Below are 117,175 nucleotides of genomic sequence, written 5' to 3' on the forward strand. Positions count from 1 at the left end.
AGGATGGAGGAAAGGAGGCGTCTGAGCAAGACGTTGGCCAAACGTGTGGAAGGCTGTTGATTATTTGAGAAGGAATTGTGCCCCACAGCCACGCCGGGTGTCGCTTGTGATTTTGACAGTGGATTCAGCGTGGTTGCAGAGCCAAAAACCTAACTGGAGAAGTGCAAGCCTGGATTTGGGAGGCAAATACACGTTCATAGACTTTGGGCAGGAGAGTTCAAGATATGTCAGTGTTTTTTGTTGTTTCGAGGAGATTTTTTTTAACGCAGAGAAGGTTTACTGTGCAACTATTGTTTGTACTCACTTGACAAAGGTGAAAGAAAATAACATATAAAGGAACCTATCAAAATGTATTTAACTGTTTGAAAAGTATGTATTTATGTCAGCAATTAATATCGTTCTGCGTGATTTAAAAATAAATCTGATCCACACAAATACGTACTTCGAAGTCTGTCTCTGGAGAAGCTGAGGAAAACTTAGCAGCAACTCGCCTGTTTACTGACTGCTCCGAGAGTTCCCTTCCGGGTAACCGCTGACATTTAGTTCCGGGTCTCTAGCAATATGGCGGGTTCTGTTCAATAGTCGCGGCGTTTGTCCAACGAGTGGGAAACAGCAATATCGAAGTGAAGCCGCTGGGGGAAAAAAAATCGCGGTCCTTGGCTATGGAGCGAGAACAACCTTTTCGCTGACGGCCGGAGAACGGGGGAGGTTTCAGCGCTCAGTCGGGGCCGGTGGGATTTGGGCTGTGAGCTGAAAATGGCCCCGGTTCAGGTAGAGAGTTCGCAGCTGGTGTCTGCGGGCGGCCCGACCTCTGCCCCGGCCGCTGCAGTCACGGCAGCCGTGGCCGCCAGCCCCGGCGTCCGTCTCAGCATGTTGATCGACTTCCTATTACAGAGGACCTACCATGAGATTACGGTGCTGGCTGACCTGTAAGTAGGAATCGTAACCCGGGGAAATCCAGGATGAGTTGACTCCCTCCATCTACTTTGCACTCACTTTCCCAGTCCACTTGTTAAACCTCGGTTCAATCATTATAATTTAGAAATCAACTTTATAATTTGAATGTAACTATCCCTTTTATATTCGCCTATTGATACTGTGCACTTTTTAATGTCTAATACCCGAAAGCACTGTTCACCATCTCTTGTAGCCTTAGTTTGCTAGTTAGGTACTCTGTAATATTTCTAAGCTGTACATTTATGAAAATTAGCAGAATATTTGCACTAAATAATATTTGCTACAATTGATTTTCCTTAAGCAGATGGGAAATGGAGGGTGAAATACTACATTTCAAATTTATCTTCAGATTTCCAAAAGTAGTATGTTTTCTCTTCTCTTTGCTCAGTTATGTTTCTGCATGGGCTAGTTGTCTATAAGTAACTTTCCGAAATGGATATCCAGCAGGGAGTCTTAACGTTTGCGTTTCAACATGCTCATTGCGAGCAGGGGATTATGGCTAACTTTATCGCACTCTTGTTTGGCAGGTCTACATACCAGAAATTCAGCAGGAATTTTCTACTCATTATCCAATGTAATTTACTTGCCTGAGATTGGCACATTCAATAGCGACTGCGATTGAATCTGAGATCTTTCCTCTCCATTAATGGCTGAGCAAATTGGGGGATTCCTTGAGCTATTTGTTATATGCAAGGAAGTTATGGTGAACCTTTTATAAAACCCTGGTTTTGCCTCAGCTGGAGTATTGTGTCTAAATCTGGTACCACACTCTTTAGGATGGATGTGAAGGGCCTTCAGTTTTATGGGTGGATTTGAGAAGCTGGTATCATTCTCCTTATTGAAGAGTAGTTTGAAAGACTTGATACAGGTGTTCAAAATCATGAGTCTGGGCAAAAGTTGTTAGGGAGAAACTGTTGCTAATTTAGCAGTGCTACTTTATGGATGTAGTTCTGATGTATTGTAATTGTATTTACAACAGATTTCATAGACCATGTTTTGTAGATCGCCCACTGCTTGTTTAAATTCAATTTTTTTTAATGTAGTTTTTTACAAATCTGTATCAAAACAGGTTACAGCAAATAAACACCCCGGGAAATGTACTTCGCAACAATCAACAATACAGTTTGTACAACTTTTCCCCCTTTTTCACCCCCTGCCCGGGTGACAAACAGCTCCTCAAATTTCAGCTCCTCAAACACAGTCACAAACATACCCCACTTTTTCTCAAACCCCTCTGCAGAGCCCCTTAACTCATACTTTATCTTCTCCAACCGCAGGACCGAACAGGTCACCCAACCAAGCTGCTACCCATGGTGCTGATGCCAATGCCATTCCAGTAAAATTCGCTGCTGGGCAATCAGAGAGGCGAAGGGCACAACATCGGCCTTCTTCCTCTCCATGAGCTGTGGCTTCTCTGAAACCCCAAATATCGCCACAAAGGGTCCACCTCCTCCCCCACTATCCTGGCTAGGACCGCGAACACTCCCGCTCAGAATCTCTCCAATTCTTCACACCCCCAGACCATGTGCATGTGATTCGCTGGACCCTGCCCGCACCTCTCACTGTCACCCCCCTGGAAGAACCCACTCATTCTTGCCCGAATCACATGTACACTGTGTACTAACTTAAACTGTATCAAGCTCATCCTTGTGCACGAGGAGGTCCCGTTTACCCTATGCAGTGCCTCACTCCATACTCCCCAATTGATCTTCCCTTCCCATTTCTCCTTGATCTTCACCACCTGTTCACCATTTACATTCAATTTGGATAACTTTTTACATTGCAAACCTGAAAGTTTGTCTCAAAGTAAAATGTGTCATCTGACTTGACTTGGAGCTTATGTACTGGTCGTACTGTATTGTCATGTTTATGTCTGTGTTGATGCTATTTTCGCAAGGCCCTAACTGAAATTGCTCACTGTTAGAATGCATCTTCAATGTACTCTCCAATTCTATTTACAAGTTGTCCGTAAAGCTACCCTGAGCCAATTGTTTTCCTATTGTAATTTGTATTTAGTGATTTTCACTTATGCAGCATCAACTATTTAGATAGCAACCTAATTTTTAAAAAAACTATATCAGATAGGTGACAATAAATCATTCAGTTGAAAAATTGAAGTCACACTGCTCATTAATAAAATCGCTTTCCTGAGTTAACAACATCCTTGAGAGAGACCGTATTGCGATGATTGGTCATGACTTGAACTTGTTTAATTTATTCTGGTAGCATTGCCAAAAGCCTTGTGTAAGATTATATTTAAAAACAAATTAAGCTTGTACTGATGAGCTGCTGGTGGCATAAATATATTGATACATCATGGTTTCTTTGAATTTCATTCATGACCAGTTTAAAACATCACTGTCTACAATTTTGTGTTTATGATGAACAGATCTTTGATACAAGATGCAATTTGTGATTATTTATCACTCATTTCAGAGTTTTGTAATAGCAGACAATAAAAATTATTGTTGTTTTAGGGAAACATTTCTATGAGAGGTCCAAACGTGCTTTGGCTATTATGCTGGTGTTCTTCGGGAAAGCTCCCAAAAATCTGTCTTCAATTTTGTCTTTGGGTACCCCCTAAATTGTCTTTTGTTAATGGGGAATTTTGCCCCCGTGATAAAATTCTCCACAATGTTCTTTTGCACAAAGAGTAATAACTGTAGTTTGGCACTGTTATGAATAAACTGTGTAGCTGAAATATACAGTTTTCATCGACAAAATGAAAACATTTGCAGAGCTTTCACTTTCATTAGTAAGTAACTGCTCTTTTTTTTCAGGTTACCTCGAAAAACTGATATGGAACGGTAAGTGACTTTTCAGGTTGATTTTTTTCACGCATTTAGTGTCATTTTAAAACAAATGCTGCTTTTGTATTTAAAAAGAAATAGGGACACTAGACAATGATTAAAAAGTTGTGAAAATGTGCCTCCAGATTCTACATTAGTTTAAAATGGTTGACTCTTAATGCCATCTAAAATGGCCCAGCAAGTCACTCAATTCAGGGGCAATTAGGGATGGGCAACAAATGCTGGCCTACCAGTGACTTCCACATCCCCAAAAAAATACAAGAAAGTGATCTTGTTGTCAGTTTAAATAAAATCCAATTTTTTTTTTTCCAATTAAGGGGAAATTTAGCATGGCCAATCCACCTAGCCTGCACATCTTTGGGTTGTGGGGTGAAACCCACGCAAACACAGGGAGAATGGTGACCCAGGGCCGGGATCGAATCTGGGACCACAGCAGCATGAGGCCGCAGTGTTAACCACTGCGCCACCGTGCTGCCTGACCAGTTGTATTTTATAACTGAACTCAGAATTTACTTGCAAGCAACAAAGTACTGTCCCAATGTGGGATTATCACTGCAGGGCGTAAGATACTGGATAGGAGGAAGATGGAATTTAATTGTTTGTGATCCGAGGTGACATCCTACTGTGCCAAGAATAAAACACAAGGATTTCCCCAGTGACCCAGTCAATTAGTTGTTAAGCCCAGGTTAATTGGTGATGTTGTTCAGTTATCTAATCTCAGCAGGGTTGGCAAGTAGGAGCTCTTCAATTGACTTCACAATTCTTGGGTTAGAGAGGGGAAAATCAGCGTTTCTACTCCTCTCCTCACCTTTGTCGCACTGGCAGGTAAAAGAACATAAGAACTAGGAGCAGGAGTAGGCCAACTGGCCCTTCGAGTCTGCTCTGCCATTCAATGAGATCATGGCTGATCTTTTGTGGACTCTGCTCCACTTTCCTGCCTGAACACCATTACCCTTTATTCCTTTATTCTTCAAAAAACTATCGACCTTCACCTGAAAACATTTAATGAAGGAGCCTCAATTGCTTCACTGGGCAGGGAATTCCATCGATGAATGGTGGTAAGGAAGGACAGAAACAAGGGTGTGATTTTTCTCCCTGCTCTCCCAAGCATCTTGCCTTTGCTCAAAATACTTGGCAATATTCATTGCTGAAACAATAAACAATGATATGAGTGCTTGGGCAAAGTATTGGAGTGTACTGGCATCCATAGACCTGCATGCCTTCAGGAGTGATTGAAAAATAATTGGCATATAACATGAAACATCCGCAGGCCCATAGAGTAAATTTAAATTACATATCTGCTTTCAATCAATGCTGCTTTTGAGACTGTGCAGCTTACTGCAAGTCTCCAATAACAGAGACATTGTCCTGTAACATTATAACATGAGCTGAATTATGAATACTAACAAAAATCTGTTTAGCACACTGGACTAAATCGCTGGCTTTGAAAGCTGACCAAGGCAGGCCAGCAGCACGGTTCGATTCCCGTAACAGCCTAAATTCCCGTAACAGGCGCCGGAATGTGGCGACTAGCGGCTTTTCACAGTAACTTCATTGAAGTCTACTCGTGACAATAAGCGATGTTCATTTCATTTCATTTTCAAATCACAGTGTCGCAGCTCTTTTGATCTCATTATCAAATAATTAATTTGAACCTCAAATGCAGCATGTTGTGAAAGCCTCTCTCTTGCTGGAATAATTCAGTAACTGTTCTCCTAGACATAGAATTTACAGTTCAGAAGGAGGCCATTCAGGCCATCGAATCTGCACAGGCCCTTGGAAAAGAGCACCCTACTTAAGCCCTGCGCCTCCACCCTATCCCCGTAACCCAGTAACACCACCGAACCTTTTTGGACACTTGAGGGCAATTTAGAATGGCCAATACACCTAACCTGCACAACATTGTACTGTGGGAGGAAACCGGAGCACCCAGATGAAACCTACGCACACACGGGGAAGAACGTGCAGACTCCATACAGACAGTCACCCAAGCAGGGAATTGAACCTGGGACCCTGGAGCTGTAAAGTACTGTGCTAACCACTATGCTACCGTGCTGCCGTTCACATGGCAATCTGCTGTCTATTTGGATTCTGACCTTGACCATGCATATTTAAGGAAACCCATATGGATTGATGTAATTGCTGAAATGACCGAGAACAACTGCTGGAAATAACATGCAATTTTCTTTGTCATCCTCCTATATGCACTCACTGATTATCTCTTTGCCAATTGGTTACCTCTGGTCAATATATCTATTCGTCCTTTCTGCAAAATACACCTTCTTAGTGATCTTTCTCTGAATAAGATGCTCTATATAGGACGTGTGAATTGGAGACTTATGACAAGCCAGTTTTGTTGCTCTTGAGGTTATTGAATCACCCATGTGGACTGGAATCCAGTGCAAAACATAAGTCTGAAACATTTGCTACAATCATCAACATGAAGCGGACGATTCATCTCTACCTCCGGAGACCCCCAGTATCACAGATCCCAATCTTCAACCAATTCAATTCACTCCACATATCAAGAAATGGCTGAAGGCACTGGATACTGCTATGGGCCCTGACGATATTCCAGCAATCGTACTAAAAACCTGTGCTCCAGAACTTGCCACACCCCTAGCCAAGCTGTTCCAGTACAGTTATAAAATTGGCATCTACCCAGTAATGTGAAAAATTGCCAAGGTATGTCCTGTGAATTAAAAAGTAGGACAAATACAACCTGCCCAATGACTCCACATCAGTGTGCTCTTAATCATCAATAAAGTGATGGATATGGTCATTAACGGTGCTATTAAGCGGCACTTGGCAATAACCTGCTCACTGATGTTCAGTTTGGGTTCCACCAGGGCCACTCAACTCGTGAACTCAGTGAAAAGCCCCGAAAGATTATAGAAATAGCTGAAGTCTGTTGCAGTATTCAAATGCTTTAAATCAATGTGTGGTGTTACAGAATGATGAGATGCTTATCTTGTAACTTTATATGGAGAGGCATGGAGTGGTGGCCATCCAATGCTCCACAAAGAGTAACTACCAGGATTACTTTTCATTTGCCGTTTGAGAGTATTTGATGTATAGTAGCAAGTTGTTTAACTGTTGGAACTGAATGTACTTAGAAATAAACAGTTGTTTGAAAATCCAGAAAGGGATATGGCAAATTATTTTTATACTTGTCTTAATGCTCATTTTTGAAAGTGTTGAAATTTGAAAAAAACATACAAACATATTTTCTTTTCACAGGAAAATTGAAATTGTTCAGTTTGCCAGTCGAACACGTCAACTCTTTGTTCGTCTGCTAGCATTGGTAAAATGGGCAAGTAATGCTGGAAAGGTGGAAAAATGTGCGGTAAGAGTGCTGAGATACAATGATTTATGACTAAATGGATGTTTACCCAAAAGAAGGGAGTATCAGATATGGCACTTTTTAAAAAAAAAAAATTAGTTTCTTGTGCCTGGAATTGCGCAGTGTGTTTTTGTTCAATGAGTACCACATGTAGAAGTTTACCATCTCTGAATATAGAAACTGAGTTTTTGTTAGGCAATATACTGTCTCTTAAAACAGAAATTTAAAGACCCAGACTTGAGCACCCCAAAGTTTGCATATAGGTCATGTTAAACGTAACCAACGTTGCTTACCAGTACAGAACTTTGCTAAGCTACCTACTGAAAGACCACCTTAACCACTAATTCATTGGCTTACAGGATTCGTGCGCTGAGTGGAAAGAATTCTAGCTGCCAACAAAACTACTGATTACTGAGGCGGATTGCTTGATCAATGGTCTAAATTGCTTTGGAGTAACATGGAATTGCTTGGCTCAGATATTGGTAAACAGTTTCTGATCTCCAGGATGACAGACCTGAACTCATTCCCCAACCCACCGACCGACCTCACATAAGGATTCCATTGTAATTGCCCAGGAAGTTCAAACTTCCATTGGGCAATTACCCTGCATGGGGAACCATGCAATTCTCCGATTTAAATGTCAGTCTTTGGATGGTTCTGACAGTGTTGCAGACACAATTAACCAGGAAAAATTAGAACAATTAAAACCACTTTGATTCTCTGTGTAACTATAATACTGACCACACACACACACACACTAAATTACCACCCTCCCCCCTTGTGCACTTGTTTTCTCCCCAGCTTCTCAGTGGCTGGATGTTTAAACCTACCTATCTGTTTTGCCACGGCTAGTGCCATAAAAATGGGGGCATGTCTTCCTTTGTCCCAACACTTGGCTGTGGCACTTGACTGAGACCTCAGGACCTTGCTGCATTGCACTTTTCTCAGTGGTCTCGAGTCCGTGTTGGGTGAGAATGATGCTGCTGCATTTTAGTGTAAGTAGAAAGGAGCAGAGTGGCAATCTGACTATGATTATTACTCTATGATGACCCATTGAACCTGATATAATGGGTTGATTTGACGTCAAACTTTACCCGTTCTGCCAACTTTGAGATTGCTCACATTCTGAGAAGCCAAATTCCTTTTCTCACTTGCCCTCCAGAAGGTTTGTCTTTGGTTTGTTTCAAATTGGGTGATTTAAAAAAAAAAAAAATTTAGAGTACCCAATTCAATTTTTCCAATTAAGGGGCAATTTAGCGTGGCCAATCCAAACCTGCACATTTTCTGAACATAATGCAACACAAATCAGTGACATTGCAAAACTGGCCAACTACTCAAAGACATGGTGCCTTTAGCCCAGCAGCTAAACCATCTTGGGTGTATTCCACCTCCACATTGAAGACAACCTCTAACAAAACTCAGCGGACGACCCTGAGAGCTCATTTGGTCACCGCAGAGTTATTGCCTGGCTTGGTGACTATTGCACATGCTAAAAAAAAAGTTGGTTTGCCACACTTGCTGATATTCTCATGCCGATAAACTTCTCAAGTGTGACGATGAACAACAGAGCTCATGTTTGATTTGAGACTACAACATTTCAGAAGAAGCCATGTGGAGCAGCTTGCCATATATCACCAACCGGAATATTGCGTTTTTGCAATCTGGGGATGTCCCAAAGTCAATTTAGTACTTTTGAAGTGTAGTCAGTGTTGTAATGTATGCCTGTGGCAGCTGTGAGCTCCCACAAACAGCAATGTGATAATGACCAGATAATCTGTTTTAGTAATATTGATGAAGGGAAAATATTGGCCAAGACCCGAGAGATAACTCCCTTCTAACAAGAGTTCAGGGTAGTATAGTAACAGGTTAATTTAGGATAGAAACATTCCTTGCAGTAATTTATTATTTGTGTATTCAGCTCCCCTAATAACTTGATCCTGGGTGTAACAGCAAATAGATGAATGGAGATTTCTGTTGTATGCTAGAGTTGAAAACTCAATGTTTGGATGTAAATTCTGTATGTCACAAGTTAATGTCCATTGAAACTTACATTGTCCTTTAATAACAGCCAAGAGACCATTGCTAACCTTGGAGTGATCCCCCCCAAAATTGTCTCAATCTTTGCATCGGGATCCGGTTTCTCAGCTGGTAACGGCTCATTTGAGTCATGTTACAGCTTCAAACTCCAGGAATTGAATGCAGAATTTTGGCTGCATTGTTGTCCAAGCGATGCGTTGTCCACGGTGCCATCTTTCAACTGAGATATTAAACTGATACTTAAGATCACATTGCACTTTGGGGGGAAAAAAAGGGAGATCATCCTGTTTCAGTGAAAATTTATCCTTCAAATGGTGGTAGAAATAACCAGCTCAGTGATCATTTAATTAGACATAGATATAGAACATACAGTGCAGAAGGAGGCCATTAGGCCCATAATGTCTACACCGACCCACTTAAGCCCTCATTTCCACCGTATCCCCCTAACTCAATAACTCCTCCTAAGCTTTTTGGACACTAAGGGCAATTCAGCATGGCCAATCCACCTAACCTGCACATCTTTGGACTGTGGGAGGAAACTGGAGTACCGGGGGAACTTGCAGACTCCGCACAGACAGTGACCCAGCAGGGAATCGAACCTGGGACCCTGGTGCTATGAAGCCACAGTGCTAACCGCTATGCTACCATGCTGCTCTCAATTGATTGCTGTTGTGGAACCTTGCTGTTTAAGAATTAGTTGTGACATTTACTTGCATAACAATGACAGGCAAATCAAAAGTCATTAATCCATGTAAATTAACAATTCTAAATGTAGTACAGTGGTTAGCACTGTTGCTTCACAATGCCAGGGTCCCATGTTCGATTTGGGCTAGGGTCACTGTGCAGTCTCCACGTTCTCCCTGTGTCTGCTTGGGTTTCCTCCGGGTGCTCCAGTTTCCTCCCACAAGTCCCGAAAGACGTGCTGTTAGGTAATTTGTACATTCTGAATTCTCTCGCTATGTACCCGAAGAGGCGCCGGAATGTGGCAACTAGGGGCTTTTCACAATAATTTCATTGCAGTGTTAATGTAAGTCTACTTGTGACATAAAAGATTATTATTATTGCTATATAAATATGAGCCTGGGTTTTCACTCCTTGATTTTTGAGAATGCACGTGGGGCCCTTGGTGTTGTCCTCTTCCAGTACTCGCAACCAGTCAGAAAGAAATTGAAAGAGATTTTTGAGCCTCCAATTAAATTTGCTGCTATGGGAAATGATTAATTATTAGAACCATAGAATCCCCACAGTCCAGAATGAGGCAACACAGCCTATGAGTCTGCACAGGCCTTCCGAAAGAGCACCCCGCCCAGGCCCAATCCCCTACGCTACCCCCGCAGCTCCACCTACGGTTTGGACACTAAGGGGTAATTTAGCATGGCCAATCTATCTTACATCTTTGGACTGTGGGAGGAAACCGGAGCATCCGGAGGAACCCCACACAGATACGGGGAGAAAGTGCAGACTCCACACAGACAGTCACTCAAAGTCGGAATCGAACCAGGGTCCCTGGCACTGTGTGGCAGCAGCGCTAACCACTGTGCCACCTTGAATGAAGTTTGTGTATATGAAGTTTTAAATGCCAGAGTCTGACAAATTTCAATTAATATCTTTGTACCATGTTATAGTCTGCTCTGAAAATACTTCTGGTAAAGTGAACACACATTCCATAAACTACTGTCAATTGGGTTTACATGTTTAATCTATTGCAAAAAGTTTAAACATTGAGAGATTTAGAAGCTGTCAAAATTTAAGTCAGTTGTTACCTAAGTTTGGGTGTGGGGATAACAAGTGGAAAAAGTTACTAGGGCACTCTTATTCAAGAGTTTCTGTGTCCGCCAATATTCCTGAAGTTAGCAATTACAGGTCCTAATCACAATGTGACCTGAGATGGCGCAACATTTCTTTCATCCCTGTCTTGAAAATGAAATGAAATGAAAATCGCTTATTGTCACGAGTAGGCTTGAATGAAGTTACTGTGAAAAGCCCCTAGCCACTACATTCCGGCGCCTGTCTGGGGAGGCTGGTAGGGGAATCGAACCGTGCTGCTGGCCTACTTGGTCTGCTTTAAAAGCCAGCGATTTAGCCGAGTGAGCTAAACCAGCCCCTCTTCTGAGAGCCTATATTTCACTTGTTTCGTGCAAGGATATTAGCCAATACATACACTTTGATGTGGACGGTATCTAGTGAATCTTTTCACTCCTCTTCTCTCAAGTTTAAAAGAATTAAGAGATTCAATTTGTTTGGATATCAAAAGATTTTTCAAGTTCCATTCTTACTAAATTCCTTACTGTAGACTACTTTGGCAAACTCAATTAATTATGCTTCCAAGTGACTTCAGACATCATTGGGTTCAATGAGAGCAGCTCCTTATTTCAGATTCTGTGATGCAAATTCATTGCACTGTGCACATTGTCATTAATTCTTGTTCTTTTTTTTTGCATGTAGATGATATCAAATTTCTTGGATCAGCAGGCATTCATCTTTGTGGAAGCTGCTGATCGAATGGCGTCGTTAGCAAGAGATGCTTTGGTTCATGCACGTCTACCAAGCTTTGCAATTCCATTTGCAATTGATGTTCTAACTACAGGGTCGTACCCTCGCCTGCCCACTTGTATTCGGGTGAGCCACTGGCCTACGATCATAAAAAACGGATTGTGACTTATTTATGATAGTAAAGTTCAGGGCAGCATGGTGGCACCATGGGTAGCACTGCTGCCTCACAGCACCGAGGACCTGGATTCGATCCTGGCCTCGGGTCACTGTCCATGTGGAGTTTGCATATTCTCCCCGTGTCTGCATGGGTCTCACCCCCACAACACAAAAGATGTGCTGGGATGTGGATTGGCACGCTAAATTGCCCCTTAATTGGAAAAAAAGAATTGGGTGCCATGAGGCAGCAGTGCTCACTACTGTGCCACCATGCTGCCCCAGCATACTGATTTTTTAAACGTTTATATCGAAGCTTAAATTGTAAATGCTGGAATGTGACTTCTAATTAAATTTTGATCACTTCTGAATTTTGTATTGCTCATATTGCCAATAGGATAAAATCATTCCTCCAAATCCAATAACAAAAAGTGAGAAACAATCCACACTTCATCAGCTTAATCAGATTCTAAGACACAGGCTAGTGACAACAGACCTGCCTCCACAACTGGCAAACCTTACTGTTGGTAAGCATTTTGTACAGATCAATATTAATTATATGGTACATCACCTAAAGCTGCAAGACTCTAAATCCTTCAATGTTTACAAAGTTTTATCTTGTGTTGATGAAATTGCCATTGAAAAATGCAATGTGACCGTCGACATCTCCATGTTGCCATTGGGACTGAATTGCATGCAATTCGCGCTTCCGTTGAGGGCGCTGTTCGGTCAGCGAGTTGGAACATGCAAATGGGCCAGCACCCTGCCAGCTCAAAGTGAAAGCAGTTCCCGGCCCAGCGTTTATTGCAACTGCTGGGGCTGGATTTAGCGCCGAAGAGCATGACAGCTGGAGCTGTGATTAAGCGCTCCATTTAGCATACACTGCAGCTGCGAAGATGGCTCACAGTAGACCTGCCACTCCCGTTCAGGAGTCTGAAGTGGACCTGACGTGCCAATGAGGAGAGGAGGGGCACCCTCTTCTCCAGGGTGGGTCGTAGACTCAAGCCTCCCTCCTGTGCAGTGCCTTGAGGTGGTGGCAGAGTAGCCATCACTGTGAACTACTGGAAAGGGATCCACAAATGGAACCTCACCAGCCTGACGGAGGAAGTTAAAAAGGACCTGCAAAGATGGAACACACTCCCGCTCTCCCTCGCGGGGAGAGTTCAGACGATCAAAATGAACGTACTGCCCAGGTTCCTCTTCCTGTTTAGATCCATTCCGATCTACATCCCCAAGGCCTTTTTCAAAGCGCTGGACAAACTCATCATGGCGTTCGTATGGGGGGGTAAAAATGCTAGGATCCCAAAGAAGGTCTTACAAAAAACAAAAACCAGGGGAGGGCTAGCCCTCCCGAATCTACAATTCTACCACTGGGCAGCAACAGCCGAGCGAGTAAGGGGATGGATCCAGGAGCCAGAAGCTGAGTGGGTGCGTGCGGAGGAGGCCTCCTGCATGGGAACCTCCCTCCGGGCCCTCGCCACGGCAGCACTCCCATCCCCACCCAAAAAACACTCCAGCAGCCCAGTGGTGACAGCCACCCTCCAATCCTGGAACCAACTGCGGCAGCAACTTGGCCTGACCAAAATGTCGAACAGGGCTCCCATCTGCAACAACCATAGGTTCAAACCAGCACTGACCGACGCCACCTTCAAAAGGTGGAGGCAGGACGGGGGGACACTGACAGTCAGGGACCTATACACGGACGACAGGATCGCAACACTGGACGAACTGACAGAGAATTTCAGCTAGCTGGGGGGAACGAGCTACGGTACCTGCAGCTCAAAAACTTCCTACGAAAGGAGACAAGGACGTACCCACAACCGCCACGACAGACACTACTGGAAGACCTACTGGACGCAAGTATCCTAGAGAAAGGGAACTGTAGTGACATGTATGACCGACTGGTAGATAGGGACGACACCGTACTGGACGCAACAAGAAGGAAATGGGAGGACGACCTGGGGATGGAGATAGGGTGGGGACTCTGGAGCGAAGCACTGCATAGGGTCAACTCCACCTCCACGTGCGCAAGGCTCAGCCTGACGCAACTAAAAGTGGTACATAGAGCCCACTTAACAAGAACCCGTATGAGTAGGTTCTTCCCGGAGGTGGAAGACAGATGTGAACGGTGCCAAAGAGGCCCGGCCAACCACGCCCACATGTTCTGGTCTTGCCCCAGACTCGTGGAGTACTGGACAGCCTTCTTCGAGGTTATGTCCAAAGTGGTGGGAGTGAGGGTGGAGCCGTGCCCGATAGTGGCGGTCTTCGGGGTTTCAGAACAGCCAGATCTATTCCTGGGGAGGAGGGCGGACGCCCTTGCCTTTGCCTCCCTGATCGCCCGCCGTAGAATCCTGTTTGGCTGGCGGTCAGCAGCACCGCCCAGAGCTGCGGACTGGCTGTCCGACCTCTCGGAATCTCTCCAAATGGAGAAAATCAAATTTGCCATCCGAGGGTCGGACGACGGCTTCCACAGAACGTGGGAGCCATTCATGCAACTGTTCCGGGACCTATTTGTGGCCAATGTACAAGAGGAAGAATAGTCGGGGGAAGGTAGCGGGAGGGGGGGGGGGCTACAGGTTCGGTACGGGGGTTCGATGGCTAGCTAAGGCCCAAAACCAAACTAAATAAACATGTTGAGGGGGGGGGGGGGGGGGGGGGGGGGGGGGGGGGGGCGCAGTTACTACTACGAAGATGCTTACCTGTAAATATGTATGTTAATTTTTGCGTGTTTGTTTTTTTTTTCTCTCCTAACAATTTGTAATTTGTTCAATATAAAATATGAAAACTGAATAAAAACATTTATAAAAAAAAATCACTGTGAACTCACCAGGAGGAGACAGCTGATGATCCTGTAGGATGGGGGTCACAGTGAGGCTTCTGCCCCGAGAGGAACAGAGAACCAGGGAGGGTTCCAAAGGCCACGGTGCAGGTGTCCTCTGGTTGGAGTGAGCTCCGCTGATCCTCTGCTTCCTCTGCAGTGGGGCAGCGCTTCTAAGAAGACCCAAGACCTCGTGGGGCCCCCAATTAATAAAACAGCTGTAGGATGAGGATGTCCAGAGGGGCAGCCGAGATGGGCTCTCAGATGACCAAAGGCCCCCTGAGCATTCAAAAGACACAGGCAGTACTCAGCAGTGTGAGCAACCAGGAGCATGTAAGAAGCACCAAAGGGGTGCTTTGAAAACACATGCTGCAGCAACGGTGGTCTGAACCAGGCTACCCCGATCCTGAGGGAACACCCCGAGTTCCTCTCTCTCTCTCTCTCTCTCCACGTCTGAATTGGTGCGGGGAAGGGCAGCACGGTGGTTAGCACTGCTGCCTCAGGGCACCGAGGACCAGCGTTTGATCCCGGGCCACTGTCTGTGTGGAGTTTGCACATTCCCCCCATGTCTGCGTGGGCCTCACCGCCACAACCCAAAAAGATGTGCAGGATAGGTGGATTGGCCACGCTAAATTATCCCTTAATTGGGGAAGAAAAAGAATTGGGTACTCTAAATTTATATTTAAAAAAAGAAATTGGCGGGGAGCGCATACCTGATTTGATTCCCCCCAATTGTGCACAATTCTCGGCTCAATCGCGATTCCTGCTTCTGGAGTCACAAAGCAGAGAATCCAGCCCATTGTCTCATGTAAAGATTTTTGGTTGAAGAAAGATCCTATTTTTTTTTTTTTTTTTTAAATAATTTTTATTGAATTTTTCAAAATACAAACATTTTAACCCCCCCTACATTTACATTTAAATTATAACACAACAAAGTCAAACCCCCCTACTTAACAAGAAAAAGAAAAAGAATCCCCCCCCCCCCCCTACCCGCGCATCCCCCCCCCCCCCCCCCCGCCGGCGAACCGACAGTCAGACCAACTTATCATTTCTAGCAGCGTCCTCGGGCAGGCCTTGCCCGTGCCACCGCCGCTACCGTACTTCCTTCGTCGTTTTCCCCCCTCCCCCCCCCTCCCCCCCTCCCGCCCTCCCCTCCCGGGTTGCTGCTGTCATGGCCTCAGTTTCTATCTCTGATCCAAGAGGTCTAGGAAGGGTTGCCATCGCCTGGAAAACCCCTGCACCGACCCTCTCAGGGCGAATTTGATCCTTTCCAATTGGATGAAGTTTGCCATGTCGTTTAACCAGGTGTTAACACTCGGAGGCCTTTCGTCCCTCCACTGAATCAGGATCCTCCTCCGAGCCACCAAGGACGCAAAGGCTAATATTCCAGCCTCCCTCGCCTCCTGTACCCCCGGTTCCACCCCAACCCCGAAGATCGCAAGTCCCCATCCTGGCTTGACCCTGGACCCCACCACTCTCGACACCGTCCCTGCCACCCCCTTCCAGAACTCCTCCAGTGCCGGACATGCCCAAAACATATGTGCATGATTCGCAGGGCTTCCCGAACATCTAATACACCTGTCTTCACCCCCGAAAAACCGACTCATCCTTGTCCCCGTCATGTGGGCTCTATGCAGTACCTTAAATTGAATGAGACTTAGTCGCGCACATGACGACGACGAGTTAACCCTCTCCAGGGCGTCTGCCCATGTCCCGTCCTCTATCTGTTCCCCCAGCTCTAACTCCCACTTATCTTTCAGCTCCTCTACTGGTACCTCCTCCACCTCCTGCATAATCTTATAGATGTCCGAGATCTTCCCCTCCCCGACCCAGACCCCTGATAGCACCCTATCACTCACCCCCCTGTCGGGGAGCGCGGGGAACCCCGCTACCTGTCGTCTGGCAAATGCCTTCACTTGGAGGTACCTGAACGTGTTCCCCGGGGGGAGCCCAAATTTCTCCTCCAGCTCTCCCAGGCTCGCAAACCTCCCCTCTATAAACAAGTCCCTCAGTTGTCTAATACCCGCCCTCTGCCAGCTCTGGAATCCCCCTCCTGTGTTTCCCGGCGCAAATCTGTGGTTCCCTCTTAGTGGTGCCCCTATCAGACCTCCCACTTCCCCCCTGTGTCGCCTCCACTGCCCCCAGATCTTGAGGGTGGCCGCCACCACCGGGCTCGTGGTATACCTCGTGGGAGGGAGCGGCCATGGTGCCGTTACCAGTGCCCCTAAGCTTATGTTGCCGCAGGACGCCCTCTCCATGCGCTTCCAGGCTGCCCCCTCCCCTTCCATCATCCACTTTCGTACCATCGATGTATTTGCCGCCCAGTAATATCCTGAAAGGTTGGGTAACGCCAGCCCTCCACTATCCCTACTCCGCTCCAAAAAGACCCTTCTAACTCTCGGGGTGCCATGTGCCCACACGTACCCCATGATACTACTCGTTACCTTCTTGAAAAAGGCCCTGGGGAGGAAGATGGGCAGACACTGGAACAAAAACAAGAACCTCGGGAGGACCGTCATTTTAACTGACTGCACCCTCCCTGCCAGCGACAGCGGCACCATGTCCCACCTCTTAAACTCCTCCTCCATCTGCTCCACCAGTCTGGAAAAGTTCAACTTGTGTAGGGTCCCCCAGTTCTTTGCCACCTGCACCCCCAAATACCTAAAACTTTTAACTGCTCTTTTGAAGGGGAGCCTCCCAATTCCCTCCCCTTGGTCTCCCGGGTGTATTACCAAGACCTCACTTTTCCCCAGATTTAATTTATATCCCGAAAAGTCCCCGAACTCCGCTAGTATCCCCATTACCTCCGGCATTCCCCCCTCCGGGTCTGCCACATACAACAACAAATCATCCGCATAGAGCGAGACCCGATGTTCCTCCCCTCCCCTTGTCAGTCCTCTCCACCCCCCTGAACCCCTCAGTGCCATCGCCAACGGCTCAATCGCTAATGCAAAGAGTAAGGGAGATAGGGGACATCCCTGCCTAGTACCTCGATGGAGCCCAAAATATTCTGACCTCCTCCCGTTTGTTACCACACTTGCCATCGGAGCTGAATAGAGCAGTTTTACCCACTTGATAAATCCCTCCCCAAACCCAAACCTTTCCAACGTCTCCCACAAGTATTCCCACTCCACCCTGTCAAATGCCTTCTCCGCGTCCAGCGCTACCACTATCTCCGCCTCCCCTTCCACTGCTGGCATCATAATCACATTTAACAATCTCCGAACATTTGTGTTAAGTTGGCGTCCCTTCACGAACCCCGTCTGGTCTTCATGGACTACCCCTGGCACACAGTCCTCTATCCTGGTTGCCAGGACCTTTGCTAACAGCTTGGCATCTACATTTAAGAGGGAGATAGGCCTGTAGGACCCGCACTGGACCGGGTCCTTGTCCCGCTTCAAAATCAAGGAGATCAGGGCCTGCGACATTGTTGGAGGCAGAACCCCCCCCTCGCGCGCCTCATTGAAGGCTCGCACCAGCACTGGACCCACCAAGTCCACAAATTTCCTGTAAAACTCCACCGGGAACCCATCCGGCCCCGGCGCCTTCCCCGCCTGCATCTGGCCTATCCCTTTAATTAGCTCCTGCAGCTCTATCGGCGCCCCCAACCCTTCCACCAGCTCCTCCTGTACCTTTGGGAACCCCAATTTGTCGAGAAAGTTCTTCATTCCCCCTCTCCTCTTCGGCGGTTCAGACCTATACAATTCCCTATAGAAGTCCCTAAAGACCCTATTCACCTCTTGCCCCTTCTGCACTACATCCCCACCCCTCTCTCTCACTCCCCCAATCTCTCTGGCTGCATCTCGCTTACGAAGCTGGTGTGCCAGCATCCTGCTCGCCTTTTCCCCGTACTCATACGCCGCACCCTGCGCCCTTCTCCACTGCATTTCCGCCTTCCTAGTGGTCAGTAGGTCGAACCTGGCCTGCAAGCTACGCCGCTCCCTTAATAGCCCCTCCTCTGGCGCCGCCGCATATTTCCTATCTACTTCTAGGAGCTCCCCCACTAGCCTCTCCCTTTCCTGCCTCTCCTTCCTCTCTCTGTGTGCCCTTATGGAGATCAGCTCTCCTCTAATCACTGCTTTCAAGGCCTCCCAGACCGTCCCCACCTGCACCTCACCTGTGTCATTCGTACCCAGATAGTTCTCAATGCCCGTTCTCACCCTTCTGCACACCTCTTCGTCCGCCAACAGCCCTACATCCAGGCGCCACAACGGGCGTTGGTCCCGCGCCTCCCCCATGTCCACGTCCACCCAATGTGGTGCATGGTCCGATATCGCAATGGCCGAGTACTCCGTGTCCTGCACTCTCGGTATCGGCCCCCTGTTCAATACGAAAAAAATCGATCCTAGAGTACACTCTGTGGACGTGGGAGAAAAAAGAATACTCCCTCGCCCTAGGCCTACCAAATCTCCATGGGTCTACCCCTCCCATCTGCTCCATGAACCCCCTTAACACCTCTGCCGCTGCCGGCCTCCTATTCGTCCTGGAACTCGATCTATCCAGCCCAGGGTCTAACACCGTATTAAAGTCCCCTCCCATGATCAGGCCCCCTGCCTCCAGTCCCGGATGAGGCCCAGCAGGCGCCTCATAAAACCCGCGTCGTCCCAGTTCGGGGCATACACATTTACCAGTACCACACTCTCTCCCTGCAGCCTACCCCTCACCATCACGTACCTGCCCTCCTTGTCTGCCACCACCTCTGCCGCCACAAACGACACTCTCTTTCCCACCAAAATCGCCACCCCCCGGTTCTTGATATCCAAGCCTGAGTGGAACACCTGTCCCACCCACCCCCTTCTCAGGCGGACCTGATCTGCTACCCTCAAATGAGTCTCCTGCAGCATTGCTACATCAGCCTTCAGTCCCTTCAGGTGTGAGAAGACCCTTGATCTTTTGACCGGCCCATTCAGCCCCCTTACGTTCCACGTGATCAATCGGGTCGCAGAGCGACCCGTCCCTACTCCCGGTCGATTAGCCATGTCTTGTCCCTTGCTCGCCCCGGGTCATCCCTTCTTTTCTGACCCGCTTCCCATAGCGATGGCCCCCCCCCCCACCCCCCCCGGCTCTCCCCTTCTCGTCCCTGGTCTTTCTAGCAGCAACCCGGTGTCCCCCCCCAGTCCCCCCCCCTCCCCCCCCCCCCCCCCCCCCCCCCCCTGGCTAGGACCCCTCCTAGCCGCGATGTACCCCACATCGTACTCCCGAGAGTCAGCTGGTCTCCGCTGACCCGGCTGCTCCTGCCACATTCCGACTCCTCCCGGTTCACCCCATCTGCGCCCGTGAAAGATCCCCTTAAAACCCCCGAGAAAGACCCGCATAATCAACCCGCTCCCCCCCGTCCCGTCTCCCCAACTTAACGATATAAATACAAATACCCAATGGCAACTAAATACATAAATACTTAACTACATACTTAAATAACAAAATAATTAACTAACTATCAACTAACCGCGTGCCCAACCATCACCCTCCATCAAACAGTATAAATAACCGCAGATAACCATAACCCGAAAAGAAAAAAAAAGAACCAAAAAACCCCCCCAAGCACCCAAAGAAAAAGGGTAGGAGGGGTAAATAACTAAGGGAAATTGGAAACGGGAAAAAAACACCCCATAAGAAGCCAACGACCCACAATAGAGATTTCAACAGTACAAATATACAGAAACACCCAACAACTCGAAACCTTCAAAATATTCAGAAAAGTCAACCGTTCGAGAAAAAACACCCCAAACACTCCACGAAACTGTTACCCAGTTCCGACCTGGCCTGAAAAAGAAAAGGGCCACTTGCACAATCAAGAGTCCCCCGGCGGCTACGACCGCCGGTGCTCCCAGGTTTTAGTTCGTGTCCAACTTTTCCTCTTGTACAAAGGTCCAGGCCTCCTCTGGGGACTCGAAATAATGATGTTGGTCCTTGTAGGTGACCCACAAGCGCGCCGGTTGCAACATTCCAAATTTGATCTTTTTCGCGTGTAGCACCGCCTTTGTCCGGTTGTACCGGGCCCGCCGCTTTGCCACCTCCGCACTCCAGTCCTGGTACACCCTTACCGTCGAGTTCTGCCACTTGCTGCTTTTCTCCCTTTTAGCCCACCTCAGGACTTTCTCTCGATCACTTAGCCGCTGGAACCGCACCAGCACCGCCCTCGGGGGCTCGTTTGCCCTAGGCCTCCTGGCCATGACCCGGTATGCCTCTTCCAATTCCAGGGGCGCCGGACCGGCCCCTTCCCCCATCAGGGAGCTCAACATCTCCGCCACATATCCCGGGAGATCCGACCCCTCCAGGCCTTCTTCCAGGCCCAGGATCCTCAAATTTTTCCTCCTCATCCGAGTGTCCAGCTCCTCGAAGCGGCTCTGCCACTTCGTGTGGAGTGCCTCGTGCACCTCCACCTTTGCCCCGATGACTGTGGCCTCCTCCTCCCTCGCGGCCATCTCCTGCTGCAGATCTTTAATCGACGCCTCTTGGATCGCCTGGGCTCCCACCAACCTGGTGGCCGTCGCGTTCATGGACTCTAAGAGTTCCACTTTCATCTCCGTGAAAAAACGGAGGAGAGCGGCCTGCTGCTCCTCCGCCCATTTCTTCCACTCCTCCGGTGCACCGCCGGCCGCCATTTTGATTTTCTTCCCCCGCTTTTTTTGGGGAGCTGCTGCCGTTTTTCTTGCCGCTCCACTCCGGGTACCGACCATAAAATCGGTCTAGTTCTCCTCAGGGGACCTTCCCCCACCGGGATTCGTTTTTTCAGCGCCGTTGGGGCCCTCCAGTTGGCCCAAAAACACCTTTGTTGCAGGAGCTTCCAAATGTGCGGCTTAGCTAGTCATAGCCGCAACCGGAAGTCAAAGATCCTATTTTTAAGAGTTCAGTTCACATTGCTTAAGGTATGAAGTAGTAAGAATTCTCCAAAATGTTCTAATTCCTAACTTTTCAAATTCCTGTCCTTTCTGCAAAGCCAATGGACGTGTGAAATTCCGTGTTGAAGGTGAATTTGAAGCCACGCTTACGGTGATGGGCGATGATCCTGAAATTCCCTGGCGGCTACTCAAACTGGAAATACTAGTTGAAGATAAAGAAACGGGAGGTAATTTATGGTCCAGTATGAGTAAAAAAAAATGCACTAAAAGTAATATACGAAAGCACAGTCTGGGAAATCTCCATTACATGTTGATGATTTTCATGGTGTGGCCAAAAGATGACAGTTCTCCATTCCAATAGACAATTGAGACAACATATCCCTCCTCAGAAACAATGAATTTTGCAATTAAGCCAATATAATTTAGATGCAAAGCATTATAAATCAATTTTATTGGATGCATGTATCTGCCAGAAAGCCTCCTGGACTGCAGCCCACTGTCTGCGGTTTAGATTTTGTCAAACAAAAGTTAGTCCTCAATTTTTTTTTTCTGGCTTCATTAATAAAGCTAAAAGTTTCTGTGGTAAACTACCATTCGGCTTCTCTTCTAGTGCCAATATTTATTTTTCAAAATTTATGTTGTAATTATTTCCTTTACACAATTCTTTCATTATACTGGAGATCATCTACCAATTTTTAAATTGTGACTATTTTAGTTAAACGCTAAACTCGTGTTGATTGCATGCTTGTTGGTGACATTGTATTGATTGTCTGTAGGTGTACAGCAAAAAGTGAGGAGGCATTTGATTTCTATTAGGTGAAATGCTTTATTGCTACTGTTAGACATTGTATCTCTTTGTATCTTCATTGTATCTCAGAGATTAGCTGAAAACTGACTATATACTTTGTAGAATGTTATTGATTCCTAGCAGCATTCGGGCTTGAACCAATCCACAATGAGGCAAAGCATGCACCTGGAGTTCTTTTATGTTTCTGAGCTCAAATTGTTCAATAACTTTAGCTTCTTGTGTCATTTGAAAACTTCAGATAGCTTTACTGTTGATGCAATGTCTGCCCAGAAGTTTTTAATGTTTTAAAAACTATTTCAGATGGCCGTGCTCTGGTCCATAGCATGCAAATCAACTTCATCCACCGACTGGTACAGTCCAGACTGTTTGCTGATGAGAAACCTCTGCAAGATATGTACAACTGTTTACGTATCCAAATTCTTAAGGAATAGTTTATTAACAATTTATTTGAGGAAAAAAATAAGTGCTTGTCATTGAATATTATTATTGATGTAATATGGACTATCCAAAGTTGATGATGAAACCTTTTCAAACTTGTATTAAGTGACTACTACCACATGCAATAGTAAAATCTGTTGAAACAACTGTGATCAGAATTATTCACTAAAGGCTGCAATCTTGTGCAGCAGAAGTAAACACACAGGCAAATTTATACCAGTCCGTTTTTTAAAAAGAACACGTATATATTTGCATGACTGTGTCTTTTCCAAAAGTATTGACAACTGTCAGCACTTTTCAGGGGATTTGTATTTTGTTTTTATTTGTCTGCATTGAGTTTTTCCGCTTCAATGCAGTTGCTGAATCGGACACAGAAACAGATTAACTTCTGGCTTATCCTGCAGAGTCTTGCTAAGTGATTTTACAGGTACTGCAGAGTTAGTTGACTTGACAGGTGTATTCTCTTTAGCGTTTTTTTTTGGGTTCAAAGTTTGCACATTGTATAGTGTAAGCAGCATATCTTTGAAATCTGTAAAACTAACCATATTAATTTGACTTTCTAGGTGACAAATAGAAATGTTGGTCTTAATAAAACCAGCTTAGTTTGTGAGATGACTGGTTTGTGGTGCGGAGAAACACCAACAGCATGGGTTCAAATACCATACCGGCTGACGTTATTTATGAAGGCCCGCTTCTCAACCTTGCTCCTTGGCTGAGGTGGGGTGACCCTCTGGTTAAATCATCACCAGTCGAAATACCTCACAGGGGTACTGGAGCGGTTTGGGCTTGGAACATGGTTCACTTCCTGGGTAAAACACCTATACAACGCTCCCATGGCGAGCGTATGGACCAACAACACCAACTCCCGATACTTCCAGCTGCACAGGGGCACCAGACAAGGATGCCCACTGTCCCCGCTGCTGTTCGCCCTAGTGATTGAACCATTAGCAATTGCGCTCGGAGCAGCAAAAAGCTGAAGGGGGATCCAAAGGGACGGCAGAGAGCACAAAGTCTCACTCTGTGCAGATGACCTGCTCCTCTACATTGTGGACCCACAAAGCAGCATGGATGGAATCGTTGCGTTCCTGAAAGAGTTTGGCGCCTTCTCAGGCTACAAACTCAACATGAGCAAAAGCGAGATCTTCCCGGTACATCCACAAGGAGGGGGGGAGGCATTAACGGGACTGCCGTTTAAACAAGCCCAACACAAATTCCGCTACCTGGGGATCCAAATAGCCATGACTGGAAAGGGATCCACTAATGGAACCTCACCAGCCTGACAGAGGAAGTAAAAAAGGACCTGCAAAGATGGAACACACTCCCACTCTACTTCGCGGGGAGAGTCCAGACGATCAAAATGAACGTACTGCCCAGGTACCTCTTCCTACTTAGATTCATCCTGATCTACATCCCCAAGGCCTCTTTCCAAGCACTAGACAAACTAATTATGGTATTTGTATGGGGGGTTAAGAATGCTAGGATCCCAAAGAAGATCCTACATAAAACAAAATCCAGGGAGGGGCTAGCCCTCCCAAACCTAAAATTCTACCACTGGGTAGTGAGGGCCAAGCGAATAAGGGGATGGATCAAGGATCCAGAAGCTGAGTGGGTGCACGCGGAAGAGGCCTCCTGCATGGGGACCTCCCTCCGGGCCCTCGCCAAGGCGGCACTCCCATCCCCACCCAAAAAACGCTCCAGCAGCTCGGTGGTGATAGCCACCCTCTAGTCCTGGAACCAACTAGGGCAGCAATTTGGTCTGACCAAAATTTTGGACAAAGCTCCCATCTGCAACAACCATAGGTTTGCACCAGTGCTGACTGACGCCACCTTTAAAAAGTGGGGACAGGACGGAGGGACACTGACAGTCAAGAACCTATACACAGACGGCAGGGTCGCAAAATGGACGAACTGACAGAGAAATTCCAGCTCGCCAGGGGGAATGAGCTACGGTACCTGCAACTCAAAAACTCCCTACGAAAGGAGACAAGGACGTATCCACAACCGCCACGACAGACACTACTGGAAGAGTTACTGGACGCAAGTATCCTAGATAAAGGGGCAGCACGGTGGCGCAGTGGTTAGCATTGCCTCCAGCGCTGAGGACCTGGGTTTGAATCCTGGCTCTGGGTCACTGTCCGTGTGGAGTTTGCACATTCTCCCCGTGTCTGCGTGGGTTTCACCCCCACAACCCAAAGATGTGCTGGATAGGTGGATTGGCCACGCTAAATTGCCCCTTAATTGAAAAAAATAACTGGGTACTCTAAATTTATTTTTTAAAAAAGTATCCTAGATAAAGGGAACTGTAGTGACATGTATGACTGACTGGTAGAAAGGGCCGACACCGTACTGGACGCAACAAAAAAGAAATGGGAGGAGGACCTGGGGATTGAAATAGGGTGGGGAGTCTGGAGCGAAGCACTGCATAGGATCAACTCCACCTCCACGTGCGCAAGGCTCAGCCTGACGCAACTAAAAGTGGTACATACAGCCCACTTAACTAGAACTCGTATCAGTAGGTTCTGCCTGGAGGTGAAGGATAGATGTGAACGGTGCCAAGGAGGCCCGGCCAACCACGCCAACATGTTCTGGTCTTGCCCCAGACCTGTGGGGTAATGGACAGCCTTCTTCGATGCAATGTCCAAAGTGGTGGGGATGAGGGTGGAGCCATGCCCGAAAGTGGCGGTCTTCGGGGTATCAGACCAAATCTATTCCTGGGGAGAAGGGCGGACGCCCTTGCCTTTGCCTCCCTGATCGCCCGCCGTAGAATCCTGTTCGGCTGGCGGTCAACAGCACTGTCTGACCTCTCACAATCTCTTCAAATGGAGAAAATCAAATTCGCCATCCGAGGGTCAGACGATGGCTTCCACAGGACGTGGGAGCCATTCACCCAATTGTTCCGGGACCTGTTTGCGGCCAACGAATAAGCAGAAGAATAGCCAGGTAGCCACGAATCCAGGTTAGTAGCCGAGGCGGGGGAGGGACGGATAGACCGGGGGGGGGGGGGGGGGGGGGGGGGGATAGCAGCTAAACCGAAGAGAAAGGAAAGGCAAACCACGGGAGAAGGGGAGGGGGTGGAAGAGGGAGGAGACAGGGAACAGGAGAGGGGAACCAGTGAGATGGGGGGGGGGGAAAGCAAGGGAATGACAACCGGAAGGAGGGCACGGGAAACAATAACAAACTTGGCATCTACAGGAGCAGAGAACAAGTAAAATTCAGGCGAAGTACTGGTCAAACGGCTGAAGTGGAGGTGATCGCGAGACGGCAGCGAAAACCGTCCGGGAGAAGCAAGCGACAACACCAACACCAGATCCATTCGCGTATTGCCCTCTGTAATTGTTCTGTATTTGTTTCCCTGGCACCCAAATGTATATGTCTCCCACCCCCTCCACACACAAACAGATGCCTACTTATGTGCGAAAAACAATACTGCCAATTGTACAGAGCTGCTGTTATTGAGCTAGCACATAATACCCTACCAGTTATTTTATTCTAACTTTTTTGTTGTTTGTTTTGTTTTTTGTGCGTGTTCCCTTCTCTTCTGTATTCTATTCTGTGTACATAACGGTAAATATATTTTATTCAAAAGCCCAATAAAAAATATTTAGAAAAAAAAGCATCACTAGTCAGCTCTCTCAAAAGTGTGGGGCGGCACGTGGCACAGTGGTTAGCACTGCTGCCTACGGTGCTGAGGACCTGGGTTCGAATCCCGACCCTGGGTCACTGTCCGTGTGGAGTTTGCACATTCTCCTCGTGTCTGCATGGGTTTCACCCCCACAACCCAAAGATGGTGCATGGTAGGTGGATTGGCACGTTAAATTGCCCCTTAATTCGGAAAAAAAAAGGGAGAGCAACCTATGGTCATCTTGGACTGTGGCTGAATTTCATTTATAAAACTGAAATTTGAGTTATCGGAGTTGTAATTTCATGGTCCTCTTCATTTCTCCACTCCCTTCTCCGGTTTCTTGAAACCCTGTGCTCTCTTGAGTCAGCCATTTCTGTATGCAAACCTGTGTGATTAACTATTCTTACAAGATATAATCTGAAGTTTTTTCTTAATATTACTAAATATGAGAGTATTGAGATTTTGCATCTTTTTTCACCCAGTGTTGACATTTCCATTTTAGTGTTCCTTAACCTTTTATCTCAGATTCATTCTGTTTGTCACTGCAATTGGAGGTTTTGCACTCACAGGCACAAATGCTAATACGTGAGCGTTGGGGCGATCTTGTTCAAGTCGAGCGATATCAACCTGGAAAGTGCCTGACTTTGGTTGTTTGGAAGTGAGTAAATCATAATTGTGTTATAGATGCTGCAAAATATGACTTCCAGGAGATAATGGAACGAATTACATGGGTGCAAACAAGAAAACATCAAGATTATTGAGCCTGATTTTTAAAAATTATTTAATTCCCAGAATTAGATTTAAATAATGCATGAAATCTTAACTGAAAAGATCAGTATAAGGTAGTTAATGAACTATTGCTAAAATGTATTTTTGCTCATCATTTATTACCCACAGAGTAGAGGGAACTGCTGAAATCTCTGTCACTTTCCCAACTGTCAGACAATTTTTTGAGAGGGAGATGCCAGTATGATTTTTTTAAATCCCTGATTGTGAGGATGATTTGAATCGCAAGCAGCAAGCCTTCTGTGGGTTTAAATAAGGAAAGATGATTAGATGATTGTTTATTTAAGTACCCCCCCCCCCCCCCCCCCCCCCCCCCCAGATTCTAAAGTGTATGTCACCCACTCTCCACGTCACAATCAAGGGAAGTACAGTTGGAGTTAATAGTGCATTTTTGAAAGTTGTATAAAAAAGGAATCATTTATAATTCATGTGGTTGTCTTGCTTTGGTGAAGGTATGTTGCAGGCCTGATGGATGGTTATCTTCACATTTGCAGTTTAGATGAATTCAGCAGCCCAAGTCATATTGTCAAGGTTGGATGCTGGATTTTCCAGAAATTATGGTCTTTCTGTCGGTTGCAAAGCCACTTATAGTTTCATTACCAGTTGCTATTTTGGTGGACCTAAAAATGGAACGGAATTTGAGAGATGTTGTAGCATGGAGATTTTTCTCAGACAAAGATATTACTGCTTTTTTTTTTCCTGTGTCTCCCTTTCCACAGACAGTATTTAAAGATTTTAAAAGGATAAACTTGGCCCTCCCACCATGTTACCTCTCACAATTGTTGCTTCTTCACCAAATATGATGGTATTTTTAGATAGATTAGCCACATCCTACTTGTAATGTTTCAAAGGACCCATTCAACTCAGGACTACCTTTTGAGGGTCTTGTAACATATATATATATATATTTAACACCTTTTTATTTGGAACACCTCTTTTTCTATCTTTAGGGTGCAATGCAGATTTTTGAATGTGAGATTGCACCAGCTGAAGCACGTTTTCTTTTAAAATGGACAAAGTTAATTCATAAGGTTCCATCTTGGATAAAGTTCACATTTTTTATTTAAAAAAAAAAAATTTAGAGTACCCAATTCATTTTTTCCAATTAAGAGGCAATTTAACGTTGTCAATCCACCTACCCTGCACATGTTTGGGTTGTGGGGGCGAAACCCATGCAAACACGAGGAGAAAGTGCAAACTCCACACGGACAGTGACCCAGATTCAGGATTGAACCTGGGACCTCGGTGCCGTGAGACAGCAGGGCTAACCCAATGCACCACCGTGCTGCCCTGATGAAGTTCACGTTTTAAAAGTAATGAATAAGCAATGCCATTACTTGACATGATGGACAAATTGGGAAGCACTGGTTACAAACGAGAAGTGCACTTTCCCCCCTAACTGAGATGGACTAATAAGTTAACTAATCCTTCAGTTGCTTTTTCTTTTATTTAATGAAACCTTGCATTTGGTTGATAAGCATTCATGTCCTGCTTTGTTTTCTCCTTCATATATGGTGTAGCTGACGCCATTAGTGCATGTACCTCTCTAAATTGATTATCCTATATACTCGGGTTATGGTCAAACTTGTGTAAAAGGTCATTCCCAACTTGTGGCCAAAAAATGAAAATCGCTTATTGTCACGAGTAGGCTTCAATGAAGTTACTGTGAAAAGCCCCTAGTCGCCACATTCCGGCGCCTCTCCGGGGAGGCTGGTACGGGAATCGAATCGTGCTGCTGGCCTGCTTGGTCTGTTTTAAAAGCCAGCGATTTAGCCTGGTGAGCTAAACCAGCCCCTTACTTAAGTACAAGTCAATGCCCGACCTCTAGCCAAAAAATGTAAACCCTTTGTATTTACCACCCGTTTGCAGGTTTGACCACCAAAGTCAACCTTTCACTGGTGCAAGCCTACTTATTTTAGAACCATAGAATAGTGGATTTCGACCCCACAAAACTATTATTCCTGAAAACGTTGACGCCACTACTTTTTGGCTAAAAAGTTAGTCTTAGAAACTTGACTTTTATCTGAGTATATGGCAATAATTAGACAGGCTTGATGCAGGAATTTTGTTTCCTCGAGTATAAGTTTATGAATGATCAAGGGCGGCGCAGTGGTTAGCTCTGCTGCCTCACAGCACCCAGGAACCAGGTTCGATTTTGACCTTGGATGACTGTCTGTGTGGAGTCCGCACTTTCTCCCCCTGTCTGTGTGGGTTTCCTCCCACGGACCAAAGTTGTGCAGGTTAGGTGGATTGGCCGTGCTAAATTGCCCCTTACGGTGTCCAATGGTTAGGTGTGATTTCGTGATAGGGTGGTGGAGTGAGTCTGGGTAGTGTTACGGACGATGGTCAGATCTCAACAGTGGCTGAGAAACTGAACCCGAGCCATAACGTTTTTAAGTTTGAAGACTGTGCGGAAGGATCGATTTGTTCCAGGAATGATAATATAAAAAATAGGGCATCGTTATTTTATAAACAAACTTTGTTAAAAGAAAACAATTTTTAAACTTTAACCCTAACAATTTTAATTTTTCCAATTAAGGGGCAATTTAGCATGGCCAATCCATCTACCCCGCACATCTTTTGGGTTGTGGGGGTGAGACCTGCGCAAACACGGGAAGAATGTGCAAACTCCACACGGACAGTGACCCGGGGCCAGGATCGAGCCCAGGTCCTCGGCGCCATGAGGTAGCAGTGCTAACCGCTGTGCAGCCAATGTCAACCCTAATAACCAATTGTGTGCAGTTTCTTAACCTTAACACACTAGTTCCCATTAAACAACACTGCAACAGAACATGCAGCTCTCATGCCAGTTTCACGGGCAGACAAAGGCAATACGTGCATTTACGAAACAATTTTTTAGTAGGGACAGTAGTTCTAAACCCTTTTTCCCAAGCCTGCCCCTGGTGGCAACTTTCATGACCGTCTCGATCGATTTCCAAAGCTTCTCCCTGTAACTGTTTAAAACAGCACCCGCTTTCTCTCGGCTCTCTTGGTTCTCTCGGCTCTCTTGGCTCTTTCAGCTCCACCCACTCCTCAAAAAAAGACGCTCCCTCCTGGGGTGCCCAGACTTTTAATTTTTTAAAAATTTATAGTGCCCAATTAATTTTTTCCAATTCGGGGGCAGTTTCGCAGTGCTTGTACCGTTTGTTTCTTGTACAACTGTGTTGTGAACTGTTTTAATAATCAGAGTATCCTATCCCCCTCTCCCCGTACGTTGGTACTGAAGGGAGGGTGCCCTGTTTCTCCAACCCAACATTACTGTTTGTACCCTTTGGCCTTGTGTATTTTCTACTGTTTTAATAAAAAGATATGGCCAATCCACATAGCGTGCATATATTTTGGGTTGTGGGGGCGAAACCCATGCAAACACTGGGAGAATGTGCAAATTCCACACGGACAGTGACCTAGAGCTAGGATCGAGCCTGGTACCTCGGCGCCTTGAGGCGGCAATGCCACCCACTGCGCCACCATGCTGCCTTTGGGTGTCTTGACTTAAACCTAACAGCATTATCTTGGCTGCTTGATTTCCCACTTGGGTTTGTACAAAAAAAGAGCCATGCTATTGATACGCAACTAACCTCCCATTAACAGACCGATGCCTACAGACTCTGTAATGGGCTAATAGCTCGTCAGACTGGAGTGTCCCAAAAGACAATGGATCTCAACTGAATCACTCTTGCTGAACCGGGCCATCCTGCATATTCCCACTAACGAGTTTTAGTCTCAATGGAACAATGTAACTCGGCAAGATGTGGGCGTATCTCTTTGACTGTGTGCTAGCAGTTTTTTTCCCCTCGGTCTGTTTATTCCCTAAATTGTCTGCTACATTGGGGCCTCATTTCTGGACCCAATTTCCGAATATCTCCCTCTTGTGACTGTAGGGTGCTCTTTCAGAAGGCCGGTGCAGACTTGATGGGCTCAATGGCCTCCTCCTGCACTGTAGGTATTCTATGATCATCAGTGCCAACAAATTTAATTATTCTAGCAGAAATAGATGAACTGCAAAATTTCCTCTGATTAAAATCAGTTTTTAGTAGACTTTGTGGTGAAGGCCGAGGTTTCATAAGATTTCCTAAGGAAACTTTGATCGACATTGCTGGGGACTGCTCAGAGACACAATTTTAGGTCATGCCTCTTGATCAAATCTGGTGCAAGAGATGTTCAAAAAAAATTGAAATAAATCTGATGGTGTATAATCGAGGGAAGAATCTTTGGCCTCCAATCATTTTAGTTTGCTTGATATCATGCAATCCTAAGCAAGAACCTCAGCAGAAACAGCACATTATAGTCAAAGAGTTTTGCCAGAACCACTAAATTTAAATCCTATCTAAGTTGGAAATGTCCTATTTTTCTTTTTCCCACTTGACTTATCTCTATACTACATGGTCAAAATCCCAACTTCATGCTCCAAAAGAACACTCCAGTGCTTCACAATTATCAAGCACCAAATATCAGAGTTGCGCTGGCTCAATAGCTGGAGCTTGGCGTTTGAACACTTCAATTTAAAATTTTGGGTCAGTGCGGATATCTTTATTCAGGCGAGCATTACCTGATCTAATGACAAACTGATGTTGTAAAAATATGCTGTTTACCCAGTGGGTATCTGCAACTGCACCAATGCAACCTCACTCCACTTTCTGTTTTACTATGGCAGCCTGTAAAGCAATGTTCTAAATTTCAAAGAAACTGAGTAAATTCAATGAAAAAATATATACTAATGCAGCCTCCAATAGGGCAACTTGCAGGAGTTTGGTTCTTGCTCATTTCTATTGTTGGACTAATCATAGAATCCCTGCAGTGCAGAAAGATGCCATTCGACCCATCAGGTCTGCACCGACCATCCGAAAGAGCAGATTACCGTTTGTTATTCTTATGAATGATCAAAGACCTAAAATGTTAACTCTGTTTCTCTCTCCACTGATGCTGTCTGATGTTCTGAGTATTTCTAACGTGTTAGGGCAGCACGGTAGCACAAGTGGATAGCACTGTGGCTTCACAGAACCAGGGTTCCAGGTTCGATTTCCCGGCTTGGTTCACTGTCTGTGTGGAGTCTGCACGTTTCCCTGTGTCTGCGTGGGTTTCCTCCGGGTGCTCCGGTTTCCTCCCACAGTCCAAAGACGTGCAGGTTAGGTGGATTGCCCATGATAAATTGCTCTTAGTGACCAAAGAAGGTTAGGAGGGGTTATTGGTTTACAGGAATAGGGTGGAAGTGAGGGCTTAAATGAGTCGGTGCAGACACGATGGGCCAAATGGCCACCTTTTGCACTGTGTGTTCTACATTCAGTTTTTACTATTAACTGGTTGGTTTTGTTCTGTTTCCAGCCAACAAGTCTTAGGGAGAAAGACCGGCAGTGCTTCTGTACACAAGGTCTTGATAAAGATCGACGAGAGTGACTGTTCAAAACCCTTACAGATATCGCATGATCCCCCATTACCAGCGTGTGATTCTAAATTAATAGAACGTGCAATGAAGGTGAAAAGATGTTCGTTTTCATGTCTATAAATGTGTGTGATTTGGCTACCATTTTATAGTTGCAAGATAATTCATTTTGTAGCTTGGTCTTGTGATCCAGTATATACATTAAATATTCCCGTTGGTGTCATACAATATATATTATTGTGTATAATTTATACTTGTGTTGTAAACAAATGCAAACTTATTTATTGTGGTAACAGTTATACCTTTGAGGAAAATCTACATTTAACCACCAGATACGTTTACTTTACATGTAGTATATTATGATTTTATTTACTTTGTGTATAAGTTCTTCAGGTTTATTTCTTGCATTTTGCTACGTATTTGTGTTTGGTGAATTGGGAAGAATTTCATCTTGGTGTCGAGAGTCCCAACACCTTTCAGTCTGGCTCTTGAGTTAATGATGCAATGCCTCTTTCCAGACATTTGCTGATTATGGATCTCCTCATATCGGGCCAGTTGACCCTCTTTGCTGTCAACTGAGCTGCTCCTGCTGATGTCTTACTGGCCTGTTGAAGTGCAGTTAGTCCGGGCTCTGGAGCGGTCCCTTGACAAGGAAATGCTGCTTTGTCTGAAACAATTTTAATGGATTGGGGGAAAAATCAAGTGATGTTAAAAAAGAGTAACACATTTGAAGGTTTCAATTTACAGTTATTTAATGAACAGCTTCTTCTGGATTGTTTGTAATTGGACTGATGGAGGGCAGCATGGTGGTGCAGTGGTTAGCACTGCTGCAGAGTTCGATCCCGGCCCCGGGTTACTGTCTGTGTGCAGTTTGCACATTCTCCCCGTGTCTGCGTGAGTTGCACCCCCACAACCCAAAGATGTGCAGGGTAAGTGGATTGGCCACGCTAAATTGCCCCTTAATTGGGAAAAAATGAATTGGATACTCTAAATTTCTTTTTAAAGAAGTAATTGGACTTGTGTTAAATAGACTTAGACAAGTGAACTGTTATACATTAAGCAATATTGTGTTGATGTTTCTCATGCCAATTAATGTCTCCGGCTCCACAGGTTGACCACCTATCTGTCGAGAAGCTTTTGATTGACAGTGTCCATGCACGTTCCCATCAGAAACTGCAGGAGCTGAAAGCCATTCTCAAGAGCTACAATCCCAATGATAACTGTATGTTGAATAATGATTTAAAGAAAAACCTCAATTTATTATTTTACAGCATTGCCTTTTCATAGATTTGAAATTTTTTTTGCATGACTGGAGCTTTTGGCAAATTTCTGCTGTGTTCTGTGAATCTGAAAGAGATGGGATTTGATGAATACTTGCAACATTGTGTGAAAATGCTTTGATGACTGCTCCTTTGTGGACAGATAGATGCATGGGAATGTCCATATCGCCTGTTCATCGTTACAAGATAAAAGCATACACACTGTATTAAAAGCTTAATAATTTGTGGTAGTTAGCTAGATTACTGGAATAAGTTGCGGTGTGGGGGAAGGAATCAAGTTATATAATCTAATTTTCTTGTAATTTTACGTATATCTAACTTATCTAGCCTCTCGTGACACTAACAAAATAATGAACAGAATGACAAATAAAGAAGTATTATGACTTTGTTTACTTTTATTTTTGCTCTTCCCCACAGCCTTTATAGAGACAGCCTTGCCCACGTTGGTTATTCCTATCTTAGAACCTTGTGGTCGTTCTGAGTGCCTTCACATTTTTGTGGATCTGCATTCTGGAATGTTCCAACCTATGTTATATGGGATTGGTAAGTGTGATCTGTGAAATTGAACAATTAAGTTTATTTTCAGATGCTAAGGTGATCTTTATTAAGGAGTGGCATTTAAGCAGCTGTAGTATAAGTAATGCGGGAGGAATTTTATGTTGCATTGGTGGTGGGTGGAGTGGGGGGGGGGGACGTCAAAGATTGGATGTCGTGCCATTCCTGCACTTACAGGGGTAGATGTTTGAAGGCCCACCCACCTGTGTGATATTTGAGGCCCTTAAGTGGCCAATTCATAGTCATTTAAGGGCCTCCAACTGCAGTCAATGGGTTGCTGCTCGTGGACGGAGCCTAGCGCCAACTATGAAGCCCAACAGCTTTCATTGATGAAGCTGGTGGTGGGCAAGGGTGGGAGAGTGTCTTCTTTACAGACTGCCTATAGCTCTCAAGCAGGACTTCCTTAATTGGGTTCCCAAAGGCTGTTAAATGTCTGCAAGGTGAGCCGGCCAAGTGGAGCAGATTCACCCCTGACACAGCAGTTAGCACTGCTTCATCACAGCTCCAGGGACCACGGTTCAATTCTGGCCTCGGGTGACTGTCTGTGTGGAGTTCGCACTTTCTCCCCGTGTCCGAGTGGGTTTCCGCCGGGTGCTCCGGTTTCCTCCCACAGTCTAAAGATGTGCAGGTTAGGTGGATTGGCCCAGATAAATTACCACTTGGTATCCAAAAAGTTAGGAAGGATTATGGGAATGGGGTGGAGGTGTGGACTTAAGTGGGGTGCCCTTTCCCAAGGGTCGCTACAGACTCAATGGGCCAAATTGCCTCCTCCTGCACTGTAAAATCTATGATTCTGTGACTAAGTTTTGGAATTGATTGGGTGTAGAATTTAAATGAGGTCACTTATCCCAATGTAAGGTGTTTTTTTTCCCCCATTCTTATGTGTGTGCTAACACCTGAGGCATTTGGGGTGGTAACGTATCTGGTGAATGACTTCATCTCACTTATCGGCCTGGAAATTTGCTCATGATGTATTAAGTGCACAAGTAACCTGTGTTAACATTTCCTAACTGAAAATAATTGCTTTGAACAGTGAAGCCATCCTAGCTTTGCAGTGTTATAATCTGTAAAGTAAAACATAAAAGTCACATCGTTATCACAAAGATTTTAATGATCTGTCTGCCAGTGCAATCTACAAACTTTGATTACAGGTAACAGATTTCACATCAAACACAGCAGGTATTAAATCAGCAAACATGTCAACTCTCAGGCACATATATGAATTTCCAAATTGCCATAAAGTTGTGTCCCCATTTTCCCTTATGTTATCCAATGTTGCGTAAATTATTTGTATTTTGTTGGTCTTTTAAAATTGTATTGCTACTTTTCTTAATCAGATCAAACTACATTAGACGATATTGAAAAGTCCATCAACGATGAGATGAAGCGAATTATTCCTTGGCTTCTGCAGCTAAAGTAAGTATGAAATACCATTTTGTCTCAGGATAATAAAGGAAGGAAATAAGAACCAATTTGGAAAAGAAATAGAAAGCTGTTCTTTCATGTCTATCTTGTCAAACCAGGGCAATATTTGTTCAAATGTACCCTTGATTTCAAGAAAGAATTTCCCTCTAGGTTTTGGCTTGGACAACAAAGATGCAAGCAGTCTATGAAACACCTTCCCACAGTCTGCAGTGAGACGTTACACCTTTCAAACTCCTCCTCTCATCCAGTTGGAAACCTCTCAAAACACAAACTATTCATCAAGCTAACACGCCTTCCTCAGTATTATATTGTAAGTTTATTTCATTGATGAAACGTTCTTTGGTTAGAGCTAAGTACTATTGAAGAAATTATTTTGAGATCTGGAATGTTTATCATCAAGCAGTCACATTTTGTTATTTTTTTGTAAAAACTTTAAGTGTTTCCTTCACTGAATTGCATTTTTAACTTGATCAGATGTCCGTCACAGACAATAATTTGGTTTATCTTGCCACAGATGCTCTCAGATCTGCTGATTAGTTTTTGTTTTACTTGTGTTTACTCCTAATTTCCAAATCAACCTAGTTACACACCAATCCCAGACCAAGAGGCCAGGCCTCTATTATTGCTAATTATAATTGCTTGCTTGAAAGATAACAAGAGCAGTTAATGGTCTTCCCTCCTCTCCTGTTTGAGTACTAGGCCCGGTCAATATTAAATGTCCCATTTAAATCTAATGAAACGTTGCAAAACGTAATGGGCCAAGTTTTTTTTTCTGCAGTTCTTATTGGACATCAAGTGGTGTTGACATTTTCTGCTTTGTTCTTTCAGGTTGTGGAAATGTTAGACAGGCCAGGCTCTCCTGTAGAACTACAGTATAAATACCACTTCCTCTCCTTAAGTCATGGGCTGACTGATCCAGACGATGGTCCTCCGACTGCACTACTTTTGCAACAGTTCAAACCAAACATTGAGGATCTAGTACTGGATGCAAAAACTGGGAAGCAGGCCAAGGCTGGAGATAAACACAAGGTTTGGATCTTGTATTAAAATGAAGGCTTTGACCTTTAACTATAAAAATGGCAAAATATTAGATGCAATTCATACTCAATACTTTTTAAAAACAATTTATGGCGTGCATTGATTTTCCTGTAAGTAATTAGATGAAAAAAGCTTGCTCCTTATTTATTTTACATTTTTGTGCTTATGAAGACAGATGAATACATATGGTGAGTAGAAAGTTATTTGCTTGTATTTAAAAGACAAATATTGGGGTGACTCGAGTGTCTGATTTTAAGATGCAAATGTGGTGCAGTCACATTTTGAAAGCTGCACAATAGAAAATAATGTAATACACAGTGCAAAGTAAATTGTTTACCTCAATGGGTGTCTAATTTCAACTCTAATAGTATGAGAGAAATACATTTTAAAACATAAGGACCACATAATAGACCTGCAAACTTTACATATCCTGTTTATTTTTTGGTTTCAAGTTAATAGCCATTTCTGCTTAAGAGTGAAGTGATGGCAAAGGAAAAAATGATGTAATTCATATTAGTGTCTCAGGATATTCCAAAACAGTTTTTATATAATTATTTTCAGTATAAGACCATAAGACATAGGAGCAGAATTAGGCCACTAGGCCGATCAAGTCTGCTCCGCCATTCAATCATGGCTGATATTTTCTCATCCCCATTCACCTGCCTTTTCCCCATAACCCCTGATCCCCTTAATAATCAAGTGCAGTCTTGTTACTATATTGGTGAATATGGCAGCCACTTTAGGAAAAACAAGTTCAAACAAACAGCAAGAAGAGCAATAACTAGTTAACTTTTTGGTTGTAATTAAAGTAAGAACATTGAACACAATGGTAGAATTGTCACTGTCCACTTGCACAGATTTAAAGTCTCATTGAAATGTTAGTGCCTCTAACAATACAGCTGCCCCTCAGCATGGAATTAGAATATCAATGCAGATTAAATGTTGGAATTTTGGAATGTGTCCTAAACGTACAGAGGTCTCAGATGTGAAAGTCCTGTCAACTGAGCCAAGCTGGAGGGAAATTAGAATTACTAGAAACTGAGGATCAAGTTGGAGAATGGAAGACCGATATGATCAGAAGAAAAACATGTGTATTATGGTAAACTCAAAGAAGGAATAATAGAATGATGAGAATATCTGACAAGGGGCAAAGAGGTGCACCTGCACTAACACTGCCACTAAATAGAAGGGGCTGGTAAGAGGAGTTGAACCTGTATGTGGAGGTGGAGGGAATAGTGTACAGACCAAACAATTTTTGTGATGTACCTTGTGGTTAAAGAGCTAGGCCTTGTGATGAACTTGATAGCTTTATCAAAGAGCTGACACGGACATGATGGTCGAATGACCTTCTCCCATGCTCTAAGATTCTGTTTCTAAGATGTCGGTTGCTCTCTGGTCTCCTTCTCTGGGAAGTGCACTACTACAATGCCATCTTGTGGTGAATGTTGAGTATTGCAGTTAAGATTGACATCCATTAGCTTGAGCTCGAGTGTAGTTGATTGGCAGCTATAAAATGTTCGGAATCATTTTGTACCACTTGCTGTGTCGCCTATCGTTGCTGTGCCATTAGGCTGTTTGGAATTATATTACTTATAATTCTTATAATTCTTTGACATTGGGCCCCACATAAACTTGTACCTGTGCTTCTGAAGGAGAAGATTTTCACTTGCCCATCTGGATAGGCACATGAACAGATGGGGTATAGAAGGATACAGGCGGTTGGTCTAGATAGGACATGTGATCGGCACAGGCTTGGAGAGCTGAAGGGCCCGTTGCTGTGCTGTATTCTTTGTTCTTGTAAAACAGTCTCCATGAAGTGACTGCAATGTCATGTCTTCTCGACTTTACCGTTAGCGCCTGCTCCCTCGTACCTGGAGGCGGTGCTGTCAGGGGGGGGGTCATTTTGGAGGAGGTGTCCATGGAGGGGGTTACGGCAAAGTGGGAAGAAGAGTTGGGGGTGGTGTGAGGTGCTGCGAGGGTAAATGCCTCAACTGCATGCACGAGGCTGTGGCTGATAAAGCAGAAGGTAGTGTACAAGGTGCACCTTACAAAGTCTAGGATGAGCTGGCTGTTTGAAGGGGTGGAGGATGTCTGTGAGCCATGTCCGAGAGGCCCTGCGAATCATGTACGTATGTTTTGGTCCTGCCTGAAGCTGGAAAGGTTTTGGAGGATGGTGTTCAGCACCATTTTGGGGATTCTGCATGTGGACACTGAGCCCGGTCACCTCAAAGTTGCCGGTGGGAGCGGGGACAGATGTTTGGCCTTCATCTCACTGATTGCTCGTAGACTGGTCTTGTGGTGGAGGTCAGCTTCTCCACCCTGTACCTTGGCGTGGTGGGGGACTTGCTGGAGCTTCTGACCCTGGAAAAGGTGAAATTTGCTCTAAGAGGGGGTGAGCGATGGGTTCTACAATTGTTGGGGTTTGTTTACCATGGATTTTCGGGAGTTGGTTACTGTTCAGGGGGGTGGCTTGAGTGGGCTGGGGGGTTTTATGGAGTTGTTATGAATTGTAAAACTTAAAAATTTGTTGAATAAAAATACTTTGGTGTGAAAAAAAAGACCGTTCAGTGACTCTGGAACTTGGTGCCTTGGAAGGTGGTGGGATGGGGCCGTTGAATATTTCAACAGTGCAAATAGATAGATTATTTTAAGGCAAGCAAATCAAAGGTTATTGGGGGTAGAGGGGAAATGTGGAACTCCACACAATCAGATTAGCCACAATCTTACTGAGTAATATGGCCGAAATGCCGACTTCTGCCCCTACCTTGATAAGGTAGAAGATCAGCCATAAACTTATTGAATGATAGTATAGGTTCAAAGGGCCAACTCAAGCTCGTATTCCTCAAGTTCCTTGCGTTAATTGGTGGAGAGAAAATGTTCAGTGCTACCAGTATACATCTGGAAGCTGTTATTCAGCCTGCAAATAGGCACCAAAGGGCAGCATGTAGGTGAGAGCTGAGGATGTACCCTTTAGGTAATGTTGGGGTGAGAAGGAAATCCATTGCCGAGGATGCTATTGCTGCAATCAGATTGGGAAGAGTGGAACCAAGTGAAGGTAATCCCACTGAGCTGGACAGGAAAGGAAGTGCATTGGAGAAGATGATATTGTTGACTATACTGAACAGTGCAGAGAGGATGGGGAGGAATAATACAGCATTGTCCCTCTAAAGGAAGAATGTTCGTTCCGATCCTAGTTAGGGCTGTTTGGATGCTGTGATGGAACAAAATGTGATTTGAAGAGATAAAATTATAGAATTGTGGGAAAAATGGGCTTGGATTTGGGAGATGATAACATTTTCAGGACTTGAGAGAAAAAGAAAGTTATAGGTGGGTGGTTTGCAAGAGAGGCCAAGGGCGTGTAGCTTGAAATGTGAGTTATGGTGGTGGTTTTGAAAGAGATGGAAAGTATTTTTGAGGATGTAGAACCACTTAAATCATTTATTTCTCATTGCCTTTTTTGCTTTACACCCTTGTCACTTTGGTGATTTAATCATAGATATTTGTTTCTCTTCGCTGTTTCTTTCACACACTCTTCATCCGTGTTGTTGGGTGGAGCAGATGCATTTGTTCATAAAGAAGATGGTGCAAGTACATAAGGTCATGACAACACTTTATTTTGTATCACAGTGCACTGAATCACGAAGCAAAGTGGTAATTTGAATCTGTACAATATCTTAGGCTGCCAATGGAGTATTGTGTGTAGTTTTGGATACTATTGGAAAAAGATATGAAAGCAATGGAAAAAGGTGCAGCATAGATTCACTCGGGAGTTACTTGGTTGAAAAGAGGTTACAACTGCGAAGAGACCCTTGAAGTTGGAACCTTTCCATTACAACTTAGAAGTTTAAAAAAAATACTTTTTTAGCGTGCCCAATTCATTTTTTCCAATTAAGGGGCAATTTAGCGTGGCCAATCTACCTAACCTGCACATCTTTGGGTTGAGGAGCGAAACCCACACAAACAAGGGGAGAATGTGAACACTCCACACGGACAGTGACCCAGAGCCGGGATTGAACCTGTGACCTCGGCGCTATGAGGCAGCTAACCCACTGCGTCACCGTGCTACCCTACAACTTAGAAGGTTAAGGAGTGACTTAATAGGTCTTCAAGATCAAGAAGATTGTAAAGTAAATAATTGCAGATTGTTCCCACTGGTTTGTAACACGGATCATATATTTAAGATAATTACTTAAAGAAGCAAAGACAGTTTAAAATACACATACAGAGCCTTGTTAGTATGTTCTTTTTAAAGAGAATTGGATAGTTGCTTAACAAATATCAAATGATATGGCGAATAGGCAGGGGAGTGGAACTAGACTGGCTTGTAAAAAAAAACATGGGCCAAGTGGACTGTTTCGGTGCTGTAGCATTTTATCAAAGTTGAATGCAGCAGAGGACTAATTTACATCCGCACCGGATGAACAGAGAATTGTGCTGATTGCTCGTACAGCCTGCAGAAAGCTCAATGGTTTTTTGCACTGTGAAATGGAGCACAGGATATCAGGATGCAAAATTTCACAATTGATTCTCTAACATTTCAAGAGCTGTGATGCTCCAAGCTGCAAACCAGTGCTTTGCAAAATTTGCCATCAGAAGATAGCTTGACATGCTAAGATTTTCTTTAAAACCCTCTAATAATTGACAAATATGTTCTAATTGTAGTTGCCTGCTGATCAAGGACCTATAGAACCTAAGAAACCCAAGAGGACAGGGGAAGTGTGTGCCTTTAATAAGGTCCTAGCACACCTGGTAGCTATGTGTGACTCAAACATGCCATTTATTGGACTTCGTTGTGAGGTAAGAAGCTTTCACATTTTTTTTAATGTAATCTCTTTCTAATAATCTTCTGATCATTTAATCTTCATTGAAAACACTGTTTCGCTGAGTCAGTGCTCCAATGTATTGGTCTTATACCACAGAAAAGGTAGGAAATGGCCACCAAAAAATAGAAATAGCCATCAGTGGTTTTGCACGTCAGACCCATCGAGTCTTCACCGACTCTCTGAAAAAGCACCCTACCTAGGCCCACTCACTCGCCCTATCCCTGTAACCCCATCTAACCTGCACATCTTTGGACTGTGGGCCGGAACTGGAGTGGCAGGAGGAAACCTGCGCAGACACAGGGAGAAGGTGCAAACTCCACGTAGACAATTCCCCAAGGTCAGAATTAAACCCGGGTCCCTGGTGCTGAGGCAGCAGGGCTAACCAAGGTGCCATTGTACCACCCCACAACTTGCATTCATATCGTGCCTGCTGCTATCTCAGGATGTCCCAAAGCACTTCACACTCAGTCAGGTATTTTTAATATTGGCCACAGTTGTGATTCAGGTTAATGCCAATTTATGCAAATTACAGTCCCATCAACAGCAATGAGAATGATATTGAAAAACAACAAAGAAGGCAGTGGAGTGTTTTTAGCAAAGGTGTGCTGCGCAAGTCCTTTAGGAGCCAGAACCACACTTGTAACACATTTAAGCTTGTAATGTATACAGTGAAAGGGACTTTTTAAAAAATAGATTTAGAGTACCCAATTCATTTTTTCCAATTAAGGAGCAATTTCAGCGTGGCCAATCCACCTAACCTGCACATCTTTGGGTTGTGGGGGCGAAATACACGCAAACCTGGGGAGAATGTTCAAACTCCACACGGACAGTGACCCAGAGCCGTGATCGAACCTGGCACCTCGGCGCCGTGAGGCAGCAGTGCTAACCACTGTGCCACCGTGCTGCCCGTGAAAGGGAGTTCTTGATCTAAGTGAGTACCCGATGCATCCTCCAATACAGCATGGAGTGATTTGACATCCAGTTGACCTGGTTTGTGGGTCAGGACTTGTCATTCTTTCTTCCTTTTTTGTTGATGGTAGAGTTGCTCTTTTCATAGCTTTTCATTTAGCAGTTATTGGTGAGACTTGTCCAAATCTACTGCCAGTTGACTTGACCTTTAGCCACTCTGGATGGTGTTCCATGCTCTGAGAATTGCTGTGTTGTCTTACACAAGCTATATTTTTTGGACTGACGATGCATCAACAATGTTTCCTGTTGGATATTCTTCTAATGCTTTTAGAAGTGAGCTTTTATTTGGCTTTTATGGACATGCATATTTTACTTTAACAGACCCCAGTAAGCTGACCGTGACAAAGGTACAAATATTAACGACTGGATGATTTTAAAGCCAGGATCAGAGTATTAGAGGCATGATGTTAGTAAAATAAAGGCCCAAACGCCCAAACTCAATAACATCTTTATTTTGACTTGCTTGATAAGGATAGGGAATAACTGTGCCATACAAACCAAAATGGTCTAGGTTCAGTTCTCCATTTGTGCTCAGTTAGATCATCTGAGCTGGGGATAATAGAATGCTGCAAGCTGCCATCTGCAAATCTTAGACCGAGGAGTATCCTTCCACTGATTGCTAAGCAGTAACCTTTGCTGGAAAGTGGACCTGTGAGAATATCAGGTGAAGTAGAGATTGGATTTGCCTGCCATATCCCTCCAATCAAGTGGCCTGTTAATACTTTCTCTCCAGGCTCAAATGTCTAGTTGCGTGAAGTTTTGGAGGATGCTTTTGAAGCTGTACCCAAGTAGCTGGAAATACTTTGTGTTGGCAGGAAAGAAGAAAATTAGTTAAATTTGCTGAATCTATTAACCAGAGATTCTCATTTGTATTATGTAATAGTGTTTATTGGATACGTTTATACAAATTGCAACATAAAACAGCCCTTTTTGCTTCAATCTCTCTCATGTTGGTACTTACACTTTTTGTGAACAAATAATTCAAATCCCATTTATCCATCCTGTTCCACCTTGTTCCTTCAACCCTTTTCTTTCATCCACCTGTCCAATCTACTCTTGAATGTTGACATCATTCCTGCTCCAACTAATAACCCTGGAAGTGAATTCCACATCTTCATAACTCTCTCATGCTTTATATTCTAAATCTCTTGGATTTAGTCTTGTATCTATGCCCATTCATTCTTGACCCCCAATGACTGCGAAAGGTTTGCTTCAAGCCACATTCTCATTTTGTTAAATTTTAAACAAACATTATATCAGTATATGGGTTTTACTGCAAAAAGATCAAGTATTTCAAGTACACACTGGTATTTGTATTTTCTCATACCTTGCAGCATCCTCGTGATTCTGTTCTGTATTTTCCCCAAATTCTCATATACTCTTCTAATAGTGTGGAGCTTAATATGGCACACAGCACACTACCGTCTTACTGTGCCCAACTTCATTACTGTATCTATTACTGCATAATTAAATGTTCCTAAGTTTGTTTATTTAGGACCTAAAAATGATTTGCTGTTTTTGAAGCAGTTATTTCAAAAACATGCAATTGTTCAGAGCATGTGTTGTTTTAAAGCTTTCAGCTATGGAGATTCCTCACCAAGGAGTTCAAGTGGAAGGAGATGGCTGCAGTCATGCTATACGCATACTAAGGTAACTTTTTTCATCCAACTTGGATACAGTAAGACTGCTTACCACCTTTTACAAGGGAGATGTTATTTTGTTGATTATTCAACAGAATAGGGAACATTTCTTACCCTCTTCTCCCCTTACTTTCTGATAAAACAGATAGCCCATTCATCAAATACAGAGGAAACAAAATTGTTCAATTGTTAGACATGTTCATGCATTCTAGCAAACTCTGATATTTGGGTGAACACTGGTTCACTCTGGATCACACACGGTATGAACTTCAAGCAATTATGTCAACTGTATTTGTATTCGCAGATTTACAAATTTAGTTGCATTTAGAAGGAATTAAGATTTGGCTGCAAATTTTTCAGTTGTCTGACTCTACTCCAAGTATGGAAGTTCTGTGCGTTAGCCTCAAACTTTAATTCAGATAGATCAGTCTCATGTAAATCTATGACTTTCAGTTCTCCATTTTCTTGCAACCAGAAGCAGGGCAAGTCAAAGCGAGTGTTGGAGTTAAAAACTTTAATGTGCAACAACATATCTATTAACTACGTTTGGTGGTGAGCCAAACTGTTCTTCTAGTCGTCCAATCTTTCCTGACAGATATTTACTGTGTAACAGATATTGTAGATTTTTTTTATTATTCGTCCTCCCTTCGCCAAGAACTCTCTGATGTTGTCTTAGTTCTTTATGGGGGTTCTGCACCAAAATAGCTCTTTGCTAGATTTTATACAGAAAAAACCAAACAAATGGCAGCTATGTTAATTTTCAAGGAATCATTTTTTCACCAGACAAGTAAGTTGTGGTTCTTTTGAAGTCCTTCCTGCCTCTTGTTCCCTAAGAAGTACCTATCCTACAAATTGCATCCTCAAAAAAACTCTAAACTTGTCGATCACATAAATCCAAGTTAGCATTGTTTGATGTAATGGAATATTAGAAAGATTGCCTTTTCAGGTGGAACTCCCTAACAGCGCTTTGGGTGTACCTACACCACAGGAATTAACACCTTCTTGAGGGCAATTTGGGATGGGCAATAAATGCTGCTTTAGCCAACAACACCCAAATCCTGTGAATGGAATTTTTTAATAAAAACTATAATTTTCAAGTGCAAGAATCGGCTTACAGACTTTTCTTTCTCTTCCTCCTTTCTTGAATAGTAGCGTTATATTTGCGATGCTGGGACTATTCTCTAATCTGTGGAAGTAAAAGAAAATCATAGCCAGCATGTCAGTGATGTTGGGGCTTGCCTCTTTTCTGCAGCTTGCCTCTTTTGGACCCAAGGAGGCCATCATGTTCTCAGGATTTGTCAGCTTTCAGCCTCTTGAGTTTTGTCAATACTTTTTCTTTGCTGTTATTAAATATCTTAAATTATTCATTCTTATTAGCTCCTTGGGTACCCTCAATTTCTGGTACATAATTTGTGCCTTCCACTCTGAAGACATAAGATATTTGTTCATAGTATTTGCCATTTCCCCATAATTTCTCCTGTCTCTGTCACAATGATTACCTCTACCTCTAATGGATCGCAGTAATTTTAGCTGCTACTCCTTTTTATATGCCTCACTATCTGTTTTTAAAAAATTCTTGGCTAGTTTGCTCTCGATCTGTTTTTGTCCTTTTTAATCAACATTTGGTGGCCCTTTGCTGATTTCTAAAATGTTTCCAATCCATAGGCTCACTACAATTCTTTGCCACATTATAAGCCTATTCTTTTAATCAAATACTGTCTATAACTTCCTTATTAGGCTATGGATAGATCTTTCTTGCTGCGTTTTTGTACGAGAATGCATTTCTGTTGAATACTTTGGGAAACATTTAAAGAAATAATTCAATGTTTACCTACTGCCATATCTTTTAATCTATTTATCCAATTTACTATAGCCAGTTCTCCCTGCATCCCTTATAATTGGGTTTTATTATTCTTGTTTAGGACTGAAGTATGTTGCTTTGAAACTTAATACATGGAATTCTTTGTATATACTTCTCTCAGCAAATCTTTTGCAATGAGTTTATTAATTAACACAATTGCACATTGCACAATACTAGATCTAAAATAGTTTTTTTTTTCTTGCTGGTTCCACAATGTATTGTTCTGGGAAACTGCCACAAAACCATTCTACAAACATATCCTGCGGACTGCCTTTGCCAATTTGTTCCAGTCCTTATGAACGTTAAAGACCCCACAATTATTTTTTTGTTTTCTAATTCTTCATGCAATGTGGGCGTCGCTGGCTGGGCTCTCATTTTAAAAAAATTTAGAGTACCCAATTCATTTTTTCCAATTAAGGGACTATTTAGTATGGCCAATCCACCTACCCTGCACATCTTTGAGTTGTGGGGGCGAAACTCAAGCAAACACGGGGAGAATGTGCAAACTGCACATGGGCACTGACCCAGAGCTTGGATCAAACCTGGGACCTTGGTGCTGTGAGGCAGCAGTGCTAACCACTGTGCCACCGTGCTGCCCCGGGCTAGCATTTATTGTCCATTCCTGCAAGTCAACCACATTGCTGTGGATCTCGAGTCACGTGTAGGCCACACCAGATTAGGGTGACAGAATTCCTTCCCCTAAAGGACATTTGTGAACTCGTTTTTTTTTACGCTCATCGACAATGGTTTCATGGCTATCCTTGGCTTTTATTTCCAGATGTCTTTTTTAACTGAATTAAATTTCACCATCTGCCATGGTGGGATTTAAACCTGGTTCCCAGAGCATTACCCTGGGCTCTGGTTGCTAGTTCAGTGACAATTCCACCACTTACTGCCTCCTTTATTATATTGCCTTTGTTGCAAAGTCTGGCTATTTCTTTCATAACGCTCTAATGATACAACTACTTTTAGGGAGCCATAACCTACTGCCACTAGGATTTTCTGATCCTTATTCCTAATCTCCACCCATACTGATTCCACTTTTTGGTCTTCTGAGCCACGATCCTTTCTTACTACTGTTCTTATGTCATCCTATTTTTCTCCTTTTCCATTCAACCTGACTTTGAAATGTGTACCCTGGAACATTTATTTCCCAACCGTGGTCATCTTGTTATCACATCTATATAATGATGACTAGATCTAAAGCATTTATCACAATTTATGCTGCTAGTTTATCTTGCTTATTGTGAATGCTTTGCAGATTCAGATAAAGAGCCTCTAATTTTATTTTTTGCTACTATTCTTTGCATGGACCTCATTTTAGATGGACTATTAAATTCTGTTCACTTCCTGTCCCAATCTGCTTGTCTTTACCCAAATAGCTGCACTGTTCTATTTTCTTAGTTTCTCTGTGAACTTCTAAATCTCCTTTCATTCCCCCTCCCTTTACATTGAAGACCATAGCCCTAGTTATATGATTTGCTTGGTCACTGACCCCAGACTGGTTAAGTGGAACCCATTCCCAATGGAGCAACTCCCAAATACTGTGTCCAGTGAACTGAAATCCCATTTTCCCACATTTTTTTAAGCCGCTTGTTTAATTCTGATCTGCTTGGCTCGATGCCAGTCAGCATGCGACTCGGGTAACAATCCAGATATTATTATGTTTGAGGTTCGACATTTGAATTTGAACTCTGACTCCTCCAAGCATCGGACCAGAACACCATTTCTACTTTGACTTATGTCATTGGTTCCGATGTGGACCAGGACAACAAGACGCTCATCCCCAGCTACAAGGAGCTGCCCTTATCCCTGACACCAGGCTGGCAATGCCACTGTTGGAACTCACACAAGGGAGCATTATTATCCCCTGACTATACTGTCCCCTTTCATTACCATATTCCATTCCACTCGCATAACTTGAATAGCATTCAGGAGCATGGTGCCATGGTCAATTTGCTTATCCACTCTTCAGTCCTTGTCCTCATCCACACAGGCAGCAATCACCTCATACAAGTTGGTCAAAAGTCAAGAGCTGAGGCTTTTCTATTAGCACATGCTGGAGCTCCATACCTACCTGACTCGATCATACCTCCTGTTCCTAACAATTGACCAATTTTAAAGTCCTACTGACCTCGCTGGTGTGACTGCCTCCCAGAACAAAGTATTCAGGGAGCTCACCTCCATTCTGATGCCCCACAGTGTCTGCAATTCAGACTCCAGCAACTTGGGCTCAGACATTGACTGCTGGTCTGATTGTCCAGGACTGCAGTGCACTTCACAAACTTCCACGTTTTCCAGTCATGACACACTACCTGCCTCACCCTAATGATTTATTAGATTAGTTTAACTTAAACTAAATAGTTATTAATTTAGTAAATTGTGGATAAAAGATTACACCCCAGGTAGTGGAGATAAAACGAAAGAATAAAGAAGAGCAATCTCCTTCCCCCTCTATACCTGATTATCACGATTCACAAAGCACTCTGTTGCCTATCACTCTGCTTTCTCATTCTGTGCATTAATAAACAGTCTTTCATCTCCCCTAAGAGGTTTACCACGAGCCCGGTGGTGGCGGCGACCCTAAGAATCTGGGAACAATGGAGACTGCATCGGGGGGAAACAGGGGGCTCGATGGAGGCTCCACTGGGTGGCAACTATCGGTTCATCCCGGGGAACACGGATGGGGGATTCAGGGGGTGGCAAAGGGCGGGCATCAGCAAATTGAGGGACCTGTTTATTGGCGGGAGGTTTGCGGGCCTGGGGGAACTGGAAGATAAATTTGGCCTTCCCCAGGGGAACATGTTCAGATACCTGCAGGTAAAGGCGTTTGCTAGGCGACAGGTAGAGGGATTCCCCTTGCTGCCCTCGCAGGGGACGATGGACAGAGTGCTTTCGGGGGTGTGGGTAGGAGAGGGGAAGGTGTCTGACATCTATAAGGTAATGGAGGAGGTGGAGGAGTCGTCAGTGGAGGAGCTGAAGGCTAAATGGGAGGAGGAACTCGGGGAGCAGATAGAGGACGGGACTTGGGCGGATGCCTTGGAGAGAGTCAACTCTTCCTCCTCATGTGCGAGGCTTAGTCTCATCCAATTTAAGGTGCTGCACCGGGCCCACATGTCCGGGACTAGGATGAGTAGGTTCTTCGGGGGTGCGGACAGGTGCACCAGATGTTCGGGGAGTCCTGCGAACCACGCCCATATGTTCTGGGCATGCCCAGCACTGGAAGAATTCTGGAAGGGGGTGGCGGGGACGGTGTCGAGGGTGGTTGGATCCAGGGTCAAACCAGGGTGGGGAATCGCGATTTTTGGAGTTGCGGTAGAGCCGGGAGTGCAGGAGGCGAAAGAGGCCGGTGTCCTGGCCTTTGCGTCCCTAGTAGCCCGTCGAAGGATTCTGTTACAATGGAAGGATGCAAGGCCCCCAAGTGTGGAGACCTGGATCAGTGACATGGCGGGATTTATAAAATTGGAAAAGGTCAAATTTGCCCTGAGAGGATCAATACAAGGGTTCTATAAACGATGGCAGCCTTTTCTGGACTTCCTGGCTCAGAGATAGGTAACTGGGTCAATAGCAGCAGCAACCCGGGGGGGGGGGGGGGGGGTGCATTATTGTAGTGTTTATTCTGTAACTTTATAGTGTGTTAATTTGCGTTGTTGTTAAAATGCTGGGTTGTTCATGGGGATGGGGCGAATGTATATGATTGTTAATATTATTGTTATTTTCGGTATTTTACTAAGGTGCGTCAATGTTGTATAAAATCAAAATTTCTCAATAAAAATTATTTAAAAAAAAAATAAAAATAAACAGTCTTTCAGAGAAAGCTTATGATTCACATCCAAGTTGCACCTGCTAAGTCAGCTTCATGCTATAGTAATATACACTTATTCAAGCAACCATTTGCAGTTAATAGACAGTTAACTCCCACTGTCTGGCAATTAACTTGGCAATCTTAACTACCTTGCAATGCCTAAGTCAAATGCTAGTTATTAATCTAAATTACAGCTTGAGAAATACTTGGCAGAAATTCTATTTCCACCAAATTCCAAAGTCAACATTTGGTTCACGAAGCATTCATTGCCCAGACCCCTCTGTACTTCTCCACGAAAAAGCTAGATAAGCACATGAGAGAGAAAGGAATAGAAGGTTATCGTAATGGGATTCTATTTAAAAAATGGTATGAAGGGGCTCATATATAGCATGAACAGTGAGATGGACGTATTGGGCCAAATAACCATTTTCCTGTGCTCTTAATACCATGTAACGATGTTAGAAAGGCCTATCCCTACTCCTTAGTTTCAAAACACAATTAATAATATTGCTTTGCTGTCTGTCCATTTTGTCAGACATAATTTGGCTGCACAGTGGTTGGCACTGTTGTTTCACTGCTCCCGGGTCACAGGTTCAATTCCCGGCTTGGGTCACTGTCTGTGCGGAGTCTGCACGTTCTCCCCGTGTTTGCGTGGGGTTCCTCCAGGTGCTCCAGTTTCCTCCCACAGTCCAAAGATGTGCAGATTAGGTGGATTGGCCATGCTAAATTGCCCCTTAATATCCAAAAAGGTTAGGTGGGGTTGCTGGGTTGCAGGGATAGAGTGGAGGTGTGGGCTTGGGTGGGGTGCTCTTTCCAAGAGCCAATGCAGATATGATGAGCTGAATGGCCTCCTGCACTGTAAATTCTATGATAATGGCTTGGAAGTAGTTACATTGAAGATAGGTTGATGCTGGAACTTGAGCTCTTGAGATCTTAAGATGGGAGTTCAGTCTTTGGCTTATGGCGCAATGTTAATTAATGATTGGTAGTATTTAGTTGGGCTATAAACTTTGTCCCTTCACTTTTTTTTTGACCATTCACCTCCAGGTAATTAAAGGTCTTTACTTGTACGTTTTATGGCATGTAAGTGTTGCTAGCTAGACCAGCATTCATTGCCTGACCCTAATTGCCATTGAGAAGGTGGTGATGAGCTGCCTTCCTGAAGAGCTGCAGTCTCCGAGGTATAGGTACATCCACGGTGCTGTTAGGGAGAGAATTCCAGGAGTTTGACCCAGCAAGTGAAGGAATGGCTATATTCTATTTTAAACTAATGTGGCAGGGGAATAGGAACCAGATTAGGAAGTTAGAGGTCAGTAAAGAGGCAGCAACTAAAGCCAGTAAGGTACTAGATAATAAACTCATTGTGACTAAGGGGAAGAGTAGACGGGGAAGAGATGATGAACGCAATGGGACAGGTGATCTGAGGTGCATTTGTTTTAATGCAAAAGTTTTAATGCAGGTAAGGCAGATGAATTTAGGGCTTGGATTAGTACCTGGGAATATGATGTTATTGGTATTACTGAGACTTGGTTGAGGGAAGGGCAAGATTGACAACTAAATATCCCAGGGTATAGATGCTTCAGGAGGGATAGAGAGGGAGGTAAAAGGGATGGAGGAGTTGCATTACTGGCCAGAGATGATATCACAGCTGTGGGAGGGCACTATGGAGGATTCGAGCACTGAGGCAATATGGATAGAGCTAAGAAATAGGAAGGGTGCAGTAACATTGTTGGGACTTTACTACAGGCCTCCCAAACGCGAGCGTGAAGTAGAGGTACAAATATGTAAACAGATTATAGAAAAATGTAGGAGCAATAGGGTGGTCGTGATGGGAGATTTTAACTTCCCCAACATTGAATGTGACTCATGTAGTGTTGGAGGCGTAAATGGAGCAGAATTTGTAAAGAGCACCCAGGAGAGTATTTTTTAGAGCAGTATGTAAATAGTCCAACTCGGGAAGGGGCCATACTGGACCTGGTATTGGGGAATGATCCCGGCCAGGTAGTTGAAGTTTCAGTCAGTGATTACTTTGGGAATAGCGATCACAATTCCCCAAGTTTTAGAATACACATGGACAAAGACGAGAGTGGTCCTAAAGGAAGAGTGTTAAATTGGGGAAAGGCCGAATATAACAAAATTCGGCAGGAGCTAGGGAATGTGGATTGGGAGCAGCTATTTAAGGGTAAATCCACATTTGAAATGAGAGTCTTTTAAGGAAAGGTTGATTAGAGTGCAGGACATATAGGTCCCTGTGAAAATGAGGGATAGAAATGGCAAGATTAGAGAACCATGGATGACGGGTGGAATTGTGTGACTAGCTAAGATGAAAAAGGAAGCATACATAAGATCTAGGCGACTTAAAACTGATGAAGCTTTGGAGGAATATTGGGAAAGTAGGGCAAATCTCAAATGCGCAATAAAGAGGGCTAAAGGGGTCCTGAAATATCGTTGGCTAACAGGGTTAAGGAAAATCCCAAAGCCTTTTATTCTTGTATAAGGAGCCAGAAGGTAACTAGAGAAATGATTGGCCCACTCAAAGACAAAAGAGGGAATTTATGCGTGGGGTCAGAGGAAATGGGTGTGATTCTTAATGAATACTTTGTATCGGTATTCACCAAGGAGAGGGACATGACGGATGTTGAGGTTAGGGATGGCTGTTTAAATATTCTAGGTCAAGTCGGCATAAGGAAGGGGGAAGTTTTGGGTAAAAGGCATGAAGGTAGACGAGTCCCCAGGTCCGGATGGGATCTATCCCAGGTTACTGAGGGAAGCGAGGGACGAAATAGCTGGGGCCTTAACAGATATCTTTGCAGCATCCTTGAGCACGGGTGAGGTCCCGGAGGACTGGAGAATTGCTAATGTTGTCCCTTTGTTTAAGAAGGGTAGCAGGGATAATCCAGGGAATTATAGACCTGTGAACTTGACGTCAGTGGTAGGCAAACTGTTGGAGAAGATACTGAGGGATAGGATCTGTTCACATTTGGAAGAAAATAGACTTATCAGTGATAGGCAGCATGGTTTTGTGCAGGGAAGGTCATGTCTTACAAACCTAATAGAATTCTTTGAGGAAGTAACAAAGTTAATTGATGAGGGAAGGGCTGTAGATGTCATATACATGGACTTCAGTAAGACGTTTGATAAAGTTTCCCGTAGCAGGTTGATGGAAAAAGTGAAGTCATATGGGGTTTGGCGTGTACTAGCTAGATGGATAATGAACTGGCTGGGCAACAGGAGTCAGAGAGTAGTGGTGGAAGGGAGTGTTTCAAAATGGAGAACGGTGACTAGTGGTGTTCCACAGGGATCAGTGCTCGGACCACTGTTGTTTCTGATGTACATAAATGATCTGGACGAAGGTATAGGTGGTCTGATTAGCAAGTTTGCAGATGATACTAAGATTGGTGGAGTTGCAGATAGTGAGGAGGGCTGTCAGAGAACACAGCAAAATATAGATAGATTGGAGAGTTGGGCAGAGAAATGGCAGACGGAGCTCAATCCAGGCAAATGCGAAGTGAAGCATTTTAGAAGATCTAATTCAATGGTCAATGGAAGAGTCCTGGGGAAAATTGATGTGCAGAGAGATCTGGGAGTTCAAGTCCATTGTACCCTGAAGGTGGCAATGCAGGTCAATAGAGTGGTCAAGAAGGCATACAGCATGCTTGCCTTCATCAGACGGGGTATTGGGTACAAGAGTCGGCAGGTCATGTTACAGTTGCATAGGACTTTGGTTAGGCCACATTTGGAATACTGCATGCAGTTCTGGTCACCACATTACCAGAAGGATGTGGATGCTTTAGAGAGGGTGCAGAGGAGGTTCACCAGGATGTTGCCTGGTATGGAGGGTGCTAGCTAAGAAGAAAGGTTGAGTAGATTAGGGTTGTTTTTGTTGGAAAGACGGAGTTTGAGGGGCGGACCTGATTGAGGTCTACAAAATTGAGAGGTATGGACAGGGTGGATAGCAACAAGCTTTTTCCAAGAGTGGGGGTGTCAATTACAAGGGGTCACGATTTCAAGGTGAGAGGGGGAAAGTTTAAGGGAGATGTGCATGGAAAGTTTTTTACGCAGAGGGTGGTGGGTGCCTGGAACGCTTTGCCAGCGGAGGTGGTAGAGGCGGGCACAATAGCATCATTTAAGATGCATCTAGACAGATATATGAACAGGCGGGGAACAGAGGGAAGTAGATCCTTGAAAATCGGCCACCGGTTTAGATAAAGGATCTGGATCAACGCAGGCTGGAAGGGCCCCAAGGGCCTGTTCCTGTGCTGTAACTTTCTTTGTTCTTTGTATATATTTCCAAGCTAGAATTGTGAGTGAGTTGGAGCGAAACCTCCAGGTGGTGGTGTTCCCATGTGTCTGCTGCCCTTGACCTTCAAATGATAGCGGTCATGGGTTTGGAAGGTGTTATCTAAGGAATCTTGGTGAGTTGCTGCAGTGCATCTTGTAGATGGTACATACTGTTGCTACTGTTCGTTAGTGATGAAGGGATTGAATGTTTGTGGAAGGGGTAGCAATCAAGCGGGCTGCATTGTTATTGGTGTCAAGCTTCGAGTGTTGTTGGAGCTGCACTCATCCAGGCAAGTGGAGAGTATTCCATTACACTCTTGACTTGTGCCGTGTAGATGGCGGATAGGCTTTGGTAAATCAGGCGGTGAGTTACGTGCTGCAGGATTCCTAGCCTTTTTAACTAACTAAATTTTTGTTTTTCTACAGGATTCCTCCATGTGCAAGTGTCAGTGAGGAGACACAGAAGTCCTTAGATCGATCTTTGTTGGACTGCACATTCCGATTACAGGGAAGGAATAATCGGACCTGGGTGGCAGAATTGGTATTTGCCAATTGCCCTCTGAACAGTACTTCTGCCAAAGAGCAAGGTAGATACTTTAGAACATCCATGTTGACCACTTCCAAAACTGTTCAATTTTGAGTTATTTTACTTCAAATCTCATTTATTTATTTGTTTTATTTTATTTTTTTATTTTCATGTACTTAATGATCTGTTGAGCTCCTCGCGGGAAAAACTTTTCACCGTACCTCGGTATACATGACAATAAACAAAATCCAAATCATTGAGTGTTTCAGATCATCTTGTACATGACCTGGAAATTAGAATGGTTTGTTTATTGTCTTAAACACAAAAATCACAGCTTTGTAAAGAGCTATTTTTAGTCTCCGTAGTAGGGTATGAGAGTTGTGTAGTATTCATGCTGAATCAAATTAGTGGAAAAGTTACTGCTATAATGATACTTATTTTGTCCCATTTTCTGGAGTTCAAAAATAAAATACTGATTCAGAGCTTTTGGTGGAAGCAAATGCCACCAAACCAAATTAAGTTTATGAAATACTTTATTCCAAAATATAAATGCTGTTCCATGACTAGATATATGGGGCGGGATTCTCCTGCCGTTTGCTGGCGGTAGGATTATCTAGCCCTGCCAGCACCACACTCCCACCCGCGGGTTTTCTGGTGGCGTGGGGCGGCTTCAATCCGGAATCCTACTGGTAAACGGCAGGAGTAGAGAATCCTGCTGTCAACGAATGGCGTACCAAATTCTCTGTCCTCGCTAGTAGTGGTAACAGGTCAGACTCTCAATGGCAATCCAGCCCATGAGGTTTTGTTTGCAAGTGATGCATATATTTGTTAAAAGCCAAAAAATAAATTAGGATAGAATGTATACTGTTCCTTTCTACTGAGCTTGACAATCACTAGTTTAAAAGCCTATTTATGAAAGTAGAATATTGTTTTCGATGAGAAAATAACTTGGGGAGCATTCCGAGTAAGTCTACAGCATCACTACGAAGTAGGGGTTGGACTTTGTATGACATGTTAATAGCTTAAATACAGTCTGGGTCCAGAGTTACACCCAACTTGATAGCAGATTGAAGAGGAGGGATGTTGTCTGGTTTCAAGGTCTAAAATCTTGACACCTGATTAGCACTTCACAAATTTAGCATTGATTTTTTAAAAAAAATGTTGAAACCACATTGCATCAAAGCTAAACTTATAAATGAGCTATATATTACATAGTACAGATCTCATCTTTGTATGTTTGGTATGGAATTAGATCTTGTATTGCAAAAACTGGTTAGAAGCATTTTACTTTAGCAATCAAATCATTAAAAGATGCTTTGCGGTATTCATTTCAGATCTAAAATCATTGTACCAGTTGAGAAACTGCAGCTGCTAATATACCCAATTGTCATATGGTACAGAAAATACAATATTTTTCATAACTGGCACAAATATTTGGGAGTTCTCAGTAAAATGAATTTCAATAGCTTTTGCCTGTAATGATTTTGTTTCGTCACCAGGTTCAACACGCCACGTCTATCTGACTTATGAAAGTTTATTATCAGAGCCTGTTGGAGGTCGAAAGGTGGTCGAGGCATTCCTGAATGATTTGAATAGCGTAGCTAAGCTCTATGACTGTGTTCTAGATTTTGCACGTTCCTTGCCAGGTACTAATCATGATTTCAAGTTTTTAAATTATGAAGTAACAGCAATAGTAAAATGAGAAATAATTTTCTAACATTTCACCTTCTAGAAATACCATCCCACCTTAATCATTTCTCGGAGATACGTGTCTATAATTACCGTAAACTTGTCATATGCTATGGAGCCACTAAAGGCAGCTCGGTAAGCAGGGTACAGTTCATTTGCTATCTATCCTTGTCTTAATCTTGCAAATATGCAACATCTTTGTTCCTTTTAAAAGAGCATGCAATGTAAATACATAGTTTACAGACTACAAGAAAACAAAACTAAAATTATTCATTTAGAATTAGATGCCTTCATAAAAATGGTTCATTTCCTTTTTAAAAGAAAAGGCATTTTATATTACAGATAACCATCCAATGGAATCCCAGTCATCAGCGATTCCACATTTCATTAGGAACGGTAGGTCCGAATTCTGGCTGTAGTAACTGCCACAACATCATACTCCATCAACTTCAAGAAATGTTCAACAAATCACCAAATGTTGTTCAGTTACTGCAGGTAATCTTGCATAAATTACACTTTTTGGTGAAATCTTGTTGAAATATTATGTTTCCACTTTTATAGCGGTGAGGAATTTTACTGTAAAATATATGAACCCATATAAATTCAACTTCAGTTATCCATAATGGAGATAATTAACTAAGTTACTGGTGTATTAGACTGCATAAAGCACTAGGAGAGTTGATTGATGCTCATCAATCAGTGCCCAGCTTGGTGGAGGAATTTGAGTTGCCCGCCGGGATGGGTTCTGATATTTACAGATGAGGGATTTTGTCAGGAAGCAGGTACCGTCTTTTCCCCACCTGCTGGCCCAGGGACTACAGGACAAGGTGGTGTCTAAAACAGAGGGTGAGGGTAAAGTGTTGGAATTTTTTGTTTTAAATCTTTTTATTGGCATCTCTTATATTTATAAACAACTGTGTATATATACATTTTTCTTACCCGCGTTAATTTACTTTTTGTACAGAAAGGTTTATTTTGTCTTTTAATTGACCCTATATACATTTTGCCGCCCTCTGGATCAGTCTATGGTCCTCCCCACCTTGCAAACCCCCCGTCCCTTGCATACTCCTCCTGTCCGTCCGTCCCCCCTTTGGCTTCGGCTGTGCTTTGCTTTTATTTTTGGGGTGGGGGGGGCGGTGTTACCCCCTTTTCTCTTCATTTGTGGTTTCCCTACTTTCCGCCTGTCTTAGACTGAGCCTTGCGCAGGAGATGGTGGAGTTAGCCCTGCTCAGTGTTTCGCTCCAGAGTGCCCTCTGTCCCAGTTTGTCCTCCCATTTTTGTCTGGTCTCGTCCGGTGGTGTTCGGACTCTGTCCAGTAACTGTCCGTATATTTTCCCACAAAGCCCCCCCCCCTCCTTTCTGCTTGTGTCTATCAGGTCCTCTAGTATTGTGGTTTCTGGGAGCTCAGGGTACTCTACTGTCTCTTTACGTAGGAAGTGCTTTATTTGGAGGTGTCTCATTTCCTGTCCTTTTGTTAGTTTCCACTTCCTCTTCAGTTCGTCCAGTGTCGCCAGTCTGTGCTCTATGTAAAAAAAAACGTGGGGGCACAAAAGTCGGGTTTTTTTTACATAGGCCATTCTTTTGAAGGTGGTGTCTTGCATGGCTGGGGGGAGGTAATCTGTGATTGCCGCAGATGGGAGCCATGAGGGACATTTTAATTAGCCCGAGGTGTTGTCTCAGTTGGGCCCATGTTCTCAGCGTGGCCGGTACAACTGGGCTTGTTGTGTATCTTGTTGAGGGGGATGGGAGTGCTGCTGTAGCCAGGGCCCGGAGGGTCGTTCCTTCACAGGACACCTCCATTTGTACCCACTCTGTGCCGGGTTCGTTTACTCATCCCCTCACTCTTCTGCCGTTGCTGCCCAATGGTAGTATTGTAAGTTCGGTAAAGCCAAACCCCCTGTCTTTGCAGTATCGGTTTGGGAATTCTCGGGTTCTTACCCCGCCCCTACACAAACGCCATGATTAGACTGTCACATTTTGGAAAAAGACCGTGGGGATAAAGATCAGTGTGGATCTAAACAGGAAGAGGAACCTCGGAAGTCCATTCATCTTGATCGTCTGCACTCGCCCCGCCAGGGAGAGTGGGAGTGAGCCCCACCTTTGTAGGTCCTTTTTTATTTCCTCCACCAGGTTGGTCAGGTTCCACTTGTGGATCTGTGTCCAATCTCTGGCTATCTGGATCCCCAGGTAACAGAATCTGTTCTGGTCCGTTTTAAATGGGAGCCCCTCCAGCTCCGCCCCTCCCCCATTTAGGTTCACTGTGAGTGCGTCACTTTTGCCCAGGATAAGATGATAGCACAAGGGCAGCACGGTGTGGAGTTTGCACATTCTCCCCGTGTTTGCGTGGGTTTCGCCCCCACACCCCAAAGATGTGCTGGCTAGGTGGATTGGCCACGCTAAATTGCCCCTTAATTGGGAAAAAATAAATTGGGTACTCTAAATTTAAAGAAAATTGTAGAACGAAAAAGTTCCAAACCCCTTCATGATCTGCAGTATTGCCTTCGGTCCCTCCTGTGGCTTCGAGACATAGAGGAGCAGATCATCTGCATAGAGTGAGACTCTGTGCTCTCTGTCTCCTCTCCGGATTCCCTTCCAGCTTTTGGCATCCTGCAAGGCTATCACCAGGGGCTTGATCGCTAGCACGAACAAGAGTGGGGACAGGGGGTAACTCTGTCTTGTTCCTCTCTGTAGCTGGAAGTATTCAGAGCTGGTGATGTTAGTTTGGACGCTCACGGGGCAGCGCGGTGGCCCAGTGGTTAGCACCTACGGCGCTGAGGACCCGGGTTCAAATCCCGGCTCTGGGTCATGTCAGTGTAGAGTTTGCACATTCTCCTCGTGTATGGGTGGGTTTCGCCCCTACAACCAAAAATGTGCAGGATAGGTGGATTAACCACACTAAATTGCCCCTTAATTGGAAATTTTTTTTTTTTTAAATTGGGTACTCTAAATTTTAAAAAAAAGTTTGGACGCTCGCCACAGGAGCGTTGTACAGGATTCTCACCCAGGCTCCTAGCCCAAACCGTTCCAATACCTCGAGGAAGTACTTCCATTCGACTCTGCCGAAGGGCTTTTCTGCATCCAGGTAGTCAATCGCCTCTGATGTTCTCTCCCTGGGGGGTTGGGAGGGGTGGGGCATTATTACGAAGTGTTGGAAATTTATAAGAAATTGATAGATTGGGAGCGGCCCCAATAGGGGTAGTAGAGCGTAAGTGGAAGAAAGAGTTGGGGAGGGAGGTGGAGGCTGGGGTGTGGGAGGAGGCTCTGAGGACGGTGAACGTATCATCTTTCATGTGCTAGGCTGAGTCTTATTCAGTTCAAGGTGGTTCACAGGGCACATATGACTGTGGCCATGATGAGCAGGTTTTTTGAAGCAGTGGAGGATAGGTGGGCGAATCATTTCCACATTTTTGGGGATTGTCCGAAGCTTGGGGGATTCTGGCACGGGTTCACTGACATTATGTCGGAGGTCTTGAAGGTGAAAGTGGTCCCGAGTACAGAGGTGGCCATCTTTGGAATATCAGAAGACCCAGGGAGCGAGAGAGGCCGATGTCTTGGCCTTTGCCTCCCTGGTAGCCCGGAGATTGATCTTATTGGAATGGTAAGACTCGGGGCAGCTGAAACCGGCAGTTTGGGTGAGTGACCTGGCACAGTTCCTCAGGCTGGAGAACATGAAGTTCGCCTTGAGAGGGTCTGTGGAGGGGTTTGCACAGAGGTGGCAAGCCGTTTGTTGACTTCTTCGGAAGTAGTTAAGATATCAGCAGTGGGGGGGGGGGAAGAGTTGGGAAGTGGGATGGTGTGGGGTATTAGGTATTTAATTGTTTGCAGCCCTGTTTTCTTGTTTTGTGTTATGGCTGAGTTGATGTGTTTATATGAATGTCTCAATAAAATATTTAATCAGTGCTCATCAATGACCTTGCCAAGAATGCATTTGGTACTCATTAACAGTATTAAGCTTTATGATAAGCACCTGGCAAAATCTTCTGCTTTGTGGCCAGTTGTCACCTGCTTTAGGTTTGATCTGTAATATGTGATGTTCGGACAAGTTGAGAAGATTTTTTGTTAAATTTCTTATTTTGAAAGCTGTTAAAATAATTGATTTTGTTGGTTTGCAGAATTAGTGAATTGCCATGATCTTTTCCTGAGCTTCGCATTGGAAGTTATCTTTAAAGAACTGAAACCTGAATGTCATAATTCCCAGAAAATCATTGCTAAAGTTTATCTGCCACTGCATGATTGCTCCTCAGGAAAGAACTGTAGGAACAAAAGTAGGCATTTATCCTCTGCGGTCTGTTCTGCCATTCAAACTAGGTTATGGCTGATCTGTGACCTAATTCCATATCCCTTAATACCTTTGGCGAACAGAAACCTGTCAATCTCTTTTTAAATTAACAACTAATCTAGCATCAAATTACTCTTTTCTGAAGAGAGTTCCAAACTTCTCCCATCGTCTGTGTAGGAATGTTTCCAAAAATCACTCCTTGCTAGGTCTGGCTCCAATTTAAGGCTGTATCCCCAGTCCTAGACTTGGCAACCAAAATACTTTCCTCTACCTACCCTATTGGGTTCCCTTAATATCTTGTAAATTTTGATTAAATCACTGCCTGGCCTTCTAAGTTCTGGTAAATCTTTTTTAAGGTCTAAGGTGTGCTGACGAAGTATCAGTTTAAGTAGAGGTGGTAGACATATTGAACATTCCATCTTCCTCATCCAAGGGAGGAGAGACCTACCTATCCGAAAAAAGTCTCTCCTAGAATAAATCTATCTCTTGGGTGTAGAAACCACTATGGAGTTGCCCCTCCCACCAATCTTCTCTGTCAGGTGCCAACATCTTAGACCTAGATTGATGAAACTTGGGATCAAGTACACAGTTTAAATGCACTCCAAATAACAGTTGATGCGTGTACAGATCAGGAATTCAACACGACCCCCTCCTCACAAATGGCGTATCGTCCCAATTTGGATCATAGACATTGACCAATACCACCAACATTCTAGTGAAGAACCTATTGACCATCATGCCGTTGATGTCCGCCATGGTCTTGGGATCAAAAAGGACCCCGTTTGTTAATCAAAAATCCCCGTGCCCTAAGGTAGAAGGCTGAATGAAATACCTGGCTCACCCATCCCTTCTGGCGCAGGCTGGAAGGGCCTGTTCCTGTGCTGTAATTTTCTTTGTTCTTTGTTCTGGTATGATCCCTTACCCGCAAATGGGTCTCCTACAAAAACACCACATCAGCCCCAGATTCTTTAAGTGAGCTAATATTCTCCACCATTTCACTGGATCCCCCAACCCCCTTACATTCCAGTCGACTGACCAAATTGCATCCCCCCCCCCCCCCCCAAAATAATCCCAGTCAGCCATTTCCACCCAAAGGGATTACCTCTTTAAAAAAAAATTTTAAGTACCCAATTATTTTTTTCCCAATTAAGGGCAATTCAGCTAAGCCAATTCACTTATCCTGAGCATCTTTGGATGTGGGGGCGAGACCCAAGCAGACAAACTCCACACGGACAGTGACTCGGGGCCGGGAGACAGCAGCGCTAACCACTGCGCCACCATGCCGCCTCTGAAAGGGATTATCAAGCAGCTGCCCAGAAAGTACAGGCACAAGACCCATCCACCCACTAAATGACACAAAGAAAAATCTGTAATCCCTGTCAGTGAACTAACCCTTTCAACTCTTCCAAATGTATATTGATGACATGAAAATGAACAATACTACCAACTCCAACCCCCAACAAAACAAAAATGCTAAGCTCATTAAATCCAGCAAAACTGGTCCAACGAGCTGCAGCTCCTCCCCCCACCTCACTTGTGTTAGCTAGCTAACTTTGCTACTAACGAAGCAGTCCCTCACCCAGAGTAAAGAGAAAGAAAAATGCCACTGCCCACCCAAGTGCCCTGGCAGGAGCTACGTTGTGCGCAATATCAGGGGGCTGTTTAGCATAGGGCTAAATCGCTGGCTTTGAAAGCAGGCCAGCAGGATGGTTCGATTCCCGTAACAGCCTCCCTGAATAGGCGCCGGAATGTGGCGACTAGGGGCTTTTCACAGTAACTTCATTTGAAGCCTACTTGTAACAATAAGCAATTTTCATTTCATTTCATTTCATATCTCCTTGCATGCCGTTACCGGAAGTTGTTGCTCTGTTTACTTGCTATAAATATAGCAGTCAATATGGTCGCTTTTCTTAATCCTAATTATGTTTACACTTAGTCGCCAGGTATCTCTCGATACCGCCACAAGGTTCAAACTGAATACCGATCAAAGAGCCGATACTCCAGTTAGTTTGTTCAAAGTCAATACTATTTATTTACACACGCAGTAAGATCTACTCGTGCACAACAGTACTACAAACTAAACTATCTCTAACGCTAACGCCTATACTTAACTTCGGGTGCCCACTTAGTCAGAGGAACAATGGCCGTTGTTCGGATCTGAGGCTGTTGGGTTCGAAGAGGTAACAGGAGAACAGCTAAGGTCGTCCGTCTGGTAGCGAGCATTGACCTTAAACTTACCTGCTTCTGGTGATGCTGGTGGATGGGTCTCTCCGCCTGAGAGCCAAATCCAAGAGCGATTCTCTCGTGGGGGTTCCTTCTTATACTTGGAGGGGCTTTGCGTGCTTTTAGGCGGGCCTTAAACTTGGTCCCAATTAATTGGGCAGCTTCTCGATCATTGTTATCGATTTTAACCAATAAAAGGGTGGGTGCCCTGATGGCTGGGCGTGTCTTTGGTGGCCGTTGACCTTGCTTTGTTCGTGTCTTTCTGGCGCCGGGGTGTCTGCAACAGTATCAACTACCTGAGTGTTAGTCCTTTGTTTCTCAGAGATGGGCCATCGATATGCTAATCGACCCAGAGTTTCGATTCCGTCTGGTAACTGCTTCCCAAATATACATTCAGGCCTGCTTGCTATCTAGCATTGTCCATTTCCCTACATTCTTCGTGAGCGTCCATTTTGTGTTCTGGAAGTGGCCATCCCAGATGGCTACAAAGTCTATCTCAGTGACTTGCTGAGCTATCGATCAAATATAAAATAGAAGTGTATATTATGGTTGTTTATGCAAATAAACTGCTTAAATTCTGCTTTTAATACATGTGGAATAATCTTGCATATTTTTCCATAGATATTGTATGATACGCAAGCGCCACTGAATGCTATTAATAAACTCCCAACCGTGCCAATGTTGGGTCTCACGCATCGAACAAATACTGCCTATCAGTGTTTTTCAATATTGCCCCAGTCACCTACACACATCAGACTGGCTTTCCGTAACATGTACTGTATTGACATATACTGTCGAAGTCGAGGCGTTGTGGCTATACGTGATGGTGCCTATAGTCTTTTTGACAACAGTAAGATCGTAGAGGGATTCCATCCTGCTCCTGGATTGAAGGTCTGTAATTTATTAGATTGCTAAAGAGAGCTAATTGATAGTATTGTTTAGAAGTATTTTGTTGGATTATTTAAATCTCCTTAATAAAAGCAAATTACTGCGGATGCTGGAATCTGAAACGAAAGAGAAAATGCTGGAAAATCTCAAAGTCTGGCAGCATCTGTAGGGAGAGAAAAGAGCTAATGTTTCGAGCGGAGCTTTGACAAAGAGTCATCAGACTCGAAACGTTAACTCTTTTCTCTCCCTACAGATGCTGCTAGACTTGCTGAGATTTTCCAGCATTAAACCTCCTTAATTTCCATTACAGACATTTTGTGAAAGTGTTCCCATCTATATAATACAACATGATTTGAGGTAGAAATTTCCAACAACATGAATGAATGATTGAATTACAGGCAGCACAGTGGTTAGCACTGCTGCCTCACGGCACCGAGGTCCTAGGTTCGATCCCGGCTCTGGGTCACCTGGCCGTGTGGAATTTGCACATTCTCCCCGTGTTTTGCCCCCACAGCCCAAAGATGTGCAGGGTACACGGATTGGCCTAAATTGGATCCTAATTGGACCTAAATTGGGCCTTAATTGTAAAAAATTAATTGGATACTCTAAATTTCTTTTTTTTAAATTCGGGGAAAAAAAGAATGATTGAATTACTATTGATATACACCAATATATACCAAGCAGAAAAAGTCAACATGTTTTTGTTATTGTTGCTCCAGGTAGCAGTGGGACTGAAAAATATTTCACTTGAAGTGACAAGTAATTGTAGGAAATTTAAAAAAAAAAAAAATCTTATTTACTTGTCCATTGTAAAATCAAAAAATGACATACTTACAGAAATCTTAATTATCGTTTTGGCTGAAAGAAACCGACTGACCAAGAATGCAGAGTAACCAGTCAACAACGTGATTTTCCAGGGTTCTGCAAAATTGGATCAACATCACTGCCATATCTAAATTGTGAGCCCCACTGAGTTGCAGATCCGTCTGTTCCTTATTAGTGACGATAGAGGCTGATATGACAGGAAGAAGACATGATCCAATAAATAATAAATTGAATGTTTGTTTGAAAAAAATTACATCAAACAAAATTTTGATAAGTATATCTTTCATATTGTGAGTTAGATAGTTCTTTGGAATTGAGAAAAATCACTTGGTCCAGACATCCCTTCTTAAGCATCCAGTTTGTGTAGAAGAGTGATACCAGGTAACATTGTTCCTCTTGATCTTCAGTTGCAGATTAGCATTCACAGGGGCCTTGAAGCAGCTCCTTTGCAGGCCATCTTTGTCAGGAAGGGGTGGGATTGCAAAAGAAAATCGAGTTTCACTGATGCATAAAGATCAGTTAATATCACCAGCTATTCTAATGTTTGAAAAGTTAAAGCAACACTCTAAACTTGGAGTGAAATAATTAGCATGTCCTAAGGGATCCATAATGAATGAAAACAATCTGCAAATATGTAGTTCATTTTGAGTGTACTACATTCAATCTTGTAATAAAGTTTTTTAATTATTACTATATGCTCTTTCTGAAAATAAATCACTAAATTTGGTTGGGCTTGACCACAGAAATAATTTTGCTGGATTTATGGCAGGACAGGTTGTGGGCAAGATATGTCACATGTATGGTTATGTGAATATTTTCTTAACCATTTTTAATATAATCTGATCACAAATTTATTCAAAACATTTCCATCTTGAACTTGGCACCAATACAATTTCTTGTCAGCTGTGAACGATGATAACCCAGTCATGACTTTGTTGATTTGTGCATTAGCATGAACATATTTATTGATTGTCAAATTTTGCTTACGTTCCAGACTTTCTTGAACATGTTTGTAGACAGCACCCAGGACGCACGTAGACGGTCAGTAAATGAAGACGATAACCCACCGTCTCCTATCGGTGGGGACATGATAGAATCATTAATGTCTCAGCTTCAGTCACAGCCACAGCAGGTATTTGTGCCTTTTGAACTATGGAACAATCTACACTTGGGAGCTATTGATGTGGCACGGTTTCAAGTATCCTTTGGAAATAGATTTATGTACAGCAGATCAAGAGAAATGCAGCTTTTACAACAAAATGGTGCCTATCGGTATTGACAATATTGGTGACAATTAGTTGTAGTCAGAGCTGGCATTTTAATTGTAGATATGTTGTTTGTGTTTCTTTATATTTGTTCTTTGCTGTTTTCTCTGCAAAATCTCCCTGGGTGACAGGTGGGGTGGTGGCAGCCTTTGCTAATGATGTTCTGCAGCCAGCAAACGTTTCAAATCAACTAATCAAAATTGTGATACCATTTCGTTAGGAATTTTCATGCCCCTTTCATATGTTTTTCATGGTAAAGCGGAAAGAAAAATTCCAGCACCAAATGGGTGACTAGCTTTCTTGCTCTGCATCACATCAATACATCATCTCAGTCACGAGAGTTGATAAATGACTCGAGGACGACATAACTCAGTCACAGCTTTTTTGCTTGCACATTAGCTTGAAGCAATTTCTTAAAACTCTCTTGGTTACTTTCCAGGCTGGCTGCTGATATATGAATGAGGGCAGTTTCAGAATATGCCTCTTGCTTGAGTTAAATCCCAACCCAGAAATCCCCCCCCCCGAACACAGTTTCACAAATTCTGATTTGCAATTAAGAATGGGTATCCTTACTGATATGAATTTTCTCTTCCCGTTCCTGGCCTGAGGATGGTGCAACCAATTATATCACCACAATTGCTTTCCCACAGTGATCAGCTACCTAAGCACCATTCAGGAATTTAATCTGAGATCTTCCAGTCTCTGTGCTCCACCAAATATGTCACTGAGAAAACTGTGTGCCATTTAGGCTATCAGCTCCCAGGATGTCGTCAGTGCTGCTCTTGATATAGATACTGGTGATGTGTTTTAATCTTTTTTTGTTGTAACTTTAGTGTACCCAATTATTTTTTTTCCAATTAAGAGGCAATTTAACGTGGCCAATCCACCTAACCTGCACATCTTTGGGTTGTAGGGGCGAGACCCACACAGACACAGGGAGAATGTGCAAACTCCACATGGACAGTGACCCGGGGCCGGAATCGAACCCGAGTTCCTCAGTGCCGTGAGGCAGCAGTGTCATTGAGTTATAGATGTTTACAGCAGGGAAACTGGCCCTTCAGCCCAGCTTGTCCATGCCGCCCAGTTTCTATCACCTAAGCTATTCCCGCTTGCCTGCATTTGGCCACTGTCCCACCATGCCCATGCAACTGTCCAACTGTTTTTTAAAGGAAAGAATTGTACCCGCCTCTGCCACTGTCTCTGGTAGCCCGTTCCAGATGCTCACCAGCCTCTGGGGGGGGAAAAAAAATTCCCTCTGGTCTCTTTTGTATCTCTCCCCTCTCACTTTAAACCTGTGCCTTCCAGTTCTAGACTCCTCTACCTTTGGGAAAAGATGTTACTATCTACCTTATCTGTGCCCTCATTATTTTATAGACCTCTATAAGATCATCCCGAAGCCTTCTACGCTCCAGGGGATAAAGTCCCAACCTCTCCAGCCTCCTCTTCTAACTCAGACCATCAAGTCCTGGCAGCATCCTCGTAAACCTCTTCTGCACTCTTTCTAGTTTAACAATATTCTTCCTATAATAGGGTGACCAGAACTGAACACAGTGTTCCATGTGTTGTCTTACTAATGCCTTGTACAACTTCAACAAGACATCCCAACTCCTGTATGCTGGAGCTGGTTTAGCACAGGGCTAAATCGCTAGCTTTTAAAGCAGACCAAGGCAGGTCAGCAGCGCGGTTCAATTCCTGTACCAGCCTCCCCGAACAGGCGCCGGAATGTGGCGAATAGGGGTTTTCACAGGAACTTCATCTGAAGCCTACTTGTGACAATAAGCAATATTCATTTCATTTCATTTCATATTCAATATTCTCACCAATAAAACTTGGCATTCTGAATGCCTTCTTCACCACCCTGTCCATCTGCGACTCCACATTCAAGGAGCTGTGAACCTGTACCCCTGATCTTTGTTCTGTAACTCTCCCCAACTCCCTACCATTAACTGAGTAGGTCGAGCCCTGATTTGATCAACCAAAGTGCATCACCTCACATTTATCCAAATTAAACTCCATCTGCCATTCGTCAGCCCACAAGCCTAATTGGTCAAGATCCTGTTGCAATCTTGTATCACCTTCTTCACTGTCCACTATGCCACCAATTTTGGTGCCATCTGCAAATGTGCAAGCCACCGTGCCACCCGTGTTGTAACCTTTTTAAAGGTTTCTGAATAAGGTCGTCAAATTCTGGCCACCTTCTGCACTGTAAATTCTATGAAATTTATGAAATGGAAGTTGTACCTTAAGGTAGACCAAGTATCAAATTAACTTATGCTCTTGTCTCTGAATCAAAATGGCATAGGTTTGAAGCTCCACTCTAACATATAAATGTTTGCTGACACTTCATTATTGAGGGAGTGTTGTCTTTTGGATAAGAAATTAAACTCCTGCTCCGTCTGCAGGAAATCTGAAATAAAACAGATTTTGCTGAAAAACGTGGCAGATCTGGCAGCTTCTGTGGGGAGAAACAGTTAATATTTCAAGTTGACCATGCCTCTTCAACCGATCTAGTCATTTATCTTCGTCATTTATTTCATTTGCTGCATGCAGGTTGCGTTTCCATTTGTCTAGAGAACATTTGCCTATAGTTACTTATGGTTGCCACTCAGAAGTAACTTATTTACTGTGAAGTACTTTGGGATGTCCTAAGAACATTTAAAACACTGTTTCAATGCTTTCATTCACACAAGTGTGAGAAATAAAATATAAAAGGAAGTTCTTGATATCACTGTCAACATTTCCAGACCAATCACAGGTGGACATTAAAAGTGTTGAGACTTCCGAGCAATACTTGGAAGAGAGTGGGAAAGAAGGATATTTCTTGTTTGACCTGATCAAGGCTCCACAAGTTTTGTCCTTGTTCCAAACATCAGCTACAGTTGGGCAGTCAGTATTGCACAGAAAACATCACGTATGAAGTTCTTATGGGGTTTGTTGGTGCTTGTATATCAAATAAAAATGGTAACTTCTTATTTTTCTTGAAACCATATGCAAATTTGTTTCCTTCAGCCTTTCACCAAATCTGGTGGAACAGTAAACTACCCGTTGACATCACCACCTACATCCTATCATAATACAGTGACTCCATCGCCACAAATGATGCCTACACAATCACCTGGTAAGTGATGAATAGTTTTAATTCTATATGTCAAAGCTTATGAATAAAGGGTACTTGAACTGTGAAACAGAGTTTTTTTACCAACTTAAGTTACTGCCTTCAGGAGAGGTGGTGGTGGGGGGGGGGGGGGGGGGGGGGGGGGGGGGGGCGCGGGGGGGGAATGGTCTGGAATTTGCATTCAACTACAGATGAAGAGCGGTGGCGATTCTTTGCACTTACTGCTGCCCACAGATTTTTTGTGGGCATTTTTGGTGATTTACAGTCATCAGGAGTCTGATATATTGCAATATCCTCTACAAGGGATAGGGCATGTGCCAGTGTATCTCTTCAACTAAGCAGATTGGAGAATCCCTTGCCGAAGCGCACCATTCTAAACCAGGAAATAGGAAGTGTAGGTTTGAATATTTCATTCAATGTAGAAACATCTACAGAAAATGAAATGGAGAGGAAAATAAAAATAGGGTTATGGGAGCGAGACAAAAGAGAAAAATGTAAATTATTTTTAGATCTTTAGCAAGCATTAAAATCTGAAGGAATGAAGCTCCACAAATATAAAAGTCAATTTGCAGTGCCCAAAAGGTTGTTTAGCAGTAATTAAAATTTGCACTGGGTCAAAAATTTATCTTATCTTGAATGAGAAATTTTGTTTTCTGTTTAGTAGATAGCTAGTTGATAGGTATAGCAACTAATACTGAATAACCCATCAAGATATCAATCTTCAGTCAATACGATTCACTCCACGTGATATCAAGAAACGCTGAAGGCACTGGATACTGCAAAGGCTATGGGCCCTGACAATATCCCGGCAATACTACTGAAAACCTGTGTTCCAGAAGTTGCTGCACCTCTGGCCAAGCTGTTTCACTACAGCTACACTGGCATCTACCCAGCAATGTGGAAAATTGCCCAGGTGTATCCTGTACACAAGAAACAGAACAAATCCAACCCAACCAATTACTGTCTTATCAGTCTGCTCTCAGTCATTAGCAAAGTGATGGAAGGAGTCAACAGTACCATCAAACGGCACTTAGACAGCAATAACCTGCTAATGGAGGCTTTGTTTGGGTTCCGCCAGGGTCATTCAGCTCCTGACCTCATTATAGCCTTGGTTCAAACATGGACAAAAGAGCTGAATGCCTGAGGTGAGAGTGACTGCCCTTGGCATCAAGGTAGCATTTGACCAAATATGGCATCAAGGAGCCCTAGCTAAACTGGAGTCAATGAGAATCGGGGGGAAACTTTCAGCTGTTTGGAGTCATACCTGGCACAAAGGAAGATAGTGGTGGTGGTTGGTGGTCAATCATTTCAGCTCCAGGACATCACTGCAGGAGTTCCTCAGGGTAGTGTCCGAGCTCCAACCATCATCAGCTGCTTCATCAATGACCTCCCTTCCATCATCATAAGGTCAGAAATAGGGATGTTTGCGGATGACTGTACAATGTTCATCACCATTTGCGGCTTCAGTTAATGAAGCAGTTCATATCCAAATGCAGCAAGACTTGGACAAAATCCAGGCTTGGGGTGGCAAGTTACATTGCGCCACCAAGTGCCAAGCAATGATCACATCCTCTCAGAGAGGATCTAACCACTGCCTCTTGACATTCAATGGCATTACCATCGCTGAAACCCCCACAATAAACATCATGGGGATTTGATCAGAAACTGAACCGGACTAGCCATGTTAATACTGTGGCTACCAGGGCAGGTCAAAGGCTAGGAATCCTATGGCGAGTAACTCACCTCCAGACCCCCCAAAGCTTGTCCACCACCTACAAGGCACAAGTCAGGAGTGTAATGGAATACTCTCCATTTACCTGGATGAATCCAGCTCCAACAACACTCGAGAAGCTCGACACCATCTGCTTGATGCTCCCCCTTCCACAAACATTCAAATCCTCCACCACCAACAAACAGTGGCAGCCAAATGTACCATCTGCAAGATGCACTGTAGTAACTCACCAAGATTCCTGAGGCAGCATCTTCCAAACCCACGACCACTACCATCCAGAAGCACAAGAGCACCCCACCACCTGGAGGTTTGCTTGACTTGGAAATATATTGCCGTTCCTTCACTGTCGCTGGGGCAACATCCTGGAACTCCCTCCCTAACAACACAGTGGGTGGACCTACACCTCAAGGACTGTAGAGGTTCAAGAAGGCAACTCGCCACCCATCTTCTGAAGGGCAACTATGGATGGGCAATAAATGTTGGCCTAACCAGCGATGCCTACTTCCCATAAATGAATCTTTTTTAAAAATACTATTATTGCAGAATTTGTGGAGGAGCAGCGTTGTCTTCTCCTTCTTGGGTGGTGCCTTGGGTTCGAAGATGACTTGCTTCCACCCTGATTAGATAATTATGAAATGGCTGATAACTCAACCGCGTAATCTGAAGACTGTCACATGCAAGACAAGTGGTGATTGAATTGTTTAACTTCACCTCTGCACATTCTTGATGAAGTCTCTCGATGTGTTGGTGCTGCCAGAATGAACCTTCTCCATTTTCAAGCCAGCATCTCCCATGAATCCTTGGGTATGTTTGACCTCTTCTGATATGCTCTGAGAAGGAGTCAACAATGACCTCAATTTTAGTTTCTCGTAAGCCCACACAAGAGCTATCTGCATACTGAGCTCTTTGACAAAGTCACTTGGTAAGACACTATTGTCGCAAAACGTAGAGGAGCATAGTAATGCAAAGCAATTTCATGATTTAAGCATAGAACTGTGGATGTGGTGTGTGTGAAGACTGGAAGTCTTTAAGGATATTGGGTTCTAAGTTTAAGAAGTTTAAGTTGCGCAGTTTAAGGGCGAAAAGCCTGGGTTTGAGTGTGTTTGACTGAAATGGTCATTTTTCTTTTAATCATTCTGTTTTGTAAGGCCTGGGTGGTTTTAGCAGCCAGAAGGGGAAATTGACAAATGTGTTCTTCAGTCGAATGGACTGTGGTTGACTGGGGAAGTCCCTGGGGAATTGATGTGCTTTGCAGCATGCAGAGATAATTTGTTTTTCAGCTTGGAGAGATGAGGTTATTGTTGGATGGAGCCAAGGAAGGCAAGGAAATGTTTTGAAACCATTAGAGAGTTTGTTTTGGAGAAAGCTGTGGAGAGAGACGGTTTTTGGAGAAAACTCTGGAGAGAGGAGTTTCATTCTGATTTGCCTGATCCTGAGTCTGCTATTCTCCCGTAGTAAAATAGATTGAGAGCTGTGTTTTCTTTCTTGTTCTTTAATAGTAAATTGAATAGTAGTGTTTAAGATTTAAATTGTCAGCTGTTCTTTCTGGATGTGAAGTTTACTCAGTTTAATATTGTAGCCATTTTATTTTTTAAGTAACCAATTTCTATTTTTTTTCATGCATCACTCCTGGAGCGAATTATTCTTTCTGCAGTCTTTCAAATAAACTTAAAATATTGGAGGTTCAGTCCCGTGTCCTAGCTACTGTTGGGATCTGGTCTGGGATTGTAATAAGAGGATGGAATTTGCTGTCAATGTACTCCACAATAATGGATAGCTTCATCATTATTCCTGTGCAAACCTGCGCCAATGTTTTTGAAGAAATTTGCCCTTAATGTCAGCCCCATGACAAGCTGGAGGATTGTATTTGTACAGCCATTGTTTCAAGCCTCACTCTGACTTGATACATAATATAGATTGACACTTGAATGCAGGAAAGATTATCAACTTTCTATATTGATAGTTGCAACTATCAACTCATCATGTGAAAAATATCGAGTCATTGCCTCAAGCTCATTATAGCTGATTTTTACAAAACATCAGTTTCACATTTCCAACTAAAATAAATATTTGACATTTGACACAGAAAGCAAATTAGATGCATTTCATGGACTGTGTATTCTGTTACCCATAGCTATGCATTTTGATTTATGGTAATTTTTGATTGCCTTCCTCAAGTACCTGTTCTGTTGACATTTGAGGAAAAATAGGACGTTTTCTTTTAACTTAGGAAAGGGACATTTATTTTTTAAACCAGTTTCTGATCTTTAGTATAAAGTATTGGTTTTCATTTTCTTTGGGATTTTGAAGTTTGAAGAAAAAATGTAAGAATTACACCTATTAAGTTCTCAGCACTTGTTGGTAATTGGGAATAATTGTTGGTGTTTATTTAGTGCAAAAATGTTCTATTTTGCACAGGGAGTTTACATCCAGCAAGTTCCCCAAGTGGTGCAATACGAGCCCCATCACCAGCGTCATTTGTACCCTCTCCATCACCATCTTCCCTTGGAATTTCAATGGGACAGACACCAAACTTTGCAAGTCCACACGGTCAGTTCTCCTGCTTATTTGACTAAAATTAATTACTTCTTGGTTTAATTTTTTGAGGATTGTTGCCTCAAGCATCTTTCTTCAACTACGTCGAGAGCTATTGGATGCTCAAGTATCAAATGCAACTGAATCCTTTGATCAATTTTAAGTAAAAATCCCATAAATGGATGCACTTCCTGTTAAGATTTTTATCAACTCTGCCCATTTCTTAAATTGGAATGCCAAAATTCACTGATGTAGTTTGGAGATGAACCAATCGAATTGAAACATACAAATGTTGCCACTTTTCTCCAGTCCTTTTATCCAAAATAAATTTATTATAACTTGTTGAAATAAAATAAAATTGCTGAGCTATTTTCAAAGTATCACAAAAACAATAAAGGAATTAATATTTTAAAATACAGCAATCACACTGGTAAGTATTGTGAGAAATCAAAAATATTTAGCAGCGTGAAAACATTTTATTTGCTTTTTTTATTCCAAGAAATTAATTTTCACATACTGACCTTGTCTGTGATATTTGATAATTCTCTGTAAATGTTGTTCATGAGAGTTGAATAGTGGTTCGGCATAGATATTTCCAGGATTGCATCAATAAGGTTTCATAAGCTGTTTGCAGATGGCATGAATCTGGCTTGGTGTGGGTGTAAGAATGTGAGTTCTATTAGCCTGTTTGTTTTTTGTTCAGGCACAATTGACCCAAGTTCACCGTATACAATGATGTCACCCAGTCAGCGTCCTGGAAACTGGCCTGGTTCTCCACAGTTGCCTGGACCATCTTTAGCACGCATTCCTGGAATGTCTCCAGCAAATCCATCCTTGCATTCGCCAATCCCAGATGTATCTCACTCCCCACGAGCTGGAACAAGTAGGTATCAACAACTGTTGTCTTATTTCCAAATTGTATTCCATTTTCACAAACAAATGGATTCCTTTGCGGTAACAATTGCTTGAGTGGATAGAAATATAATTTAATTTTAATTTGGTGCATTTAATGCATCCCTCTTTTCCCCCTCGCCCCAGCATTATTTCAATTTCAGTGTAGTTTCCAGAAGAATGGGAAGAGTGGCACAATACCATGTAATAGCCTTCATAATACTGCTGTCTATTTTTCTCAACAATTGAAAATCCAACCAGCACATGTCTGTTTTATGTTTACATTTGTTCACCTGAAAAGATTGTCGGAACCTTGTCTCATTCTTTTTTGCAATCTCGCACGCATATGGCCGGCACAGTAGCGCAGTTATTAGCAGTGTTGATTCATAGCGGTAGGGGCCCAGGTTTGATTCCCGCTTGGGTCACTATGTGTGGAGTCTGCACATTCTCCCTGTGTCTGCGTGGGTTTTCTCCCACAAGTCCTGAAAGACATGCTGTTAGGTGAATTGGACATTCTGAATTCTCTTTCGGTTTACCTGAACAGGCGCCAGAGTGTGGCAACTAGGGGATTTTCACAGTAATTTCATTTGCAGTGTTAATGTAAGCCTACTTGTGACATTAATAAAGGTTATTTTAATATTTATGTATTGCCTTTAACAAGATTAAACATCCTAAGGGGCTTCACAAGAATGTTATGAAGCAAAATATGAAACTGAGCTGATGAGGTGATATTAGGGCAGGTGATCAAAAGCTTAACTAAAGTGATTTTAAGGATATCTTAAAAGAAGGAGAACTAGAGAGGTTTCGGGAAGAAATTCCATAACTTGGGGCCTAAGCAGCTGAAGATGCAGCTACCAATGATGGAACAGTTAAAATTGGGGATGCTCAAGGGGGAAGAATTAGATTTGCTCTGAGGCTTGTGGGACTGGGGTCGAATATAGAATTATGGACGGGGCAGGCCATGGAGAGTTTTGAAAGCAAACATGAGAAATTTTAAATCAGGCCATTGTTTGATTGGGAGCTCATGTAGATCAATGAGTGTCGGGTGATAGATGAATGGGATGCTGCCAGTTTTGACACGGACAGTAGCGGATTAGCACATGCTAATCTGTGAGAAAACAGGTTCATTGTCTCTTGGTGGCATGACAAAGGCTCCTACATCTGTCCTGGTCAGCAGTTGTTCGTGCTTGGAATGTGAATTCTGTAATGGTGCAGGTAATGACAGTTACCATCATGCAGAAAAAAGCTGACATGGCCACTTAGTAAATTTTATATCCATCAGATGAAAGTGGATTACAACTGATCGATCTGCAGCATGAATCATCCTCTTGAAACTGGCAGAGAATTGGCAATACGCTTTTGTGGTGCAACGGTCGAGATAAGAATGCAAGGCAGAAAGACGAGAGACCAACAGCATATGTGGCCATAGAGAAAACCTGAACTTCTGAATTGTAACCCAAGACTGGAGCCTAATTTTGCAGCTTATTGGTGTGAAAAAATGGTGATGATCCAACTGAGGGTGACGACTGTCCTCAGTACTACTGTCTTGGCTGAAACCACCCAGGCTCTGCAAACTGCCTTGGCTGAAACTGCAGAAGCCTAAAATTGGGTTGTCGGCCTGTCCTGGCAGAAACAAAACATTGGAAGCCAAAAGAGAGAGTAATTTTCTAAATTCTTTTAAGTCTCTCAACTTCTAGGGCAGCACGGTGGCACAGTGGTTAGCATTGCTGCCTACGGCGCTGAGGACCCGGGTTCGAATCCCGGCCCTGGGTCACTGTCCGTGTGGAGTTTGCACGTTCTCCCCGTGTCTGCGTGGGTTTCACCCCCACAACCCAAAGATGTGTAGGTTAGGTGGATTGGCCACGCCTAAATTGCCCCTTAATTGGAAAAAATAATTGGCTACTCTAAAAAAAATTTTTTAAGTTTCTCAACTTCACCAAAATAATTAGAATCTGCACAATAATGAAACGTGATCCTGTGGTTATCAAATTAGCAGCCAGCAACAAGACAAAATAATTGCATTCTGATGGTTGAAAGGAGTCTAAAAATTTTTATTATAAATGTAGTGGAAAATTTTAAGAGTTAGATTGTGTTTGTTTAAAAATAATTCTGTTTGCAGACCCTGGGTGGTTTTAGCAACCACCATGTGAAATTGACACAGGAATGTGTTTATCAATCTGGGCCCATACACAGAGGATTGACTAGGAGGTCCTTGGGGAGTTTTTTTAAAATATTTTTATTCTCCATTTTCACATTTTCCATCAAAATTTACACCCCCCCCCCCCCCCCCCCCCCCACAAACAAGCAGTAAACGGTGACAAATACGAAGTCAATACCCTTAACATCAACAACGATCCCATCCTCCCACCACCCCAACCGACTTTTGCTACCTTTGCTGCCCCTAGGACCGAGCTTTAACCCCCGACAATGCCGTTCCCGAACGGGAGCCCTCCAACGCGCGGCTGCCTCCTGCCCGCCATCACCGGAAGTCAGGTCCTTGGGGAGTTAATGTGTTTTTGCAGCCTGCAGAGAATGTTTTTTTCCAGCTTGTGGAAATGAGGTCATTGCTGGATGGAGGTTGGAGAGGCAGAGAGTTTGGAAAAGTTTTGAGAGAGAGAGGAGCTGAGTTCTGATCTGCTTGACTAGGAGTCCACAATTCTTTCCAAATAGGGTAGTTAAAAAAAGAGTAATATTTTAAAGCAGAGCAGCCTTGTCTGAAGCCAAGCAAGAGGCTAGAACAACCTGTTTGAAGATGTTCAGCCAGAGTCTAAGGGTTTCAAACCGGAGCCAAATTTGTTTTATAAAGTATTAATCGATGCCCTGCTAATTTTAAGATGGATTCAGAGCTGGATGTTTCTTTTAATGGTAAATTGTATAGTTGTGTTAAGGGGTAATTAAAGCTGTTCTTCTTCGGCTGTGAAGTTAAAAGTTTAATTATGTATTTATCAATAGAGGCTTTGTTTTAGAAGTACCAAAGACCTATTTTTTTCATGGTATCATTCTTGGAACAAATCATTCTTTCTGCACAGTCTTAAAAAGAACTAAAATATTGGGGCTCCGGTCCAGTATCCTAGCCACTGCTATAGTCTGGCATCGTAAGAACATGAACGTGTTGACATTTCAGTTTCTATGGACATTCACATCCAAGATAATCTAGACAAGATTACAATATCCTGCATGTAGAATGGGATCCTTTGATAAAAGGAAATGAAACTAAAAGAAATAGTAAAGAAAGTGCCTGACTTTTTAAAAAAGATTAATCACTCATAACACTTCAATAAATAAAGAAAAATACTTTGCAACATGAAAATGTGTTCATTGTTTATGGTCAAATTAATTTTAACAAGAATAATCTTGTCATTCTAATAGTTTATGTCATCTGAGTTTATCTCTGCATGCTTTGAATACTTTTTTCCGTAAGATGATGGGACAGGCCTTAAGAATGAACTCCCTCTTGACTGAATACTGTTCTATGTACATACATACAGCAACAGACATTAAACCAGCAGGGTGAGGGTTGGGAGTAAAAAGGTATCTTTCCCTAATCGCATTTATTCTATCTCTTAACTGTCTCTTTTTTCCTAAAATGCTACCCTTTTGTGTTCACTTGAGAATGAAATGCCACCAGAATTAGTGAGGTTTGGGAGGCCTATAAACCTAGAATTCAAACTTGTAACATTGTGGTTGATGGATAAGCACCACTTGACTTAGACTTAGACTTAGAATTTACAGTGCAGAAGGAGGCCATTCGGCCCATCGAGTCTGCACCGGCTCCTGGAAAGAGCACCATACCCAAGGTTAACACCTCCACCCTATCCCCATAACCCAGTAACCCCACCCAACATTAAGGGCAATTTTGGACACTAAGGGCAATTTATCATGTCCAATCCACCTAACCTGCACATCTTTGGACTGTGGGAGGAAACCGGAGCACCCGGAGGAAACCCACGCACACACTGGAAGGATGTGCAGACTCCGCACAGACAGTAACCCAAGCCGGAATCGAACCTGGGACCCTAGAGCTGTGAAGCGATTGTGCTATCCACAATGCTACCGTGCTGCCCCACTTGGCAAAGTCCAGTGTTGCTCTGTTCACTGCTATAAATATAGCAGTCAATATGGTCGCCTTTCTTAACCCTAATTATGTTTACACTTAGTCGCCAGGTATCTCTCGATACCGCCACAAGGTTCAAACCGAATACCGATCAAAGAGCCGATACACCAGTTAGTTTGTTTAAAGTCAATACTATTAATTTACACACACAGTAATATCTACTCATGCACAAAGTACTACAAACTAAACTATCTCTAACGCTAACGCCTATACTTAACTTCGGGTGCCCACTCGGTCAGAGGAAACAGCACAGGAGAACAGCTAAGGTCGTCGTTTGGTAGCGAGCGTTGACCTTGAACTTACTTGCTTCTGGTGCAGCTGGTGGAAGAGTCTCTCCGCTTTGAGAGCCAATTCCAAGAGAGAGATTCTCTCGTGGGGGTTCCTTCTTATACCTGGAGGGGCTTTGCATGCTTTTAGGTGGGCCTTAAACTTGGCCCCAATTAATTGGGGCGCTTCTCGATCACTGGTATTGATCTTGACCAATAAATGGGTGGGTGCCCTGATGGCTGGGCGTGTCTTAGGTGGTCGTTGGCCTTGCTTTGTTTGTGCTTTCGGTTTGGGGAACTGGCGCCGGGATGTCTGCAACAGTACCAACTACCTGAGTGTTAGTCCTTTGTTCCCAGAGGTGGGCCATCAATATGCTAATCGGCCCAGAGTTTCGATTCCGTCTGGTAGCTGTCGCTCCAATATGCATGCATATGTTCAAAGTTCCATGCATGCTTTGCGAGCGTCCATTTTGTATTCTGGAAGTGGCCATCCCAGATGGCTACACAAGTTTTGTGAAAATAGATAACTATCTAACATGTTGCATTTTCTTTATTTTAGGCTCCCAAATAATGCCGACCAACATGCCCCCGCCTCGTACACTACCTCAGCGTTCATGGGCTGCATCAATACCCACCATCTTGACTCATAATGCCTTGCACATTCTCCTTTGTCCTTCACCAACGCCAGGTCTTGTCCCAGGATTGGCGGGTAGTTATCTGTGTTCCCCGCTGGAGCGATTTTTAGGATCTGTTATGATGAGACGACATCTACAGAGGATCATACAACAGGAACCGGTAGGTGAATTGATGATAATGCCCTGTGATAACAACCAATGCTGCGATTATACATCAGGCCCATCAATTTTTTTTGGGAGGGGGGGGGGGGAGAGAACAAAATGAATTCATGTTCTGGGTATTTTTGTTTCCAATTTCCGGGTTGCATCTAAACTGGAGAGGCATAAATATCCTGGCCGCTAGTGTCACACGGGAGAGTTCAAACTCGTATGGCGGGGGGTGGGCACCAGAGCAATAGGTCAGAAGGTGACAAAATTGAGGGAGAACAAGGGAATAGGGCCAGTATGACTCTGAGGAAGAGCAGACAGGAAGATGTTGCTGAAAACAGCGGGACTGGTGGCCTAAAGTGCAAATGTTTTAATGCAAGAAGTATAACGGGTAAGGCAGATGAACTTAGAGTTTGGAATTATACTTGGAACTATGACGTTGTTGCCCTTACAGAGACCTGGTTGAGAGAAGGACAGGATTGGCAGCTAAACGTTCCAGGATTCAGATGTTTCAGGCGGGATAGAGGGGGAGGTAAAAGGCGTGGAGGAGTTGCACTACTGGTTAGGGAGAGCATCAAAGTTGTACTGCGGGAGGACACCTCAGAGGGCAGTGAGGCTATATGGGTAGAGATCAGGAATAAGAAGGGTGCAGTCACAATGTTGGGGGTTGACTACAGACCTCCCAACAGCCAGCGGGAGATAGAGGAGCAGATGGGTAGACATATTTTGGAAAGGAGTGGTCCACATAGGTACCAATGACATAGGTAGGAAAAGGGATAGGGATGTAAAGCAGGAATTCAGGGTGGAAACTTAGATCTAGGACAAACGGAGTTATTATCTCTGGGTTGTTATCCGTGCCACATGCTAGCGAGACGAGGAATAGGGAGAGAGAGCAATTGAACATGTGGCTACAGGTATGGTGCAGGAGGGAGGGTTTCAGATTCCTGGATAATTGGGGCTCATTCTGGGATAGGTGGGACCTCTACAAACGGGATGGTCTACACCTGGACCAGAGGGGTACCAATATCCTGGGGGGGAAATTTGCTAATGCTCTTCGGGAGGGTTTAAACTAGTTCAGGGGATTAGGAACCAGAATTGTAGCTCCAGTATACAGGAGGTTGAGAGTAGTGAGGTCATGAGTAAGGTTTCAAAGTTGCAGGGGTGTACCGGCAGGCAGGAAGGTGGTTTAAAGTGTGTCTTCTTCAATGCCAGGAGCATCCGGAATAAGGTGGGTGAACTTGCGGCATGGGTTGGTACATGGGACTTCGATGTTGTGGCCATTTCGGAGACATGGATAGAGCAGGGACAGGAATGGTTGTTGCAGGTGCCTGGGTTTAGATATTCCAGTAAGCTCGGGGAAGGTGGTAAAAGAGGGGGAGGGGTGGCATTGTTAGTCAAGGACAGTATTACGGTGGCAGAAAGGAAGTTTGATGAGGACTCGTCTACTGAGGTAGTATGGGCTGAGGTTAGAAACAGGAAAGGAGAGGTCACCCTGTTAGGGGTTGTCTATAGGCCTCCAAGAAGTTCCCGAGATGTAGAGGAAAGGATTGCAAAGATGATTCTGGATAGGAGCGAAAGCAACAGGGTAGTTGTTATGGGGGACTTTAACTTTCCAAATATTGACTGGAAACCCTGTGGTTCGAGTACTTTAGATGAGTCCGTTTTTGTCCAATGTGTGCAGGAGGGTTTCCTGACACAGTATGTAGATAGGCCAACAAGAGGCGAAGCCATATTGGATTTGGGACTGGGTAATGAACCAGGACAGGTGTTAGATTTGGAGGTAGGTGAGCACTTTGGTGATAGTGACCACAATTCGATTACGTTTACTTTAGCGATGGAAAGGGATAGGTATATACCACAGGGCAAGAGTTATAGCTGGGGGAAAGGCAATTATGATGCGATGAGGCAAGACGTAGGATGCATGGGATGGAGAGGAAAACTGCAGGGGATGGGCACAATGGAAATGTGGAGCTTGTTCAAGGAACAGCTACTGCGTGCCCTTGATAAATATGTACCCGTCAGACAGGGAGGAAGTGGTCGAGCGAGGGAACCGTGGTTTACTAAGGCAGTTGAAACACTTGTCAAGAGGAAGAAGGAGGCTTATGTAAAGATGAGATGCGAAGGCTAGTTAGGGTGCTCGAGAGTTACAAGTTAGCTAGGAAGGACCTAAAGAGAGAGCTAAGAAGAGCCAGGAGGTGACATGAGAAATCTTTGGCAGGTAGGATCAAGGGTAGCCCTAAAGCTTTCCAGAGGTATGTCAGGAATAAAAGAATGACTAGGGTAAGAGTAGGGCCAGCCAAGGACAGTAGTGGGAAGTTGTGCGTGGAGTCCGAGGAGATAGGGGAGGTGCTAAATGAATATTTTTCGTCAGTATTCACACAGGAAAAAGACAATGTTGTCGAGGAGAATACTGAGATTCAGGCTACTAGACTAGAAGGGCTTGAGGGTCATAAGGAGGAGGTTTAGCAATTCTGGAAAGTGTTAAAATAGGTAAGTCCCCTGGGCCGGATGGGATTTATCCTAGGATTCTCTGGGAAGCTAGGGAGGAGATTGCTGAGCCTTTGGCTTTGGTCTTTAAGTCATCTTTGTCTACAGGAATAGTGCCAGAAGACTGGAGGATAGCAAATGTTGTCCCCTTGTTCAAGAAGGGGAGTAGAGACAACCACGGTAACTATAGACCAGTGAGCCTTACGTCTGTTGTGGGCAAAGTCTTGGAAAGGTTTATAAGAGATAGGATGTGTAATCATCTGGAAAGGAATAATTTGATTAGAGATAGTCAACACGGTTTGTGAAGGGTAGGTTGTGCCTCATAAACCTTATTGGGTTCTTTGAGAAGGTGACCAAACAAGTGGATAAGGGTAAAGCAGTTGATGTGGTGTATATGGATTTCAGTAAAGCGTTTGATAAGGTTCCCCATGGTAGGCTATTGCAGAAAATACGGAGGCATGGGATTCAGGGTGATTTAGCAGCTTGGATCAGAAATTGGCTAGCTGATAGAAGACAAAGAATGGTGGTTGATGGGAAATGCTCTGACTAGAGTCCAGTTACTAGTGGTGTACCACAAGGATCTGTTTTGGGGCCACTGCTGTTTGTCATTTTTATAAATGACCTGGACGAGGGCGTGGAAAGAAGCATGGGTGAGTAAATTTGCAGATGACACTAAAGTCGGTGGAGTTGTGGACAGTGCAGAAGGATGTTACAAGTTACAGAGGGACATGGATAAGCTGCAGCGTTGGGCTGAGAGCTGGCAAATGGAGTTTAATGCAGAAAAGTGTGAGGTGATTCATTTTGGAAGGAATAACAGGAAGACAGAGTACTGGGCTAATGGGAAGATTCTTGGTAGTGTGGATGAGCAGAGAGATCTTGGTGTCCATGTACATAGATCTCTGAAAGTTGCCACCCAGGTTGAGAGGGTTGTTAAGAAGGCGTACGGTGTGTTAGCTTTTATTGGTAGAGGGATTGAGGTTCGGAGCCATGAGGTCATGTTGCAGCTGTACAAAACTCTGGTGCGGGAGTATTGCGTGCAATTCTGGTCGCCGCATTATAGGAAGGATGTGGAAGCATTGGAAAGGGTGCAGAGGAGATTTACCAGAATGTTGCCTGGTATGGAGGGAAGATCTTATGAGGAAAGGCTGAGGGACTTGAGGCTGTTTTCGTTAGAGAGAATAAGGTTAAGAGGTGACTTAATTGAGGCATACAAGATGATCAGAGGATTAGATAGGGTGGACAGTGAGAGCTTTTTTCCTCGGATGGTGATGTCTAGCACGAGGGGACATAGCTTTAAATTGAGGGGAGATAGATATAGGACAGATGTCAGAGGTAGGTTCTTTACTCAGAGTAGTAAGGGCATGGAATGCCCTGCCTGCAACACTAAGGGCATTCAAATGGTCATTGGATAGACATATGGACGTTAAAGGAATAGTGTAGATGGGCTTTAGAGTGGTTTCACAGGTCGGCGCAACATCGCGGGCTGAAGGGCCTGTAGTGCGCTGTAATGTTCTATGTAACAGGGTTGTTGTGATGGGAGACTTTAACTTCCCCAATATTGACTGGGGCTCACTTAGTGCTCGGGGCTTAGACGGGGCAGAGTTTGTGAGGAGCATCCAGGAGGGCTTCTTAAAACAACATGCAGATAGTCCAGCTAGGGAAGGGGCTATACTGGACCTGTTATTGGGGAATGAGCCCTCACAGGTGGTAGAAGTTTCAGTAGGGGAGCATTTCGGGAACAGTGACCACAATTCAGTAAGTTTTAAAGTGCTGGTTGACCAGGATAAGAGAGGTCCTCGGATGAATGTGCTAAATTGGGGGAAGGCTAATTATAACAATATTAGGGAACTGAAGAACCTAGATTGGGGGTGGATGTTTGAGGGTAAATCAATATCTGACATGTGGGAGGCTTTCAAATGTCAGTTGAAAGGAATTCAGGACCGGTATGTTCCTGTGAGGAAGGATAAATATGGCAAATTTCAGGAACCTTGGATAACGAAAGATATTGTAGGCCTCGTCAAAAAGAAAAAGGAGGCATTTTTCAGGGTGAAGATGCTGGGAACAGACGAAGCCTGTGTGGAATATAAGGAAAATAGGAAAGTACTTGAGCAAGGAGTCAGGAGGGCTAAAAGGGGTCACGAAAAGTTATTGGCAAATAGGGTTAAGGAAAATCCCAAGGCTTTTTACACGTACATAAAAAGCAAGAGGGTAATCAGGGAAAGGGTTGGGCCACTGAAAGACAGGGGAGGGAATCTATGTGTGGAGCCAGAGGAAATGAACGAGGTACTAAATGAATACTTTGCATCAGTTTTCACCAAAGAGAAGGAATTGGTGGATGTTGAGTCTGGAGAAGGGTGTGTAGATAGCCTGGGTCACATTGAGATCCAAAAAGACGAGGTGTTGGGCGTCTTGAAAAATATTACGGTAGATAAGTCCCCAGGACCTGATGAGATCTATTCCAGAATACTGAAGGAGGCAAGAGAAGAAATCGCTGAGGCCTAGACAGAAATCTTTGGATCCTCACTGTGTTCAGGTGATGTCCCGGAGGACTGGAGAATAGCCAATGTTGTTCCTTTGTCTAAGAAGGGTAGCAAGGATAATCCAGGGAACTACAGGCCGGTGAGCCTTTCATCAATAGTAGGGAAATTACTGGAGCGAATTCTTCGAGACAGGATCTACTCCCATTTGGAAGCAAGTGGACGTATTAGCGAGAGGCAGCACGGTTTTGTGAGGGGGAGGTCGTGTCTCACTAACTTGATCGAGTTTTTTGAGGAGGTCACAAAGATGGTTGATGCAGTTCGGGAAGTGGATGTTGTCTATATGGACTTCAGTAAGGCCTTTGACAAGGTCCCTCATGGCAGACTGGTACAAAAGATGAAGTCACACGGGATCAGATGTGAGCTGGCAAGATGGATACAGAACTGGCTAGGTCATAGAGGCAGAGAGTAGCAATGGAAGGGTGCTTTTCTCATTGGAGGTTGTGACTAGTGGCGTTCCGCAGGGATCAGTGCTGGGACCTTTGCTGTTCGTAGTATATATAAATGATTTGGAGGAAAACGTAACTGGTCTGATTAGTAAGTTTGCGGACGACACAAAGGTTGGTGGAATTGCAGATAGCGATAAGGACAGCGATGAGGATACAGTCAGATTTAGATTGTTTGGAGACTTCGGCGGAGAGATGGCAGATGGAGTTTAATCTGGACAAATGTGAGGTAATGCATTTTGGAAGGTCTAATACAGGTAGGAAATATACAGTGAATGGTAGAATCCTCAAGAGCATTGACAGTCAGAGAGATCTAGATGTACAGGTCCACAGGTCATTGAAAGGGGTAACACAGGCGGAGAAGTTAGTCAAGAAGGCATAAGGCATTCTTGCCTTCATTGGCCGGGGCATTTGATTTAAAAAATTGGCAAGTCATGTTACAGCTGTACAGAACCTTAGTTAGGCCACACTTCGGAGTATAGTGTTCAATTCTGGTTGCCACACTACCAGAAGGATGTGGAGGCATTAGAGAGGGCGCAGAAGAGATTTACCAGGATGTTGCCTGGTATGGAGGGCATTAGCTAAGAGGAGAGGTTGAATAAACTCGGTTTGTTCTCACTGGAACGACGGAGGTTGAGGGGCGACCTGTTAGAGGTCTACAAAATTATGAGGAGCATAGACAGAGTGGATGGTCAGAAACTTTTTCCCAGGGTGGAGTGGTTAATTGCTAGGGAGCATAGGTTTAAGGTGCGAGGGGCAAGGTTTAGAGGAGATGTACGAGGCAAGTTTTATTCATACATAGAGTAGTGGGTGCCTGGAACCCACTACCGGAGAAGGTGATGGAAGCAGGGACGATAGTGACATTTAAGGGGCATCTTGACAAATACATGAATAGGATGGGAAAAGAGGGATACGGACCCCGGAAGTGTAGAAGATTTTAGTTTAGGCGGGCAGCATGGTCGGCGCAGGCTTGGAGGGCCGCAAGGCCTGTTCCTGTGCTGTACTTTTCTTCTTTTGTTCTTTGTAATTCCCATCATTTGCAAATTTTTACGCTGCGGCGGTGGTATCGTGGTATTGTCTCTGGACGAGTAAACCAGAGACCCAGATAATGCTCGGGGAACCAAGGTTCATATCCCGCCACTGCAGATCATGAAATTTGAATTTAATAAAAATATGGAATTTTTTAAAAAAGTCTAATGATGACCATGAAGCCATTGTCAATTGTCATTAAAACCCATCTGGTTCACTAATGTCCTTTCGGGAAGGAAATCTGCCATCCTTACCTGGTCTGGCCTACATGTGACTAGAGACTCACAGCAATGTGAGTGACCCTTAAATGTCCCTTCAGGGGCAATTGGGGATGGGCAATAAATGCTGGCACAACCTCAACGCCCACGTCCCATGAATGAATTTTTTTTTAAATTCCGCAGCCAAAAGTTAGAAAAGCTAGCAATTAACCACTCCACCCTGGGAAAAAGTTTCTGGGAAAAGATCCGAATTTTAAAAACAAATTTTGCTGTTTTCATACAACTAGTACACAATATAACCGTGGCAGTTTGAATCAGAACGTTCCCAGACAATGAAGTTATGATTTCTTAATCGGATCATTTAAAACAAGCTTTTAATTATATTTTCTGCCTGATTATTAGCTGCAGCTTATAAACTCCAATGAACCTGGTGTGATCATGTTTAAGACTGAAGCATTGAAGTGTCGAGTAGCATTGAACCCACAGACATATCAAACTTTGCAGTTCAAAGTAACACCTGAAACACCAGACCCATGGACACAAGAAGAACTACAAGTTTTAGAAAAGTTCTTTGAAACAAGAGTAAGTATGATAGTCATGCAATTCATCTTCTAAAATTATCTACTGCCCAACCAATGGTCTTGTTAAAGGAGAACCCTGCAGATGACAAATTGTTTATACATCTCTAAAATGTTGGCCTGGGTGGTCCTAGGTGTGGGAATCCGTGTCAGATTACCGTTCCACTCAAACATTTCTTGACTCAAAACTGCTCCACGTTTCTTCCGGGACCTTCTGAGCTGGACTTTCTCAGAAATGTGGAGCACAGCGTCCCTCAGTGTGCTTTGTTGCTGAAGAGTAAAGTTGGAGGAAGATAAAATACACCTCTTTCTATGGTACCAGCTGCCTTGTGGTAAGTGGTCCATTTAGAAAGTTAGCAAATGGGTATCTAAGATAGGCAGCTGAGGTGAATGGGTAGGGCAGGTGAGTTGGATAAGTGACAGGTGTATCTGGATGAGGCGACTACTGGGCTGAGGTGGCAGTTAGGTCAGGGGTGGGGATGTTGGTAACCGAGTGGTGGTTCGGTCGGGGGTAGTCTCGTTGGGTGAGACAGGTAGTCGATGTGAAAGATTGATTGGGAGGCTCAGTTTCTTAGTTACCTAACAGTTGAACTAATTTTTAATCTGTCTGACGTTTCCTGGGTAACTATTCAGGTAAGTACATCAAAACCATCCCAAATCTCTTGACTCTAACTCAGACATTAGTGTGGGGCCCAGGGGATCTGGGAAATTGCCAATCAGAAGTTGTAACTTTCTGAGCAATTCCCACGATCCAGAGACTGGAAGATTTGGGCCATTATATAATGCAGGGCCTAGTTAGCCTGTAGTTCAACACTTGAGTTTTTAAAAGCTGCTAGTTGCTCTTCCTTGGTGCTGCTTGCAGATGTGGTGGAGTGTGTAGTGTGCAGGCTAGTCAGTGAATTATGTACTCAAGAGTGGTATTATAATGGCCAAAGTACAACAAAATGAGTTGTACTAAGTTTCTCATGTTTTATTGTGGTGCATTTGCTGTTTGTTTCTTTCTTTACATGAGCGAAGTGGAATGATGTTTACCTGATGAGTAATTTTAAGTCGGATAAAGTAGTTTTAAATTTTAAGTAGAATTGCTGTCTCTGTTTTTCTTAAACCAACAGTCTACAGAGGAACTATTTTGCACTTAAATCCACCTACTTTGGCCAATAAGCTGTCATGGATAAAGTCACAATTGAAGCAGAACATATTGTTATTCACATCCTTTGTAGAAAATTGCAACGGATTCAAAGAAAGATCCTTAGATTAACGTTTCCCGTAAAAGTCCATCATACTTATTGTTATATATGTTCCTTGAAAAATAATTGGTATTTTTATTTATGTTTGTTAAAAAACATTGATACGTATGGAACCGAACAGAATCAAATCTAGAACCACCTATTTCTATCATTTCACAATGTTACTTATATTACACTTCTAAAGCCAAACAGTAATTCATTAATTGCTTGCCTTTTTTGTTTGGTAAGGTTGCTGGTCCCCCATTTAAAGCCAATACACTAAATGCCTTTGCTAAGCTATTGGGAGCTCCCACACACATTCTCAGGGATTGTGTGCGCATCATGAAATTGGAACTGGTAAGTGATCTGCATTACTGGGCGGGGGAATGTACCCATTAACCATTTAAACACTTACATTTTGTTGGAAAAATGTGTTCATTTTATTCTAAATTTATAAAAACCGTACAGATTATTTTAACAGGTATTGTGAACTGAAAATTAAAACTGGGTGATTATGTGTTTGTAATTTTTATCACCCTGCTCTAAATTTTATCTAAGAGTGACAATTTATTTGTATAACATTTTAACATAAACATCCCAAGGCTCTTCACAGGAGCATTATTATACAAATTATGAACTGGGACACATAGAGGCTGGTTTAGCACACTGGGCTAAATAGCTGGCTTTTAAAGCAGACCAAGGCAGGCCAGCAGCACGGTTCAATTCCTGTACCAGCCTCCCCGAATAGGCGCCGGAATGTGGCGACTAGGGGCTTTTCACAGTAACTTCATTTGAAGCCAACTTGTGACAATAAGCGATTTTCATTTCATTTTTCATAAGGAGACATTTGGTCAGATGACCAAAAGAAGTAGGTTTCAGAGTGTCTTAAAGGTGGGAATGAGGAGACAGTGAGTTGTATGTCGAGGATTTTAGAGCTTTGGGCCTTGGCAACTAAAGGTGCAGCCACCAGTATTGGAACAAAGGTCAAGAGGCTAGAATTATATGAGAGTGGAGAGCAGAAATATAGAGAGACGAGGCCGCACACTAATTTGAAAACGAGGGTGAGAATTTTCAACTCAAGACTTTGCTCGCCAGGGAACCAAGATAGGTCAGTGAGCACGTGGGGTTTAGGTAAATGGGACTTAGTATGAGTTCAGACACCAAAGCAGAATTTTGGATAATTTAAAGTTCTCAGAGAATAGCATGTGGGAGGCCACCCAGGAATGTATTAGTGTGGTCAAGTCTTTTTTTTTCATTTATGGGCTGTGGGCATGGCTGGTTAGGCCAGCATTTATTGCTCATCCTTAGGGTGCGACCCTTTTTGAACCACTGCAGTCCCTGATGTGTAGGTACACCCACATTGCTGTTAGGGAGGGAGTTCCAGGATTTTCACCCAGTGGTAGCGAAGGAATGGTGATATATTTCCAAGTCTGGGTGATGGGTGACTTGGAGGGGAACCTCCAGGTGGTGCGGTTCCAGGCACCTGCTGCACTTGTCCTTCCTGATGGTAGTAGTTGTGGGTTTGGAAGGTGCTGCCAAAGGAACCTTGGCAAGTTCATGCAGGATCTTGTGGATGTATACACTGCTGCCTGCCACTGTTCGTCGGTGATAGAGGGATTGAATGTTTATGGAAGGGGTAGCAATCAAACGGGCTGCTTTGCCCTGGATGGTGTCGAGCTTCATGAGTGTTGTTGGAGCTGCGCTCATCCAGGCCAGTGGAGTGTATTCGATTCCACTCCTGACTTTGTGTATTGTAGGTGGTGGACAGGCTTTGGGGGAGTCAAGAGGTGAGTTACTCACCATAGTTTTTCTAGCCTTTGACCTGATTTGGTAGCCACAGTATTAACATGGCTTGGCCAGTTCAATTTCTGATCAATGGTAACTCCCAATATGTCGATTGTGGAGGATTCAGCGATGGTAGTGCCATTGAATGTTGAAGGGCGATGGTTAGATCCTCTCTTGTAAGGGATGGTCATTGCCTGGCACGTGTGGTACAAATGTAACTTGCCACTTCCCCAAGCCTGGATATTGTCCAGGTCTTGCTGCATTTGGACATGGACTGCTTCATTATCTGAGGAGTCACAAATGGTGCTGAACATGCTGCAGTCATCTGCCAACACCATTTCCAACCTTATGATGGAAGGGAGGTCATTGATAAAGCAGCTGAAGATGGTTGGGCTTGGGACACTACCCTGAGGAACTTCTGCAGTGATGTCCTGGAGTTTGAGATGATTGACTTCCAACTACCACAACCATCTTCCTTTGTGCCAGGTATGACTCCAAACAGCTATGGGTTTCCCCCCTGATTCCCATTGTCTCAAATTTTGTTGGAGCTCCTTGATGTCATACTCTGTCAAATGCTGCCTTGACATCCAGGGCATTCACGCTCATCTTCCATCTGCATTCAGCTCTTTTATCCATGTTTGAACCAAGGCTCTAATGAGGTCAGGAGCTCAGTGACCTTGGCAGAACCCAAACTCGGCATCCATGAGCAGGTTAACACTGAGTAAGTGCTGACAGATGGCACTTGATGACTCCTTCCATCACTTTGCTGATAATGGAGAATAGACTGATAGGGCGATAATTGCCTGGGTTGAATTCGTACTGTTTTCTTTTTGGCTTTTTTTCATACTTGGAGCGCCCAGTTATATATTTTTTCCAATTAAGGGGCAATTTTGCGTGGCCAATCCACCTACCCTGCACATCTTCTGGGTTGTGGAGGTGAGACCCACGCAGATATGGAGAAAATGTGCAAACTCCACACGGGGAGTGATCTGGGGCCAGGATCAAACCCGGGTCCTCAGTGCCGTGAGGCAGCAGTGCTAACCACTGCCACCCTTTGATTCGTCCTGTTTCATGTGCATAGGGCACACCTGGACAATTTACCACATTGCTGGGTAGATGTCAGTGTTGTTGCGATACTGGAACAGCTTGGTTAGGGGTGTGGCAAGTTCTGGCGCACAAGTCTTCAGTACAATTGCTGCAATATTGTCAGGGCTCATAGCCTTTGCAGTATCCAGTACCTTCAGCTGTTTCTTGATATCATGTGGAGTGAATCGTATTGGTTGAAGATTGACGGGCGGGATTCTTCCATTCGGCGGCAGAGTGTCCACGCCCTCGGGAACGCTGTCGCGTTTCACGACTGTGTGAACGGGCCGCTGGGAGTATCGATTCTGGCCCCTACAGGCGCTGGAGCGGTTCACACCGCTCCAGCCTCCCATCCTGGTGTGGACAGCGCGGGCAGGACTCTGCCTTTTTAGAGCGACCATTCGGGCCAGAGAATCAGCGGCCCGGCCGCATAGAGCGGCCCACGACGGCGCCGCGCCAGTGGTGCCGATTCTCTGCTCTGCGGAGAATTGCATGCCAGCGTGGCGCGGTTGCGGAGATTCTCCAGCCCGGCACAGGGCTGGAAGAATCCTGCCCATAGATGTCTCCAACATCTATGATGCTGGAGACCTCCTGAGGAGACCGAAATGGATCATCCACTCGGCACTTCTGGCTGAAGATTGTTTTGAATGCTTCAGCCTTGTCTTTTGCACAGGTGTGCTGGGCTCCTCCATCATTGAGGATGGGGATATTTGTGGAGCCTCCTCCTCCAGGGAGTTGTTTAATTGCCCTCCACCATTCATGGCTGGATGTGGCAGGACTGCAGAGCTTAGATCTGATGCATTTGTTGTGAAATCGCTTGGCTCTATCGCTTGCTTCTTATGCTGTTTGGCACACAAGTAGTCCTTTGGTGTAGCTTCATCATTTTTATGCATGCTCTCCTGCACTCTTCTTTGAATCCGGGTTGATCCCATGACTTGGTGATAATGGTAGAGTGGGGGATATGCCGGGCCATGAGGTTGCAGATTGCACAATTCTGCTGATGGTGATGACCCACAGCGCCTCATGGATTGCTAGATCCGTTTAAAGCCACGGGCAGCACGGTGACGCAGTGGGTTAGCCCTGCTGCCTCACTGCGCCGAGGTCCCAGGTCCGATCCCGGCTCTGGGTCACTGTCCGCGTGGAGTTTGCACATTCTCCCTGTGTTTGCGTGGGTTTCACCCCCACAACCGGGGCCTCGTACAGCAGCCTCACCCAGCTAACGAACCCCTCCCTGAACCCAAACCTCCTCAACACCTCCCACAGGTACCCCCACTCCACCCTATCAAAGGCTTTCTCCGCGTCCATAGCCGCCACTATCTCCACCTCCCCCTCCACCGCCGGCATCATAATTACATTCAGGAGCCTACGAACGTTGGTATTCAACTGCCTCCCTTTCACAAAACCCGTCTGATCCTCGTGTATGACCCTCGGAACACAGTCCTCGATCCTCATGGCCAATATCTTTGCTAGTAGTTTTGCATCCACATTAAGGAGTGAAATCGGCCTGTACGACCCACACTGTAAGGGGTCCTTGTCCCGCTTCAGAATTAGAGAGATCAGCGCCCTAGACATCGTCGGGGGCAGGTCCCTTGCCTCGTTGAAAGTCCTTACCAGCAGCGGGTCCAACAGGTCCGCGTACTTCCTATAGAATTCCACCGGGAACCCATCTGGCCCCGGTGCCTTCCCCGCCTGCATACTCAGTAGTCCTTTGACCAATTCCTCCAACCCAACCGGCGCCCCCAGCCCCACGACCTGCCCCTCATCTACCCTCGGGAACCTCAGCCGGTCCAGAAAGCGACCCTTCCCCCTCCCCCCTCCTCCGATGGGGGCTCAGACCGATACAATCCCTCGTAGAAGTCCTGAAGACCCCATTAATACCCACCGAACTTCGCACCGTGCTCCTCCCTCCCTCCCTTACTCCCCTGATCTCTCTCGCTGCCTCCCGCTTCCGAAGCTGGTGTGCCAGCATCCGGCTAGCCTTCTCTCTGCACTCGTGCACCTTCCTCCACTGGACCTCCGCCTTCCTGGTGGTCAACAGGTCAAACTCGGCCTGGAGGCTGCGCTGCTCCTTAAGTAATCCCTCCTCAGGGGCCTCTGAGTACCTCCTATCCACCCTTACCATCTTCCCCACCAACCTCTGCCTCTCTCTCCTCTCCTTCCCCTCTTTGTGGGCCCTGATGGAGATCAGCTCTCCCCTGACCACCGCCTTCAGCGCCTCTCAGACCACCCCTACCTGCACCTCCCCGTTATCATTGGCCTCCAGGTATCTCTCTATACACCCCCAGACCCGCCCGCTCACCTCCTCGTCTGCCAGCAACTCCACCTCCAAGCGCCACAGCGGGCGCTGGTCCCTCTCCTCCCCCAGCTCGAGGTCCACCCAATGCGGGGCATGGTCAGAGATGGCTATCGCTGAATACTCCGTGTCCCCCACCCTCGGAATCAGCGCTCTGCTCATTACAAAAAAGTCAATCCGAGAGTAGGCCTTATGAACCTGGGAGAAGAATGGGAATTCCCTGGCCCCCGGCCTTGCAAACCTCCACGGATCCCCTCCTCCCATCTGGTCCATAAACCCCCTCAGCACCTTGGCCGCCATGTGGGAATCTCCCCTCCCCCCTCCTGTCCATCAATGGGCTCTCCCCACCCCCCGACCCCACCCCCTTCCACTCACAGTGCGGGAAAAAGCCCGCGCTTTCCAGCACCGGCCCCGCCCCTGTCCACCCTTGGTGCGGGAAAAAGCTCGTTGTTGCCACCCACCCGACCCCACCCCCTCTGGCATAGCTCCCTTTCCAGGCCCAGTCCCAATTCCCCTGACTCGGGCCCACCCCCCACGGGGCCCCATCCCCATTTCCAGCCACTGACGCCCACAGGCTTTTACCTGCCCCCCCCCATGAACCCACCCGACAGACAGAAGAAACATTGCCCAACCTAACCACAAAATCCCTCCAAAATGCAACACAACAGTCCCAACCATCCCCCCTCAGCGTCCCCTCGTCCCCGGCCCTCAATCCAAGTCCAGCTTTTCGGCCTGAATAAAGGTCCGCGCCTCCTCCGGCGTCTCAAAATAATGGTGACGGTCCCTGTTGGTGGCCCACAGTCGTGCCGGCTGCAACATGCCGAACTTCACCCCTCTCCGGTGCAGCACCGCCTTAGCCCGATTGTACCCGGCCCGCTTCTTAGCCACCTCCGCGCTCCAGTCCTGATAAATCCGGACCTCGGCGTTCTCCCACCTGTGCTCCGCTCTTTCTTGGCCCACCTTAACGCACATTCTCTGTCCGCGAACCGGTGGAACCGCACCAGCACCGCCCGCGGCGGCTCTCTGGGCTTGGGCCTCCTCGCCAGCACTCGATGGGCCCCCTCCAGCTCCAGGGGCCCCTGGAAGGTCCCCGCGCCCATCAGCGTGCTCAACATGGTGACCACGTAGGCACCCGCATCCGATCCAGCCCCTCCGGGAGACCCAGAATCCGCAGATTCTTTCTTCTCGACCGGTTCTCCATGTCCTCGAACTTCGCCTGCCATTTCTTATGGAGCACCTTGTGCGCCTCCACCTTCACCGCCAGACCCAAGATCTCGTCCTCGTTCTCCGAGACCTTTTACCGGACCTCCCGGATCGCCTCCCCTTGGGCCGTCTGGGTCTCAAGCAGCTTGTCAATTGACGTCTTCATTGGCTCCAGCAGCTCTGCCTTCAGCTCCCTGAAGCAGCGCTGGAGAAACTCCTGCTGCTCCTGTGACCACTGCGCCCACGCTGCCTGGTCTCCACCCGCCGCCATCTTGGTCTTCCTCCCTCGCACCTTTCTCTGCTCCAATTCCACTTTTTTCACCGCTCCACTCCTGGTCCAATCCATACAGTGCCGGGGGAATATTGCTGTCCCCTTCCCAAACTGGGAATTGTCGAAAAAGTACCATTGGGGGCCCTAGAAAGAGCCCAAAAGTCAGTTTCTAGCGGGAGCTGCCGCCCATGTGACTTAGCTCCGCATAGCGTCCAGGATGGCAAGCTTTTGAGTTTCCTTCTTTAACACTAAGTCAACGATTCTCAACATTGATCTGGAGGAGCTTTGTCCTTTGGAGGCCTTTTTCAGGGCATTGGACCCAACTGGGTTGCAGACAGCATTGAAGGCGGATGCTCTCACCTTTGCTTCGCTGATAGCCCAGAGGTGAGTTCTGCTGGAATGGAGATCTGCTGCCCCGACAATCACCTCAATCTGGTTGGGATGGAATTTTTACATCTGGAGAAGGACAAGTACACTGACAGGGGATCGGTCGAAGGGCTCTACCTAACGTGGCAGCATTTCATTTCCTACTTTTTAAGAATTAATCACAATCAACTGGTAGAGAGGTTAGTTCTTATTGTTGGGGAAAGGGAATTTCCATCCTGGGTGGGCTTTGGTTGAACATAGAACATACTGTGCAGAAAGAGGCCATTTGGCCCATTGAGTCTGCACCGACCCACTTAAGCCCTCACCTCCACCCTATCCCTGTAACCCAATAACCCCTCCTAACCTTTTTGGACACTAAGGGCAATTTAACATGGCCAATCCACCTAACCTGCACGTTTTGGACTGTTGGAGTTTTTCTAATATTGTATTTTGTAGCATCCATTTTTCATGTTGATATTGTGTATTTTGTTTGTTATAAATGAAAATTGTTTAATAAAAATATTTTAAAAAATAATTTTGGCTAACATAAGGACCGGGGGCAAGTTGGGTGATCATTTAGTGGGAATAGAATCGAGAGAGCAGGAGATGTTTCGTGGACATGATGAGCTTGGAGACGACATAAGGGGATATAGGAGAGAAACCAAAGAAATATGCACTTTCAGAGCTAGGGCAGGGGGAATCAAAGACCAAAGAAAAGTACAGCACAGGAACAGTCCCTTCGGCCCTCCAAGCCTGCGCCGACCACACTGCCCGTCTACACTAAAATCTTCTACACTTCCTGGGTCCGTATCCCTCAATTCTCATCCTATTCATATATTTGTCAAGATGCCCCTTAAACATCACTATCGTCCCTGCTTCCACCACCTCCTCCGGCAGCGAGTTCCAGGCACCCACTACCCTCTGTATAAAAAAAAAACTTGCCTCGTATATCTCTAAATCTTGCCCCTCGCACCTTAAACCTATGCCCCCTAGTAATTAACCCCTCTACCCTGGGAAAAAGTCTTTGACTATCCACTCTGTCTATGCCCCTCATAATTTTGTAGACCTCTATCAGGTCACCCCTCAACCTCCTTTGTTCCAGTGAGAACAAACCGAGTTTATTCAACCTCTCCTCATAGCTCATGCCCTCCATACCAGGCAACATCCTGGTAAATCTCTTCTGCACCCTCTGTAAAGCCTCCACATCCTTCTGGTAGTGTGGCGAGCAGAATTGAACAATATACTCCCAAGTGTGGCCTAACTAAGGTTCTGTTCAGCTGCAACATGACTTGCCAATTTTTATACTCAATGCCCCGGTCAATGAAGGCAAGCATGCCGTATGCCTTCTTCATTACCTTCTCTACCTGTGTTGCCCCTTTCAGTGACCTGTGGACCTGTACACCAAGATCTCTCTGACTGTCAATACTCTTGAGGGTTCTACCATTCACTGTATATTCCCTACCTGTATTAGACCGTCCAAAATGCATTACCTCACATTTGTCCGAATTAAACTCCATCTGCCATCTCGCCACCCAAGTCTCCAAACGATCTAAATCTTGCTGTATCCTCTGACAGTCCTCATCGCTATCCGCAATTTCACCAACCTTTGTGTCGTCTGCAACATGCTGAACTTCACCCCTCTCCGGTGCAGCACCAGTTACATTTTCCTCCAAATCATTTATATATATACTACGAACTGCAATGGTCCCAGCACTGATCCCTGCGGAACACCACTAGTCACAGTCCTCCAATCAAAAAGCACTCTTTCATTGCTACTCTCTGCCTCTATGACCTAGCCAGTTCTGTATCCATCTTGCCAGCTCACCTCTGATCCCGTGTGACTTCACCTTTTGTACCAGTCTGCCATGAGGGACCTTGCAAAGGGCTTACTGAAATCCAAATAGACAACATCCACTACCCTACCTGCAACAATCATCTTTGTGACCTCCTCGAAAAACTCGATCAAGTTAGTGAGACACGACCTCCCCTTCACAAAACCATGCTGCCTCTCGATAATACGACCCCTTGCTTCCAAATGGGAGTAGATCCTGCCTCGAAGAATTCTCTCCAGTAATTTCCCTACCACTGACGTAAGGCTCACCGGCCTGTAGTTCCTTGTATTATCCTTGCTACCATGCTTAAACAAAGGAACAACATTGGCTATTCTCCAGGACATCACCGGAAGACAGTGAGGGTCCAAAGATTTCTGTCAAGGCCTCAACAATTTCCTCTCTTGCCTCCTTCCGTATTCTGGGGTAGATCCATCAGGCCCTGGGGACTTATCCACCTTAATATTTTTCAAGACGCTCAACAGCAGGGCAGCATGATGGCCTAGTGGTTAGCACAACCGCCTCACGGTGCTGAGGTCCCAGGTTCGATCCCGGCTCTGGGTCACTGCCCGTGTGGAGTTTGCACATTCTCCCCGTGTCTGCGTGGGTTTCGCCCCACAGCCCAAAAATGTGCAAAGTAGGTGGATTGGCCACGCTAAATTGCCCCTTAATTGGAAAAAATAATTGGGTAATCTAAATTTGGGCAGCACGGTAGCACAGTGGTTAGCACTGTGGCTTCACAGCACCAGGGTCCTAGGTTCGATTCCCGGCTTGGGTCAGTGTCTGTGTGGAGTCTGCATGTTCTCCCCGTGTCTGCGTGGGTTTCCTCCGGGTGCTCCGGTTTCCTCCCACAGTCCAAAGACATGCAGGTCAGGTGGATTGGCCATGATAAATTGCCCTTAGTGTACAAAAGGGTTAATTGGCGATACTGGGTTGTTAAGGGGATGGGATGGAGGAGGTATGTACTTGGGTTGGATGCTCTATCCAAGGGCCGGTGCAGACTCGATGGGCTGAATGGCCTCCTTCTGTAAATGGGGCAGCACGGTAGCATGGTGGTTAGCATAAATGCTTCACAGCTCCAGGGTCCCAGGTTCGGTTCCCGGCTGGGTCACTGTCTGTGTGGAGTCTGCACGTCCTCCTCGTGTGTGCGTGGGTTTCCTCCGGGCGCTCCGGTTTCCTCCCACAGTCCAAAGATGTGCGGGTTAGGTGGATTGGCCATGCTAAATTGTCCGTAGTGTCCTTAAAAGTAAGGTTTGGGGGGGGGGGGGTTGTTGGGTTACGGGTATAGGGTGGATACGTGGGTTTGAGTAGGGTGATCATTGCTCGGCACAACATCAAGGGCCGAAGGGCCTGTTCTGTGCTGTACTGTTCTATCTATCTATCTCTTCTTTTTGGATCTCAATGTGACTCAGGCTAACTACACACCCTTCTCCAGACTCAACATTCACCAATTCCTTCTCTTTGGTGAATATTGATGCAAAGTATTCATCTTGTACCTCGCCCATTTCCTCTGGCTCCACACATAGATTCCCTCCCCTGTCCTTCAGTGGGCCAACCCTTTCCCTGGCTACCCTCTTGCTTTTTATGTACGTATAAAAAGCCTTGGGATTTTCCTTAACCCTATTTGCCAATGACTTTTCGTGACCCCTTCTAGCCCTCCTGACTTCTTGTTTAAGTTCCTTCCTACTTTCCTTATATTCCACACAGGTTTCGTCTGTTCCCAGCCTTCTAACCCTGACTAATGCCTCCTTTTTCTTTTTGACGAGGCCTACGATATCCCTCGTTATCCAAGGTTCCTGAAATTTTCCGTATTTATCCTCCTTCCGCACAGGAACATGCTGGTCCTAAATTCCTTTCAACCCCAATTTAGCACATTCACTCGAGGACCACTCTTATCCTTGTCCACCAACACTTTAAAACTTACTGAATTGTAGTCACTGTATGGAACATTAGACTAACTTTGGCCAGGTGGGAAGGAAGAGACAGATGTGGCAGAGGCAACTGATTGGATGGTCTCTATCTTAATAACAAAGAAATCCTCACAATTACTATTGGAGGGTGATAAAAGTGTTCAAGAAGACAATTTGCAGTAAAGGAAATAAGTTGGGAGTTACCTGTGCATTCCAGGATGATCCTGGAATATCGAGCAGTTTTAGCAGATTTAATCCAGCCATATCACGCAGTGATTGACTAAACCAGTTGGCCACCATATGACCACATCCCTTCAAGTCTGCTGACCTCCGATTTGAGAAAGGGGAGATTTGGCCAGGGGGTCAGGAGCAGGGTGAGAGTAAGTAATGGTTTTATTGGTAATTAAGGTGGAGAGGTGAGGGTGTGGGTGAGAACATCAGTAGCTGCAGAAATGTTTTTTGGTGAACAGAACCAATAGGCTAAACAATTGGAATTTTGCAAATGAAGGGATTTTTTTTTTTGAGCGATGAATACAGAAGGAGGCAGTTCCAAATTAATCGATCATGTTAAAAGCATTATGGTTGGCTCTTTCAAACTAAGCACATAGCATTTTTTCAATGGCATAGGATTTGTAGTAACTTGTGGTTTCACTTTTTCATCAGATATTTGACCTGTATACTTGGCTAGTACAAAATATGTAGCTCAATCTAATTCTGATTAATAGTCTCCTCAAAGCATTTTTAACTCGCCAGAGTTTGTGATTCCAGATATTAAAGTAAGCTAAATAATCTGTTTAAAATTGCTGGTATGGTTGTTAAGTTTAAACGTACAAAATTCTGGGAAACCAGTTAGTGGATTACAAATTTGATCCCTCACACTGCTTTTGATTCAGCAGAAAGTAACACTGCTGGCTTAAGGTTTATGCTATTCATGGCAGTGCATTTTTGAGATATAATAATATAATTATCTATCATCCAGATTATCTTAATGTTGTGCCTCACTGACCAATTTTTTTGTTAAGTTGTTTTCTGTTATGCTCAATTTTATTACAAAGGCAATGTGACTGCAATGTTAGTTTAAAAAAACAAGTATATTGCAAAATGATCTTGATGAAGTAATGTTCTTTGTAACTTCACTGGAAATGCTACTCTCAGAAGAAAATATTGAATACAGTATTTTGCACGTGAAACTATGTGACACAAATGTTTCCTAGACACAAGTCTATATTGATTCAAGTAGAAAAAGCATTTGGAGAACATCTCTAGATTCAAAACCAGTGTCATCTTTATTTAACATTTCATGAAATTAAGCTCTATTTTGTTGTGAACAGTTTCCAGATCAGACCACCCAGATAAGGTGGAATGTGCAGTTCTGTTTGACAATTCCTCCTAGTGCTCCACCAATTGCTCCACCAGGAACACCTGCAGTAGTGCTGAAATCCAAAATGCTGTTCTTTGTAAGTAGAGCTACCATGTTTATTTTGCATTTATTGCAGTCCATGGTCATGAAATTGTAACTTATTAACTGTGAGAGACTGTTAGGATCGGTGGCACAATAATGTGAATATTAAACAAAGTGCGTTGTGTCTTTCATAATCTAGGATGATGGTACCAACAGTAGAGGGAATATAAGCATGTTAGATGGGTGTGTTGATGACTAAGGGACATTGTCTTATCCCAAACTTCAAATATCAATGTACCTAGAGGAGTTCTTTATTTATTCTTCTGCCATTGCTGATTCTACTGTCATTTGAGACTCGCCTTCAAACTGGCCTTGTGTCATAGCTCAATGTACCTCAGCTGTTACCGTCTATGGCCAAAGTTTCCTGAGTTGGCAACTAATTTTGCATTGCTTCAAATGAATCTTTGGTGTGTCCTTGAAATGCTTTTGTTGTCTGCCATGCTCTCTTCTACCATCTGCCAGTTCTACACAAATCAGTTGGTTTGGCAAACATACACCATCCATCCTAACTCATCTAGCTCAACAGAGCTGATCACTGAATATCATGGCTTCAATGCTGATGCCGGTTCAGTTAGCAGTTTCTAGTCCTTCATTGTTAGTGACACCATCCTGCCGCCTAATACGAAATGAGGTACACGGGTGTCTTTGGTGAAAGCTTTCTTTTGACCTGTTGAATGTACTTTATGTAAAGTGTCAATATTTCACATCCAGAAAGGAGATTTTCCTTCAGTTTAGTGCCTGCCTTGATACTGCATGCTGATTTCATTCTTTGTGCATATGCATTTGTACAACACAAAAACAGGCCATTTGGTCCAAGTGATTCATGCCAGTGTTTATGCTCCACATAAGACTACCAAAAGTAGTGTTTGCTCTCTATATGCAAGTCATGAATTCCTTATTATTCTTTGCGCCAACAGATAATACACTTCCAAGAAAGGTGAACTCATTGACCACGTGCTATTTGGCTACCAATAGTGCTTGATGATATAACCTATAACTTTCTAAGAGCTGGTTGATGCATTACTTCAGTATTCAGGCGAAAGTACCCATGTAACTGTCAGCAAAATCTGCAAGTCTCTTCATCAGCACATGGTCCACTTTGCAATACGCTGTCATTAACAAGCAGAATTTCATGTACAATTTGTTTAGAGACTGTCGTCAATACTCAGTCTTGATAGATCAGACATTTACACTATTGCATATATTTATATCCAAAATCCAACTTTAAGGTCCCAGCTGTTTCATCTAGTGGAGCAGCAGAAGAATTAATAAAACAAGGCCTCATGCATATCTACAACATTGAGTTTGACCGCTTTAGATTGTGGTGACATCCTGACGCACTCCTGCATCACACTCAACTTTCCTTCCCATGCACCTTCCCTTGCAATCCCAGAAGGTCCAACACCTGTTCTTTACCTCCTCCCTCCTCACCATTCAAGGCCCCAAGCAGTGTTTCACTTGCACATCCTTCAATTTGGTCTATTGTATTCCCTGCTCCCAATGGAGTCGTCTCTACGTGGGGAGACTAGGTGACAGCTTTGAGAAACATCGTCACTCAGTCTGCATGCATGACCCCAACCTTCTTGTTGCTTGCCATTTTAACTCTGTATCTTGATCTCATGTCCACATGTCCGTCCTTGGCCTGCTGCAGTGCTCCAGTGAAGCTGGAGGAGCAGCATCTCCGCTTCCGGTTTGGCACATTGCAGCCCTCGGGACAACATTGAGTTCAACAGTTGTTGATTGTGATCTTTCTCCTGCATCTTAAACCCCCTCTTTTTAAATACCGCCCACACACACACACACACACATCAGGCGGCATCTGTCTTTTGTTCTTAAAGTTGCTACTTTATGTTGCAAATTCTCTCTGCTGCACTGTAATATATAACTCAGTCTCCCTCCTTTCAGTTCTAAGAAAGAGCCAAACGGACTTGAAACATTAACTCTGCTTTGTCTCGTTACAGATGCTGTCAGACCCGCTGAGTTTTTCCAGCATTCCAGTATCCGCGGTATTTTGCTAATTTCCCTGTGCAATACTGGAAACGGTTTACAAATTAAATTATGAGCATGGCACAGATTATATAAAACCAAAAGGAAGAAAATTGTTCTGGAACTGGATGTTGAAGTCTGTATTTGCTAAACCAAATTTAAGATTTTCCTTTTTATTTTTATTTTGTGCTGTTCACCCAACCCTCAACATTCCAAAAGCTGCAACTCACTCAGCGACTAACAGTTCCACAAGAACCGATCAGCATAATTGTGCCAATTGTTTATGACATGGCAACAGGAGCTACACAGCAAGCTGATATTCCAAGACCGCAGAACACATCAGGAGCAGCTGCCTCAATGGTTAGCAACATCTTGAGGAGGTTTTCAGAAGTGCACCAGCCACCGCAGGGTAAACTAAAACTTGTTCATTTTCAGGATGTCTGTCTATCATCATTATATTATTTATTACAAATGCAAAAAAAAAAAAAGCCATGATAAGTTTAACTGTGTAGCAACACTGAAGAATGTTTGGGTTCAAAATTTAGATATTTTGTGTAAACTTAGGCATGTTTCCAGTATCTATGTTGCTGCTTTTTAAGATTCCATATATAATCTTCTTTTAATAATCATTATTGTCACAAGTCGGCTTACGTTAACACTGCAATGAAGTTACTGTGAAAATCCTCTAGTCGCCACATTCCAGCTCCTGTTCGGGTAAACAAAGGGAGAATTCAGAATGTCCAAATGACCTAACAGCACGTCTTTCGGGACTTGTGGGAAGAAACCGGAGAACCCAGAGGAAACCCACGCAGACACGGGGAGAACGTGCAGACTCCACACAGTGACTCAAGCCGGGAATCAAACCTGGGACCCTGGAGCTGTGAAGCAACAGTGCTACCCACTCTGCTACCGTGCTGCGCTTTTGCCCAAGTAATAGTCAATCTTGTGTAAGAGACGAGCCCCACCTGATTTTTGACCCAAAAATCAACTCTCTTCCTACTTTCAACCCGCTTGTCACTGAAATCAAACTCTCCCTTGTGCAAACCTTCTCATTCAAAGGCAACTGATCAGCTACTCATGTCTGCTCAGAATAATAAAAATACGTTTTGCCTCCTTTTGTGTTAGTTCTGGTGGCAGGGTTGTCGGGAATAGTCTCTAACCTGGCAGAGCTGCAATCAGCTGTAAATAGCTTGGTAGCAAGATGATGGGAGAGGGTGGATTTCAACCCTTGTGTAAGTCGACCCCCTACATTTTGCCTAAAAATTGGTCTCAAAAACCTGACTTTTACATGATTATATGTGGTATTCACCTTTCACCTCATCCTCTGCTGGCTGTTAAGGTCTGATTTGAAATCAGATTGTTAAATTTCAGGTGGGCATGACCCCATAGCATATATTAACCCTAATTTAGCACTAGTTGGCAAGTCAAATTAGAGCCTCTATGGCAGATGGCCACAGCATGCCACATTTGAGAAATGGCAGAAAATATTGCCTGCTGGCCCAGTAGTCAGCACTGCTGCCTCACAGCGCCAGGGACCCAGTTTCAATTACGGCCTTGGGCGATTCTGAAGTTTGTACTTTCTCCGTGTGTCTGCGTGGGAGTCTTCCGGGTGCCCCGATTTCCTCCCACAGCCCAAAGATATACACGTTAGCGAGGGTTACAGGGATAGGGCAGGGGTGTGACCCTGAGTGGGGTGCTCTTTTGGAGTGTTGTTGCAGACTCGATTGGTCAAAAGGCCTTCTTCTTCACCATAGGGATTTTGGGTTCTATGATGTAGAGTGCACTTTTGTGAAGATTAGATGCTATACCTGAGCTGAGAGCATTTGCTGACACTGGTTCACTGATTTGTATAATGGCCTCTCTAGAAGCACTAATATATCTTTCAAAATGTAGTGCATATTAATTAACAGTTGGTTTTAAATTTAACAGTTCCTCACCTGGACTTTACCAATGACCATTAAGTTAAATGAGGTTAGGGCAGCATGGTGGCACAGTGGTTAGCATTGCTGCCTCACGGCGCCAGGTTCGATCCCGGCTCTGGGTCACTGTCCGTGTGGAGTTTGCACATTCTCCTGTGTTTGCGTGGGTTTCGCCCCAACAACCCAAAAGATGTGCAGGGTAGGTGGATTGGTCACGCTAAATTGCCCCTTAATTGGAAAAAAATGAATTGGGTACTATGAAGTTATTTTAAAAACAAGTTAAATGAAGAATTCATATTTGGGTGTCTAATTGGAGCCCGGTGCTTTGTTGCTTCACATTTCTGAAACAGCCATTTTCTTTTGTTTTCCTGTTTCCTTCAGGTTTGTATCATTTTTTTTTTCTTTAAAATTAGAGTAGCCAATTATATTTTTTTCCAATTAAGGGGCAATTTAGTATGGTCAGTGCAGGGTATCCACCTACCCTGCACACCTTTTTGGGTTGTGGGGGGTTAGACCCACGCAGACACTGGGAGAATGCATGTTTATATCATAAATAAAACCTTGTCCTTCATTATAATGCAGTAATCATAACTGGTATGTTAAAGAGCACATTTCACCGAACAGAGCATGTTCATTATTACTTATTGGATTGTAGTAGTCACTTGCCCCCTTTTGTGCATTTTCTAATATTAACAATGTTACTTTTTCAGGTGACTGCACAATCTATGCAGCAGTGAGGGAATTGATGGCAAACCTAACACTGCCCCCTGGGGGTCGACAGTAATGCACTACAGCCTGCCTTAGGAGTCCTTCAAGTGAAGAAGAAAGGATTGAGTACAACATAATTAGGTGGACAGTGTGTGATGCAAAACAAAATCAAGGATTATCAAAATCATGCTCCAACATGACTTGAGAGCATGATATAATTTATTCTTCAGGGATGAACTTCTTCCATCAAAAGATACATTCATGACTTTGTTTACCTGCTGTTATATGGTGTATTTTATAAACTGCATTTCAAGGAAAATATAAATCGGAAAGATTCCTGTTTGGTTAAGTTAGATTTAACCATTCTGTAATATTTACAAGGAGAAGATCATTAGGTTATGACAATGAGAAGAATATTTTTTAGAAAATGCAAATCTGTCAATTTTCACATGTTCTGGCAAAATAGCTTGAGTTCTATTCATTCTCAAACTTATTTGTTACCTTGGTTGTTGTAAAGTAAATTGTGAAACTTTAAAGTACTGGAGCTGTATTTTTAATATGACTGCTTTAAATCTTTACAGAAAAGTTGAGTTCTTTGGTCATATTGCCTTAGAAACCATATTTAATAAACAAGCAGATAAAACCACCATCCCATGAAACACCTTATTCATACAACATTGATAATGTGTACACCTGGGTGCAGCAGCAAACGTTTGGTTGTACAATTGCACTAGGTTTTTGTCTCGCCCCTCATTGAATTTTCTGAAATGCTTAAATAATTCGGTAAGTATTTCTATTATTTTTATCTACTTTTTATTGCTACCTTGTTTAACAGTAATTTTGACAATACAACTTCAAAATAGTTTCTTTATTTTGATGGGGTGATAGTCAGAAGGCTGCACATCAACAGAATTTGTTTTAATTTTAAAGTCATACTTTGGCTGTTTAGTGATGAGTTTAATATAATTATAATTATTGAAGTTATATTAAAAAGCTGTTTCATATTGTCTCTCATAGGTGACTCAGAATTGCCTGGTGTTCATTGTGGTATCTGTTATCTTGAGCAACAAGTTTACTTGCCCTCTCCTTCATTCTCTGCATGCTTTCTTCGCTCTACGCCTGATCCACTATATCTCGCTTTTCCAACCCCTGTCATGTGCTGCATTCCTTTCTGTTCCTCCCCTTTTACTGTCCTCCTTTCATCATAAGAATTAGGAGCAGGAGTAGGCCATCTGGCCCTTCGAGCCTGCTCCGCCATTCAATGAGATCATGGCTTATCTTTTGCGGACTCAGCTCCATTTGCCTGCCTGAACACCATAATCCTTTATTCTTCAAAAAACTATGTCTTTATCTTAAAAACATTTAATGAAGGAGCCTCAACTGCTTCACTGGGCAAGGAATTCCAGTAATTCACAATCCTTTGGGTGAAGAAGTTCCTCCGAAGTTCAGTCCTAAATCTGCTTTCCCTTATTTTGAGGCTTTGCCCCCTAGTTCTGCTTTCACCCACCAGTGGAAAAACTTGCCCGCATCTATCCCCTTCATAATTTTATATGTTTCTACAAGATCTCCCCCACATCCTTCTAAATTCCAACAAGTACAGTCCCAGTCTACTCAACTTCTCCTCTTAATCCAACCCTCTCAACTCTGGGATTAACCTAGTGAATCTCCTCTGCACACCCTCCAGCGCCAGTACGTCCTTTCTCGGGTAAGGAGACCAAAACTGAACTACTCCAGGTATGGCCTCACTAACACCTTTTGCAGTTGCATCATAACCTCCCTAGTCTTAAATTCCATCCCTCTAGCAATGAAGGACAAACCTCCATTCGCGTTCTTAATCACCTTTTTTTTTTTGTTTCCCTACTTCAATCCATCAGTAGTCCTCAGACAACCTTCGCCTCCAGATTATCCAGGCTTGAGTCGTCTTGAACAAACTCACCTGTACACTCATTGCCCTCTCTTTGCACTCTCGGCCCATTGTGGCATCTTCTGCTGCCTTGAGCAACAATCTTAATTCTCCTAACTTCTGAGTCCTTTCTTTGCTCCTTCCACCGCCTGCTTATTGGAGTTAACATCTCCAACCTCCTTTTAGCTGACATGCAAGATGTTGGCTACAGGAGCCCACGCTTCCCTGTGGAGCATCAACTTGTTAGAGTTCCTGGTGATCTATTATCTTACTATGGATAATTGTTTTTTAATTTAGAGTACCCAATTCTTTTTGTTTTCCAAATTAAGGGGCAATTTACATAGCCAATTCACCTAGCCTGCACATCTTTTTTGGGTTGTGGGGTGAGACCCACGCGGACACTGGAAGAATGTGCAAACTCCACACGCACAGTGACCTGGGGCCGGGATCGAACCCGAGTCCTCGGTGCCGTGAAGCAGCAGTGCTAACCACTGGGCTGCCGTGCCACCCCAATACGGATAATTGTATTGACACACTGCCTTTGGCAGAAATCATATTTACGGTTGATGCCACTTTTCTCCATCACTGAAAGTAATTCCTTGACTGAACTTAATATATGTTTCCATACACTTTGGTACCAAACTGAAATTTGCATTTCTATAGCATACAACACTTGTAGAAAGACATTCCTGACTTTCCAAAGCAATGTGTTCAGAGTACATACCACGGACTAGATTTAAAGTGAAAACGTGGTTGGGATCGGAGAAGCACAATTGAAGATAACCGAAAGACTTCCGGTGTGGTATGTAATGGAGCTGTCGCACATGTGGGAACTTCGGCCGGAGATCACTGTTTAGGCCTGTTTCACACAGTCGCAATGGAAATTGGACGCAAAATGTTTTAAATCCAGATGGTGTAAGTATCCCAAAAGGGGATGGCCGATCGGTACTGAACCAGGCAACAAAAGAAGAAACGACTTCAAAAGTGAAGTCTGAACAAATTGCAGCAGGCCATCGAATGTTTAGCTGACTCGGCTAAATCGCTGGCTTTTAATCAGGCCAGCAGCACGGTTCAATTCCCGTACCAGCCTCCCCGGACAGGCGCCGGAATGTGGCGACTAGGGGCTTTTCACAGTAACTTCATTGAAGCCTACTCGTGACAATAAACGATTTTCATTTCATGTGATGTCACTTGGACATCAGGTGCGGTGGCATGGAGGAGCACCCGCATCTTGGGTGGCTCGCGCGCAGGCTCCTTGGCACTTTGGGCTTATCTGCCTGATTGAAGGGAAACTACCAAAAATTGGAGGTCCTCAGCAGAAAAAAAACAGCCTTGGAATTGGGGGCCGAAGATTGTGGCGAGGGAGCAGAGATGCCAAGTGTGGCTCGGGCAAGTTCAAGCAGGGCCCAAGCCGGGTCAGTGCTGATCTCAGATCCAGGAACCAGACCAGGAACACCATGTTCACCAACCTCCCTCTGAGAGAGATAAGGAAAGTAAAGTAAACTAAAGAAAAAGTGGGGGGGAAAGAGAGAAGAGCAAGGAAAATAACTGTTCCTTGGTGTGCGTAAAAGAAAAGCTGACTTCCCAGTACTGGTGATGGTGATGTTTTGAGCAGAAGCACATCAGGTGGCTCCCCTCCGAGCCCAGGACAGGAAAAAAAGGCACTTTCAGTTGAATTGCACAAATTTCAACGGGGGAAAAAAAAATCCCTCAACAGAAAAATGAGGGCAACCAAGAAAAGATGCCAGCAAATGGGAGCTCGGGGTGCCGAAGAGACGGCAAAACCGGGGAAAGAGCCACGACCAGCAGGCAGACAAGACTACAGACACACGAGGCAAAGGGACCCCAGCCACCCAGGAGAGAGAATGGCCAGCGACCCGAGCATCACGGCCCCTCCCCCCACCACACCACCAACTAAAGGTGGATGGAAGAGCTTTGTGATGGAGAAGCTGACTGCCATGTAGGAGGCAATCATGATAGAAATCCAGTTGGCGGTCAAGGAGCCGATAGGCAGAGGCGATGGCCACCATGCAGAAGGCAATCGATGGGCTGGGGAAGAAAGTGGTGACTCGGGAGAGGACGATCCTATGGGCTGGTGAGCAGCCGAGGGCGATTATCGCAACGCTCCACCGATTTCAGGACCATAAGAGGATCCTGCAGTGGGCATGCCAGACGAAAGCGAGCACCTGGGAAGGACACAAAATCAGAATCTAGACACTGGGGCAGATCTAGCAAAACGCAAGGCCGGGTTTAACCAGGCGAAATCGTCCCTGTACAAGAACAGGGTACATTTTCGGTACGCTGTTCCCAGCTTGAGTCACGTACCAAAAAAAAGAACACTTCTTTAACTCCCCAGAGGAAGCAAATGAATTTGTCAGAGCCAACTGCTGCGACAAGGGACAGACACCGCAACAATGAGAGTTTTACAGGGCAAGGCTGAGAGAGCAAAAGACTCATTGGACAGTGAGCATGTTTGCGCGGGGACTGCACTGCCTCGTTCCAACCATTAAGTGAAGACTGGGTCATAGAAAGAAGCAAGTACTGGGAAGGCAGAAAGAAGCAAGTACTGGGGAAGGCAGGCAAGGGTTTAAAGAGGGAAACGATTTGTCAGTGGGCACAAGGGAGGGGCTAGACCAGCCCTGGGAGGGGCCACCACCTAACAGACACAGCTAGCATGGGAAGACAGAAAGCAAGGGGGACCACGACGCACCTCCCGGCAGGGAGGGAGCGCCTGGTTTTTGGGGGGGGGGGGTGGGGAAGGAGAAAGGGAAAGCAGAGGAGGGAATGGGCGACGCAGAGATGGGGGGAAGGAACACAAAAGGAACAGAGCAGGAAAAAAGTTGGATTTCTACCGCCTTCAAGTGGGGAACAGGCTGAAGAAACAAGATGGCGCCACAAGCAACCACCTTGGAGGGTCGCAAAACAAAGGGAAACCCTGGAGTTCAGGGGTGCACCCATGTGGCGCGTACACAGTTGGCGGCCACTTTGGGTGCCCCCTGGATAAAGGGAAACCCCGGAGCACAGGGTCCCGGTCTCATGGCGAGAATGATGACCGTAGTCATTTTGGACAGCCCCCTAATAAAGGGAAACCCCGGAGTGTAGGGGCACATCCACCAGGTAAGTATGGTTGATCCCGCAGGACTGGGGGGGACAAAACCCCGCACCAGGATCGTCACCTGAAATGTTAGGGGACTTGACGGCGTGGTGAAAAGATCTGGAGTGTTCGCCCACATAAGAAGCCTGAAAGCCGACAGTCTTCCTGCAGGAAACACAGGGAGAAGGACAGACTGCGGGTAAGAAAAAGCTGGGTGGGGCAGGCGTACCATTCATGCTACGGGACAAGAGCTGGGGCAGTAGCCATATTGATCAGTAAGAGGTTCTGTGACAAGGACCGTTACGGACCAAGAGCGACGTATGTCATGGTCAGTGGTATCCTCGACTGGGCACTGGTAAATGTGTACATGCCCAACCGGGACGACACAGGCTTCATAAAAAGGACCATGGCAGAAATCTCCGACATTGACACGTGCCGACTGATCATGGAGCGGGGGGGGGGGGGGGGGAGACGTGACTTCAACTGTGTACAGGACCCACTGACAGACCAATCGAACCCCAGATCGGGGAAAAGAACAGGCATGGCTAGCGAACTGGGAACATTCATCGAGCAGATGGGGGCGGTAGACCCATGGCAGTTCCGACACCCGGTGAGAGAGAATTGTCATTCTTTTTGCCAGTCCACAAGGCATACTCGAGGATAGACTTCTTTGCACAGTAAGAAGTCTTACAACACCAGGTTAAAGTCCAACAGGTTTGATTCAAACACGAGCTTTCGGAGCACAGCTCCTTCCTCAGGTGAATGTTCACCTGAGGAACATGAGGAACCTGAGGAAGGAGCCGCGCTCCGAAAGCTCGTGTTTGAATCAAACCTGTTGGACTTTAACCTGGTGTTGTAAGACTTCTTACTGTGCTCACCCCAGGCCAACGCCGGCATCTCCACATCAAGACTTCTTTGCAGTAGGGAAAGTGGTGCTTCCAGGAATAGTAAGAGCGGAATATTCCACGATAGTTATCTCCGACCATGCTCCACATTAGGTGGGTATCAGGTTGGAGACGGGCCGTACCCAGCACCCCATGTGGAGGTTGGACCTACTAGCCAATAACGTCTTCTGACAAAAAAATAGCCATTGGCCGGTATGTTACAAATAACCGGGGAAGTCTCAACTTCCACGTTCTGGGGGCACTGAAGGTGGTGGTTAGGGTAGAAGTTGTAGTCTAGAAGGCACGAAGAGATAGGGAAGAAAGGGTGGCCAGGTAAAAACTGATCGACTCCATGCTGGAGGTCGACAGAAAATATTCCAAAGCCCCGACCGTAGAGCTTCTGGTGGAGAGGAAAAAGCAGAAGCAGACTGGTAATGGAGCAAAATGAGGTCAACCAATCTTTTACAAAGGGCTGTATACCAGCCCCCCCCCCCCCCCCCCGGACGGGGATGCGGCGATTAAATGGTTCCTAGATGGACTAGACATGCCAGTTGGGGGGAGCTGGAAGCACCAATAGAACTGCGAGAGATCATGGCGAGTATCAGCTTCATGCAGGTGGGGAAGGTGCCGGGAACGGACTTCTATAAGAAATTTGTCCCACACCTACGGGAGAGCCAAAGGATCCCTAAGTCGACACTGCGAAGGAGGAAAAACATGGGCTGCCTAGCCCTACCAAATCTACAGTAGTACCATTGGGCGGCCACAGTCAAGAGTGTGAGGGGACGGATACGAGAACTGAACATGGAACGGGTGAGGCTTGAGGAGTCCTGCAAGGGAACGACCTCTAAACCCACCTCCCCCCCCCCCCCCCCCTCAAAGTACACATCCAGCCCACGTGGCTAGCACTGTGGCTTCACAGCGCCAGGGTCCCAGGTTCGATTCCCCGCTCGGTCACTGTCTGGGCGGAGTCTGCACGTTCTCCCCGTGTCTGCGGGGATTTCCTCCGGGTGTTCCGGTTTCCTCCCACAGTCCAAAGACGTGCAGGTTTGGTGGATTGGCCATGCTAAATGGCCATGCTAAATCGCCCTTAGTGTCCAAAAAGGTTAGGAGGGGTTATTGGGTTATGGGGATAGGGTGGAAGTGAGGGCTGAAGAAGGGTGAGGGTACAGAAGCGATTTACCAGGATGTTGCCTGGTATGGAGGGCATTAACTATGAGGAGCGGTTGAATAAACTCGGTTTGTTCTCATTGGAACGACGGAGGTTATGGGGTGACCTGATAGCGGTCTACAAAATTATGAGGGGCATAGTGGATAGTCAGAGGCTTTTCCCCAGGGTAGAGAGGTCAATTACTAGGGGAGCATAGGTTTAAGGGGCATGGTTTAGAACATAGAACAGTACAGCACAGAACAGGCCCTTCGGCCCTCGATGTTGTGCCGAGCAATGATCACCCTACTTAAACCCACGTAACCCGTATACCCGTAACCCAACAATCCCCCCATTAACCTTACACTACGGGCAATTTAGCATGGCCAATCCACCTAACCCACACATCTTTGGACTGTGGGAGGAAACCGGAGCACCCGGAGGAAACCCACGCACACACGGGGAGGACGTGCAGACTCCACACAGACAGTGACCCAGCCGGGAATCGAACCTGGGACCCTGGAGCTGTGAAGCATTGATGCTAACCACCATGCTACCGTGAGGCCCCTACCTTAGAAGAGATGTACAAGGCAAGTTTTTTACACAGAGGGTAGTGGGTGCCTGGAACCCGCTGCCGGAGGAGGTGGTGGAAGCAGGGACGATAATGACATTTAAGGGGCATCTTGACAAATACATGAATAGGTTGGGAATAGAGGGATAAGGACCCAGGAAGTATAGAAGATTTTAGTTTAGTCAGGCAGCATAGTCGGCACGGGCTTGGAGGGCCGAAGGGCCTGTTCCTGTGCTGTACTTTTCTTTGGTCTTTGTTCTTATTAGTCTTGTTTCAAAAAAAATCTTGAAAACGTTGCACCTTGTGTGAGGTGTCACTGGGGTTTTAATGGTGTACTAATTCATAATTACTACTGAACAATTACTGTCCCTGAAAAACGATTATTTTGGCATGTCAATTCCTCCATTATGGTAAAAATTCACTGCTAAAATATGTTTTATTTCATTTGTGATATTTCAGCTTCCACTGGGTTCTATGTGTATGTCTCAAACATTTATTTTGCTCTGTAAATTTTTTAGGCTAAAAGTGTAAAGTTCAGTTTGTTTTATTTCCTGGTTTGCCGTCTTAGAATACTTCAGTGTGATTGACAGTTTAATCTGCTTTATGACATTACCTGGAGATCCTGCGGACATGGTGCCAGGTTCAAACTGACACCAAAAAAAGGGAAACTCCACACCATAGTGTTGCTGCTGACTTGAAATCAGCCATTGTTTACATTCTGGATGAAAATTTAAATCTTGTGAAGAATACAATTAGAACTTGTCATAGGTAAATATCTTGAAATGGATTGTTTCAACATCTAAACGTTCTTTAATTAAATGGCTGTTTGCGAAGTGGTTTTGTTGTATACTTTCCTCTTTCCCCAAAGAATTACTTCCATAAATCTTCCGCATGTCACAGAGAAAATCTGGCAACAGTTTTTCAAGGAAATCTTGTATAAATGAAGGAATTATTTATTCCATTTTAAAAACTGCTCATTTTAAAGCCATTTTCAGAACAAAACTATATATACGGTTATGATTACTTTATTGAAGTACAGCAGATAAATTCTAAGATTTGGGGGGAAAACTGACCAATTTACTCTTCATCAGAAAACAGTTATTTATTGTGTGCTCTGATTTCATGGTCAACAGCATCAGTGCTGACCTTGAAAGCTGGCCACATAGATCTAACAACCTCTGGTGTGGATTTTACCTTTCCTGACATCAGTTTTAATCTGTTGTCATACGCTGAAGAACCGTCATTTCCAATTGTAATACCATTTGTTTCCAGCCTTGGCAGGAGGTTCCAAATTTGAATAGGTGCTAATGTTAAAGCAAAAGCTATTCTTGAATGTTGATGTTTTCATTTGAATTTCATTTTTTAAATCACTTTTTTTTTAAGTATCCATATTTATTTGTATGATTATTTCTTTTGGTGTACCTCAATTTTAAAATAAATACATGTGTTTAATTTTCTAGCTTATTATTTGTGTGATTGTTTGAATTGTGAATATTATCTGAATGAGTTTTGAGAAACCGAGTAGTCAAAACAAGTTTGGGAAAACATGCTTATTCAGAAGGTGTTGAATAAAATCAGACAAAAAATACCATGTAATATTCAATCACTTCAATGTTCTTTGACATCATATTTTTCGAACAATCTAGCTTCAGCATAGTGGATGAAATGCTTTGACTTTGTTTTAGAAAAAGAGTTTTAAAAACAGACTAGGAAGTCAAAAGGGCCCTGCAGAGATGGGACACACCCCCACTCACTGGCAGGGAGAGTGCAGACAATCAAAATTAACCTACTGCCCAGGTTCTGCTTCCTGTTAGATGATTAGAACTCTAAGATAAACGAGAGACTCAAATTTTCTTTCCGTCTGGTTGTGGAAGTCTCCCACCTTCCTGTAATTGAGAAGCCTCATCATTGTATTCGCTGGAGTTCAGGAGAACGAGGGTGAATCACATAGAAACCTACAACATTCTTACAGGACTACACAGGGTAGATGCAGGAAGGATGTTCCTGATGATGGGGGTGTCCAGAACCAGGGGTCACAGTCTGAGGATATGTGGTAGACCTTTTAGGACTGAGATGAGGAGAAATGTCTTCCAGAAAGTTGTTGGTCTGTGGAATTCAAATACCACTGAAAGCAGTTGAAGCCAAAACACTGTTTTTGAGAAGCAGTTAGATATAGACTTGGGGCAATGGGGATTGAAGGATATGGGGAAAGGGAGGATCAGGCTATTGAGTTGGATGATCAGCCATGAACATAATGAATGGCAGAGCACACTTGAAGGGCTGAATGTCCTCCTTCTATTTCTATCTTTTAAGTATCACATCTACTGGAATTATTGGAACCGAATTCCTTTTTTAATAAATGTTGCATTCAATTTAGGTCAAAAGTGAATTCCCACTACCAGAGGGCCTGGTACAGGGCAAATATAGTAAAGCTCTTCTTCTATCACTGTGCCTCAATCCTAATTGAAGAATGAAGAAGGAGGCCATTTGGCCCATTGAGTCTGTACCGACCCTCTGAAAGAGCACCCTACATAGGCTACTCCCCTGCAACCCCACCTAACCTTTGACCACTGAGGGGCAATTTCACAGTCAATCCATCTAACCTGCACATCTTTGGACTGGGAGGGGGCGGCATGGTAGTTAGTACTGCTGCCTCACGGTGCTGAGGATCTGGATTCGATCTCGGCCCCAGTCACTGTCTGCATGGAGTTTGCACGTTCTTGTGTCTGCGTGAGTTTCACCCCCACAACCAGAAGATAGGCAGGGTAGATGGATTGGCCACAGTAAATTGCCCCTTAATTGGAAAAAAATAATCTGGTACTAATTTTTAAAAAATCTTTGGACCGTGGGAAGAAACTGGAGCATCCAGAGGAAGCCCACGCAGACACAGGGAGAATATGCAAACTCCACACAGTCACCCATGGTCACTGTGAGGCAGCAGTGCTAAAGTTTTGGCTGTTTCCCCACATTGTCTTGTCTCGACGATGACAGTTCTAAAATCAAAGACCTTTGTGACACAAAATCGGTTATTTTTTTATTGATGGACTAATATGCATACGTTAAGGCAAATTTCATATTGGAGAATACATTGGTGCTGCATCGCTATAAATCTATGACTAAGAGGATGCAATCAATGTGTAAAACTAAGCAGGCGGGGACTCTCTTTTTTTCTGGCAAGGAGGAAATCTGAAGGTTTAGAAAGTTATTCGGGGATTTTGTAGGATAGATTTGGAAAAACTCCACTTGAGTCCAAAACAACAGAGCATAAATATACAATAGCAATTCATGAATCAAACAAAGAATTTAGAAGTGTTTTATTCTTCCTGGAACTTGCTGCCACCTGCAGTGTTTGAGGCAGATTTATTGTTACATTTCAGATCACAAAATTATAATATGGGAGTAAAGGTGTTGATTAGTTGGCAAGTTGACTGATGGCCAAGACATTGCTCTGGAGAGATGAATATGGAACCATAGGCTCCCCATGCTTCTGGGTAACTTTTTTTTTTAATAAAGTGCACGGCTTGAACATATTCCTTTGTTTGCAGAGTTCAGGTCCCTGCTTGTGAATGTATGTCGCTTGCAGCAAACTCATAAGCCACCTGACAAGCTCAACCAATTACCTGAAATTGGCTGTTCTTGTAACAATTGGTACACACAGGATTGTTCAACTTAATCACAGAATCATATCTAACAGCAGATGTTGTGAGTTATACAAGCACATGGCTGGGTGAGTACAGTCTGTACCGTCCGCTTATTACAAACAACCGAAGGAACACTCTGTATGATTTGATCAACAAATCACTCCTTTTGTGCTGTAAAAGGTGATGATTCTATTCTCGTACGCACAAATACTGGTTAAGACTATTGTTTGTGATATAACGAGAGGTTGAGTAGACTGGGACTGCACTCATTGGAATTTAGAAGGATGCTGGGGGATCTTATAGAAACATAAAATTATGAAGGGAATAGATAGGATAGATGTGGGCAGGTGGTTTCTACTGGCAGGTGAAAGCAGAACCTGGGGGCATAGCCTCAAAATAAGGGGAAGCAGATTTAGGACGGAGCTCAGGAGGAACTTCTTCACCCAAAGGGTTGTGAATCTATGGAATTCCCTGCCCAGTGAAGCAGTTTAGGCTCCTTCATTGAATGTTTTCAAGATAAAGATAGATAGTTTTTTGAAGAAAAAAGGGTTATGGTGTTCGGGCAGGAAAGTGGAGCTGAGTCCACAAAAGATCAGCCATGATCTCATTGAATGGAGGAGCAGGCTCGAAGGGGCAGCTGGCCTATTCCTGGTTCTTATAACAAGATTATTTCTTCCAAGTGTACCTTGCCCCAAAAGCTTGATTTTTCATTCTTAGTCACTTAGTTCCCATTCACCATTACAGGCTGTTTCAGCTCTTGAACAGCTTTGATATGTGAGGCACTCTCAATTACAACATGAGAGCGAGGTCGGTAATCAAAGGCTTTAATATGCAGTGAACAGGACAGCATTCGAGAGAAGTGTGCTCGCCACATGGAGCCTTATCCTATATACTGTTTCCTGGGGGCGTAGCCAGAGGCAGAGTCCCCCAGGGTTCCAAGCCTCTTAAAGGTCAGGTACCGTTTACGGCAGTTATTAATACCGTTCATCACAATATGCTTGGACACTATCCACCACCAGCCTCATATCTATATCATCTACCATCTTGCAGCGGCAACCATTTAAAAAAAATTAAAGTTCCAAATTTAGCCAGCACTAAGTGAATAAGTGTGAGCAACATAAGTAGCAGAAAGAACAAGAATAAAATATCACAGAAAAATTCAAAGATGGAAAGATGCTAGTTGTGATTAGATGTGTTCCTGGAGGTTTCAGCGCATGACTTGCCCACGCTCCAGTCAGCCAACCAACAAATCCACCCTTTGACACACTGCCATCTTGTGCCAACTAGAAATCAAAAAGACTCATTCAC

At 44.5% G+C, this 117,175-nt stretch overlaps 1 protein-coding gene across 2 annotated transcripts; it reads left to right on the forward strand.

Moving 5' to 3' along the window:
- The first annotated feature begins 535 nt into the window (after positions 1–535).
- med14 (mediator complex subunit 14) lies at positions 536–105,644 on the forward strand. Of its 2 annotated transcripts, XM_038802115.1 has the most exons (31): positions 536–929; positions 3,738–3,764; positions 7,008–7,113; positions 11,593–11,766; positions 12,191–12,320; positions 21,552–21,680; positions 22,562–22,669; positions 26,847–26,979; positions 32,430–32,580; positions 33,598–33,709; positions 34,185–34,310; positions 35,660–35,738; positions 35,898–36,057; positions 36,576–36,776; positions 41,448–41,582; positions 44,151–44,227; positions 54,591–54,751; positions 56,190–56,336; positions 56,423–56,514; positions 56,722–56,874; positions 63,503–63,772; positions 65,589–65,726; positions 68,869–68,977; positions 73,125–73,256; positions 73,945–74,124; positions 79,072–79,307; positions 86,414–86,593; positions 88,065–88,172; positions 99,887–100,012; positions 102,223–102,412; positions 104,633–105,644. In XM_038802115.1, exons 1-31 carry the CDS (start codon positions 757–759, stop codon positions 104,704–104,706), a joined length of 4,317 nt encoding a protein of 1,438 aa, XP_038658043.1. In that variant the 5' UTR covers positions 536–756; the 3' UTR covers positions 104,707–105,644. The 2 variants fall into 2 exon arrangements, with proteins under 2 accessions (XP_038658043.1, XP_038658044.1); XM_038802116.1 differs by lacking the exon at positions 73,125–73,256 and having other exon boundaries at positions 757–929.
- The last annotated feature ends 11,531 nt before the right edge of the window (positions 105,645–117,175 follow it).

This window comes from Scyliorhinus canicula, chromosome 7 (genome assembly GCF_902713615.1).
Source record: "Scyliorhinus canicula chromosome 7, sScyCan1.1, whole genome shotgun sequence".
Lineage (NCBI taxonomy): Eukaryota > Metazoa > Chordata > Chondrichthyes > Carcharhiniformes > Scyliorhinidae > Scyliorhinus > Scyliorhinus canicula.

What these genes read in the sequence shown, in the direction of transcription:
- med14 (XM_038802115.1), top strand. Translation starts at nt 757, where the DNA reads ATGGCCCCGGTTCAGGTAGAGAGTTCGCAGCTGGTGTCTGCGGGCGGC. An exon ending in ATTACGGTGCTGGCTGACCT is followed by an intron (nt 930 to 3,737) that starts GTAAGTAGGAAT and finishes CTTTTTTTTCAG; the next exon opens with GTTACCTCGAAAAACTGATA. An exon ending in AATCCAAAATGCTGTTCTTT is followed by an intron (nt 100,013 to 102,222) that starts GTAAGTAGAGCT and finishes ACATTCCAAAAG; the next exon opens with CTGCAACTCACTCAGCGACT.